Source organism: Symphodus melops (assembly GCF_947650265.1).
Source record: "Symphodus melops genome assembly, chromosome: 18".
NCBI classification, from domain to species: domain Eukaryota; kingdom Metazoa; phylum Chordata; class Actinopteri; order Labriformes; family Labridae; genus Symphodus; species Symphodus melops.
Genome location: NC_136708.1, coordinates 12,123,410 through 12,267,588, shown reverse-complemented (window position 1 = coordinate 12,267,588; position 144,179 = coordinate 12,123,410). Strand labels below are relative to the sequence as shown.

Sequence of the window (144,179 nt, the reverse complement as noted above, 5' to 3'; positions counted from 1 at the left end):
TTGTTGTAACACTAAATTTATCCATTTGCAAGATAAATAAAGGATTATCTTATCTTATCTAATTCGTTTACGTTGCTGAATTCAAGTCACCGTTTCCTATAGTTATATCTCTGACATGTTAACATCTTGTAGGTCCAAGGTTTTAATGACTTGAATACGTTCATAGCAGAGTAGTCTCTGTTTTGAAAAATAAAGACAGACACTATCTGTCTTTCACCGCAATGTTGGAGTCTCGTTCTTTCTCACCGTTTAGCAGAGAGGGCTTAAAATGGTTTATTAACTCGAAGGTTGCTTTTATCTGAGCACGAGTGCCAGACAGATAATTAAAATATGGGAAGCTCACAAAGAAAAGATTTGTTCTCTTTCTCCAGTTCTGCTGCTTGGCTTCCATTTTTACCATAGTTTTAGATTATTCTGAGGAGTCAGACACCCACACAGATATTCTCCTTTTTCTCTCGTACAATGGAGAGAAGTACTGTTTTTGCTCAAGGCTTGTTGTAAACTTTGAGTGTCTTTTCTTCTGCAGTCTTACAATTTAAAGACTTTGCTGATTAATCAGAGGCCCAGATGGGGAAATGCTCTCATTGTTTATAATATTTCCAAGTCCTTAGTGATGCAAATGCATACACAAGATTTGTTAGCTACTGCTTGACGTGCTGTAAAGGGCTAACGGCTAGCATAGCAAGTCAGTAGTGTGCCCTACACTTTCACATGTAAAGTTTGGTGGATGAACTAAATTATGAAATATACCTGTCAATAATAAGCTATCAATAAATAATCCTATGATCATAACTAAAGACAAAATTATTCAATTTTTTTTTTTTTTTTATTTTTTTTTTTACTAAAAACAGTTGAGGATATCTCTTGTAAATGAGGCTTACGACACATTTAAACGGTAAAACTTTGCTAAATTAGTTGAAAAGTAGTTGGCTTAGAAGGTGTAATAAAGCATGTGTTAATACGTTTTACTTGCTTTATTAACAGTCAAACCAGATGGGGTCAAATTTGAGCCAAGAGGACATCTAATGCGTAGCCAGTCCTCACATTCAGCAGGCTGCAGAGGACCTGCTGGCTTATTTCCAGTCTGTTAGTTGATTCAGGATGTGTTGTCAGCATTTTGCACTTTTGTCCTCTGTACCACAAAGTTGAACAAATTGTACAGTGCAGTGCATCCACCTTGAAGGATGCGAACCTTGTTTATTTCCTGCAGTGTTGGAATATGTACTTTGGGTCCGACTTGTTGGTGTTGCTGCTTTTGTTGAGATTAACCTGCTATTTTTGAATTTTCAAACTGGGATCATTTTCATGCAAAACAAATCTAATAAAAAAAATGTAGCAGAGTTTTTTTTTTTTTTTATATATATATTCTTAAATTGATTGTAGCAGATTATAAGGCTTCAGATGTTAAACTAAAGAACACCACACACACTGAAGGAAGCTTTATTAGCCGTCACACTTTATCTTAGGTAGTTTATTACATTTCAGTACGAAATCCTCTTTGAGGAGGATCGCAGGTTTGAATTTTGGAACATAATTTGCCTTTTTCTTTTTTCTTTTTTTCGTTCATTTCACAGATCACAGACTGTCCTGTTGTCATATAACTGAAAAAAAATTGAATTCCAACACAGATGCTCCTTTGTCTGTGGATAATCTGCAATGAGTCAGTGGGCTATAAAGAGAAATGTGAACCTCTTCAGTGCAGTGGTGCACAGGCGGTGTAATAGTACATGAAATGCTTTCAGTCAGCATAGGTGCAGTTGGAGATGTGATATTAATATTCAGACTTTTCATACTGCCATTTTTCTCTTATTGTTTGCCATGGCTCGCTTCATTACTTAATTTCCTCTTTTATTGTGGCGGCCTTTGAGTTTGACTCGGCGTGATAACGTAAATGATCATTAACTTCTGACTGAGGTGAAAGTCTTTTCAGTGAGAAATGAAAACGAGCATACTTTCCTTCCCATAACTTTCCAAATAGATGTCAGCCGTATTGATAAGTAGCCACCCTTGGCTATCGTACAACGTCCTCACAGAAAATGTTGTGAATATATCTCCTGTGTGAAGAGTGTGTGGTTGAATCTCAAAAGCTGCGCTGGTTATTACAACAGAAACAAGAGGGAGCATGTCATTGTGGAGCTGTTTCTGCCATGCTCAGATGCACATGACATATTTTTGTGCACTGAGGAAATCATTCATATTGTTATATTAAACTCGACGTCTCACCACTGCTTGCTCTGGATTCATGTTAATTCTCCGTTTGTCACAACTGTGATTTATTTTTCCTCTTTTTTTTTCTTTCTTTCTTTCATTGTAAACAGGAAAATATGAAATCAGCCCTTGGAGGCATTCGATGTCACATGCTAATGACTGCAATGTCAACTTGTTAGTCTTCAACTAACGAGCATTTACTGTAGCTTGATTGCAGGTGTGAGTATGAAAGATTATGTGTGAATTAAGGAAATGACCTGTTTATTCTCGAGGTCTGTGCTGCACAATGACTTTATTTTAAAAGAATCTGTTTTCTTCTATTTCCCTCTCGTATGTGAGGCTGAAACCAGACTGTTGGGATGTTTTTTTTTTCCTTTAACTTTGCCTCCAAAAAAATGTCTGTAATGATTTATGGATGAGCAAACTAATTGTCTTTATCACTCTGCTCTCTACTGTAGAGATACACCAGGAAGTGCTCGTTCTGATAGTTGTTATCTTGTAGCGAATGTTAAAAGCCACCACACACCAACAGTCATTTGTCTTTATAACAAACAAAATTCCTTTCTGGCAAAGCCATTCGATTATTTATTATCTGAGCAGCATCAGAGAAACCGCTGTTTAAAGGTTTGCTCTTCTGCTAAATATCTCCAGCAGATGCAGGATGTAAATCAAATGAGTCATGGCCTCCTCGCTATAAGTCACGCTATATGGAAAAGTCTGCTTCATCCACAGCCCCTGCATGACTTTGAAAAATTAAACCCTTTTGTTTAATTGGTCCAATATGGCATTCCTCCGTGTAAACGTGGACAAGCAGCAGGCGCATTGAGTCAGTTTTGCGTTTTATCTCGCTGAAGTCGTTTGTCATTTTTATCGAGCATCACCGTAAAAAAATCACAACTATGAGCAGTTGTATCTTTGATGAAGTCAAATAGCCAATGTGTTTCAACACAATTGAAAACAGTCGGTCCACAATGTCTACTGAAGACTTGATGTCTGTATTTGTGAAGCTATTTTTTGCCCTTTAACTCGTTTTATATAATTTCACAGTTTGTGGCAGCTGCATTAAAGGTGCCAACAAACACGGAGAATTCAGTACACGACTCTTCACTGCTGCAGAAGCAGAACCTGTTGTTTGTGTCCATCAGTTTTATGAAGAAATTAGGATCTTCGTCTTGCCTCTCTTTACATTTTTTTGCAGATGAAAAAATGATACATGCAGATGATATGCAAGTATTTTTTAATACTCTCTTCCTTGTTTGCCTTGATTCAAATATTCCGGAGCACCAAAGGGCAACAATGTTAGTGAATTATGTTAACGCTATCCCATCAAATCTTTGAGGTGCATGTCAACACACACATACACACACACGTGAAACAATGCTGAGGTTCTTACAAGCACAGAGAACTTTCAAACTCGTGTTTACCCTCTCTTTCTTGCCTCTCATATAATCGTAAATGTCATTGGTTTGTTTAGTTTCCTCCACGCTTTTTCTTTTCCTTTTCAGTGTTTCTTTTACCAGCAGAATCCCTGCTGAGTCACGCACTGTTTGAGAGACACAACTTTTCTCCTGATGCTCTTTCAGGAGTCTGTGTTTTTTTTTTTTTTTTTTTTTTTGCTGCATGGACCCAGTCAATGAAAGGTCAAGCCTCATGCGGAGTAATTAAAAATAGATGAGCCTGACTTTCCTGTAATGTCAGACTAATGAAACGGAGGTTGAGCTGACTTTAAAGGAGATATATATATATATATATATATATATATATATATATATATATATATAACCTATATGAATAAACAAATATATAAACACAGAACTATCATTCATTCTCTTCTCTGGTGAGTGTTCTAACTTAGTTTGCAAACAAAATGGTACTTATCATGCTGGAGAGATTTTTAACAACGAGCCTGTCAGTGAAAGAAAACCATATTCATAAGACTTAAAAAAAAACAACAACACAAGAATGAAAAAATGATTTTTCTGCAAAGGACAAAAGAAGGTTTGAAAGAAGATATTGGCGTGTTTCTGCATCACCACAGTTTTGATCGTGATCCAGATCTTTATTCTTCGGTTGCACATTTGTTGTTTTAAGTGAGTACTAATGGCTTCTCTGGATTTAGTCCACGACACATTTATCATGTCTGTTTGCTGCACATTTTAAGAAAAAATCCGTCTTGAATGCTGTCAACATTTCACAGCTCTTAGACCTTATTGCTTTAGCCTCGACTGTGTTTAGTCGCCCAGTTAAGCAGAGCAAGGCCGCTATGTTGTACATTTCAAGTTAAGAGTTCTCTGTCCCACTGGTTGACCTGTGCACATTAAATTAACCCTTTTTTATTGGTGTGGCGGGATTCTGGATACAGCTTAGATTTTTGTATTTTCTTTGGATATCTTAAAAATATTCTTCGGCGCCCCATGCTTTAGGATGTCATTGATTATGACTGAGACTGAATGGCCACACAAACATAGTCTTTGTGAATCTTCTAAACCCCTGTAGCCAGTAAATAAAAGCGTAAAACAAGAGAATAGCTCCAGAGGCTCACCCTTGCTTGATCTGAGGCCAGATCACTTCATGCTCAGCTGGTTCAACGGTTAAAAGGCCAGAAGGTGCTGAGAGGGGTTTAATCCCCAGAGTTTTCCAAGAGGAGAATAATTTTGCAGTGAATAAAAAAAAAATCCCTGTATTTAATGTTCATCCATTCTGTTTTTGATTCTGCTTGCATACTGTATGAGACGAGGGAGATGTGACTCATACAATGAGTCATTTTGTGTGTTTTGAAGCTGATGAGAAATCTATTCCAACCTACATTAACAGTAATATAACTTTACAAGTAACTTCATATTGAACTTCTTATTTCATAGCCCTATAGAGGTTTATTTTACTCCCTGTGCAAATATTTCATATCTCACCTAATTCATGTTTCTGACATTTAAATACCATTTCTATTTGCACAGAGTTGCTTTTTGTGGGTATCTATTTCACTCTCTATGGGAAAGCCATTAGATTCCCTCCGCTGTACAGGCAAATACTCCAATTCAAGCATTAATCTTCAGAATGTGATAAAGTTTGATTTTGGGACTGATAAGGTTTTCTGCCCGGCTGAAGGTTTGATTGAATGCAGAGAGATCCCTCACTGAGGTTCTGGAAAAGGAAGCCCTTACCCTCATAGGATGAGGCAGAGTCGGTGTTGCAGTTCTGAATAATACATTCTTAGTAGAGCTGCATGCTTTGCATTTTTGTTCTGTATGCTAAGCTGTTTGCGTAGCTTTTTTTTTTTTGTGAGGATCATAAAACATCCAAAGAAACTTGTTTCTTGCCTCTTCTTGATACTTTCTGCCTGCCTGCTAACAGCACTGGTTGGACGTCAGCGTTAACATTTTCTTTTTCTTTCCATTGAAGTCTTTTATCACACAACTTCTGGAATTCTTCTGGAGTTGTTTTTCAGAAGAATCATTTTGTGCATTGTGCTTTGAATGACCTTCTCTCCGCCTGTAAAGCTGCTCCTCTGACTCTGACTCGTTGCAGTCCTCATAAAAGTCATCCACTGGCGTGGTGGAGTAAAGCCTCGGTGGATGTCACAGTACACCATTAATAGCTCCCATTTGTTCATTACCTGTACTATTGCTATTGATCTCCCAGAGGCCCTTCTATGGTTCCGTCTGCCGCTGAAAGGTCTGGCAGGCCAGCGTGATACGTCACGCCATGCAGACATGCCTTATAGAAAATAATATCCTCCTACCCGCCGGGGTTGATTCTCAGAGGCTCTGTATGCAAACACAGATTATTGTGAGTGATGGGGAGGGGATTTAGGTTGAAATCATTCTCTTTGTATTGCAATTGTTTTTCAAATGAAAGGATAAAAGGCTCACCGGATGGAGACGTGTTGTGGAATATTTCAAAAGAGAGACAAATGTTTGCTGTTGAGGGGTGTTCGGCAGGATTTCAGATGTTACTCAGTTCCCAAAGGTTGATTGAATGTTAGAGCATGCTTACACACCAGTAACCATCATTCTACCTTCATTTCCCAAGTTAATCCTTTCACATGTGGAGTTAGCTGTTACTGTAACATCAGGATGGTTGCTGTCTCGTAGAAACCATAACAGAATTAGGATTTGTATCTCGTGCTACCAGTGGTATCATGTGCCTCTTTGCTGCTTTAATCCTAATATTAACTACGCTTGCAGAAATGCATAAGCAGTGATGCAATCATGGATTTCAGAGGGATAATTAAAGAATCAGAAATACAAGGTTTCAGTTGGGGGAATATGGGATTTGCTGTTTTCTCATTTACAGAAAAAAAAGCATTAAGAATGAAAGGAATGTATTGGTGAATAAGACATACTTTATTAAAGCCCAAGGGGAAATTCACTCTCTGTTTTTTTTCTCACTCTGTTATTGAACAAGCTACACAGACATAGGACAGAAATGCACAAACAGGATCCTATAGAGAGATGTCAGGATGAGGAAAGTTGGTATATTTTAAATTTGGATTAGTTGCATTAATAACTGCCCAGTTTTGAGTTGGTATTGCTCAGTTTAAAATTAAATGATAAATATTTTGTGCCTCAGCCAGGACTTTAAAAAAAACAAACTGAAAAGAGAAGAATAAATAAGGATTTCAAATGTATCCATCCGTTTACGATCTTGTCCTTCTACCTGTTTGTCTTCCAGGAGACTGTGGGGGAGAACGCAGGAGTTCACGGTCCAGCAGAGGACAGGAAGGAGAAAGTGCCCAGCCCTCATCTCAGCCAACTGGTGGTCCTCACTAACAGTGGGACTCTTTATGGACTGGCCCAGCGCGTGGTGGCCACTGAATCTCTGTAAGTACTCTCTGCACCACACTCCAGATGAAGACTTAACACGTCTCATAACAAAGGCATTATAAAGTCATCAGTGTAATTGCACGCTAGAAATTGGAGCAATCACCAGTATAGGTTTGAATTCTTCGGGTATGGGGTGAGAGATTATGATAACAGGACTTTCATTTAGTCGCTTGTGTTTCCTGGCAGTTACATTCATCAAAGCATTTAACATGATCAAGGTTAAGAGGCCACTCTCTCACTTCCTTACCTCATGTGCTCATTTCATGAAGCATGATACAGAACCTGGCCATCAAACATTTTTATGTCAATATTCATATTGATAAAGCAGGGTAAAATAATACACAATAGCAATACAACCAATACAAATGAGAAAGAAAAAGTCTCTTCCCTATAATTTACTATTTTTACTTTTGCAATGAGTCACAACTTACGCCTGTGCAGTCCTCTCTGTTTTCCGTGTTACATCACACTTCACACAAAGGCACACTCATAAAATAAGGTCAAAATATTCCTTTTTGGACAACTCTTGGACATGAAAACTCTGCAGAGTACATACACTTTAAAATGAAAATCTGTAAACCCAGAAGCCCAGATCGACTTACCTGCAGAATTCTCGAACACGTTTTCATGTGTTTGAGGTAGACAGCTTGGTCAGATGACTGATCGAAGCAAAAGAGCTTAAGTGCAGAAGGGAAGTTATTCTGTGGATGAAGTATAAAAAGGAAAAATCTTTCAAGTGAAGAGATTACTCCTTCTGGCATATCAAAAGCTTTCTGATTCAATGACAAAGTCCATAAAACCAAACATGAACTCAAAAACATACTAAAGAAATAGAAAACAAATATTCAATTGTATTTTCCAAGCCCACTCACTGGTGCAATTGACTCTTTAACATATTTCTACAGAACTGTTTACTCTCCAAAACAAAACAAAACACCTCCTGAGAAAGGAACATTTTTTTTTAAGGAATGTCTCCTAAAATAACTCAAACCTAATCAGCCCTCCTCGACAAGAACTGACGAGAGCTCCTTTTTGTGCCCAGCAATGAATCACCTGGGCCAGATGTCTACCCAGCTGAATTGAAGAAACAGCTTCAGTGCTTTCTTTTACCTCGTTCTTTTTTTTTTTCTTTTAAAGTAATATCAGAAATGCTTATGAAACCTCACTCCATATGGACACTGCAAATATTACACTGTACCCAAACCAGCTGGAGACGAGTTCCACTTCAGTACCTTGGATATGAACTTGTGCAACCATCGCCTTAGTCTTTGTGATGTTAAGCTGGCGATTGTTATGGTCACACCAGTCCACAAAATCCTTGATCATGCCCCTGTCCTCCTCTTCATGACCTCTCGTTAAACATCCCACAACTGCTGAGTCATTTTTAGAACTTCTGGAGAAAGCAGCTGTCCGAGCTGTTTAGGAAGTCAGGCGTATAGAGAGTGAACAGCAATGAAAACAACACAGTGCCTTGTTCTACAGAGCACTCCGTTTTGAAGACACACATACTGGGGTTGTGCAGGAAAGATAATCCATAACCCAAGAGACAGTTTCTGACCCCACCTGCAGCCTTCCTCCTCTTTTCACCCAGAAGCCTGGACTGTATTGTATTAAAGGCTCTCGAGAAGTCGATTGATTGATTGGATTTATTTTCCTGTCATGCACACCATGTGCCCAACCCTCATGGGGTCAAGACACCGGAAAATTCAGTCATTCTTCAATTCGGGGTTAAGTGTCTTGCCCAAGGACACATCGGACATCTTGCTCGCAGGAGCTGGGGATCAAACCCTCGACCTTCCGGTTTCAGAGACGATTACTCTACCCACTGAGCCAAATCCACCAACTTAGATTAAATAAGTGTGAGGATCTAACACAACCGTTCAGAGCAGGTCCGCCGCATCCCATCAGGTCCAGGGTCTTTTTCCTGCTTGACTGTATTCAGTTTTCTCTTGACCGGCCATGATTGGAGTGTTGTGGGTGAGGTAGGGGTGGGAGAGGTTTGAACCGCAGGCGTCATGCAGGAAGGTGTAGCATTGTCAAATCTGTTCAAGAACAGATTAAGGTCCTCCGCCAAGTCCTGATCTTCCTCGATGAGTGGTTTTCCCTTCTGCTCTATACCTGTTATCTTCTTCATAGCCGCCCGTTCCTGTTTCACTCCATCCTGCTGTTCAAGTTTCTGACTGTAGGTGGTTTTCCCCTCCATGATCTTCAGCTTGCACTCTTTCTGCAGTGCGTTCGCTTTTTCCCTGTCTCCTTTTGTGGTTTATCAGTCCTTTCAGGTTGGTGCCGAGCCATGGCTTATTGTTGGGAAAACATTGAATTTCCCTGCTGGGTATGTTACATGTTATGTCGACACAAAGGCGAATGTAGCCAGTGATGCAGCTTGATAGTACATCAATGTCATCCCCATATGAGTCACAGAATGCAGCCAGTTTGTTGTTTCCAGGCAGCTCTGTAGAGCTTCTGGTGCTTCAGGGGTCCAGGATTTTACAGTTTTAGTTGTGACAGGAGTTCTTTTACCAACTGGGGGTGTAAGAAGGGAATAGATGGACGAGATTATGATCTGATCCACCTAGGGGAGGTAGAGCAGTGGAATTATATGTATATTTTATGTAAGCATATAAACAGTCCGGAGTCTTTTCTCCTCTTGATGCATGGAAGAATAAAAGAGTGAATTCGTACCGAGGCAAATGTTGTAAGCAAGGCTTAATCAGACTCCAATCAGCAATCTCATCAATAATGCTAGTCAATGACCACTTTAATTACAAAGAGGTTCTTGGCAAAAAATACTCACAACTGTCGGCTCTTTTCATTTAACCCAACTTCTTCCATTAGACAATGTTACCACCACCATCAAATTACTCTTTATGCAGATGACATCCTTCTTTACATCACAAATCCCAGATCCTCACTTTTCTCCCAAAAAGCTCTGACTTTATCTGGGCAAAACTGGCTGAGGAGTTGTTTTTTGCTTCTATCTGAAAAGGCGTTATTAAAAGAGGCAGCCAATCTCAGCCTGAGCACCTCTGACATCCTCAGTATATGGCGTTTGAAACATCAAAAGAAAGGGAACGTTAAAAAAAAAGTGAGAGACATCTGAAATCCTTCAAGCGCTCCTCTTGCTGTTTTTACATGTTGCTTTCAGAAAGTATGATCATATTTACTGATAGGTGGGCTCATTTTTGCCCACACTGCACCATATAGTGAAGGTAAACATAAGCTGTTACAGCAATCCTTAATATGCTGTGTTTTCTTCTGCTGCATTAAAACAAAAAATGCACATTGAGCTCTTTTATGGTGCTCTGGCTGTGTTTAATGTAGTGCTTTCAGATGTGGTGATAGCCAGACGCTACTTAATAATATCAATAATGCATTTAACATAAAGACTCCTGATGGCTTTACATTTATTTCCTACTGATTTTCTCTTTGGAGTTCAGTAACAGCCTCACTATTGGATAAGTCAACCATGCAGAGATTTGAAATCACAGACCTTTCACCAAGCACATCATGTTCTGTTTTTAGCCATTTTCCCTCGAAAAGACTACAATCAAAGAAGTATATTTTGAATTTTAAGTATAAAATTTGTTTTGGGTTTTTTTTTTTTTTTTTTCGCCACGAGAAGACACTGATAAGAATCATTTAGGTTTTTGTTTTTAATAGTGTTGTCAACATTAAAAAATCAGAGCTTCTATAAGAATTGCATTTGCTAATGAACTCGGAAAAACAGCATTATAGTTTGCCGACATGAAAAAACTTTAATTCAGGGAATCAATAAACCATTGATATATGTATCAGCCTCAAACACCCCCGTCCAGGCTTTATAAAATGAAAAACTAACATTACAAAGCTCTTGACTGCGTATTTAATTATACTGTCTTGCCTTATTGCAAATTCTGAACGAGTATTTGTTGATCTTTTTTTAAAACAATCTTTATTCAAAAGTTTCGCCCTCTCACATCGTGAATCAGCTGACTAAGGAACAGGGAGCTGTTCAATGTGACAGGCGGCTCTGTGTGACGCAGACGCGACTGTTTGACGCTGAGGGTGAAATTGCTCAGTTGGTCGCTGAGAGAGTTCAAACTAAAATTGGTTTAAGTGGAACAGTTTTTGTCTGGTTGAGTTATTTGTCTTCTCGTAGATGCACTGTCCAATCTGTTGTGTTGATGTTTTTGACTTGGACCTTTAAAGAAATCCTAATTTAAGAGCCCAGACGTGTTTGTTAAAACTCAGGAGTCAACTCTGAACTTCACTCCAGCCTCAGGTTTTAGCGCACAGTTAAACACTCGAGATTCATCGATCAGCCCGAGTCCACAGGACTTTATTTTGTCAAAGCTTGACTCGCAGAAAAAAGGGGGTGTTAGTTCTGTCAGTATTGATTTTCTTGTGTTCTGTCTTTCTTTTCCCTGCTACTTTACTTGTCCCCTCATATTCAGGCTAACTGAAAGCCATTCATTGTTAATAAAAGAAGGGACAGGCTGATCTGTTGTGCTTGTAAGGAGATTTTTAAGTAGATGCCGTTTCACAAAGTGCAACTTCACAAGACTCTCGAGACTACAAGAACTATTTTAATGATGCAACACTGAAGTCTATTCTAACTTAATTGTTTAAAGGACACCGTAATGATCACAGCAAAAAAAAAAAGATGTCATGTCTGCAACAAGTAAAGTGTAGCTGCATGGTTAAAACCAGTGTTGTAGCCAAGACCGCACTAACCAAGACCAAGTCATACTCGAGTCCAGAGTGCTCCAAGACCAAGACCAAGGCAGGGGAGGCCGAGATAAGAACAAGACCATCGATATCAATGAAAATCTCTATCTTCACTCACTTTGACTGTAACACAGGGAAGGCTGCGATATTAACCGGGCGTATAAAATTTCAGTTAATTGAAGTGTTTCCTTCCTTTCAAAAGAGGCGGTGTTTGACCTGTCTTGGGACAAAGACCTATCTCGAGTACTTCCACACTAGTTGAAACCATTTTTTTCCCTCTTGTGTTGTTTAACTGCTGAGCTTCAACATTAGTGCCTTTATCAGTCAGTTACACAGAGTTCTTGTGATGTTTCTAAAACTTTAATCTTCAAAAACAAACAGAATACAGAAAACATTCAATCAATCAAAACTAATACCAGCTTCATTTAACACATCTGTCACTTGTTAATAACACAGGGACCAGACATAGTCATTTCTGTCATTGATGTTTGTCATCACTCTGCTGAATTTAATTTCTTCTTCTGTTTGTTTGTTTGTTTTTTTCCAGTGTGTTTTTGGCTGAACAATTTGAATCCCTACAGTCTCACCTGGACACAATGATGCCTTTAGCCAAGAAGCCCTTCCTGCAACAGTTTTATTCCCAGGTATGTTTTCACCCTTTCCCTTAACTGTGTCATTTCAATAATATTGTTGTTGCCTGTTAGCCACAGTTGAGTACAGTAAGGCCGTATGAACTTAGTGATCATCATTTAATCTGTTAAAGAATGAGCGTCATAAGAATCATTCTTAATTAAAAACGTGTACACTATATCTAATGTATCTAATGTTTTGTTTTTATTGAAAGTGTCCACCGGGACAAATAATGATGTATCTGTCACTAAGTATTCTACTCATTCTTGATCATCAAAGAAATAAGATGATTTATAACCCTCAGGCAGCTCTTCCCCATCCTTTCTGTTGTTGTTGCGCTTCCCTTGACATTTGAAACCGTCAGCTCCTCGGGCAGATCTGTTTACCCATCAACATAAAATGAATGTCATGTCCTAAAATTATACTCCGGAAGATATTATGCAATCCATGACGTTAGGTTACCTGCACAACCTGAGGAGACCTTGACTCCCTGGTCTCTGTCGCCGCTGCTCACTGCTCACATAATGTTCATGAACATATTGAATAAAACACACGTTACATGTTCTCTCCTTTTCCTCCCAGACGGTGTCGACAGCCAGTGAGCTCCGCAAACCCATTTACTGGATTGTTGCGGCGAAGGCCATCGACTACGAACAAATGTTGCTCATGATGGCGGGGGTTAAATGGGACATCAGGGAGATAATGTCGCAGCATAATGTGTACGTGGACGCCCTTTTACAGGTAATGTTGCATAAGAGATGTGTAGGGGACTGTTATCGTAGCAGGAGATGAACTATACTGTTAACAGAGCCACACAGGGATTCATTATTATTGCCATTACAATGAAGAGAACTGAATAATGAAATACTAATGGAAAACATAAGGTTTTTGACACACCTAGCAAACACAAAATGACATTTATATTAGCTTGGAGTTTTACATTTGGACAGCAAACCCAAATTAAATCCCACCTTAGTGGTATTTTAGTATTTTCGATCTGCTTTTGGTTGTCCTGACCTCCTGAAGGAAATATCTTCATCTTCAGCAGGTAGATGCTTTGTTTTTAATCCAGACTCTAACTCTAACTTTCTCTGCAAATTGCACCAATAAGATTGTGCAAAGTCAGTTTATCAACCAAAGCAGAGGTCTGGTGCTGTTAACATGGTGTTTAATGGGCGGTGAAAGGATGAAAAAAGTAGAGCCTGCTGCATTGAAAACCAAAACAATGTGCCAGAAGATTCTGAAACACTCCCTCAAGCTGAGGGGAAGATTTAATCTTTGGACAAAAAAAAAAAATCTGAATTGTTGATGTTTGTTGCTCATGTTCAAAGATTACATGGACACTTTCCCTGATAATAATAAGTAGACTCTCAGTCATTTGAATATGATCAGTGATTATAAATAACAATAATAGATACAAATAAAATACAGTTACTGTATATTAAAATAGAGAAAATCACTTCTTAAAACGTACTTCTTCTGAAAAAAGTTTAGAAGTTTATCTATCTCCTCTTTAAATATTTGAACTTTAAAACTTCCTGTATTCATTTGACTTTTTTAATCCCTGCTCCATTTAATGTTTAACTCTTCAGTTACTTTATTCATGAAACCGTCTCTCGTTTATCTCTCCTTTTTATCCTCAGTCTGTCTTCACAGCCCGTAATGTGATGTCGCCCCTCTCTCCCTCAATTTTTATTTAAATGTTGTTCTCTGCTGATTGATTTTAAACTCATTTTCCTTCATTTTATTTAACTGCCTCTTCATACCTGCCTGTGGTGTCTCTCTTATTCCTGTTATTTGCATTTATATTATTTGTCTGTTTGGCCCGTCTCTTGATCCCTTATCCGTTTTCTGTTGGGTTTATTATACATTCAAGAAAAGTTTGAACTCGTCCAAGTGTTAATTATTTTTCCCTTTACAAATACTAACAGTCCTCTGTAGCCCCGTCTATGTCATGTGATATCCTCGGCCCAAAATAAAGAATACTCAAAAGGCACAAATATATATTGTTTGCCTTTGAACCTGTGAAATTCGAGGTTATCCATGGAATATCTCTGTGGTTTACATAACACCTGCCTTTCATTCCACAAAAAGTCTAGAAGTCATGCGCTTCTTGTCATTCTGCTTAAGTTTAAGTTCATTCAGGAACTTTTGCAATCAATTATTTGGGATGGGGTGAATAATTTAGCTCATGGGTGAGCTGATGAGAGCCTAATTCAGATCTGTCCTCAAGTTTTCAGCTTTGTTTGAGACTCTCAAGCTCAGTTGGAGCAGATTTTTTTTTTTGGGGGGGGGGGGTTTGAAAGTTTTGTGTGACACTTATCCCATCATGCATTTTTCATTGGTTTGGAAGGACGTGCAGCTCCTGTATTCTCACCTCAGACTCAAAGAGGTCTAAAGGGCTCGCTGTGGTGTGAAAATCCTCAACACACCAACACGAGAGGAAGACAAATCTCTCTGCGTGCGTAACAGTTACTCAAAGACATTTTGCTGAAATCTCTCTTAAGAAGGCACATATTGGAGATCTCGATAAATATCTTCAGCTAGAGTCAGAGTAAACAGTTGTGTGCTCATATAAATTCAAAGTCCCCTTCTGAGTCCCTGAATGGCTCATAAATCTTTTTCTGAATCCAGAGACTCTGCAGTTCAGTCCATTCATTTAGCTCATGAGCTAGTTTTCTCTAATGGGAACAATCCTCCTCCCTGGCCTGGTATGAACGCTGAACCATGTCAAAATGTCTGACATGATGCATATTACAACTAGCATGTACTGTTCCCCCCATCAGGCTCTAATAGCCTCTGTCAACTTGTCAGACATGCACATGGCTTGTGTATTGTGTGCTGATAGAACAGAATGTGCTACATTTTGCCAAACTTGCACACAGGAGGATATTTTATTCATGAATTCAGGTTGATCAGTGGCATTCAACAATGGCATTGATTTGCATATAAAGTGCTGAGGAAATACAGCAGCCTTGGAATGACTTCATTGAAAGTGCTTTAGTCAGACAGTATTGTGGCACTGTTTATGAATGAATAACATTTTATTCTTGGAAGGAAAATAATGGAAGTGTGCCTTAAAGTCAGCTCTATTCTTTTTAACATGACACTCTGACTTCTGCCCATCACAGTCACATTAAATGTGTATGGACTTAAATGTGTTCCCTAACAGCATCATTTCATCTTCGTTGCATAATTGAATGCATAATAAAGTTTCCAGAGTGCACTGAGTACACTGAGCTAGATTGTGGGACACCTGAAACCTGAGTTCAATTCAAGTACATTTTGTGTCGTCGTCTTTCTCAGGAGTATTTCACCGCCATTTTTTGTGTTCAAACTTTAAAGAGAGAGCAAATAGGTGGCTCTTATTGTAGCAGCACTCATGACTGGTTGGAGGGTATGAAGATCACATTTTGTGTAGGGCTTCAGCTAAACTTGAACAATTCTGTTTATGACCATGGCCAGAGTAAAACTATGTGGTGGATGATGTTGTTATTTGGGCTGTGGGCACACAAGCCCAAATAACTTGAAGACACATTTGTGTCTTCAAGCAGATGCAGAAAAATAACACAGAAGGCTAAAAACATTAAAAGCAAAGGACAGTGCAGTAGCAATCTGTCTAGTTCGCAGATCCTCTCTGCTTCGGTGATGATCTAAGTTGCAAAGTTCTCTAGATCTTATTCAACTAGGTGAATTTATATATATATATATATATATATATATATATATATATATATATATATATATATATATATATATATATATATATATAGAGAGAGAGAGAGAGAGAGATATAGATATATATATATATATAGATATATATATATATACATACATACATACATATATATATGCTTGGTGGATTCATACTCCCTGACCCCGTCTGTTCCGTACCTCATGATGTTGTGTTTGTCAGTTCAGACTGTAAAATCATTAAAGCACTAAGATCGAGTAGAGGTATGATAATAACCAAGACAGACTGCGGGCTGCTTGCTCCATGGACGAAATAATTTGGTCTTGATTGATTGATAGGTGTGATTTATTTATGTCACCATTCGAGTGGGTTTAGTGTGAGTTAAAGTATTTATGAAAAGTTTTATCCAACCAGCTGATCGATTATTCTCTGTTGAAAGAAATATGTTTCCGTTTTGAACATTTTTGTTATTGTAATTGAGTAAAACCCAGAGTGGAATTTTAAATTGGACTTCATTCATGCCTCTTGACTGGATTATGGGTATTTGAGTTCTTGATGATTAAGTATATTTTGAGTGGGTTATATGTGGGTTTCCTGAGTTTCTTTGTGCTTTCAATTGGAGTAGTTTTCGTGGGTCTCTCATTTAATGTAATGGGTTTGCTTTTTAATGTGTACAATCCTTGTGTGACGTTGTGATTTGAAAATAACAATTGTAACAACAAAAAACACTGACTTATCTTAAATTCCAAGAGGGAAATAAATATGACAACAATGTAATAAAAAGGCATGTCAAAGTCAAGCTGTCTCAGTACAGTATGTTGTTGCTGTGGACTTTTCTAAAGGTTTTCCAGTTGGCTGCAGTTCTTTGTGATGCAGCTCTTTTTGACATGCTGTATTATGCACTAGCTACTAAAATATCATTACCTTTTAATAATTGTAAACATTAAACTTCACATTGACTTTGCAGTAGTCAAAAATCTACTTCTTGATTTATCTCTGCTGTGTTATTATGATTTTGTAGCTAACTCTTGGATGATATCCCCACCCTGTGTTTCTCGTCCACTCAGGAGTTTGAGCAGTTCAACAAACGTCTGGGAGACGTTTCCAGACATGTACGCATCCCGCTGCCTGTTTCCAATGTTCTGTGGGAGCACTGCATCCGCCTGGCCAACAGGACTCTAGTAGAAGGGTAAGACAGACTTAAAACCTCTTCAGTCTGAGGCTAAAGGATGATTCATTACTGTAAAGTGGAAGCTAAATATATGTTGAAGAGCACTTATTTATGCATAATATATCCCTATTAGTATCTTTACAAGCACCGTAGTTAACAAGTCTTGAAACCTTTTTGTAAGATCTAGAATCATACAAGTGCTTAAGACGGAATTCCTCAATTCGTGTCTCGTTATGGTTTGTCTTTTCCCATTTAAATACTCTGAAGTTTCAGTGTCTCTCAGGTTACGCTCTCTTTAAGCTTGTGTCATGCACACCTAACAAACTGCATTAATGAGTTATTGATGAAAAGTGATTCAAGGCTTCCCACTCTCATCTACCATCCATGTCAATTTTATAGACAGAGTAGATTCATTTTTCTGCTCTTTCATTTCTTTATTTTTCTGTCATTACTTTTAACATCTGCACAGCATAAACAAGGTGGGGGGGGGGTGCTTTCCAGAGCATGTTGTCAAGCTTCATGAAGAACAGAGGAAATTACCTGCAGTGTATGAGAAACCTGGAGACTCTGCTGCCAAGTTCCTTCAGAGTAATCCCCCGAAGAAAACCCACTCTTGAGCAGCTGCCATCTTTTTCGCTCCTCACTCACTCTGGCAAACCTCATGTTCACATTGCTCCAGCTTCACCAGAAGCCCATCAGGGGGATTGTATGACACGGACCACTCTTACAAAACGCTAAAACACTCTTGACACATCCCTTGTAATGCATTTCACCAATTTCTCCTTTGTGAGCGAGAGATATGAGCTGTGATAGTTGACAGAACAGCAGTGGGGGGGTTTTTTCCCCGCTCTCTCCGCACTTGTAATCCCTGCTGTATTTTTACTCAGCGTCCATGTGTACTGTAGAGAGAAAAAAGGCTGTTAGATTGAAGGTGTGATCTGATCTGAAAGCACAGATTGTCTCAGACCCTTGATGGATGGTGACAAGGCAAGACGCTAAAAGCTGACAATTTTGACAAGATTACACACATGTTACAGGGCTACACAAGTTGCTAATCTGTGCAGAATACAGTGAAGATCTCATTCGGGACATTGAGCTTTAAGAGTGTGAGGAAGGCTCGGCCTCACACGTTCACCTCCTACTAGCACTTTTCTTCTCGTTTTGTTAGAGAACATTTGAACGTTCAAATGGCCCATTACGACTGCAATGCTCTGCAAATGTAAGCCACTGTTCTGCTGCTGTAGATCAACCTCCACACACTCACAGACTCGCACATATCTCCCGGCCTCTGGCACCGCGAGAAGATGGAGTGATCAGATTTGTTTGTTTGTACTTTGACTCACGAAGCCTGTTATTTAATATCTTCATCCAACGCTCGTCTCCCCTTTGTGGCCCGCAGAAAACCAGACTAGACTCTGGAAGGCCTGACAAAACTAAGAGAGAGAGAGAGAGAGGAAAACACAGAGCAGAGCTGTGTGTGGTGTGTTAATGTACCGTAGATGTCACACACGCTGACCTGCCAGTGGACCACACAGTACCTGCTGCCAAACACAAGCCGAAGACTTACACACATTGGGAAAAAAAAACACGTTACGCTCATTTACTGACACAATAGAGCCATCTGTGGGGATCAACCTGACTTCATATTGAAGTTAGAACACATGCAGATACATAAGATGATTTTCCAATTATTCACCAAACAGTTAAAACATATTTGGTTGAACTCTAAATTAAACCAGTACGCAGGGAAGAAATAAACGGAAAATTCACAAACAAGCTATCATGGATGCGATTCACATCCGCTCAGTTTTCATACTTGTTTTTAAAAACTCAAATGGATTGGAGTGTTACCCAACGGTTGAATATCTAATTTACCGCACTTTTTTGGCTTCAGGAGATTTGAAATTATTTCCATTTTTACTTACATTTTCAGAAAATAATAACATGAAAAGCCGAAACCCATCTTCCAGATGCCTTCTGCATAACTGATTTACCATTTGGGAGCTGAAATGAGAATTTACAAGTTTTACAGCACAAGTTTTTCTCCTTAATATGCAGAGTGATGTTTGTCTGTAATTTAGGCCTGGATACATAGCTTAATGACTCTTCTGGCATCCTGCACACTCATCAGAATTAGAAATACTTGATTAATCCCAGGGGGACATTTGGTTGTTAAAGGCAGGGTTGGTAATTATTTCCAGATCCCCTTTTTAAGATTTTGGTTGAAATTGTCTGGAGGTCCTGACAGACATTAATAACTCAAGTGCTCTGAAAAAAAAATGAAGGAAATCCGTCATCTGTAGCAGTTGGAAACATGTAAAAACTTGCTTGTTCTCCATCCCGTACATGCACGAGCCCACACTCAAAACATGAGCTGCTTCTGGACCAGTGGGTGCAGACTGAGCACTGAGGGAATGCTACACATTTTGGAGTCGGTGTGAGACATTGTCCAAGAAGCAGCGCAACTTACACAGCATCCTCCTTTCTGAAACTGCCGTCAGAGGGTCTAGCTCCACCCACCCCACGACGTCACTGGCCCTTTGAGTCAGTTTATTGAGTCTGTTGGAGTCCGCTATGATCAGCTTGCTGCCCTAGCGCACAACAGCAAACAGACTCAAAACATCTTCAGCATTGCATTAAAGGACCTCAGCCTCCTCAGGAAGTGGAGTCAGCTCTGGCCTTTCTTGTTAGACGGCCTCCGAATTGTTCAACCATCTTGCACTGCATGGAATAATAACAACTATATTTACCTCAAATACAATGAACAGAGAAACCTTTGATTCTTATAATGGTCATTTTTCTCTGCTGCTTTCTCCCCTTCTGTAGCTATGCTAATGTGAAGAAATGCAGCAATGAGGGCCGGGCCCTGATGCAGCTGGACTTCCAACAGTTCCTCATGAAGCTCGAGAAACTGACCGACCTGCGACCCATCCCTGACAAAGAGTTTGTGGAGACTTACATCAAGGCCTACTACCTGACAGAGAACGATATGGAGCAGTTTATCAAGAATCACAGGGTAAGACGGTGAAGCAATATCAACATCTGCATTATGCTGAATGCCTCATGCTGACAGAGACAGTGTGATTCATGTCTGTTTGTGCTGATATACTCTGTGTGTATCTGTGCAGGAGTACTCGATGAAGCAGCTTGCCAACCTGGTGAACGTTTGCCTGGGCTCGCACATTAATAAGAAGGCTCGTCAGAAACTTCTGGCAGCCATCGATGACATTGACAGACCCAAGAGATAGACTGATGACAGGAGCAGACCATAAACACATCATCCAGCCACAGAGACTGACACTCAAGCAGAACTCCCCCCCCCCCCCCCCCCATCCAAGAATGTCTTCATATTCCATTTCACATTTGAGTATTTTTAACAAGTAAAGCTGCTATATACATTAGTGTAAAGCTAATATTGTTTGTTAGCCTATTTTCAACCTACAGCCATTGTTTGGTCAAAAACAAGCTAGGTTTTATTGAACGCACCTCATGACACACTGGTGGACATAAATACTAAAAGCTTTACTATCACGCATGCTGCAGTTACCCCACAAACACTGAATAAGGATCACAATGCACGCCCTCATCTTTACATTTTACAAACTGGCCGCTTTTGACGTTTGTCTGCAAATTATCTCGTCTGCATTCAAACTACAAAACTTTTTTTGAATGACTTCAGTGGCCAGATGGAGCTGATCATTTCACACATCAATTAACAGATATAACTGTGTGATATAAATGTGTTGACGTGGCTCTTTACAGTGTTCCATCAACTCCATCCCTTCGATTAAACAAAAAAAAGACCAGATTTTTAAGTCCTTTGATATGTTTGTTTGTTTTGGGTTTTTTTGGACTGAAAGGTCCCAATAACTGATCCAAGAAGAGTCTGTAGTTATTGTTATCCTCTATTTTCTGAACTAAGGCTTAGTTTCATGGTTGAATGTCCTCCCTAGTATAAACGCAGTAGATCTCAGTTATCATTCATTTGAATCACTCTTTATAAGTTATTCTTATTTTGTTTGTGTCTTGTTTTTCTTCAGGATGTTTTTGTGCCTGATTGAATGTTTATTTGTTCTGTCTGTCTTTCATATAAATCTAATATAACAATGATCCAGAAAATAATATAAATTGCCGTCGTTAGCGTTAAAATATTGTATATATGAGCACCAGCTGCATTTGATTGTTTGCCCAGTTTGTGCGGTCGGACACCAATGATGTAACTGAACTGCTTCTCTGCCGCTTTAAAGCTGCCCCCTCCTGTCGCCTCCATTACAGCAGACCTGCAAAGAGGGCCGATGGATTTTCTGCTAAAGAAAAAAATGGCATTTATGGCTTCATATTTTCTGTGCATCTACTCCATGAAGACTTGTAAATGTGAATGTTTTGAACAATGTCTGTATTTATTTCTCGTTTTTGTGTCTTGTTTAGCATTTTTATATCATGCTGGAAGTGTGCTGTCATTTCTCACCTCTCAGTATCTTGTAAGTTATCAGCTGAAGCTAAAAAAAGATATTTAAACTTTGTGAATTATGTTAAGGGTCAAGTGCACTATTGTAAAACTAATCAGTAATCATTGTTTAACTGTAGGTTGAACCAAAATGATTCTAACATAATAAACACACTATCAATAGACTCTTAGTGTCTCTTCCGTTATAACTCATAATCCTCAAATACTGTATAACTTTATCATAGCCAACATTTAAAATATCTGTGGGCAAGCATTTTTCATCCAGACAGTGTTCCCCTTCGTGATAATATGAGAGTACATTTCAGCAGCACCAGTGTCACCTTAATGATGTTGAACTCGGCTAGTAGCAGGACGCTGTTCCATTAATTAAAGTGGCTTCCTGTGTGGTTAAACCCTGCAGCCTTCCTTTTTAGGAAGGAGCCCACTAATCCTGCTAAAGAGCTATGGATGACTCATTCAACTTTGATGATTCATAGTTTTTTAATAGGCAGAAGTGTAACAGTTTTCTTGTCATTAAGCGCTCGTGGGACACAACTCTGGAGGGGATATAAGCTGTATGAAACATGGACGACATACCCATTGCTTTCTGAAGAGGCGCTATGAAGCCCAACAATGGCGGTTGACATTGGAAATGCTGACTCCGGCTACCTTCTTCTAAGCGAAAAGCAAGCAAAGAGGTGGAGTTGAGGTTAGTACTGAGCGATAAATCGGTATTTTGGTTTAATTCAATTCTATGGTTTTGGATGATTGTGCTTGTAACAAGCCACAGGCAGTGGACAGGCCTGTGTTCTTTGCTAAAACTTGTAAAAATACTTTGAATTGCATTATTTACAAGCACCTAATGTTTGATTATTACATACCTTATTGAGCATGCCATGCAAATAAAATATTTAAACATAAATACATGTTATATTTAAAAAATGGTCAACTAATTGTATTTGATACATTTCTTGTTCCGTGTTTTGTAGGTTGTTTGAGAAAAAATCGATAAAAATCAGGTGTGGTGTAAAAGAAGATCTGGAGTTTTATTTTTAGGCCATATCGCCCAGCTGTAGTTGAGGTGTGCAGAATTCATATCTCAGTTTCTGAAACACAACTGGAGCTTGTCAGCCAGCTATAATGGGGCGCTTCAGGAAGTCATGCATCAGAAACACAAAAATGACATATAGGTAAATTCTCTGTTGACCAAATGGCAATACAACTTCTGGGTTGTGCCTACAAAAATCTGTCATTTGGTTTGTTCTCTTTATCCCAAAAAATGGAAACAAGTCAGGTTTTACCTGAGGTGAAGCCTACTCTTTTGACAAACAGCAACAACAACAACTGTCTGTCAATCACATCAAACGCATCAATTCTTTTTATGCCCATTCAAGAGAGATTTATCAATTGTGAAAAATCAGAGACTATAGCTGTGTTAAAATACTAATTTAGTTGATTGCTGATTTCAACAATGATCTACTAATCCCTCCTAGTGCCTTTATTAGAGAGACAGGACAATGAATGTGAGCGGGGAACGACACACAGGAAAGGAGCCACAGGTCAGATTCGAACCCAGACTCGCTTTTTTGAGGACTCAGTGGCCTGTTTACTTTGGTAGCGCAAACTAACCACAGGGGCACCAGATAAATAGTAATAAAGGTTTGACGTTCATATGTTACATGGTTCATTATCTCAGCTTTAACGTAAAGGACAATGCACAGGCTGACTGTAAAGGCCAACTCTTAGTAGCATCCCCCAATTAATTGAAGCTACTGTTTGGAACATTTGTGTCTGTGTTGGCGCCCCCTGTGGGCCGACTGGTATGCTTGGTCTCTTTGCTTTGTCCTGTTGATGTGTAAGTAGGGTTTGTTGGTAAAGAAATAATATTCAAACGTATCACTGAAAAAAAGAAGAAAATTTCAGCACCATGCTGTTTATGTCTGATCCAGTTGCAGAAGTAACAGGCATTACATTTTTCTTCATTGAATTAGTCCATGTTCTTGCTGATGCTATCTTTTGCTTTCAAAGGTCAAATAGACACATTTGTAGAACTTCTCTCTATTTCATAACCAGCTATAAACTCCTCACAAGAGATTTGAAAAGAGTAACCCTACAATATTTAAGTGTTTTCATATATATATATATATATATATATATATATATATATATATTTGTTTGGATGTTTATTCAGTTGTACTAATTGATATTGTATGTGGCAATTGCCTTTAGGTTTACAAGTTGGCAGTGAACAACATATTATATATAATATATTTAGCTGGCTTTGATTTGTGTTACAAGGCAATGACTCAAAACAGAGCAAAAAGAAGAAAAAAAAAGACTGATGAAAGAGGCCTATTCCAGTTATTATTCTCTTTGAGTGTATGTATTCCTGTAGACAAGGTAGAAATGTTCTGGGGGTTTTTTCTGTTTAACTATTTGACCATTTAACGCTTGTGTGTCTTTCTTGCAAAGCTTTTCTCAGCCTCTCAACTTTAGACACTCTTGTTTGTGACCTAGTCACATCACTGTTCCCTATGCCCTTCTGCAACAGATTTGGTTGCTCAGCTGGATGTTGCCTCCTATGAGGCAGTGGCCCAGATACCCTCAAAGATAAAAGACTAGGCTTTCTTTGCTCTTGTGTGTCTGCCAAATTTAATTGAGCTGAGCTCATAGTAATCACTATCATCGTTTCACATGGCCTTTATGCCCTTATCGTCTGCTGATACGGATTGACATACTTTATTCATGTGTAATCAAACATATTAAACAAGTACTGGCAGTGGCTGTTAGTGATTATACTTTGCATGTTGAATTGCATGAATAAAAAAAAAACTATTTAATGTACAATGGTCATTATCTTTGAAGAGGGCCTTTTCTCAGACAGGAGAGTTTTGATGATGTTTTTTTTTTTGTAATTTTGAGTTTGGAAATTCTGACATTTATGTGAACTCCCTTTTGTAAAACTTAGTTTGCTCAGCTGCTGCCCGACCCTCGCCCACCTACAGTGAAAACATTAGTTTGGGTGGTTGCACCTTTTTATTAAATTGAAGATGGGGGTTATGCTTACAATTTACTCGGGTTTAAACTCAATTTATCCAGAGGGATTAAAGCTGTAGGAGCCGTGCCCTGACATGTCAGCTGCAACGAAAGTAACATGGGGGCAAGCATGTTAATTAGAATTATGAACTGGCTGGTTCTCAACCATGGCGTTAAGAATCCAGACATCTTCAACAAGATAGAACAAGTATTGCTTACTAAACTGAGTAGCAGTTTCCCTCTATCCCCCCGATTAAAGAAAATACATATTTTTTCTTGTATTATTTTAGCGATTGATTTCTGAAGAGGCGTAATAAAAATCCAACGATGGCCGCTGCCATATTGCAAATGCAGACTCTCACCAACTTTACTCTAATAAAAATGTTTGTCAGTAACAGCTACAACAAGCCCACCTGTCGGTGTGATCAGCCATGCTCCTTAGTATGCCAAATTATGCTTAACTCTTAAAGGGGCTATAAAGTAACTTTCAATGATGTAACTTCCAAAAATACGATCAATAAATATACGATTCAATTATGTGAGAAAGCAGTGAGTGACTAATATCCCAATCACATCAGCTAGCTATGTTAACTATGCAGCAACCTTTCAAGTATGTTCTAGTCTTTTAAAATCTAAGAAAGAGAGAAAACAAAGTTAAAGGGCTAATTTTCTCCCAGATCAGGTTAGCTAAATCTTACAGAAAGGCAAGGACAAGACGGAGGGTTCATCTCAGATGAGCAGAAAACACATTTCAGATGTTGGGTAAAATGGAACTTCAACCTACACACATGAAGACCTTTCAATCCCAATGTCACACTCTGCGAGAGCAGAAAATCGAAAACTGTAACCATTGAACTGTGCACAGATAGATGAACCCATGTGAGGATAATGACAGCCAAGTGTATTCACAGGGCTAAGGCACTTGTATTGATTTAGCCCTATTACAAAATAAACCTGCAACAGATAGTCTGCATCCATAAAGACAATTTGTGTATTAGGCTACTGATTAGAAAAAGAAGTTCAGACATTTCACTGGGCTTATTGTAAATTCTTTTTAGCAATAGGAAAAAGGACTGCATTAAAGAGATAATGTACCTTTCATTAAAAGTACATTCATACAAACCTTTCTGCAATTCAATAAAGGCTCAGTAAACATCATTATTGTCCTTAATTTGATATACCCTATGGTGGTACTTTCTCCTCTTATTGACTGGCATTAGAGATTGAAGCTGCTAATTGGATGTCAGACTGCTGCATAAACATTCACGACGGCCCTGGGAGAATCTTGTTCTGCCAGTCGCTGCTAATTTGTTGCTTGAGTAACTTTACTTGGGTGGAAACAAATGTGTGTGGTCGAAAAAAACACAAGCAGGGCTCTCAAAAAAGAGATGGAGAGAGAAAGAGCGTATAATCTCAAGTGCTTCTGCTGTTCCTTGGGGAAGCCAATCAAAAAGATCATAAAAAGACACGAGAACATTTCACATGATGCCAGACATTTACTTCTCATACAGAACACATTAGAGAGATTAATTCAACAACAACTGTTCATGTGAAGTATTTAATTCAAATTCACATCTCTCAGTCACATTAATTTCAACAGCAGCATTTTGTGGTGCTCTTGGAAATACCTTTGCACAAAACACAAAGTCAATACTCCCGTCTCTTCGGCATGCATATTGATTCTTTCTCCTGTGGACACACAGTTTAAAAGAGTGATGGTGTGTATCTACATCTCAATGCACAGAGATGGAGGTACAGCAGGAAAAACTTTCAGTGTATGACTTTGTTTCATAATCTGAGTCTAGAGGCAGTGTACTTGCTGTAATGGCAAGTGGCCTTTTCATTTAGAGGGCACTGAACAATAAAATCTCTTAACGGTCACTTCCTCAGTGTTTAGTCACTCTAAAAGACTTGCTGAGGTCTTGACAATAAAATTGTCTTCGCACATTACATTGAACTGCTTAATCTAATTTTTAAAGTGTGTCTCTTGTCATGAACAGTTATCTCATATCTCGCCATGCAAGAGCAGAAATTTAAATAATGACAAACTATTGTACATTCGGGCAACAGAAGCTCAGTCTGTAGGGACTTGGGTTGTGAACCAGAGGGTCGCCGGCTCCTGTTTTGGATCAAAAATACTGATGTAGTTCAGGAAGCTTGAAGAGCAAGACACTGAACTCCCAACCACTGTGGTGCGCTCCCTGTGAAAAATAACACTGGTCTAAAGGAGAATGAGCCTGGTGGGCTCAGTGGTGGCAGCTGAGGCAGAAGGAGGCAGGGGACTGAAAGGTTACAAGGGACATGCAGAACGAGGGGATGAAATAAACAAAATGGACATTTTTAATCATTCAAAATCATTTAAGATCGTCCTGTCAGAGAGAGCAGCCTATGTACTGTACATGTTAGCCTGCCCCAAAGTTTTTCTTTTAATTTGATGATCCTTTAAATATCTTTAGAACAACTTCTTAGAGGGGGAGAGAGAGAGCTCCTCAGATAAAAAAGAGTGAATGAGTAAACACACAGAGGTTGAGAGACAAGGAAAAAAACTCAGTGATCATCCGTCCAAATGTAATTCATTTTACCAGTGAAGTGTGTGAGCAACACTGCAGACTTCAGTCTCTGTTAACAGACGAATGCTGTCCTGACAGCTCCTTCAAGTGCTGAGTGTGCATATATGGCTGTGCTTCATGCTTGTCACCCTCACTTCTCTGTTTATTGTTAACTACAAAGTGACAATAGAGCTCTTTTGTCTGTTGCAATATAAAATGTTCTACAGTTGGTGTAAACTGTAAATACTCGCAAATATTAATAATCCTGAACATTGAAATGAATTTATGAAATATACATTTGGGCAGAACATAGTACAACATCACATGGAATGACTTTTCTCAATACTACCAACTGAATCTGACTTCAGCACCCCTGCCTCTTTCCCCGAGGTTCTGACTTTATTTGTTCATTGTGGTTGTTTGTGATCCTCATCTTCTTAAGAGCTCCGTTAGGCTGTGCATTTCAAGGTTCAGCACTAAAAAAATGCATACATACTACGAAGGGTTTTAATTTGGAAGCTGGACATTTCATTTTAACACTGATTTTATTAGACTTGCATAGGTGTTAAAATTGGATAGGAAATGTCATTGTCCTTATGGGCTGTGCATACAAGTCAAAGTATCAAAACAAATGCTGATGTTGAATTTTAGTCATATGATATTGAAGTTTAAAATGTCGGTATTGTTAAAACCCTATGTTCTAAAACATAGGAATGGACATTTTTAATTTAAAGCTGCATTATGCCACATGCATACATTAGAATTGTTGTTGTCATTGCATATCACCTACAATATTAAAGTCATTGAAATGTTTCTTTTAGTATACGTGTGTATGATCTCTTATCCTCATTCAGGCTGAATCAACAAAAACAATCAGGGTTGCTTTGCATATAACTAGCCAATCACAATGAGTCTGTGAGGAGAATGTTCGGGGTGCAGACTGATTGGGGTTACAGTGACAGTGAGTTGACACCCTATTGGAACATTCATGTTACCTGCTGCGGCTTTAAGTAGTTTTGTCTCAATGACATGGCAACTGTAATTTCAGTAAATTATGTAAAATTATGCAAAGTTTGACAATACCGTTTGACTAGACCTGCAAGTGAAAATTTGTTGTGACAAGTGTGAGCCTTAGATAAAAAATGTGCATCCATTTTATTTTTCAAATATATAGATATGAAATCATCAAAAAAACAGAAACATTAGTGTGCCAATACTACTTTTCAAAACACAGAATATTAAATAAATTTCTACACAGACATGTTTTCAAACTCATCTTAATAACAAATGGCCACAGTGGATGTGACTGTGCTTATTTATTGATCTGTGAACGAGGACTGCAGACATATAGTGGCAGAATGTGAAGCAAACTAACAGGCTGAATATTTAAACTGGTAAACAAACAAAATGATCACAATAGATTATTCGCAGGTAATTTCATGGCTCTTGGCTTGCCCTTTTATGTCTCTGCTTTCACAACACTGTAAACAGAGTGATGACTTTAGAGGAGTGAGACAGCTAAACAAATGAGAGACTCTCTGCGGTATCTCACCGATCTAATTGTGTTTGTTTAAACATGGCCTCAAAATCAGCAAAGATTCCTGATGAGCGATGTGAGGGGGCTTAAATATATCGTTGACTTTGAGTATCAGAAAAGAGCAGTGGGACCACAGTCCTCAGATCACCTCACATGCATGTATTGTGATGAGAATTAGATATACAATACAGGTCAATATTTGACATCTGCAGGGAGGACCTTATTTGTCATAATATTGATATGCTGTGTTTGATTTATAAACATGTTTGACCTAAAGGTCAAAACACAGAGACAAGCTTTTACGGATATTTGAATTGGATTACCATTGCACCTATATTGATCTAACAATGACTGTTAAATCAAGACAACGGTGCTCACGTGAATAGCTAACAACTGGTTATTGTCTGATCATGTTTGTTCTATAGCTCACTTGTAATTGATTCTAAATCTGCTATTTCTACTTTTGTCCTATATTAATATTGTACATTATGTAATTTTATTATTTCTCTCTTTATTTCATTATTTTGTATTACTATTCTCCTTTTTCATTTTCATTACTTTGATATTTCTCTCAAAAGCCTCCTTTGGACAAGCGCTGAGAATTAGCACATGTTAAACACTCCAACCATCCATGAGGATGTTAGTTGGTATTCAGCTCAAACTCAACCCGCTGACTTGATAAGAACAGTGGTGAGTTGTTTGTCAGTTTGTGTTCATTTGCCATGCTGCTAAAGTGGTCGAAAGTGGATGATTTATATTAAATCCAACAAAAATCATTGTCATTTCAATCCTTCAATTGATCAGTAACTGGGGGAAAAATTGTAAAGATAGTCGTTAAAGTTAGCATTCAAGTTTTTCTAGCTAGCAGTTATTTTAAAAGTGTGATAATAAAATGATGAATAATAGTGTAATGGTGAAAGATCACCAAACATCTTCAAACAGACTCGATTATCTATCCCACGACATGTAATGTGACGAAAGTGTTTCAATGCTGATTTTACCTCTGTATTGGCAACTAATGTGTTCTCAAATACAATTACACCGCTGATATTCTACCCTCTGAAATTTCTCATACCTTTGTGTTTTCAGGGGGTGATCAATGGGGATGTCTTTAAATAAAAACTGTTTATTTAATTTGTCAGAATTCCTGCTCTTTAATAACTTATATCCAAAAAAAATCTGGATATGGTTATACTGGCATAAAGTAACCTGGTAAATATATAAATTAAGCATAACATAATGCCACTAATGCTATGCAAGATCAGATTCTGTCCATGATTTGTTTACATTTAAATGGTTTATGTTGAACTAAAAATAAATAATAAAAAAAAGTCACCTTTTTACTGTTTCTTAAGCTGACAGGAAACCCTCTAAAATGCGACTTACTTTGCTTTCATTTTTACTGGATCGAAGAATAATGATAGCAATACATCATACAAGGGATAGTAGAGCTGCTCACGTCCCCCTGTGTTCTATAGAAAATGCGTTTCACCACCACCATTATCATACAGACACGTATTTTGTGCTTCAATTCGTCAAAAGCTCCTCGGCCTTGCTTTTATAGTAACACAATTTGTATACTGTACCATTTCAATCATTTGGTTATCATAAGACCCGGCATGCTGCTCTCGGCTCTCCCTGTTTCTCATTACTCTGGGGAAAGCTCTGCCCCACAGATCAACGAGTTTAAAGAAGTAGGAGTGAAGGCGACAGCAAATGAAGGTTTAACAGGGACTGAGCTAACCTTACAGCGTGACAGCTTTTCTTTTAATGGCAATTACACACCGTGCTAGCCTCGCTCCCATACTGATGTGTAATAGTGTGTGTTAAAGAGAATAACAGAAGGAAAGATAGAAACTGACATTATATACTGTGATGTATTCTATAGTACAGGTATGTAACACATGTACATGCGATAAGGTCCACAAGCCACAGCCAAGAACAGTAACAGGCTTGTGTCCAACCTCTTTCCCCTGCCAGTGCATTTTCATTTCACTTAATTGCAGCAAATGTTTTTGCATTCAACGTTAATTTGTATGCAGTGTTGAGCACTGTGGATAGGACCTATCAGTGGAGTTTGCAGGTTCTCCCTGCATGCGTCGGTTCTCTCAGGGTACTCCGGCTTCCTCCTACAGTCCAAAGACATACTCGTTGAGTTAATTGGTGACTCTGAATTGAGTGAATCTGAGTGTCCAGCTGGGATTGTCTCCAGCCCTCCATTACTCCGAACTTGAAAAGTGATATAGATAATGGATGGATGGATTTGTATAGCATAATTAATAGAAACATAAACTCAGTTTGCTCATATATGGCAATGGTTTCCATGTTGTTTTAATCCTTTTTTGAGAATATTGCAATATTGATAAATAACCTCATCAATTTCTAACTTCATTTGTCGTTTACAACTTTTTCTTCCATTACTGTCCATGCTTACTTTGTTACATTAAGTTTTTTTTTAAACTTTATTGAATACTATTTAAATATACAAGCCTTTTGTTTATTTAGTGGGTGGCTATACATTAAAAGTCCATGGCACCATGGTCACTGATGACCTTGCAATTTGCAAAAGAAACTAGAAAATTACAAGAATAGGAAAATGTTATTTAGAAAACACTCTGACATCCATCTGACTCTAATAGCTGACATCCATCCAATCCTTAAAGATTTGCGTTGGATAAAGTCAATCTTACACCCTGCTGTGGTGTCTCACACTTAAATCTGCATTGAGGCTTTTTGATCAAAATGACCATCAGCCCTTCAGATTGTCTTCTTCATGGGGTCTTCTTTACCATTTTTGATCTCTGTGTTGGTAAATCCTGGGATTTAGATCTTTGCTCCGGGAATGCAGCTTACAAGCATCACCGGCTAACTAAGCTTTGACAGGTTTCTATGGATGTCCCAGTGGACACCCTGAGGTTGATAGAATCTTCAGACAGACGGCTCACAGGCCTGCTTCAGTTAAATCATCCCATCCAATCCCACCTGGGCCTAAGCCAACACTATTTGCATATTCAAATGAAGCACAGGATTAACTTGAGGTTTGCGTCGTGAACTCACTGGCACAGATACATTATGCATCTGTCTCGTGCATGTGCCTGAATTTCTCACAATTATTAAAACACTTGTGACGGTGTAGGTCCTCTGTGCCTTTGAAGTTCACAGGGCAGAGCGGAGATGCACCTTTATTTACCGTCTGTTCTGCATTCTCACCTCACTCTTTATCTTTGTTTCTCTTTCTGTCTTCCTCTACTCATAAATTGTCTGAATTAACTATTTATTATACTATAAGGATTATTTGCGGGCAAATTGCTTGCATGCACACAATCACTATTTAGAGAAAACACAGGTGAGACTTTTCATAAATAAAAGACGAATCTTAACTTTGTTAAACTCTATCTCTGTCAGTTTGCTGTCTATAATGTCCATACTAATGCTGGGGATATTCTCGACTATCATGTCTCACTTTTATTTTTCATGCTTGATAGTGTGTATGACACTCACTGATGTTCATCTTCCACTCTGACAGATATTTTAGGACCTCTGGAGTGAGACAGATTGGGGCTCCATGGGCGTGATTTAAACCTGATAGGTGATAGGAGCAGTGTGACGGCTAGCTTGCCACAGGCATCTTTGAATGGCAGTAAACAATGTCTTATCTTTGGGTGGAAAGTGTCTGGCTGTACTCTCATAACCTGCTGTGCTGTATAACCCTGAAGGGAAACACTCTCCCTTACAAGCGTGTTTTACTGTCTGAGTACATGAAGTGCCTGCAAGTATCTAAGCTTGTGAGGCAGGTCAAGAATCGGTTGTTTGTTTAAGAACATAGAACATGTCACGGCTGTGTCTGATTAAAATGACTCAAAATAAGCCGCCAAGTCTGTCAAGTAGCTTTCTGTATTGTTGTTGTACTCAAATATTTTTCACATATTCTTCCCCACAAAAGTATCTCAACCAGGACTTAAAAAAAGAGCAATGTAAACACCTCTTTTAATTGGAATCACATGTATTGTATTTGAACAAAATGCTTACAGCATTTGTATCAACTGCCTGTCTGTTAAAGCTGTATCTATTAAACATCACAGGAACTGACACGGCAGGGAAAGTATAACAAAAACCAGTTTGCGCTCCTCCTGCTGTGTTGGGACCGCACATAAAATGTAATAAGTACCGTGGAAAATCAGAGTGCACAGTCTTTGGATGGAGAGAAAGCTTTGGCCGTTAACCCCACGTTTAACGAGACTCCATGGTCCCTTAACCTTAAGCGCTCTGGTTTTACGGCTGTGGCACTTTGAGCTCTGTGTTGGAGAATTACGACGCTGGTGCATGTCCGTATTTCTGCACAGTGGATGTTGAAATCTGCGGCTCTGAGGTGATGGATGCTCACGTCTTAGCCATGTGGGATCAGGCATTTTTTTAGGCTGACTAAGCAACAGTTTGGTAAATATTTTCCAGCTCTGTTATTCAGCATGTGTTCTTACACCCTGTTGTACAATATCCCTCATTCATCTATTTTGTAAAGTCTAAGAGGCCAGTAAACTTCTTTTCAATTCACTCACAGATGTGATAAAAGTTGATGATGTCTGCCAGATTGAATTTACATGTAGTTATTCTCAATCCTTGAAAAACTGCCTTATGGACGCCTCTGCTCCTGTAGCTTCAGAAAGGTTATACAAGTGGTTCCCCTGGCTTGTGTGAATGTACACTGAAAGTTAAAAAAACCCCAAAACTTAGTAATATCTTAAACCTGGTGCATTTTAAGACCATCTGAGGATGGAGATTATGATGGATTAATTGGAAAATGAATACATTGGGAATACATTGGTTAATATAGGAGGATTAATTTACTTAAATAGTATTTAATCAGAAAAACAAGTTAAAGGGATGTGCTTTCTTACAGTATAAGTCTAAACAATGGAATTGGTAGCTACTTTGACACTTGAATGTTTCACTCTGTAGCAGATATAAACCTTAAGAGACACAAAAAAAAAAAAAAAAAAGACATCAAAGCTTTTAAACAGTAAGTGAGTGAAAGCACAAAAAACACGGAAATGAGTGTTGTCTTGTGGCGAGCTTCTCTATGGTTGCTTTACTGTCAAGGGTTCTCATCATTGATCATTTGACTCACAAATCCCATTAGCACACAATTACGTGATTTAGAGTAGAGGGTTATCTTCTAAGACATATTAGGTGCCCTAAGCTTTGACTGACAGGCTCACCCCTGCCTTCAGAACAGACGTAAAGAAAAGCTTTCATCAGGATTTATTGGACTTGTGCACAGACATCCACATATATTTAATGTTTAAGGTTTTTTTTTTTTTAAATGCATGGTATCAGAAACTCACTTCGAGAGCTGCTCTGACAGGATCTCAGTAAAGCAGAAAAATATATCTAGAGTGAATCTTTCTTCTTCTTTTACGTTTCTCCGCTGCTCCATTACAAAATCTGATCTTCACACAAGTGGATCAGTGATCTGCTTCAGGCCACTGCTTTGGCTCTTATGTATGTTACTATTATCAAAGGGTTTAAATCAAAAGAGCCTAGATCATAATCACGCAGCTAGCATTATCTTCCAATAAAACATCAAACACAAAGCTCATGAGAGATTATAATTTATGAGCGTTAGATGGTAATCCTGAAGGAGGAGTTACTTTATTAGGTAATCTCTCCACCTCTCTCCGAAGGTTTCTTTCTGGGCGATGCTAATTTCTAGAAGAGGCAAACAGCATCAAGTTCAATTTAAAATCCAATAAGAAATCTTGATTATTCTGCGGCTTTATGGATAAATAGACTTGGCTTTTACAATGTAGAACAGGGCTGTAAGCATCAGGCTGAAAACAAGAAGCACAGATGACATGGTGTCTGAAATGAGTCGGTGGACACTTGTGGGGGCGAAGTTATAATCATAATTTGTAAAATCTGAGCTTTCTTTTTCATATTCTTAACCTGCCTTTCATGCCAAGCTCCACCCCGTTCAAAGAGGGTTGCAATTCTGTATGCCTGAATGAAACCACGACCGTTAAATCCAATCACGTCTCAGAAGTCCCATCACTTATGAGACCATGCTGCAGTGTAGTCCCTGAGCGAGAAGAGATTCTGATGGTTTGATTTATGTTCTGTGAGGCGGCGGCATTGAACGCAGCAGGGGTCCCTTCCTCTCATATAATCATCACAATATATACACACATATGCTGGCATATGCATGCACACATTTACACACAGTATGGAACTGAATCTGTCTGTCTGTCTGTCTGTCTGTCTGTCTGTCTGTCTGTCTGTCTGTCTGTCTGTCTGTCTGTCTGTCTGTCTGTCTGTCTGTCTGTCTGTCTGTCTGTCTGTCTGTCTGTCTTGTTTAATTTCATCATGTCAAATTCTTTTATTGGTCATGTGCGGTAAATTATAACGACAACTAAATAGATAGAAAATATAGAACCAACTGAAATCATCATTGTGCTTGAGTGTGCAGAAAAAACTGCAAGCACAGTATGAACTGTTATAAATTAGTTAAGAGAGTTATCAAGAGGTTTTTTTTTTAATCATGCAGGAGTTGAAAGTGAGTTCTCCCACACTACTGCTCGCTCATTGGTTGGTTAATCATGGGCCTCTGGGAATAGCAGTGTTCTTTGTGAAAAGAGTGCACTGTAGACATGCTCTGTATACAAACTATCACAGATTGTCATGTTTAACATGACAATCTGTAGCCAAGTTAGTCACAATCTGTGGTTTCTCTGTGCTCTCTGCAGGCTTTCTCATGAAGTCTGTCACAGTGAGCTGGGTTGTTGGTGTTGCACTATGGGGGTAAGTGCTGCGATAAACTGTATCCAAATGCAATTAAATTGAGCTGCCATCATACCTGTATGGACAAAGTGGGAGAGCAGAGTCTTTGTGTGTAGCCAAGCTGAGTAAAACATGTCCTTACTCCATTATCCATGAGCTTGTTGAAGTAAAAGCCCAGCTGTCAAAAGAGCTGAAAACAAGTGCTGGGTGAAAGAGGGTTCTGAGCACAGCCAGTACTCTTCAGATGGAGAATTTGACCATCAATGACTACTATTATTATACAACTATTATCCGCGAGACCATGTTTCTTGAGCTATTTTTGACCCACAGATGAAGATTTGATCTATTGTCTCTTTTTCACTGTAGAGAAAAAAAAAACACACCCATGGTCATGTGGAATTTCTAAGCATTCATGACACATGTTTTTTTTCACTTGCCCAGTGGTACTAAAATTGTCACTGTCAGGGAACACTTTGAAATGCCTGCACTAGCCTATCCCTGACATTTTCCCTGAAATTTTCCCCAGGCCAAATGACTGCAAGAAAGAGGCTTTTCAGAGCAATTTCTTCTTCCTTCTTTAACTTTCTTACATTACATCTTTGTTCTACTGAATCATTTGAATCAACACCCATAACAGGAAGATCTAGGACAATTAAGAAGATTGTAGTGCCACTTTATCTCCATTACTGCAGTTTCTCCTCTATCTCTGTCTTCGTTTGCATACAATTTCAGACTTTGCATTGAATGCTTGATGGATTTGTTGCAATGCTGCTGGCAGGGGACATTACTCAGGAGAAGAATGACAAAGTGCCTCCATACATGTCTGACTTCATCATTGTGCAGGAGGACAGCAAGTCTTCTCCTCTTGGCTTTGCCATTAGGATTCAGCAGAACTTGAATTTATATATATATACTGTAGATGTCTCTAGGAAAGCTGTAACAATTATATAAACTCTTTTTTATTACAGCTTTACAGTAATCTTCATTTGTCATGAAAGTGAGCAGCCATGTCAGTTGATTTAGTCTTGTTTCACATAATCGGCATAGGTTATGTTTGTGTGTTGCCTTGTTGTGTCAATCCTTTGTTGAACTTGTGTGTCTCTTAATGAATCCTTTCGGAGTGTTTTCAAGTTGTTTCACACTTTTTTGTTGGGTCAATATGTAAGTCGTTGCAAACCCCACAGGGCTGCTTTATGGTGGGGCATCACATTTCCGAACAAAAAATAGTGCCTGTACGGGTTGCCAAGCCCGAGGGATGTGAAAGACACAAAATGAAGTTAGACCTCTTTGTTTTCCCCGCACGCTCTTTATACAAAATCTCTCAACCTTGAAATATTGACAAGAGTGTTGGCCAGGAAACTGGTGCTGAATCATTGGAGATTGTTACAGAGAAACTCTTGAAAAAACAAATTGCTCTGATGTGGTCGGAAAAGATTATCTTTTCCTTTTAGAGTGCATAATCTTCAAACAAAAGGAAAATAAGTTTTTATTTTTATGTCAGGGCTGCGAATTGTCCATTTACATCTTAATTATTTCATCTTGTTCTGATTTCTGTTGCTTGGGAAATAAAAATAAATACGCTTTTTATGTGTCTCTTGTTTCTCAATAGCTTTTATACAAAAAAAAAGAACACTGATCAGTTTTGCTTTTACAAAATGCATGTTTGTTTGTGATTCCAGTCCGAGCCGAGGGGGGAGAGGGAGACAAAACATGGGGAGGTTACAAAAATAAGTGTTGGAGAATTTCACAGTGCAAAAATCTATTATATACAAGGTGCCAGCTTGTATTTACACCAGAGTAAAGTCACACAATTTACAGAAGCAAACTCATAGAATTAAAAATGTGTCTTACAGTGTGCACCACATCAAACCAATGTCCCAAAGATGAAAAGGAAGGTAATATTCAATTTCTTAAAAAAATAAATAACACTGTGTATGCTACTTGAAAGTGACACACGAGAGCACGTGTTGTATAAAACCTTCTCTGCCATCTTGGGATAATGATGTGATTCTCTCATATTGATTGTCAATCTACGTTACTTTCTTTCACCTTCCTTACCACAAACATTTATTTGAAAATAACTTGCAATCAAAACGTGTTTTTCGGACCAAAAAGCTGTGGAGACTTTTTGAAGAGGAACTATCCACTAGATAGTTCCCTGGGACCTACACACCCCAGGGACCTTTTTCTCTGTCTGCATTTACACTGCCATGGTACTCACTCTATAGGAAATAAAACAGTTCCTGTGGTGCAGAATCAGAGGGGGGCTTCCAACAGTTCCTAGAACTACGGTAAAGTTGAAAACGCCTATTGTCCGTGAATTTAAGATGCAACTCTAAAATATAACCAACTGCTTTGAAGTCATGAGACCTTCAACTGTGACTTAGAAAAACTAAACTGATATAATTATATTCCACCCAAACAGGCCTCTTTAAAAGTGATCACCTTAGTGTTGTTCAAATGTTCTCCCAGAAAAACGTAAAATGTGAATGTGGACTTTCTTGGGTCCCATGTTTCTATTATTTAGAATATTTTTTTCCTGGCTCATTATAAAGATGAACTTTTGAGCTCTATTCTGTGTTACTTGATGTGCAAATTCATTCTTCATGCTTCACTCTCTTACTATCAGTCCATAGAAAATTCTTTGCGCTTTCCTTCCTTAAAACCTTCTGACATCTTAAATGCCTCGGACAAAACTTGACAAAAGATATACCTGTTGACAGTGGCGAGAACATATAAAAACCCTCACATAGATGATGACAGGACATTGGACATTAATGACACATTAGCAGCAATGTACAAAAAGTTACAAAAACTACAAATGTCATTTTAGGGAACCAGATAATGTTTGAGAACAATTCTGAATACAATAATAGATGTTTTATTATTTAGGTACTTTTTTTTGCTAAAGCCATTCAAATGAAAAAAAAAAAACTAAGCAGCAAACCTACCTACTAAGTCGTCTGTAATCCATCCGATCAAATCCAGACTATCATATCTTCTTGTTCTTTCCATGAAGCTCCATTGTAGCCCCATTAATATTATTTAATGCAATACTGTTTCATAGCTTGACATGTTCCTACAATAAGACAAAATATGCCATAAACAAAATAACTCGATTACTGCACCTGGAGGAAGAAAGCCAACACACAATGTCGCCATTTTGTGTGTTAGAGGCACTCCTCACTCAACCTTCTTGACAGTCTTGTGTGCTTTTCGAGGCCATAAAGAAAAATGATTATAATTGCAGTCTGTTACATAGCTTGCTCAAAATTCATCAAAGGAGCTGTAAAGACTTTTACAAAGATTTTTTTAGTTTGCTGGACTCTCTCCTCATTAATCAGGGAGTGGCTTCTGTTTATAAAGGTCAACAGACAAATCACAGCAGCCTGAGCCAGAGGCTTTATTGGCTATACTATCAAGGATAATACATTTTCTTCCTTTGCTGAATTTAAATGGTCAACACCTTTTGGGCCACAAAGTTTTAGCCAAGTGCAACAAAAGGATGGTTTTCAAATGTTTGTCTATGTACTTGATTCAAATTAATTATGGCCTTTTGTCTTTATTCATACTTAAATCCACTGGTCTCTTCTAAACTCTTATATTTGACTTTACTTTTCGGAAATGACAGTGTTATTCCTGTTTGTCTGCAAGTATGTTGTAGATTTTTGTCCAAGATAGATGTGAGTGACATTTTTTCATTTTTGTTAATTCTTACAAAATGCTACATTCCATTAATAAATATGTATGAGGGCAGAATATAAATCTTTAAAAATACAGAACACAGATTAAAGGCATCATAACAAAATAGAGGACTGTGAATAAAATCAGCGCAGCTTGCACAATTCAGAGAGAGCTGCTAGTTCTCGAGGATCATTGGCGTGTCAGATGGCATACACAGTGAAACACCCCTGTGGCCTATCATGAACTTAAAATGTGTTTTTGTTCATAAATCTTTTTGTGCATGTAGCTTCTTTTTGCTTCTAAGCCCTGTGATGTTCTGCATCGGCACAAATACAGCAACTATAAACCAGTCAGGAGTGCAGCATCACAGGACACACACACACACAGCACGTACTGAGGACTTGGCCAGAATAAAATATGAATAGAAAACAAAAATAAAAACCTTTAGAAACATTTTAAAACAAAAAAAATGGTGAACAAACATTATATACACAATTCCAGAGCTTTAAGCACAGAGGGCCTCCTCTATCATGGCACATACGATCAGGTTTGTGAAATCTGTTTGTGTGTGTGTGTTTTACACCCCTACACAGCTTTGACCAACATACACCCTTTGGTATAGTTGAGCTTAGGAAGGATTGGTTCTTCTTCTTCACCCTTAAAATCAACATCATGACACCATTCAAATCTTTATTCACCATCCCTGTCACATTCAACATTCTCATTTCCGAACAGGAAACATCACCAACCTCGCTGTCCACACAGTCTCACTTATTTCTCCAGTCTCCACACCTCTGTCATCACAGTTTAGCAGCTTTAGGAAATGACTCAAGTTCAAAGCAGCTCTGGTCTCATGCCACAACTTCTTGACATCAAAGTTTTCTGAAAAAAGCAGCTCCAACAGCCATGGATAGTTACATGAAGAGTCAGTCTCAGCCAGTTCATCTCCATCCAGTGACCTCCTTATTCCCAAACCTGCATCATCATCCCAGCAACGACCACACCATATGTCAGTCTCTGAGATTTTTCCAGATGAGTTAACTCTAAGTCTCCGACGCTCTGTTGCTCTTCTTCTTCTTCTTCTTCTGTTTCTATGCTCTTTATCCCCAATGGGACTCAGCAGCTCAGGCGTACGTCTCTCCCGATTTCAGTGCCACCAGTTCAGAGTCATCCACGTGGCGTCCATTCAAGTGTTCACTGTTACAGTCATGGTGGTACATGAAGGCGGGTACCTCAGTGATGGAGGTGGCTGTGTAGGACGTGGAGCGCATTGAGCAGTGGTCCTTTCGTCTCTGACCCCACTGGGTTTTGTACTGCATCCACTGTCTCTTTAGCGCGGACTGCACCTAGACAACACAAAAACAAAAACGTTGTGAACAGCGTACAGCATACCTGACGCCACATGTTGAGGTCTCTGCTAAATTGCTGTGACCGGTTAGCTTCAGATGTTATCAAATTTAACAGGGGGATTCTCTACTATTGGCAGCTTATTACCCTGGACTGTGTGTCCTATACGTTATTAATTAATACAGATTTTACACTCTACTATTCTAGAAACATGCTAAAGATGTGACACACAGGCATATATAGGAGTATTAATGAAGAGAGTTTAATATCAAAGTGCGGGGGCACTCCAGTGGAGGCGCCCCTAAACTGGTGGGGAAGGGTGCCTTGCTCAAGGGCACCTTAGCGTTCTTCTCCAGCTACCAGAGCAATTTCGTGGCAGCCCTCTGGTTCTCAACCCAAGTCTCTACGGACTGAGCTACTGCCGCCCCAACATTTTTAGCTTTCTTTGTGTGCGGTTTTTAGATTTCTAAGTGACACTTTTTCACTGAGAAAACACTTCTTCAGACTTTGTCCAATTTGCTTTGAACACAAAATCATTCAACCAGACTTTTGAATTTACATGTAAATCATAAGCTGCAATTGGAGCAGTGTTAGTGAGGCGGAGCCCATGTGAACTCCATCTTGTGACAACATCATCTATTGCAACAGAGATCTTCACTGATGGGAGTGTAATTGCTGCAGCATATGGGGCTGCCTCATATTTCTATCACCAAAACAGATGCCACTTAGGAAATGCAAACATCACAGTCACGTTTCTTGATATGAGGCCAAGTTGTGAATGTGGCCAGATCATCACTTTATAAAGGGAGGAAGACTTTTGTCTATATTGATCTACAGTATATTAAGAATGATGTCCAATATCTGTGAATTTACAATTGCTCATATGGTAACCCTGGATCTTCATTTAATGGTTTCAACACAAATGTGCTTATTTTATCAGCAGTTTGAGGATTATGTGTATTCAGTTACATGTCATTATCATGTATTCAGTAAATGTCTGAGAAATAGGACAAACTGCAAGTGCAAACTCCTCTATATTACTTCTTCATTCTCCTGAAGATATAAACCCTTTATGAAGTTAAGATTTCAGAGCAACAACAACAGCAAACTTTTCACCCTCCAGAAGCCTGAATGCCTGAAAGACGTCACTTTTCCAAATATTACAGTCGCTGACTTCACCTACATTGATACGAATTAACAAAAGAAAAGCTAGTCTTCTTTATAACTTCCTGATTACATAATCAACCGCATCGCAGGATATAGTATCCATAGCTATATCATTGATACCATTAGATTTTTTCCTTCCTGTTTAGATTCAGGAATAACTTTACTATTTGTGTATAAAACACACTTTTATGAGATTTGTCATCTAGAAAGTTGGCTGGGTCTTTTCTACTGTTATGGCAATATTAAAGTATAAAATGCATGTGCCATCAAAACTGTAAATGCAGCCCCCACCATCACACCCTGAACGCGATTCCATTTCTGTGATTTGTTCTTTTCCAGCTGTGCTTCAATGACTGTTTAGAAATACTGTATGCTCTCCAAGAAATACTTAAAACTGAAACACACATACATATCTCCTGTCTTATCCAGTTGTTCCTTTGTTATCCAGTTTGGTTGGGTTTTTGTTGGATACTCATTTGCTGTTGAACTGATCACTGGAACCTGAGTGTGAAGAGGGTGCTGATTACAGAATCAGAGTCTACAGTCCTCTGGCATTGCAATGTTATTAATTTTATCCTGTAACACCTAAGTACCACTTTAATTACTGAGAACAGTAACACACAATAGACCAATAATCTAAAATATGAACCTAATTGTTATAATGAGACAAAAGAGCAGCCAGGGCTTAAAGCCTCCATGTAATATGTCACATGTACAGCATGCAAGCTGTTTGTTAACTGACCTTTCTTGACAAAGGCACCATTGAACAAACAAAGCAGGTCTGTGCAGTTTGAAAACAGCAGCGAAACCAGCCCCAGAAACCCGTGTCCTGATTAGAGGAGCTGAATTCATTATGAGGATCAAACGAACAAACCCTCACATTCTTGGATAGTCTGTTGACCCTGAATCCTCCTAACAGTGGCCTCATCTACTCATTGTTGATACTACAAATAATGTCTACATAGCTCTGGGGGGTGCTCTCTGTCCTGCTAATGAATGACCTAATAGGTGACCTATATTTTACGGCTGAACGTATAATATGCTTCATGTAATAAAATACATGTTTAATATAAACAACTCCAGAGTTGAATGCTGGTTCGTCAGTGGCAGACGCTTCATGCTGAGAATTTGAAGCTGTTGCTCTCTTAGTTTTACATCTCTGCCTCTACGAATACAAAACACAAAAATACAACAACACACTTTCATCAAACATTTTAACATAAGACAAATCATCTCTTGGTGTTTTTAACACAACATATGTTGTGTATTTTTTTCTTTGGAACCAGAGGGTCAACACTTCAGTTCCCTGTTTGGACCAAGTATACATAAATTGTCCGGTTGCTGGAGAGGTGCCAGTTAATTTCCATTACCATTGGCAAGGTGCACTTGGGCAAGGCATTGAACCCCAACAGGTCAGTGAGCCTCCCCTTCACTATGACATTATATCCATAGGTCCTGTTTGTGCGTGTGTATTTTGAGCCTATATGTGTGAGTCACATGCCTCAATATTATTCTTAACTCGAACTTCAGCCTGAAGGCATGCGTCACACAAGAGCCTCCACAGCACCATTAACACTAGATCTTGGCTTTAAGAATGATAAACGCACACTCTTTCTGAGAAGTGTTTGAGCCACGTTAAGGATGCACACAGTGAGGAAGCTGCAGACAGACATAGAAAGGCTGACAGGAGCAAAACTTGAAAGAAGAGTCCATTTCCAGCTGGGCTTGGAAACCTTACAGTCATTTATAAACAGCGTCTTACTCCTCACCTGACATGACCCTTCAGCTGCAGAGCTCTACTGTTCTCCAAAGAGACAATCTGAGCATATCTTTATAAAGTGATACAATTGGACTAATGACAGATGCAGCTTTTTGACATTCTATCAAGTTAAGATGTCAGAAGTCAGAGTCTGCCTTGGAAAAACAAAATTTAAAAATGTAATGCCTGATCGAGTCAATGGTTAATATCATAAGCAATGGGCAGTTTTATTGCTCTGTGACTGAGCAGCTCCCAGAGTAACATCTGCAGGTTGACCTTTATGGAAATGCAATCACCCTGTCAAATATGCACAATTACTGTGTCACACACAGCACAAAGAATTCTAAATGGAATATTTTCATTTTGAGAAGTATTTACTATTTTCCTTAGAGAAAGATAAAATCAGTTAGTCTAGTCTTATGGCTGTCTGTTATAGCAGTAATATACAATGTTTTTTTCATAGTATAACAACTTTCCACAGGCAGAATAGCCCTATGCTTAGACTTATGATAAGCTAAGTTAAGTCTTCCCTTGATCTGTTTTTATATGTAGGTTTTGCACATGAGAGTTGCAAAAATCGTCTTATCTAACACACAAAAACAAGAAAGTCAGTGCAAAATCCTCAAAAATTCTGAAACCACATGACCAGGGCTTACCTCTCCATTGAAGAAGCAAAATATTGTTGCCACCAGCAATCCCTTAAAACGCAAAAGAATACAAATTAGCATCTGAGTTTAAAATTAAACTCGTGAACTTTCCCCTTCACAGGATATAAAAACCACGAGATATAAACACCCCCCACCCCCAGTTCTGTTAAAATCAGAAAAGAAGGAGAAATTACAAAGAGTGCAGAGTATGTGTGAAAGGGGTTACAGTAGGTTGCTTTTTAAGGAAGGAAAATTAACAACAGCTTGTTGTTGATTAAGTGCCTAACTGGTAGTGAAAGTTAATAGAGTGCTTAACTGGTTCTTTAAGGAGGAATGATCAGCATATCACATCAATCAATCCCAACAATAATGAGGCAGAAAATTAGACCTTTCAAGCATGCACAACATCTACATCTGGAGCCTGGTATGACCAAAAAGGACTGTTAGCTCCATCCAAGATCAAGTTTGCATACATAATGAGAGTTGGGTAATATAATAATATCACTTTCAACAATATTTTTCAGATAACACTGTTTATAAATGTTGTACCCTTCAGAAACTTTCAACCCAGAGGTGTGGTGAAGTAACAGTACTGAGTTTTTTAATTCACTGCTACATTACTCTTGAACTGAGCTCCTATGGTACATTTAATGGAAATTCTGATTAAAGCAGCACCTTACTGTCAGCTTGGTGCCTACCTGGTAGTGCATGAGCATGTGCATGAAGTATTCATAGACCTCCCCAGCTAGCCGGTTCTCTGGCCTCCAGGGGAAAATGACAAACTGTATTCCTAGCAGGGGCACCAGGATCAGTGTGGCTCTCACCGCCTTCATGTACATGTTCGACTCTGCTCGATGAGTGTCTCTCAGCTTGGTTACCAACACTCTTATAATATTTAGCAAGAAGAAAAGATTCACCTGGAGGAAGAAAAACATGAAGAAAAAGACAATTAAACCCATTGTTCATCTCTTAAATGCTCCAAGAACTAACAGTCCTAACAAAATACCAAACATGTAATTGTGTTTTTTAAAACAATGTCCAGGTATGCCTTGCATAATATACTAAAACAGGGAGACTTACAAGAAGCGCTGCTACTATGGGACCATGGACTGCGTAGAGCAGATGGGTTTCCACACTCATCCAACAGCTACAGAAGGAAAAACAGATCAGTCAGTAGTGTCTGCTGCCCAAAATAAACACGCACATCCAAAAGCACACACATGTGGGTATCTGCACACTCTCCCTCTCAATCACACACAGGCAAGCACATATGTAAACACCTCCTGTTCATTTGCAGAAGTTTCTGGAACATTACTCACTTGTCATCAAAGTACTTTTTCCTTGCCACGGCGTGGATGGATGCAGGCACAAGCGGAAAGCCTTGGACAGGGAAAAAGATGGTGGCCATATGAGGTCTTGAGTGAATTTGGGAGAATTCATTTGTCATTCATGCAACAGTAAAATTTGTGGTTAGCTTGGTCGGTAGTTATATAAACGACAGCTTCAAAAATATATTCTTGGAAAGGCAGAAATATAGTGGATCAACTCTGATATTCTAATTTCTAATAGCATTTCTTTTGTGATTGTATAGGCCAAACCCTGAAAATAAAACCTTATGGTTGGTTTAATGGTTAATTTAACATTGATTTTTATAAATCACACACACACTGAGAGGTCTGGAAATAATCACAGGAACCCATGTTCAGTTGTATTCAGACACCATTGAGGCTCTGCAGAACATCAACCACAGTAGATTGTGGCAGGCCGTCCTCCAGAAACAAACAGCAGTACAAACCTGAAGGTTATCCTCCAGTTTTTAATGATAGCTTATCCATTTACTTTCGTTACCTACTTGACTGACACTGTGCCAATTATTTATGTCCTTTACAGGGTGAAAAACAAGACACTTTGAGAACTAAGTGACAGGAGGGCCAATAAAGCTGTCAGCAAGACCAAGGTGACAAACTGTACGAGGATCTGGTGATTACCTCTACATTTCTTGACTTTTTTTTCTTTTGCCTTTTTCTGATTTAAACAATGAGAAACATAAACACAGCAAATAGGGTTTCAAACAAATGTAGATGGACTTACCCCAGCCAAGGAGGTAATACCAGTGCAGATGCTGCTCCTCTGCAAACACAGCCACTACAATGAGCGTGTGCAGGTAGATCCCTTCACATAGCATCCAGAAGTAATTGCAGCCCAGCATGTACATGTGGAAGAAGTGTAACACCTTACACCAAACCTGCAGAGAAAGTCACACTGAGTGTCTAATATGTCTATTACAACGTTTTCCCTGCTTTCTTGTACAAAAATGAAATCTATTGGTAGCGTTCATTTGAAATCCTACTGACATCATCTCTGCGGGTTATACAACAGTTTGAGTGGGTGTTTCTACATGAGTGACGTGAAATCATCAGTAAGTATTACCTTTATTACGAGAGAGGACGCTATTCATTTAAACCTCCTGAAGGTGGACTGAGATGAAAGTGATGTTTTTCTTTGTAGTTGGAGTTTTCTTTGATTACGTTTGTCTTGCTTTGCAGAAATGAGAATGAGAAGCTCTGCAAGTGCAATCAATGCCTTGGCCTACATTGGTTTAGTCATTACTCACATTTTTTTTGAAAGAATGTTTTGTTTTTACTGGTAATTTTCCTGTCAATCTTGTCTCAACACACTCTACTAATGGAGTTATTACTGAGAAATGTATACGTGCAGTAAGTTGTAATTGTCCTAATTAATAATCTTTTTTAACACACACACATATCCCTCCTCCCAAATTAAACCCCTTTTCCACCTTTTCAAACGGTCCCCTGTGGTCTAAATAAAACACCTCTCAAAATATTACTTAAATCAAGCACCAGAGGAGGGTCACGACTAGGAGACAAAACAGAGGAGGGGGGGGGCAGTTATTTTGACCACAATCCAACTAATGATGTCACAAGTTGAGAGCATTTCTCTTGTGTTCATGTTGTAAGACTTAAGTAGACCAAAAACAAAGGAGTGGATGGATTGTATTTAACATTGTGTGGGTTGATAGACACCTAGGTTACCAATATGTGTTTTTTTTTGTTTTTTTTAAAAAACCTGTACAAGTGGATATTTCATAACATGTCCCCTTTTAAAAGACATTTTCTTCAAAAAAAAAAAACTTGTTAGGAACATGTCAGAGATATTTTCATGGCCATCACAATATGTAGTGTTTGAAAATGTATTCTTATTTGAGAGTCATTTCTGGATTATTAATTAGCTCCATGAAAAGCAATAAACTCTGAAAGTGGCAAAACAAAGTAAAACATTAATCTGACAATACATCTACCTCACTCTTAAATAGCACAGAACATGAGGGTCAGTTTAAGTTGAGAGAATACAGAGCTGAGAAATATGGGATTTCTTAGTCTCAGTAGTATACCTACACTTTTTCTTGAACAATTACTCTCCAAGATTTTGTCTTTCCGGGTCTCTATTACATGGTAAAAGCTCGAAAACATACGAAACATATGTGGCCCACTGAAGGATTTTGATTTTGTTAATCGCATCATCAGGTTACAGATCTTTTGGTATCTATCCGAAACATTTCAATTTCAACCTGAAAATCATAATGTAGTTCACACACACAATTCACATTTATATTTGCTTGAACAGGTGGATACTAGGGTGGTGAGAATGACCATGTGTGCAGTAGTGATGCAGGTCAGAGCTGGCAATGAGGGAGCAGACAAAGAGACCGGAACATCTTTCTTCTGTCAGGTGACTGTGGATAATGTCGGATTTCAAGTGTGAAATCAGTGCATCTCGAGTTGTCTGCCCTAACAATTTCCCAGCCGTTACCTCAATTTTTTTGCAATGACAAACTACCATGATCTGAATTGTTTTTTTTATTGCCAAACATATTTATACATACAAGGAATTTGACTTGGTGTTTGGCTGCAAAACAATGAGCAAAGGACTAAATCCAAAATAGTAAGAACAATATAAAACACCAGTGCTCCTGCAGAGTACTTAAAGAGATTAAGATAAATATAAAAAAAACAATAAAAATGATCTTCTCTATGATCAACTTTTCCTTAAACTGTACTTTATTTATTTATTTATTTTTATTTATTCAATCCTGTTCTGAACGCATTTCAATTTCAAGGGAACAAACAGTTCATCTTCTGATACAATCCATTCCCTAAATGCAAATGAATCAGCATGGTAAAATATAAAAAGTACTATAGATACGATTGTTCTAATATTAATAATAATAATACAATTCATCTGATGTCACCTTTCAAGCCACCTAAGGTCACCTTACATGGGAGAAAAGCATCAGACTCTGATAAACGCATAAAATAACAGAATATTAAAACCAAACCTTGACAACTAAACTCTTGTTGGTCAGATACATTTATATACTTGTCATTGTATCTGTCACTCTAAAGTACCCTCCCAGTCCTGTTTAAAAAGTGCATGTGTGAGGCTTTAGTATTATTCAGATATGCTGGCATTACTATGAAACACTCCTCTCAGGAGTCTCCTCAGCTAAAACACAGAACAGTTATTTACTGCTAAACTGTAATCCATGTGTCATGCCTCTGCCTCACTTTTCTACGTTTCTTCTTCACAGAGGAATCTCCTCCTTTACAGACATGGACTCGTATCAATGCATGGAGTCAGGTCATTCACTGATCAGTCATTTAAAAGTTATGTTTGTCTTTGAATAAAGTTCCCAACAAACTTCTGGTTAACAAATCAAGTTGCCGTAGATCATGTAAATGTTTCTCATGTTTTCAGCTTCCTCCCTGGTTTGACATACGTTTTGGGGATTCACTCCCCCACAATGCTGGCAAGCCAAATCCGACTGTGTGTCACTACACAAGAGAGAATAAAATGAGCTTGTTTTCTCTGTGAGCAAATCTCCACCGCAATCCGCCATTTCCAAATCACCAGTGCAGAAAAGAGGCTCATAAGTCTCAATTTGGCAGCGGTAAATTTCAATCAGGTTTCCCAGGAGGCAAGCGTAGCTCCTAACCAATGGTGCTTGTGATTTCTTGTTCTGCTTCCTCTTGTAAAGCCGGTGCTATGGTAAACATTTGATTTTTTAACTTGTTGAAGCGAGTTAACTCAACCTCACAGCCGAAAAAAAATCAAGGAGAGCCTAAAAAATGCACCAAAACAAAATATTAACATTCATGTCATTCCTGGAATGTGAATTAAGACATCTGAAAGGATGAGCCACGCAGATCTGTAAATGCATGAAGACGAGCAGCAGCAGGACACAGAATCAGTCCCATCACGGAGACGCCACCACTGTCTGCTGGACAGATACTCCAGCTGGAAACAGGTTGAGGATGTCATAAGGGTTTCATTTACGTTTTTCAAAAGCAGGTAATAATAAAAAACTGTTTTTTTTGGGGGGGGGGGGGGTTGGCTTTTGGCCTTATTTTGGCAGGACAGTACCAGGGAGAGAGAGCAAGTGAGGAATGACATGCGGGAAAGGAGCCACAGTATGGAACCCACCGCCCACCCAGAAGACCACAGCCTCCGCACATGGGACGTGAACCACAGTGTTTAAAAAAACAACGGTTTAAAAAAGCCTGAATGCAAATTAGTTTAATTCAATTCTACAAAAAAGTAAAGATCTCTCATTTTGTAGAGACCCATACTAAACAATAAAACATGTAATAGGTAGGAGGCACTCAGTTGAACTTGTATTTCCAAAAAGAGTGATTCTTGAAAAGGAGCACATGAATTTATGCTCAGTTCTAACAGTTAGGCATTCCTGTGAGACAGATATATCATCCCTACCCGAGCAGTGCTCCTCATTTCAAAGAATCTACATAATGCATTCAGCGTGGCTCCAAAACTCTGTCAGAATTACGTGGAACAGAGAGAAAACCTGTGTGGATGACAAGATATGACATGAAATACTAATTAAAAAAGTCTGTTTATTTTACAAACTTTAAGTGTTGTATAAAAAATACTGATTTGTTTTCCCCTCCAAACTTGCCTGAGCTTGCACGGCAAATAAATGTCAAAAGTCCACCGAAATGTTTCAACCTTACATTTTTGCAGGGCTTAGCATAAATCAGGAATACATTTGTATCTCATCTGAAGAAAATAACATGATTCCTCCTCCTTACAATGAATTCTGCTATAATGTATTTTTTATTCATGTTATCATCTGGCTCTAGAGATGTCCATCGCACTGCCCATCCATTACTTTTATAAAATTATTTATCTTAAATAAATGTCTCGACAATTATTTAAGATATTTTTGTCATAATTGCCACCTGTCTGAGATTACCAAGAAGGAGCTGCATCAACTCCCAAAGAGAGAAGTCAGGGCTCTCCCATGAGCCAAACCTGAGATGAAATACAACTCTGTGAGCGCCTCTCTGCCGGGCCTTGACCTCATTGGGCTTGCCTAAGCACATTGCAGAGACTTTATGCTGGACATTATATCCACCACACTTAGATAAAGCCTTAGGAATTTAGGGGGAAAGAAATAGCTTGAATCAGCTGCAGCTCTCTGTGTACCTCTTAGGGAAGGCATTGTGGGTTAGTCAGCAGGCAAAGGGTGGACCATGGGCATACTTACACCCAGCATACAGACCGGTCCTTTAAACATGGAAAATAAGCTTACAAGTTTCTGTTGTACTTAGTGTTTTGTTCAAATAAGCACATGCTATCATGCTAATTTATTAACTATGAATTTGTAAGCATGGTACATTACCATATGGCTATTCTCAGCTTTGTGCTTAGTCGTCCACACCATGGATGTAAAGCATTGTCAACAGTGTTAATTAGTTAACCACAGAGGCTTTACTTACGGGGTTTTTACCCACCACTTCAGGATTATTGACCACTGCTACGAGGTAGATGATGGTGAGCGCTGAATTGAGCACATAGGAGCAGAAGAGGTTCTTGTGCAGCGTGATCCTTTGGCAGCTCAGACTCCTGTGCGAAGACAGATCACATTATTGATTCTTGATTCTTGAATTCCACCTGGGACTGCAAGCATGGAATTAATTCTTAAGGACTCACCAAAATATCACATTGAAAATGGGAAACAATTGCCTCTTCTGATGAAATAACCAGGACTAAAAGAAACTTGCAGTCTTAATAGTGTACTGAGGTTGTCAGATGCTGCTATAGTCCAATAATTGGATAACTTTCATCTGAGGCAAATTTTTGCAGTTTGTGAAATAATCCCTTGGATCAATGCGCTGGATTTGCTGCTAAATGCTCTCTTCTGTACATGCTGGACTCACTGTTAAATAATGCATAATGGATCCCGAGGGTGCTTCCTCATTAACTTGGCTGGCCACTCAGAATTAATAGCATAATGAAATGCTTGACAGAAAGAATGAAAATAACTATAATAAACTAAATAATTACAAGTCAGTCAAATCCAGTGCTTTATTGTTAATGATGGATAAAATAACGTACAATATTTATCCCAGGGCACCATTTAAATGTACTCGTGCTCAAACAGTTTTCAGTGCTGTATAACATTACACCTATTTTACTACTGCTCATGGCCCATTTTCAGAGAGACGCATTTTCTCAAGATAGTGCAAAGGAATTATAAAGGATTGTACATATTTTTGATTGTAGTCTTATTTTGGGTACATTGTTATTTTGGACTCGTTTAAGCTTTAAGGATATGCAGCAGCTTCTGACTGAATCTTTATGGGAACTTGGATCAGAATGTCTGCAAACATTATCAGGTCGGACATGTTTTTCCACCGCAAGCAAGGGTATTTTTGTCTGGGAGTTCTGACAGTTTTGTCGAGAGCTGTAAATAACAGGGTAGTGCAGCTGTACACCATCACATACCACAGAAAGCTTCACATCTGGATCTTATAATTCAACATTAAGCCTCCAATATTTTAAGGGTTCAGCTATTAGTCACCGATAAGAGAACAAAAGAGAAAAAATATAATTTAAAGTCAGTAAAATATCCAAAGCGTAATTTCTTATCACTTTGACCAGCTGAGTTTTTGTGTAGCTCACCGAGTAGTCTGACTCTCAGTGGGTTTTGACGATTTAGCGCCTGCACTAAAAAGCCGCTAGATTTACGAGTGTGAATAAAACTTTAGAGCAAACTGAGGGTAACTTACAAGAGATGCGCTTGATAACAGCTGCAATTGGGAGGTCAACACTCTTTAATATGTCAAATTTTACAACTAGCGCTTTCACAATCAACAGGCCTAACATGATTCCAAATAATTGTAATGGAACATTAAATGAAATCTTTCCAATGGACTTGGTTTTCGGGTTTCTTAAGTATCTGGCTAAGTAAAGTGGTATCATTATAATTTATGACAATTAAGATCCTTTCTGCATAAAAATCAACGAAAACCTCATACAATGTGAACACTATTGCTAACCTTTTCATCTCAGGCTTCACCATTTCGACATTTTACATACATGAACACCATATATCTCCTTCACCCGTGTCCACTTTTTTTAAATCTAATTAAATTTCCTTTGCAGTATCTCAATTACCATGGCACTTTTGTCCTCTGGGATTAAGTGATATATATTTGGATGAACAGCTTTAATGAGCAGTGCGCTTAGGTGCACACGTTTTTATTAAGAGCAAAGCATCAACGCTTCCATTGGACGTCACAGCTCTCCGGTTCTGAATCCTAAACATCCATGAAATAAATGCACAATGAAGGCAAGTTGGCATGAAATTAGTCAAGTAAAATTGTGAATGAATTACATTCATCCCAGCTACTGAACTACTTAAAGGCTGACAGATTGCACTGCTGTGGGACAGAGGCAATAAAGTGGGAATAGTGTTGATTATGTATGCCCTCACACAGCTTCTCCAGGACAAGTAACATGAGTTTAAAGTTTTAAACTACTTTTTTTTTTACTGTACTATAAATTGTGACAGAAATATGAATACTCGTTTACATGGATATAATCTTCTGTCTGGCTCCAAGGCGAGAGTTTAAAACTGTCATTGTGCTCTGCCAGTGCGGTCAGAGGCACAAAGAAGATTCTGCTGACTGTGAATAAGGCTGAGACCAAAGCACTCTCCATGCTGAGTAATGAAATGGCTGGAGGACACTGTAGAGAAAGATCACCACCATATGTGCCCCTGTCAGAATCAATGATGACACTGACGACATGATTGAACCTTCAAGGGCAAAGCCAGTGCCGATTAATCATCCCAGCTATATCAGTGCCTATGTTAAGCATTCACAAGCATTATAACATGCATAATTAACTAAGGCATAATTAAACAGTTTAACTATCTTATAATGTTAAAACTGCATATTAAGGGCAACAGCATCATATTGAATTCTTTACCTGAAGTAGAATAAGATGGCCAGCGAGATGAGCAGGGAGGCGATAGATAGAGTGTGACCCACAATTGCCATGTAAAACAGGATGTAAGCTGACTGTAAAAAACAACAACAGAAAAACAGGATTAAGTGATAGAAGAAATCAGATGTCGATTTATTTTTTTTAAATCAAAGTTAAAGAGAAAGTGTCATGTTTTCTATCATCAGAGCAACAAATAATTTAGTGTTACTATCAAGGCCCAAAATAAAATAATAATAATTTACACTTTATTAATCCCACGAGGGGAAATTCAGTTTTTACACTCTGTCTAACACACACATAGGCCGAGATACACACTCATGCACAAACAGGGTTCTAGTGACATGCATTAATGGAGAGGTCTCAGAGTGAGGGGGCTGCCCACAGCGAGCGCTCCAGAGCAGTTTTGGGGTTCGGTGCCTTGCTCAGGGGCACCTCGGCAGTGCTCAGGAAATGGACTGGCACCTCTCCAGTTACCAGACCAGTTTCCGGACTTGGTCCGTGCCGGGACCTGAACCGGCGACCCTCCGGTTCCCAACCCAAGTCCCTACAGACTGAGCTACTGCCGCCCCAATACATTTGCGACAAAGCAAATGTTCCCTTCTAAACACAAAATAATATATTTTGGACAAACCTCAACAGGGACTTTCTTGATTGACACACAGTTTTGCAACCATTGCCGCATTATCACGATACATGTATGTATTTTAAGCCTACTTTTGAAATATGGGTGACAGATGAAACTAGCTAAATAAATGCTCATCAACTCAATCTTTATACTGGGCTTTTTAAAAATATACTTGATATCATGTAATATTGTAATATTACCATGGGTTCCATCCATAATTAAATCAAATTAGTTAATTACATTTTTTCATCACTGTTCTTTTTTTTGCATAGCTGTAAAATGATCCATGATTAGTTGGCAATTGTTGGTAATTGTTTTAAAAAAAAAAGCTGTTGTCAGCCATAATCATGTGATTTTACTTTAAAATAGTAGAGACATAACTGATGAATAGATTAATACAGGAATGAAATTAAAACTTATGAAATACAGAAGAATGTAGAGTTATTAAAAACAGCATGTAATACTTAACAAGTTGAAATTAACAAGGAGGACCAACATAGTTCAAATGAATTGTAAAAAGATTTACACAAGCATGATGGAACTGTGAATTAATGAAAAGATATTTATAATAAGCAGCTGATGTGTGCGTCCTTGCTTGTAAAATGAGGAATTTTGAGCTGAAGCGCACATCTACTTAGACCTATCAGGAAACAATGGTATATTTATTTAGCTTTATTTTCCTTTGAGATGATACTGCTGAGACAGTTTGTTCTCTGAGGTTTCCTGAGGATGGGAGCCCAGATTAGCAAAGACAAAGTTTTTGCCAGAGCAGCTGCTTCAGCTCTACAGAACACTGACTGGAAGTAAGATGAAGTTTCTTATAGGTTTTTGGTTTTTTTTGCAGATTTTTAATTCACAAAGAGCCATTATTTGTAATTGGCCAGACTGGGAGGCAAGAGTATTGTAACTTTATGACCTTGGACATACACTGTATGAAACATTCTTTGACAAACGTGTATGAAGTAAGATAGGGGGTGAGTGAGAAATGTCCGCAAAAGGAAAGACAGAAAAATAAGCTAGAAGAATGCAAAAATGTTGTGGAAGACAGTTTAGGTTTGGAAGGAATATTTTTGTATGTTTAATATCTATCACAAAGCACACCATGTAGCTTCACATGTGTTTCAACTACTATTATTCAAACTTAAAGACAGTGTGCAAAAAAACAAAAACAAAAAACAATGGAAAATAGGAATTTTAAATATCCATGTTGTTAAACTGTTTTTCTGCTATTGGTGAAGCAAATTGACAGGATAAAACACCTGAGAAAGACAAAGAATACAAAGAAAAATAAAAAAGAAAGAAAGGAAAGATAAATGATGAGTAGAATTTGAGGTTCATCATGTCCTATATATTGGATTCTATAATACATCGTCTCAAAGACCAAATTAAAGGCAGGGTTGGTAATTTTCTTCAGATACACTTTTTAAGATTTTGTTTGAAGTTGTCTTTTGGTTCTGACAGAAATTAATAACTCATGTCCTCTGAAAAGGGAACAAAGGAAATCATCTGTAGTAGTTGTAAGCATGTAAAAACTACGACCAATGTCTGCCGCGAGGTACCAATTTGATAATCCAATTAGGCCTCCCTATCTCCCTGCTTGTTCTCTACCCCTTCCGTGAACTAGCCCACACTCAAAGTGCTTTACCATTTGTGCTATAGAAATAAAGATTGACCGATGACGTGCACTCATACTGTGCACTTGTCTCGTGTTGATACAGAATCAGATGACTAAACTAATCCAAGCAAAATCAGAAATGATTATACTGCCTTATAAAACCATGGCAAACATGCAATTTATCAATGCTAGAAGGCTATAGTTGGTTAAAATAATCACCTTTAATTTTGCCTTAGTGTTTTCGTTGCAGAGTGTGTAGTTGGACCAGGTCCTGTTGGTATCCGGATGGCGAAACCACTGACCGTCCTCCCCACAGTACTTAGTGGCTTTTTCTGAAAGTTACAACAAATCATGTAGTGTACTACTATCTCTCCAAAAATGTCTTCATATGCACACTGTTTGTGTTTGTGTTTTATCTTTGTTGTAGATCGTCTTCAAGTCATGCATGCATGTCTCCTGAGTGTGGGAAATTACCTAGACTCTCAGGAGACATCTCTGAACAGAGGTGTCAGAGAGCCACAGGAGGGCCTCCTCCTTCGCAGACAGTACCATACGAATGTAAATGTTACAGAGTCACTGTCTCCAGACAGACAGAATACACTAAACTTTAAGATCACCATTTGTTAAGTGTAAGGTCACCTCCCCATATCTCTCTGTATTGTATAAAAGGACTTGTAATGTAAAGGTTCGGAAGAAGATGCTCTGGCCTCTCCTCCGTGCTGCACGTATTAAAAGAGATCTGATTCAAGCGCCACCGTGAATTTTCTTCTTGAGAATTAGCAACTCTCCACCTTGTAAAAGGAGAATTTTCCACGACATTATGGCGACGAGAGGATGGGATAGACGTTCCGCTGATTGTTCCCTGAGACTGAACTGAAGGAGCTGTCGGCCGGGGAAATTCCGCTCCGACAAAAGGAGATTTTGGATCCCACCTGACGTCAGATACAGGGTGCAGACAGCGGACGCTCTATCTAAGTGAGTACGGCGTTTGAATCATTTGCTCAATTTGTAAAAGCCTAGGTAGCTGAAACGTAATTTAAGTCCTTTGGGGTGGTTTCAGTTATGCTTTTCGGGTCCATATAGTGTTTTATGGACGCCATGCCCATGTAATACCGGTCTTGGAGGTTTATGTTTTGGTAATTCCCATACCCTGCGCGGTGATGGAGGTTGATGTGTAGTACGTTTTGTTGTTGTGTTGTGCGTTTTATATGTTTAGAGTGTCTTAAACGAGAAAAGTTAAGAAAAAGAAAAAACGAAAAATGAAACTAAAATATCTAACGAACAGCACGAGGCTGTCTGCACTTAAAGAATAAAACATGCGAAACAACGATTATTATAGATATACAAGGCCCCACTAAAATAAAATGGGCGTATGAGTGATAATCAAAAATAAAAACTTTGTTTGCGACATTCAGTGTCTGGCATGCAGATTGTATGCTATTAAGGTGCGTTGCTCGGAACTTATGTGTCATACAAACCACCTGGCTGAATAAGTTGCGAAAAGTTTTAGTGTGTTTGATAAGATCCAACCATACACTGTATGGGAAGATCAGTGTGATTGTGAAGTTGTGTGAGTGATAAGCCCATTGAACGTTTAAGCAAACCTGTCCCAGTGAGTCACTGAAAAACATGGGGAATAAAACCGGGAAGTTAAAAATGCTAGATGACCCTCTTTCAGGTCCTGCTGAAATAATGGCAGAAAAATGGGGGAAAAGTGTTGTTAAGGATGTTCCACTTTGGCACCATATAACTGAGGGGGTGTTTCCAATTAAAGGTACATTAAGCACAGAATGTTTTATGATGGCGTTGAGTATGTTAGACTAAAAGGTAAAAATGAAAGTAGGGAAGAAAAGATAGACTGATTATTTTGTTTTTTCAAAATTAGTAGAGATTGAAAGGAAAGAGAAATGAGGTTTTAAGCAAGAAATGAAGGACAAGTAGAAATGTAGGGTTAGATTTTAAGATGTGACTTCCTCCTCTGTCTCCACACCTACAACTCTGCAGCAACACCTCCTCCACAGGAGGTCAAGCACACCAGACGAACTCTTAGAAAGAAGGGGGGCCGACCAACATAACCGGATTTAAAAGCCTTCTTTCCGTCTCCTTAAGCAAGTAACTCTGTTTCTCCAAGAAAGAATTCTTACACAGGCCATGTCAACCGAACATGAAGGAGGTTGCAGAGGAAACGCCTGAAAAAGACTGGAGATTGATGGGCCACAGAGTCCTGGACAGAGATTGCCACCAAAAAGCAAAAGGAGAAGAAGACGGGGTCCATATCGAACTGAAAGTGCAGCAGCACTGACTCCAAGAACACAAGAGGGAAGGAGATGGGAATCCTGAGTTTAATACAAGATCCAGAAGAATCCTGGTCACATTCACCACCTGAAGGTGTCTGTTGTAGGATTCCTCTTGACAAAGCCAGAGGAGGCAGTGGAGGAAGGTCAGAGTAGTGAGCAGCACATACAGAGAAACACACACACACACACACACACCTACACACAGAGAAACACTGATTCGATTGAAAAAGAATAAACATTGCAACTAACACTGTAATGATAATTAAAACTTTAAACAATCTTGAATTTAAGAAATATAATAGCATATTATATTGGTTTCCAGTCAAAATTTAATTTTAGACGAGATAAAAGATATCCATTTAGTCCTGAGACTGTTTTTGAAATCATTGTTTTATAAATTAAAGTGCTATTGTTGAACTTTCTAAATCTCACCATACCTCCCCCATCGTGCCTGAAGAAAAAAAAAACAAATTGGGGTTGGAATTCATTAAAATACTGAAGGGATGTAAATGAAGGTGGTCAGCATCCGGCAGATGTCTGTAACACCTATGTTAATCAGCTTGGGTTTTTGGTTGTTCTAACAAATGCAAATTCTAGCATTTCTTTTCATCTTGACTCACAGTTCTGGGTTGCTTTCACTATCAATGGAGCATTTTATTCTTGGATGTAGATACCATAGGGTGTTCTTCTCCAATTTTTCACTCTGGATTGAAATAGAGCTGAGAAATTAGTTTTTATCAACCATTGTGTATTAATACACTTGTTCAGTATGTTGACAATGTCTGTGTATATGTTTCCCTATGCAGAGGCATTGTCAAGCTGAGACAGTGTTTGTTGTTTGTCCATTTTTGTTTTCTGGCAGAAAACGGTCCGAAATTTTGCAGGACAAGTTTTGCAAACTATTTTTAGTTTTTTAAAAATGCATTATTTTACTCCGGAGTTTCATAAATTTGGTCCTGATTTACCTCCACAATCTTGGATGATTAATAAAACTGAAAAACAAACAAACACTTGCCTAATTGGTTGGAACAGGCTATTGTTTGTCCATGGATTTTATAAAATAGTGGAGATCTCCCTACCCCCACACATGGGGGTAGATATTTGGCCATGACTGACTTTTTTGACTTGAACTCTTGACACAGATAAAGCTTCAACTGACTTGAAACAAGCTTTATTGAGTTCCCTCTGTCTATGACTACCAGACACTACCAACCTTTTTAAATCTTTTTGTGCACTCATGTGATTTAAAATGAAGAACAGTCTTAACCTTACTCTTTACAGCTCAAGATGGAGAACCACACCCCTGTCTGTGTCAAAACCAAGAGATGCACTCTTTGACACTCTTTTCATTAACTTTGATTTTGTTTTCTTTATAGATGTTTCTGCTATGAGATCCAACAGATGGATCCCCTTGTGTCTCATCTATGTACTAACACTGCTAACCTGTCTGCTCAGGCAGCTGTCATTTCATCAGCATGTAAATGTCAGCTCATACAGGTGCTAATGACCCAGAGTCACTGGGATTTGAAGCTCCTGGGACTGCTGCTCTTTCACCTGTCTCCCCCACTCTACAAATGTTTTTTCTGTCCAAAATGATGTTTTTACCCCTCAAAGATATCTCTGTGCCTCAAAAGTTTGACACATGGTCTTGACCATGTGTCAAAGGGGTGGATAACCATGTTTTCTAAGTTGTCTTCCCTAAGGTGAAAGCGGCCCTTCTGGGGACTACATTGGTGAAACTCCACAACATCCAGCCTGGAGATGGAAAGGACCTGAGAAGGAAGCATGGACGTTTTAACCACGATGGACAAGAACCAGATCTGGAGCTGCTGACAACAACAACTGCTGTCCAGATAACTGAAAGGGACACCTGGAGATGATGACAACATCCACTGACGATCGGATAGCTGAGAGGGATACCAAGATCCATACATCACTGCAACCCTTTTTCGAGCCATGGCACCGACGGAAGAACGACGATCTAACCTACGGAGTGCTGAGAGAGGACGCCGTGGGACGATTACCTATCATCAACTGATTCACTATACTGATACTTAGACACCCCATATCTTACAGAAGGGTAAACATGGACTGTGTGCAACAACAGATGAAGACACAAGATTCAACACAGGATCGGAACATCCAACAAGGGCATGATCAAAAAACTTGCCACAGAGAACTGTTTCAACAACATAAGTGATTATTTTGTTTTGTTTTTGTTTTATTTTTACTTTTTATTTGTTTTCATTCATTTCCACTGTAACGAACAGTCTGTTATAATGACCTTGTATGGTAATTTCTGGTACAAATGTTGTGTTGACACTTTGTGTCAAAAAGGGAGGAATGTGGGAAATTACCTAGACTCTCAGGAGACATCTCTGAACAGAGGTGTCAGAGAGCCACAGGAGGGCCTCCTCCTTCGCAGACAGTACCATACGAATGTAAATGTTACAGAGTCACTGTCTCCAGACAGACAGAATACACTAAACTTTAAGATCACCATTTGTTAAGTGTAAGGTCACCTCCCCATATCTCTCTGTATTGTATAAAAGGACTTGTAATGTAAAGGTTCGGAAGAAGATGCTCTGGCCTCTCCTCCGTGCTGCACGTATTAAAAGAGATCTGATTCAAGCGCCACCGTGAATTTTCTTCTTGAGAATTAGCAACTCTCCACCTTGTAAAAGGAGAATTTTCCACGACATGAGTGTCCCTGCTCACCTGTCGTGTCAAAGTCTGGAAAGTAGTTGGGGCAGTTTTGAGAGGTGTAGGTTCCTGCTTGAGTATCGTCCCAGCACAGCCAGCCGTCCCAGTTGCGACTGCAGTGCAGTCCTGTAACATCAACGTGAGACAGTCAAACATCCAAATAGGAAAAGAATAACAAAAGGAAGCTCAATGAGTCTGTTTTCTCTACCTGATTTGTTATAGGGTTGATCTCGATTCATTTTCTCAAAGCATTTGTACTGACTGTCGAGGATCTTTTTCCTCTCTATATCTTGTTCCACTGGGTTAACCATGGGACTGACGGTGGCCTCATTAGAAAGCTCCACCTCTGCGTCTCCTGAGAGCTGGGCAGCTGCCTTCTTTTAGGGAAGACAATATCACACTCAATAACAAACACTTCAATATAAACTTAGATATGACTACATATATTGGTCCCCTTTTGCTTTGGTTTGAGAACCCACATAATGAAATAAAACACAATATGGAGGACAGACATGTTTTAAAGGTCAAATATTATGCAAAATGTAGCTCAAGCAAAAGTTCAGACAGGAAGACTAAATTGTGCACGCTTGTTTATTCTCATACCGTGTCAAATTGCTCCTCCACGTATGCTCACTAATGGTCTTGTAATCATCTGTTGTTCACATGACCATGTCACATCTATCCATGGTTTTCAAACATTAACGTGTCCCTTGTTACAATTTTAAGAAAAGCCCATCCTGTTCATCTTATTCCTGCTCCACCTTTGAGAAGATGTGTGCTCAAACAGGATGTTAGAACATTTTCCCCTCATGACATTACAAAGGGTAATACCCCTCCCCCTCCTTCAGCTAGGTGTTTGTTTTGCACTCTTGAGTCTGCCCTCTCACTGTAAAAAATTGGGCATGGTGCGAGAAAGCATCCAAAGCTGTTCAAGAGGGTCTTGGTCAGACAGAGCTAATCTGCATTTAAAGCTACAGACACAGTCAGCCTGAGCAGGGCAAAAATATAAGGGTTTATAAACATGCTAAAATTCATGATCGGGTTGGATTTTTGCAAGAAACTTCACAGACATGTTTTTGGGTGCTTTAACACTTAGAGCTCCCAAAAACATGTTTATAAAGGACGATAATATTTGACCTTTTAATATATAGGATAACCAAGCAAGCCTGTGGGCCTATTTACTGAGAACCAGTGTGTATGATGATTAAAAGTTATCATAGAAGCATTACCCTCCACTTCTCTTTAATGTTGACTGCACACAATGTGTAATTGGTCCAAGTTTTTCCACTCTCTGGATGGCGAAACCACTGCCCGTCTTCTCCACAGAACTTAGTTACCTTTTCTAAAAGAACAATATTTATATGACAATCAAGTGAGTAATATATTCCAGGAACACTTGAGTGATACTGCTCACCTGTCGGGTCAAAGTTCGAAAAATAGTCAGGACAATTTTGGGAGGCATAGTTTCCTGCTTGAGTATCATCCCAGCACAGCCAGCCGTCCCAGTTACGACCGCAGTACAGACCTTCAACAACAACACAAGAACATGATTAGAAAAGTTTCCAGGCCCCCTTGTTTGTATGATAATAAATTCTGTAGAAGATAAATGACCTCCAGTAAACATCAATACCTGATTTGTTATAAGGTGGATCGTGATTTATTTTCAGGAGGCATTTGTATTCATTCTCAACAATTTTCTGTGGAAACACCAAACACCAAGATTAACCAATCAAAATACATAAATATTGATATTGGTCCAAAATGTTGCTGAGCCCTCGACACGATCAACACTGAACAATTATCTCTTGAAGCTTGAGCTCGTGGTTATACGGGATAATGTTTCCAGGAGTATAACTAGAATAGCTCACAGGGAAAAGGGTAGGAACATGGGGAATGCTCTGAAAATGATGTGATAAATTCCGTAACAAGTGTTTTAACGTCGCTTTAATCGTTGGAGCCTATTTAAATGTTTCTGATCTGTGTCAACTCAAATATATCAGTACTCATGGATCCGTAGCATTTTATTACTTTCAGAGTTCTCACAATTTTAAAAACAGAATCCAAACTGAGCCTAAACACGATAGAAAACCAGTTGGCATGACGCTCCTTCACCTCCACCACAGACATAGACGTTCTCATTTTCTTATGTCCCCTGTGTGTTACGTCCACATGAATTACTAAACTCTATCCATAACAAAAAATGCCTGCCAAAAATATGTCCAAATAAATCCATTAACATGCAAGGTGAACAAGCTGTGTTGGTAAACAGAAAACCTGCAAAAAAAAAAGGTAGTTAAACAATTTACCAGAAAGGATTTATTAAGACATCAACAATACTTTACTTTACCCTCTGCCTCTTCTCATGGGAAGTTGCACAGAGTGAATAGTTTGTCCAAGTTCTTTTGCTCTCTGGATGGTGAAACCAATGACCGTCCTCTTCACAGTACTTAGTAGCCATTTCTGCAAAGAAGAACTTAGAATGAGTCCAATTTGTTTTAATGTTAGCAATAAAGATTAAAAAGTCGCACTCCTCACCTGTAGGGTCAAAGTCAGTAAAATAATCTGGGCAGTTTTGGGAGGCAAGAGTTCCAATTGGAGTGTCGTCCCAGCACAACCAGCCGTCCCAGTTACGACTGCAGTAAAGACCTACAACACGAAGAAATGTAAAGAAACATTTATTTTGAACAGTTTATTCACTGACGTGAAGCTTGATACAGTACCTTTGATTTAAAACAAAACATGCATTGATAGGCAGAGACTTTCTATATTCAGTAGACAGTACCTGATTTGTTGTAAGGTGGATCGTGCTTCATTTTCTCGAAGCATTTCTTTTTATTTTCAAGGACAATTTCTTCTCTAACATTGCCATGTTCTGTCTCAAAGTCAGTGGCCACTGTAGAGGGCTCTCCTGGAGCATCCCCTAAAAAATGGTTGACCTCTGTCTGGGTAAAAAGGAAGTTTAACGTACAAATTAGATGCAGAGCTACTGAAAGAACCTCCATTATTTGCAGGGATACCGACCAAGACTAAATACCTCTGATCTCTTCTTTGAAGCTTGTTGACAAGTGGATCCAGTCTCAGGCTTTACCCAATTTCCCAATTGGTCACATAATTTAGTCACTTTTTCTGAAGGGGGAAAAATAATTATCACAAAGGCAACTTGACAAAAGCACAATCCATTAATTATATCATATACTCTAACTTATGGGGACTTAATTGCTTTTGCCCGATGTTCACCGTCCACGTTTTTCTCTCATAGTTGGAATTATTGGAAGTTGGAAGTACATAACTGTGACCCCAAATCTTTGCATTACAAAACAACTGTGATTAATTTTACTTGGCATACATCATCAAATATTACGTCAAAGAAACATTTCTGAGATGTGGGGCTTTAGAAACATTTGTACTGCAGAGCTAAGAAAGAGCTCATATAGACTGACAACAACATCCATGCAGGCTGTATTCTCCGACAGCTCTTCAAATATACAACGACCTTTTCCAACTGTATATCTCCCCCAAAACCTTGTATCAGTAGCATCAACTTTAATAAGGAGCCATGAGGGGACACTTAGCGTCATAAGCATTTGAGGAAGATCTTTCTCCTCTTAAAAAGATACTCTCTCTCTCCCCCCAATCCATTTTTCTGACTCAGACTTCTCTGTCATTTTTTGTAATCCCTCTTTTTTTGCTTGTTATTTTCCATATATATATATACTCTTCAGTCTTCTCTCTGCCCTCTCCTTCAACTCAATAATTTCCCTCCTGTAGCATCTCCTAAATCAGACATGACTTGACTCTGGATTTTTTCAGCTACACGTTATTTAGCCCTGCATACTTCACATTAACATAACTGCTCCCAAGGCAGTGGATACTGCCAACGAAACATAAATCTATTTCAATGATACATTTTAGTCAAAAGCAATATTAATAAATGTCTGTTTTCATTTAGCCTCATTATAAACATACAAGGCTGATGAACAAGGGCCTATCCAGTTTAGAAATGTTTTCTGCTGATTAACTTTTGTGTTTTCTGTTTTGACAGTCTGATCCAAGGTACTCCACGGTAAATAGTATTAATATACTGTATGCTTTTATACGTTCCAATAAAACCTGACATGGAACCCTGAAGGGGGTCCATGTTCTAAAAAAGTTTGAGAACCTCTTAATTAGGGAATGGCACCTGCAGTGTAAAAAGTGCTTTGAATGGTCAGAAGACTAGAAAAGGGTTATAAAAGATCCAGGCCAGTTATCATTTACTATGATGTTGCAGGAGTATTTTTTCTCAAGAGCAATCTTGGATACTTATTAAGCAATTAGCCTATACATTCAAGTCTATGCTGCTGAGGCTGCGACCAATTTTGTAGTCACTTGAAAACAATATAATTGGATGAATTAAAATTAAATTACTTCAAATTCAACCTGGTGATGGCTGTGATTATAATAATAGGGGTTGTTCCTCTTGTTTTATTTACAACTTTTTACATTCCAATTGACAGAATTCTAGGGAAATTTAAGCTCCAAGTGCGTGGGGGTCATTAAAATTGAAATCCTTAGAAAGCCAGGCACAAATTAGGAGCATCATATTACAAGCAGAGAGGGAAAAAAAAGTCCTATGAGTTAAATAACTAGCAGAAGGGTTAATTTACTATTAGTTTTAAGATGGGGAAAGCTACACAAGAAAATCATGGCAGGTTAGACCTATTCGAAACGATGTAATACAAATCTTCCTTTAATTTTAAACTCACTACTGCAAGTCACATTGTGACTTTTACTTCACACTTGTCATGACCATGTATGGTCAACAGTTGAATACTGTGATTTGATTTTGGACCACAGTATCCGAGGAAGTTATGGTCCTGAGGGAGCAGACAATTCCAAAGAATCTAACATTAGTAGATTTAGGGTTTGAGAACTAATCTGGCAGACACATGAATATTAAATCATATTTTAATCAACATTGGAAGAATAACTTCATTGGATTACACAGAACATTACGAGTCAGCTGGTAGCCTCAGCTGAAGAATGAGGCTCTGATAATGAAGCTTGTCTGAAACAGCTGATGCCATTCAGCTATGCACAACCTCAGTGTCTTTCCCATCCAACTCCATGTGCACCCCATATTATACCAGATTTAGAAGTGAGCAGTTTCATTACATTTTTAAATCACATGACAATATATAATTTCAAAGTAACTGCTAAATTATTATTGCACAAGGAGTTTGATATAAGGTCAAGGTCAACACATCTTTATTCCTTTTGTATTAATAGATGTTGTAGAAGAACATTCAATCTCTATTCAGATGAAACTGTTTTTGGGGGCTCAGATTCACTTTGGTTAGTCTGGTGCTATATACCAGTGGTTCACTATTCATTGGTTATGTACAGGACAAACAGTCTATGAAGAGCAAAATAGGAGGAGCATGTTGGCTCTATTGCAATACAGGTAACTTATGAGATGTCATTTGATTTTGATTAAGCTTGATTTATTCTCTCGTAGGATGTATTGCATACATTTTCCATTAACAGTCCGCTCTAAAACATGATCTCTCATCACCAAACTCCCTTTTAGCTCATCAAGTAGTTAGTATAAATGTAAACAATGAGACATATGTAAAATTAAGTTGTGTCCAGAGGTCATTGATGCCAACCGCTAGCTTCACTGGAAGCCCTGTAAATCAGTTGTTTCCAAAGACAGTATTATCGTCAGACGATAGCTAATGGGTTCCAAGATGAATTATAAACTAACGCTTCTCAGACTGTCTCATAGATGTCTAATAAAAAAGGAACAAATTAATTATAAATCCTGTCTAGTCTGACAGCAAACCCTGTTGGCTAGTGAACTTCTGTGCAATGCAATCAGCCCTGTGACCTTTCAACCTCGAAGCTCACAGAAGATCTGATTGTGTTCTGAATTGTCTGTTGACCTGGAATTAAAAAAGTTATGCATAAAACCCTCTCAGTTTCCCACCACTCCTGATTCAGTGAGTTCCTACCAGTCGGGTTCATGTCAGGATGATCTGGACAGTTCTTTGTAACAGATGTCCCAGCCTGTGTCTCATCCCAGCACAACAAGCCGTCCCATAGACGTCCACAGAACCTACCTTTAGACGAGAAAGAGAAAAGTGTATTGACTATTGTGTGTACCAACACACACTTTCTACGTCTTCAGATGTATGAAGTACAAATATACAGTATGTAAGGGTTATGTATAATCCCTATCGCCTTGAAAGCCATAGTCACCCCCCCCCAGCGTCTACCCCTTTCATGTCATTTAAACCACCACTGGCAACACTACACAATTACCCTGAACAGCCGTGTTCTGACCTCAATCCCCTGTCTTACAATGTCATTACAGCTGTGATGTTCTCCAGAGCTGATCCATTTGGCCTGAAGAAGCCTTAAATGACGTGGTCTCTCACCAGTTCTATTTTCCTGGTGGTCTTTGTTGGAAAGCACAAGACATTTGTATTGATCCTGGCTCACTGCCCGTTCCTGACCCTCCGTCATGCTCTGTCCAGTCCTGAGTGAAGGGTGGTCTGTAGTTGACTCAGCTCCTTCCACCTCCTTTTGTTGTAGAGAAAAATTGAAATCAGAGGTGAGAGGACATGAAAGAATTCAACATAATTTCTCCTGACATTTTGGAGCCTGTCATCGTGTGTGTGTGTGTGTGTGTGTGTGTGTGTGTGTGTGTGTGTGTGTGTGTGTGTGTGTGTGTGTTGTGTGTGTGTGTGTGTGTGTAAGAGGTAACTACTCTTATCTGGAATCCCTTGACTGTTTGAAATGAGAGAAAGTCAAAATGTTTAGGTTACCTTGGATCTTATTTTTTGTTTGTTTTTTTGTTTTTTTTGGACAAAGTCCAGATCTACACAAAGTATTTCAAAATGTAAATGTCTTTTGAAAATGGAACCTTTTTTTTGAGGCCCTTTTAAAGCTGATCTGACGATGATTTTACACAGCATTGCAATTCCGCTCACTCACAATTCATGCAACTCATTAAGATGTGTTTGGCTGCTCATAAGAAGCTAATCTCTGCTCTGTTGTTTGTATTTGGAGATGGCATTAAAAAAAATGAAAAGGCCACCCATGTAAGTTCTGATTGTGCTACTCGCTGAAGGATAAAGAGCCCATTTTGCTTTGACTTATCATACATTTTTTTTCGGTAGAGAATTGAACTTTTCAGAGTGCCCGCCAGGCTCATGCACTTGCATTTCCTAAATCATTTGATGAATATCAATACCTTCTTCTGCAAAAGCCTTTTATAATTCAGATGCAAACCTCCTTCCCGTCTTTTATTTTAGGGGGGGAAAGAAACTCCTTAGAACAAAATACCATTCTTACCTGCCTGATAAAAGCTTCTTCAAAATGTACTGAATGCAAGACAAAGGGTGACTCTTGGAGAATGCTGATGTCCCATGTAGCAGTTTAGCAGCCGTACATATGATGTCACTCCAAACATTGAAGTAAATGACGTCATACATACGACCACCAGGCCACCACCAGTATCAACAGATGAGCATGAATGAGAGTAAAAAAGAACAGCTCTTCTCATGTAAAGCTCTTTCATTGTACGATTTATCAGTCCTCATAATACAGCACTTTAAGACCATTTAAAACTTAAGGACAGAAATATAAAGCAACAACAGCACAAATACATTTGGCAGTCATTCTTTCCAGGACCTCTTGGTTTGGCTTGATGCTGAAAGGCAAAGAGAACTGAAACAGAAAGCGTCCATTTCACTACTATGCTGAAAAACAGCCAAACTTTTTTTTTCTATTTAGTAATGGACAATGACTCATAAAAGACCTCTTCTTTCTGCAGTAAATAAAAGCCCTAAAAAATTTCTCAAAGTGAACATGCCCACAGGGACCTAAGCCAACATCCCTTTAGCCTGTAAAAAAAAAAAAAAGATAAATCACCTCTCCAAGCCTTTAAATATGAAGTCACGGTGTTGAAAATATGAGTTATTATAGAACTCCCATTAAGCCAAGTGGTACAGATTGATTTGTGTAATTATAACGCCCACTTCAGGGAAATCAGAAGGTTCTATGATAGGTTCTATAGTGCACAAAATGTGTCACTCCACTATACTTTTTCTAAAGTATTACATTCATGTTAACGCCTTTCACTGATGATGGAAGCTTCTCTATTAATTTAATGTAGAAAATGGCATGATGTATAACTGTATAGTATGACCTGCCCTTCAAAGATTCATTAAAATTTGGTTGATTTTTGAAAATTTTGGTTGGTTCCATAGATTAAGATGATTTAGATGATGAATATTATCATCATTTTATGGCCAGAAGGACACAGACCACCAATTCTCAATGCCCACTCCGACACCTCAAACATCAACAAAATGTTGACGTCAAATAGCTGGAATACGTAGAACTGTACATGACAGCATCATAATTAATGACTTTGCAAATGTGAGATGCATTATGACAGAATTTTAGTGGAGAGAAATCCCATGATTACCCGCCAGCCTTGACATCATCTTTTGTTTTTTGTTTTTTGTTTTTAGTACTGATTGAGAGCCCCCTGGCAGTGAAATCTACATATTGTATTTTTAAAGCTGTAATTTATTGTTTTATTTTACAAATTGTTTGTAGTGCACTTACCTCCAGATTTATATTTATATTGACTTATTTAGACACATCGAAGATTAGCATTAACATTGTGCACAAGTTTTTTGTTGGGGAGGAATGACCGTGGCTGGTGGTCAAAACTGGACGATTCTGTTTGGCAATGTGCCCATAAAATAATTGTTTGTGTATTGTGTGTTGTCACCATGGCCAGGAAAAAAAAGTCTCAGAAATAGTGACCCTTGTATTCTTCATACACAATGCATATTTAGTATAGTGGTTTCATCAATCTTCTTCGGAATATATCTTATGTTCTTCAACTTATTTCTTTCTTAACCACTCTAGAGTGATGACATGACACTGTTTTACATGTTGAGTTTGCACATCCAAGCATGCACGGTAAAACTACTGTGTTGCTCCACCATCACTTGTTTATTTTTACTGTGACAATGTAACACAACAAATTTCACTTCCTGTTTTCCAACCACATGACTACAGAAGTCTTACAGAATTATAACAAACCTTCAAAATAAAATAGGAATAATCATACTAAACATTCCTGCATCAACATCATCTGCTATACTCTAGCACATTACAATCCAAACAATAATAATCAAAACTTATTACTGAATAAATGGCGCTTACATTTAGTCATACCACAAACACAAAAAATGTATAACAGATGTTAACCTTCAGTGTTGCTGTAATAAGTTTTAATACAAGTGAAATGGAAGACATGTCAATAGTGAATCATCTGCATAGAAGCGTAAGGATCAGAATAGAGGAGAAATGCCACAAACACAAACACAAACACATGCAGTGATGGATTATATAGCTTCGCTTTGAGGTCAACCAAGTTTGTAATGAACATGCTGAGCTAATTCTAAACTATAATTATTAATTATAAAGGTTGAAGAAAATTTAATTATGAGGCTTTTTGCTGAGAAAAGAAAACCACTGGACCAAAGCATACTATGAGCCACTTTAATGAAAATTGAATCCTCTGTGTTTAAACATGCATGTACAGAATACATAATGGGCATAAAGAGAACCAGGGAATATCAACCTTACTGTTTATCTGTGAATTAAAAAAAAAACCTTCAAGCTTACCACCAGGAGATACCAAAGGATCCACAGCGAGCCCACTACCTTCATATCTTCCTCTAACAGACCGGTCTCTAGAGGGGGAAAAGAGGAGTTATAACTATGAGTAAACATGCTGCAGCATGAAAGTGACTGACTGAACAAACATATGGCTTTTTCAAATCACGATTAAAGCGTCTCAGGGGAAAACAATAGCAATCATTAATCTGAAATGCAAAACACTGCAGCAGAAGCATTGCAGCTTGTGACATATCACACGTTTTCTCGGTGTGTGAGTGCGTCTGAGAGATAGTGAGCAAAAGTAACGATCAAAACCTGAAACAAAAGGATAAAGAGCTAGCAAAAACCCTCAAAATAAGACAGATTCCCATAGACAAATAGTAGCACAATGCTAGTTTATGGTCATTAATCATTGTGTGCAGCAGCAGCAGCCCTGATAGTTGAGTAACTGAGTGCATGTGAGATAAAAATTCACTTCAGGTCTCTTTGCTTTGGCTCACAGAGTCTCTGCTGGAAGCCCATCACTGAATAGCTCAAACTCCCTACTGCTTGTTCCACACCCGCCAGCGGCCCATGGGTCTGGCTTTCCAGCAGATAGACATGCATGAGTAAGAGTAAGACACCATGAAAGGTTAGCTGGATTGATGGTATTTGAGTTGGCTTTTTAGACGCATGCTCATGGTAGTTTACTTAGTTGTAGGATGAAAAATTAACCCGGAACTCCATCTGCAACCAATTTCAGGCCAAGAGTAATATCTTTGACCAGGGATCTCCTAAATTTTGTATTTTTTGTTTTTTCAATAACATCTGAAGTTGCACCGGTATATAAGACACTGTCTGACTTTGCAGATTGAGAGAGAAAAAGCCAAAATGCACAAAGAAAAAAAAAGGATTTATCACCGAACTTTAACCCAGAAGACAGAAAGAAAGAAAAACTGTGTCTTGAAACCCAATTGTATATCTTCCAGACGTTTGTTATTTCTCACTAATGGTCAATGCCTCACAACATTGTTTCATTGATCATCACTATTAACCTCAACTCTGTGTTAAAATGAAAGCTAAAACCCAATGACTAACACTGTTTTTATTTTGTCAATTTTAAGTGATCAAAAATGATCTCTCTCTTGTGTAAGCTAAACAGAAAGCTATCCAACAGATTGTTCGCTCAGTTGTGCATAAAATTGGTGAAGACAGGAAACAGCTACGGCCTTCCATCAGTAACAACTCTGGAACAAATACAGTAAATTTGATTCATTTAATCCTTATGTAAAAAAACCCAAAATGTATGGTTTAAAAATAATTATGTGGTGGAATAGAAAAGTCACAGTTACTTCCCAGAGTTTTGAGCTCTGAGATGTTTGTGAATATAAGGTAGGTAATAAATTGCTGTCAGTAACTTATAGCTTGCAGACAGGAGCAGTGTTTATCAGTTCAATGAACTTGAGAAGAGGTTGGATAATTACATTTTCTAGCAAAGAAGAGAACTTTGGATGTACTTGTCTGTTTAGTGAAACGCTAACAGCAAGAGTAGGCTATACCTCAGCAGTAAGACTGGAACGAGACGGTAAAAAGACAAAATCGTACCTTCTTTAATTCAGGCTATTCAGGCAGATTCAGGCAATTTACAAAACACTTACACTAGGTCATTTGTTATGGAAAAATGAAAAATAAAATAGAGTCATTAAGACCCACATCATCATTCAAGAATGACTTTCAACAGAGTGTGTGATAGTCTACAGTATAACTGTGTGTGAATGTGTTTTTGTTGAAAGTATTTTGAAGTTGGGTTTATTGGAGACACATATAATGATCTCAATACTTCAACATTACTACACAGACTTAATCAACAATGATTTTTCCAGCAGCCTATTTCATATTTTAATACCTCAGCTGTACTTTGAGGTTCTCAAACTCAAATGTCAGTGATATTTCACTTGCAATGAGAGGAGGTGTGGATTCTTTCAGTAACTGTGTCTTTGGACCTTACACATTGGCTCATACCCCGAGCGGCCCATTAGGTCTGATCTGACACAAACAGTAAAGCTCGAATCATGTGCAGCTCATAAAAGAGATGAGGCCTGTTATGAAAACAGACAAAGGAAAACACTGACTGGACGAATGAGTGCATGGTACACAACATACATACAGCACTCAATTCTCTGTATAAATACTGTCAAGCACCAACTGTACAATAAGTTACAGGTCAGGCATTGTACTTGCCACATCACTACATAGATTCCAATTACACTTTAAAAGTAAAGTCCCATGTATAGCAAAGGTCTAGTTTTACTCTAAATGTCTCTGGACTGACACTGTTGGTTTGAAAAGTGAGTTTTATACTTTATACAAAGATGCACAATGAATGACTGGCTGCCATTCAAACTTATCTTTCTTTTTACTTACATTTACTTAAGTTGTTATATTCCACTCATTATCATACTTCCTCAGTGCTTTTCCCTTGGATCATCCAATTTTATTTCCTGCTAAAAATCAATCAATCACTTAAAAATATGTAAGAATGAACAGAGATAAAATCAGGTACCGTGGTCCTGTTTTAAAAGAACTATTCAAAATGTAACAATACTATTGAGGAAAAAAACTGTGCTGAGTGAAAGAACCATCAACTGTGCAAAAACAAACTTCAGGATAAGTTCAAGTTTACACTGAATATGAAGTGGGATAAAAGTGATGGGAGGACTCAGCCATATAGCCTCTATTCATCATCCAAGTATGCATCCAGCGGATTGAACACTAAACAGGTCAAATTAAAATACAATGGATAGCAGCATGGTGGGAAACATTGACAAATATTTGGCGTATGAATGTTTGATGTTGATTTAAAACGATTTATCTTTTATTATGTTTGCATGGCTGCACAATGTTTGTCTGACACTGTGAATTGTGCTGTTGCTCATCTTGTTCAGGACACTCTTGTGTAAGATACTTTAAATACAGAAGGCTTTCCTTGTTATTGTTGGTTGTTCTTTGTTTCCTTGTTGAGTAAAGGTTAAAAACATTATAAACAAAATAGTCACTGAGCAGCATTCAACAGGACATAGCAGGTGGACCCTTGTGTCACTCTCTACCTGCCATCTTTTCTTCCTCTCTTTCTCATTTCCCCCTCGTCCCCTTCCTCACCTTTTTCATCCTCCTTGCATCAGTCTGACAGCAGCAGACAGAGCCTCACATCTCTCTTCTTCCCTCTTGCACTGAGTGGACACGGGCTCAGTGACAACATAGATTTGTGCAGACATCACATCAGTGATGGAGGACACAGTCCCCCCCCCCCCGCTCCCGACTTTTCACCACTACAGAGCCCATCACTCAGTCTAAAGCCACATGAACGTGATTTGGCATTGAATATTTGGGCAGGGACAAATGAGCTGGATTACAATGCAGGCTCAAGTGGATTAGTTTGATGAATGGACAGCTTGTGGACATTACCCATAAGGCTGTTATATTTGTCCTCTCCAAAGAACAAAGTATTGCAGTCAGGCACGAGCGAATTGATTGACAAGCGTCATTTAACACTCTGTTTAGAGCTACTGAGGTTTAACTATTGATTCACAAAACATTTTCCAAACACCATTTAGGCATTTGTGATGCACAACGCGTCATGGCCTCCTGACTGTGCAGCCGAAAAGAGTTAAGCTATAAAGATCAATTGAAAGCTTAAGCTTGCTCTAGATATCTGGACATACTTCTGTTAATGCACACAATACATTAATAAGCACGTCAAATACTAACCATACACAATGAGAAATAAAATTAAAATGCACTGAAGGCTTTTTTTTACAAAAGGTGCAGAAATGAATTTCATCTGAATCAAGGGTTCCATCTACTCAAATGTATTGAATTTATTCCTTTTCCTGTTTTTTCAAGATCAATCATGTTTTTTATGATCGCCATCATCGTTAAGTTAAGTAATATGTAGATGTGATTTGAATACTATCCTTTATTATCATTATTTTACAGCATAGTACACACACACACACACACACACACACACACACACACACCAAAAATTATTCTTGTCAAAAGATAAGTACATTTTTAGAAACTGTACTGTCATGTCCCAATAACAGGACTTTACACATTTTTATTACATGATCTCACAAGTTTTCCAGCTCTTAAATAATAGTGACCTTAGGGAATAACAGGTTATAAATCTAAATATGTGCTGAGGGGAGGAGCAGCTTAACAATTGGTAAAAAAAAAATGTCTTAGACTCATGAGGAAGCACACATTCACAAACTCATGTGCACCCGACCCAACACGTTGCTCTTGAAGCAAATACATTTCAGTGTCTGACTCCCGTTCGAGGTGAAACAGGTAAGTGGTGAAAGGACTGAGAGCTCTGCTGCCTGACACACACACACACAAACCCCCCTACACACACACACACACACACACACACACACACACACACACACACACACACACACACACACACACACACATATATTATGTTACTTTAATCTATTTCCGTTCTCTCCTTGTCTCTACTCCCCTCTTTTCTCTGCTCCTTGCTCGCCATCTTTTCTCTTACAATCTCCCCCTTTTAAAGCTCTGCCCTCCATTTTCTAGGCTTTTACTCAGACACTGAGGGAAGATCATATAGAGTAGCCTTTAAACATTAAACAGGCCCCTGTTATGGTGACACATCATATTTTCAACTAATCCGTCTGTGTTCAACAGAATACACTCACACAGCACAGCAACAATCCTATTTCGTGTTCCACTGTATTTGAGACAAAGAATTATACAGAGACTATACAAAAAACCCCACAAAACGCACTAGTTTTAAAGTTTCATGATGTTTCTGATTAAACCAATGGATATTATTTTTACTTTAAAGATACAGTTAAAATAGATTCAAAAGAAAATCTCATGAAGTGTCCTTCAGGTTGTACTTGCTCTATTAGTCTTGTGTTGGCAGACAAAAAAAAATATGTTGCGGTTACCACTGATAAGAGGACTCATATTGACACTCTAATCACACTTTAACTTAAATGTTAAATCCAAAAGGAGATTAATACTTGTGTGGAGTTACTTTTGAAATGGGCTTTATCGCTGGTATAGACATATCAGTGCAATATTTTTAAATATGCTAAATGCATGGAGTTGCGGTAAATAATCCTTTTATGTTTGCTGTGAAAAGTTTAACAAATCCAAAGTTGTTTTTAACTTTGATGTTCATTTGGGCAATTTAGGACTTGATTTTTTCAATTGATTGGATGATGAATTGCCCCTGTGTTTTCAGTCAAATAGCCTTGATGTCAACAAACAATGACATTCATGGTCCATTGGTCATGGTCGTTTTTAGTTAATACTGATGTAAATTATCCAATATTCATACAGCTTTTGTTGAAACTGCAACAAAACTGCAAAAAGAACAACAAAAGACTTAATTTTAATTGATCACTTCTTAATGCAAACTGAGAGGCTAAAAAATCCTCACACTCATTGTTTTCTGAGAGATAGTCTTCAGCAGACACTAAACTGAAGATGCCTGATTTACTGCCTGTCTAGATGGTTGACCAATGGGAGACAAAACTCATTATGACAGGAAAACTCATCTCCACGAGTAAACAAATTATGATGAACCTGAACACATAAAGCTTTTCTAGTCTGGATTGATTGGACAGTCATCTCCAGCATAATGTGATTCATCTTCGGTTACCTGATTTAATTGCAGAAACAGTCTTCCTCATTACAAGTTCTGCATCCTTATGCTGTTTCATTTTCCAAACTTGAGGGAAATGATTACCCTCAAGCACAAAACAGATTTTGAGTGGAGGTTGTTCTGAAGGGGTCACCAGCTTTATTGAAAGCCCTTTTGTTGTCTGGCTTGAAACAGACATTTACTGCCTTCCAGCTTTTGAGCTAGAGCACCTTCCTCAAATATTATTCACATGTGAAGTAGCAGAATATGGTTGGAGGCACTGAAGCATGAGAGCTTTGTGTTCTCCACATGTTCGGACCAAGCTTCCTTCAACAAGAGAATTCTCATATGCTCTGTTGATTTATCCCTGTTCTGTCACAGCATGAGATCCCATGAACCATATTCACACTGTGGCCATTTTCCTGTGATGTCATGCTCAGGTTAGCTGATAAGGTTATCATGTGTCAGTGCTTTGTTCCAGGCTGTAAGTCATGTTGAAAATAGAGAATCTGACTTGTTATCATTTCCATGTTCCCTGATTCGCAACTACAAAGATCACATTTCATAACAAATTAGCTACCATCAAAACACAGCTAATGTGTTATGCATGAAACCCCTTCCTACTGTCAGGGTTTGTGAATGTAGCTTTCTCAACAAACCCCACTGGTTTGCATGTTCTTTACCATTTGTGAACCGTTCTGACCCTTATTTTGAATTTTTGCACAAATGTGTTTTTCTTTTAGCTATTTTTAAACAGACTTTACTATATGCTGCCAAAACTCAGACTGGGCATGACAACACCTGAAAATGGCAACCATGTAAATATGATTTACATACTTTCTCTCCCCCAGGGAACCATTGGAGGGACAGATAGCAAAGACAGGGGGTACACGAACTAAGAAAACATGGACATAATAAAACGTTCTCTTCACATCATATAGACCCTGTCAACTAAATCCAGTACCAGGCTGTGTTGCTTCACTTTCATTTTCCTTTTTCCTGGCAAGAACTTCTCTCAAGTACTAAAAACATACATCAAATGTTAATTGTTGCCATTTAGTGTTTGCCAGGCAGACTGATGGGAGCCATCTTAGTGTTTCCTTTTCTCCACTTATGAATACATGGAACAGGTTTTTGCCACTCTTCAGCTCCCAGCTAATAATTCAAATGTGGTAAACAGCCTCATGAGCCTCTGCATCAAGGGATAAATGCCTTAGTCCTCAGCGAGGTAACATCACAACGTGAACAGTGTTTTTCCATTTCTGTAGCATCTACAAAGGAGCCTTTAATTGGGTGCATTTCAGCAGTTTTAGCAATTGAGATGTCTACTGGATGTGGCTGCTGTTATCCAAGTATGTGCAATTTTGTTCCAGGGCTGTTTATCTTCTGCTAGAACCCAAATTAATTACACTTAGACCCTCAGAAAAAACATTGACAAACAAACGTTTTTTCAAAAGATAAAACCATACCACAACATTCATTTTGTGTCACCTACAGCAGTCATGCAACCTACAACAATCTGGTGTCTCAGTTGCCATCACCTGAAACTTGACTCGTTGTACTAATGAATTTAGAAACAACCATAACACGAGGTATACCTCATTGCAATTAGTAAGACAAGTTTAGGTAAACGTTGGATTTTAACTCGGCTTCTCTGAGTTCCTCCAACTTTCCAACTAGTAAATAAGACTTCAGGGGGCATTCCAGTTGGTACTTCCGACTGGGAACTCGGAATTTCCCACTTCCCAGTTAACTGGAACTTAGCTTATGAGTAATTTTTTTTGCAACAGAGTTCACCTATGTTTTTTTTATTCTCTCTCTCTGTCTCTCTCTCTCTCCCTGATGTATTACTCTATCCAATGTCCTAACTATAGATGGTGGCACCTTAAACCTTAAAAAAATTGGGCCAAACTACCAAAACAATTGGGTCAAAGACACTAAAGTGACACTTGGGAAATAGCATGCATGCTTTAAAGTGAATTATGATGAGTATTATGATAATGTCAGGGGGATGACCGATTGCCAAAAGTCAACTCCTCCCTGTATTCAATTACATGCTCCATATGCATCCAGGAACTTCACTCATTATGGTCAGCTTTGTGCAAAGTTTTTCCACCCCTCCTTTTCCCCACTGCTCTTTCTCTGGCTCTCTGTCTCTCAGAGTTCTCAAAGCTTCAGTCATGGTGGTCTTTACATTTATCTGCTGATGGACCACCAGGCCTCCAGGGCCAAAAAGTCAAGCTTATTCCCCTCAAAGACCTCTATCTCTCTCTGATTAAATTACAGTTGGACTAACCAACTACTCAGCACACTGATCTTTCTGACAGGCTTCTGCAATTCTGAACCATCATCGTCTTTATTATTCTCTGTAACCTTGTACAAAAGTCATAAGCAATTATCTTTACCTCAGACAAAACACATAATATTACCATAAGGAATATCATCAATACAGATTCTACATTTTTAATGCAGAATCTGTAAGTACAAATTACAAATGAGCCAAATGTCCTCATATATTTAAAGATAGCCAATGTAAGAAACCATCAGCTTTCATCTTGTGACAAATATGCCTCAGGGAATAATGGTCTTCGCCGCAACTCACATGTAGCCAGTGGTTAGTGTAAATGACTTTCCGCCAATATCTTTTTTGGCTGGAAAGAAAGGGTCATCTCTGTCAGCTCTGTCCTCACAATAGAGAGAAAACACATTTAAAAAGGCTTGTTTGTTGAATGAAGGTTAGATCAGTAAGTTCTGATGCCGTCCAGGAAAACTAAACACTGATTGTCTTCTGTGATACAGACTTGTCTACGTCTTTTCTGTCGTACACCAAAGGCTGCTGTGATTGGTTTACTGTATATGTCTTGCACTACAAGGCACAAGGGCCCTTCTCCTATCAACGTCTGGTAAATATATGTATTTAGAGTTGCAGAAAAACATTTTCAATATTTCAAGAGAAAAACTTGTATTTTTCCTTGTCAATAAACAGCTGTAGAAGTTTCACTACTACTCCAACTTTTATTTCCGAGGACAGTGGTTAGTGTAGGGGGTTGACATGCCAGAAAGGAGCTGCTGGAAAGACTAAAACCTAGCCACCGCAATTAGTTTTTATTGTATCATGGCACATTATATAAAGCAGGTGTAGTTCTTTAAACCTTGAGAAGAATCAGATATATCTGTGAAATGACATCTGCTGCAACCAGCTAGGTTAAGAAAGTGAGATCGTGAGACCTTGTACTGTACATCGTTAAGGGGATCACATGTAGGGTCCACCACATTGAGTGGTAGTGAAACCAAATAAAAAAAGTAAGATATATATCAGCCTTTTTATGTAGATAGAATTACAACATATACATGTTTCAGATTTCAAACATAGAGTCTGACATCATTCTCGTAAATCATTTGGCACCACTCTATTTTCAGCTGCAGCAAAAAACAATGCATAACTACCTCTTTGATTTTTCCAGACGCAAATCTGCCAATGAACAGAACAACATCATTTAAATGTAACAGTCAGATGTAAAACAGTGTCTGCCATCAAACCAGCCTGGTTAACAAAAGAACAACACTGGTGTGATTGCTGCTTTCTAGGCTGCATCTGATTTGCATACAGGTGATTAATTCATGCTAATGTCATTTCTTCCCCAGGGTCTCAGCTGAGATGATGTTTGGATAAAGACTTGTTTCATGCCAATATTATCACTTTGTATCAGGAGCATTCTGTGGAGGTACATTGAGAAACTGTCAAAAACACTGCAACAAAGCTTTAATCATTCAAATGCTTGTTTTTGTGTTAAAAAATAATCTTGAAGAACAGCTGTTTCTTTCAGTACAATAAAAACAAGGTTTGGTTTCACTAGTTAAAACCCAATTAAGTGCATATTTATTTAGCATTAATAAACACTTCACACATGATTTCAGATGCTCTATTACAAACGGTTGTACCTGCAGTGTGTCATTAACTATGACAGGATCGCCAAAAAGTACAGAGAGCACTCAGCTGTGTTGTCAGCTTTATTGAAAATGCCCGCCCTGTTATATAACCCCCTGAATAACATTTTCTCCCCCTGATATCAGTAAACAAAGGAATATGTTTATGAGTACACCTTTTGTTCTTTCATATGAGAAGCTTCCGTCCTGACACTGACATCTTCCTTCTAAGTTATTTGTTTACTTCCTCAACCGATTACGTGCCACTTTATGCTTTCAGCCTCTCAGAGGCAATGTGGAGAGTTTCAGGTGCATCCAGACGTCAACAACTGAATGTTGGGTATTTTCAGAGGATAAAAGTCCTTTAATCTGGCAACCTTTCCTTTTCCCCTGACTCCTCATTTCCTCTTGACACTCTACTGAGAGAACATCTCATCTGCCAATGGCCCATTGACGTTGTTTGTCTAATTTTTCCAAAATAGGAGAGCAGTGGACAGATGGTGAATACAACATGACCTCTGCCAGGTTTGGGTGTCACTGAGTCAGGAAAATGAATTTTAACTTGATTTTATCACAAAAGAACATCTCTATTATAGAAAGACATTCACTTCTATATTTTTAACAAGACCAAATACTTTCTTGAGTTAGATAAATAGCCAAATACCAATGTCTGTTAATTACCTAATTATATATAACATTATAGTTATCAAAGTTTTCAAGGTGCATTTGATCACATTTGGCAATTCTCACTCTTCTCATCAATTTTGAGTCTTGTCCTCCTTTATAATACACACACAGTGGTGTTGATCGTCTAATCCAGTGGTGTCCAAAGTTTTTTTCTTGTGGGCCAAAATTGTCGCGTTAGAATCGCTCACGGGCCACAGGGTTTTTTTTTTGGTTTTTTTTTAAATATTGGAAGGAACTTTTTGTATTTTGACCTCTTCAAAAAATGTAAATACACAATAACTAATTGCAGTGGGAAACTGTTGTGTTATAATTTTTTGGGAAGAATAGTCAGGCTTTTATAGGTCTCCCTCGCTAACATGAAAAAGAAAAAAAGAACGAATTATGCCATCTGATGAGGCCTGGGGCCAAAATCTTCTGATTCTTCGATTTGAAGTCAAGGGCCACAAAAAATCCACTCAAGGGCCACAAATGGCCCCCGGGCCGCACTTTGGACACCCCTGGTCTAATCCAACCCTTACTCTTAAGAAAGTGAACAGCCACATATGAAAATAAATGTCTTTAAATTGTACATGAAACGATATCAACAGAACAGAGATAAGCAAGATCTATGATGAGCAGATGTGTTGACAAAGTCATCTCCTTCAGGTCTTGCTTCATTTTGGATTTGTCTATTGGATACTATTTATAAGCACTCCTTTTCAGATGAGCAGGGTCCATGCATCTGTTAAGGTTTGTCACTTTCATTCTAACAGATGCGTGAGTCATACATGTAGAGACCTGCCCTTTGGATTACCGCGGCAGTTGGAGCTCCAAAACAAAATAGATTTTCCAGTGATCAAATTTTAAGACATTTTATGAAATAATATCATGATGTAAATGTGTCAAAAGGAAAAAATGCAAGCTTGCTCAGATCTGTTTGCAAGATGTCAACAATCAGCTTGGTTGTTTGTAGAACTTAAGTAGGCATATTCTTGTACTGTCCGGTAACCATTTTATATTTGTGATGGCTGCAGTAAATTGACATCTTGCAAATGACTTTATTTGCAACAGTTCCTTTTTGATCTGGGCACCCCTTAAGCTTTTCTTAAAGAATATCAAAATCCCCATACGGCATGCATAACTAAATGATAAAAAGGGCTGAAATGCAGCCATTAGTTCAAAGGACTGTATAAAAGAAAAGTGGACAATATATCTTCTCAAAGCAGCTTGTAGAAGCATTAGCTGGGAAGAGTAGCCACAAATCAAAAATAAAAGATAAGCCCTTGAGGATGAAGGATCGCAATCAGACAGAAAATGGATCTCAGAGGGTGAGATCAGAGGCCCCGAGGGCAGAGGCCAAACATGATCCTCCAACTCAATCTTAAAATCAAACAGGATAGTTATAAAGTACCAGAAAGAAAAGGCTTATTCTGAATGGAAAATGATCTGCACCATTTGGAACATATAATAGCTCTGGGATGTACACCGGGTGAATGGATCAAACATGCTTTACAATAAATCAGGCTATAGGTGGGTGGAAATAAAGAATAGGTTGACAGGAATAGCTCTGTTAAAGCCGGCAAAGCAAAAGCAAATCAGCGACATGCTGCACGGTCATTTCAGTCGAGGCTCAGAGGGTACAGCAGCTCCAAAAAGACTGCAAAACATGATGGCAAAGCACATCTACATGCACACAGATGCTAAAAAATGTAAATGTAATCAAAAGTCAATTTCTGAGAATCCCAGAAAGCATTTTAAAAAACCCATGCAAAGTTACCCTTCCCAGAAAAAGATCTCTATAGCTGCCATTGAAACGCTGTGCCTCGAGTGAAAAAATACACAATTTCAAGGACACACATCACACTGACAGAAGAAAACTGCACAGAAAAATTGTGAAACAGAAGTCAATCAAACCAAAACATTCAAAGAAAAGAAAAGCCTTTTTGTTAGTTGATCAGCTACAGCAAAAAGTCAAGTATGCAAACGACCTCACATGTGTAATAAGCAACAGAAACAGAGCAGAGCAGAGGAGGAGGATGTAGTGTTGCCACGCATTTCTTCTTTAGGATGAGTCTTTAGGATCGTGAATGAGAGGGATTACAGTCTCGTTTGTCTGCTAAATTTACTGGCTACATTTGTCTGTGATTAAATGCTGAAGTGCGACATCCTTCTTTGTCAGTGTGTGTGTGTTTTTGTATGTGTGAAGACGAGATAGAGTATGATGCATGAAAAAATGTGAAAAGTTTCGTTCAAGACAATATCAAGTGGGAACAATTCAGGGATACTAAAATACAAATGTTGTTGTGCTTTACAGGTTTATTTAAATACTGACTGAAATACATTTCTTACGGGTTTTTTTTTATTCATCAGTTGGTAGCTGAAAGTTTGCTGATATAACCGAGTGTATTTCTGAGATGATTTTTCATGATTGAATGGTAACCCTAACAGATATCTTTTGTTTTTACTGTTTTTTTTACTGTATTTACGGTTGGTACAAAATGTAAGTTCTTATTTTTTATTTAGAGAATACAATGTGCCAAACTCTTATATGCTGATGACAAGCAGTTTTATTTTCCTCTGTGTTCCCCCATAACTCACAAACTGAAGCTTATCAACTTCAGTTGATTTGGTTAAACCAAACAAATTCAGGTTGGCAAAACATTGTGGAACGCTCTCCCTGAGCACCTGAAGGCCTCACAGATTACAGCTGCTTTAAAAAAAAAAGACTAAAGACTCATCTTTTTAGAAAAGCCTTCTTGTAACCTTGTTTTTTTGTTTTATGTGTTTTTAACTACTCTTTTATGCTTTTAAACTCTGTAGCACTTTGAGATTTTACAAATGTAAAGTGCTTTACAAATAACATGTATTATTATTATTATTATTATTATTATTATTACTTATTGAAGGTAAGACAGTATTCTTGTTTTTTCTTGTCAGCTCATGTCCAGACTTGTCAGAGCTCCAGTGAGCTCTATGACTGCTCTCATCCTTTAAATGTGGAGTTTCACATTCTCTGCTCTGGCTGTGTGCAGAAACACTGTTGTACCTGCAGCTACTGCATTACTTAACAAAGCTAACGGGACATGACATACTTAAACATTCTCAGGATAAAAAAAAAATGTGTTGCAATTGGCAACCTAAATAAGGACAAAGAGAAATCTGTCTTGAATGGAGAGGGACCACCAGACACATCTTCAGAGGAAAATATAGCATACACATTTGAGTTCCCAGGCTACATGCTCTTACACTATATTTCCATTGGACTGGCTAATTTCTACCAGCTGCACTTTAGTGTTCAACCCTTTTAAATCTTAATTTAAATGTGTTGACCTAATTAACAGATTATGTCTAAGACATGTAGAAAAAGCAAGAACCTTGTGATATTTTACTCCAAATAACACTTTGAAAAAAAAACGTGAGTTTAGGTTTAATTAATTTATCAATATAATTTATTAGGTTCTACATTGAATAAATGAGTAAGACAAATTTCCATGTGATTCATACTGACACGGTGAAAATAACACCTTCATGTAAATGTTGTCATGAAATATCAAATCTTCTTCTTTGGCACAAAGAGGGAGAAAATAGACAAAGTTTCATCATGACAGGAAAACATTTCATTCATATTTTGTTCTGGAAGGTGAAAGGAAAAAAGAACAAAGTCTTTATAGAAAAAGTTCAATAAGATCAACCTTGATAGAAAGCAGTAGATATGAGCCGACTAAAGAACTTTTGGCTAGAATGAACAAAGCCCACACTGATAAGGTTCCCAAATCATTAACAGACATGGCTGCACTGATTTATATTGTCCCTGACTAACGGATCTAATTGCATCAGTGAGGATTGAAAAGATGCAGCTCTCGTACACAACACTTTCCCTCGCTCTTCTGTTTCAGTAGCTTTAGCTTTATGTTAGCTTTTCTTACTTTTAACAAAGGTGATAATGTAGTTTCTTCTTTGACATTGATTATAGAAGTGTCACTTTTGTGCATTTTCTGACTCTTATCTCATTTATGCCTAATTTTCCATCAAATATTTCCATTTGCATTCCTAATTCAAATGTTGCTGCTGCTTAATGTAATGTAAATTAGGGGAATAATTTCTTCACATCCTGATTGGTCATACCTCAGCTCCTATCCTACTGTTTAAACCACATTAAGATGCTTTTAGTAAAGCATGGATTATTAAATTCAGTTTGGAGTAGAGGTGATAACACATTCTTAATGTGCAATGAGTGAGCTACTTGACATTCCCACACTCATCTGCCCCATCCTTAAAGCTCATACTATGAGACTTTGTTAGCTGCTTATGAAACAGGCTGAAATGAATATTGATGCCTCTATATGAGCTATTGAATGAGCTACAAGACCAGCAACTAGATTATGGTGCAGTCATTTGTGCCTGTAAACACAAAGTAATTAGCAACACACTAAAACAACCTTTGTTGACATATTGAGAGAGATTCACTTTGGATGTTAAAAAACAGCAGGAGGAGGTTTTTTTTTTTTTTTTTTGTCTTAAAACACGACTTACATACGTGCAGGACAAGCTCGGCAAAGGACATAAGCTGTACACCCATACTCTCCAAAGTAACACAAAAGTGAAGTTTCTAACTGTAGCTTTGACAAGCATTGTGAGTAAATGAAAGGGTCAGTGGTTTTAAAAGATATGATAAACTCTCCTGTGAAAAAGGACTGCAGTTGGTATTGTGACATTGCAGCAATTAGAAATTCAACAATCTGGTGCTCTTTGACAAGGCGATCTATGACAATGTCAGAGGACACAATGATCCAAAGACATATTTTACAGTGTATTGGCTTTTCAGAAATTCGCAATTACTACATTTATTCAAACCCAAATGAACTGCCGATGAAATGCAACAGAGAAAAAACGCAGTTACTCACACACAAAGCTTCTTGGGACATAAGAACTCAGGACTGAAAGAAAAATACTTATTGTTAAGCTATATTCAGGAATATATTGCTTCCATTGTTTCCCACACATGTACTTTGCTTGCCCAAATATATTTTATGGCAAGCAAAATATATTTCCGACCAGTTTTTATTTACTCATTCATTTATTCATAAAAGTGCTGTGTTCCCGCCAGAGCAAACAGGAGAGAGAGAGAAAGAGCATGCGTGCCTGCACTCTCTTAAACACCTGCACTTTCCCCGCTCGCTCCCTCTGTCTTACTCTCCTCGTGGCTTGGCAGAAAACTGAAGGCTGGCCTTCTTGACATTTACAGAACCATCAACCCTGATCGGATGTACAAAAACACTGCAACACATCCCTTCTAAAGTGCAGTCAATAATTATAGATACTCTATCTGGGTTTAATGAACATTTTTTCATGACCACTTTTAACATTAAAAACAAGACTATAAACAGATCCCTCTTTTTTACAATGTGGTGACTGGAGTAAAAACAATTTTGTCTAATGGTTGGATGTTTTGTTAGGTACACACAAAGACTTAAAGATGCTTGGGATTAGAGCATTATTTCTCTCAAACAAACACTATCGTGCAACCGTAACTAGAATATCTGTGCTGGATCATTTTACTCAATGGCGCTAAATGTCTCCAAATGAAAACATCCCTCTTTACTTCATACTCAGTTTAATGTTCTGTCTTTGAATTTTCTTTACAAGCTCATTAAAATAAAATAAAAAGCCTCTTCTTGTGTGTTCATTTGTTTATTGAGTTCAGTGTGGTTAATTAGTCCCTAACGGCAGTGACTAAAGATATTCAGGTAGGGTAGGTCGGCAACATAGTGGAAATGTGTGCTGTATTCACACTCATACACATATCCACACATACAGACACATATATTCACAGAGGTGACGAGAGTCTCCCATTTCCTCTCTGTCTGATACCATTACCATTATCTGTGCCGTGCTCATGGTAGCAATTTAGAGTCCAGAAAGAGTCTGGGCAGCACTGCAAATTGGCCCACTATTAACTAATCAGAGGATGGATGTACACTGATGCATCTGATGCTCTGCACCGTTACTATCACACTCCACCTCATAATAATCCATTAGTACCGTCGAAATGAAGTTCAGTTCATGAAGACATGAGTACAAACTAAGTGCTTTTTACTGTTATTGTACTACTTAATCATGAAGTGAAATTCTGATGGCTCTTTTTTTTTAAGACAGCTCTTTTTTTCCTTTTCCTTAAAGTAGAGATCTTTTAACTCAGTGTCAGGCTTACTCAGTGATTGAACAGCTAAACTTTAACAAAGTATTTTCAACTGCTGTTAATTAATAAACATTTCAATATAAATGTAATTAAAAGTAGGAACCGAACTGTATGAGAAATTTTAGAGGAGAATATCAATATCGATATTGGGGGGAAAAAAAATTAGATACTGAAAAATCGGCCAATATCTTTGTTAAATCTGTAGAGATAGATATAAATATGTGTAATGAAGCTATAATGAGGCTATTAAGTGACTTACGATCAGGTCTTTCTCATTCACCCTTTCTTTTTGCATGTGCACTCATGGTTCCGCTGTCATTCTCAAGCTGTCAGTTTTGGGCTATCATTGGGTAATCAGCTGTCTCATCAGCGGTAATCATCTAACCAATAGCACAGTGCTCCTCCCTCACTTTCAGTCTGTCATTGTTCTGCTTCCATTTTAAACATGGTTCTTTCTCTGCCCTTAATTCTTTATGCTGATGTTTCGTGCACCCATCCACCTCCCCATCACCGCTATCTTCATCAGCAGAATATTCAGCCATCAAATTTTCACCCATCTGTTCTCATCAAATCATCAGCTTCATCACCATCAGGGTCTGGACTCCATAAGGGGGTTTAATCTTTAATCTGACACTCAGAATTATATTCCCCAAAGATATCAAGCACCCTATAGAGTCCAAGCGCCAAAGATTTTCTGTTAAATCACATGTTCTTATTATTCATTGTAATTAATAATTATCCTAAATGCACTTGTCTCTCCTGATTGAATGAATTATGTTGATCCCTCAAATGCGGTTATCCAACACTTGTGGCAAAGATGTACAAGATGGTCCCTGAACTGGAAAGTAACTGCACATGTACATGCATCAGCACTTGATACTCTGAGAAGTAATAATGCTTGACATAATCCATATAGAACACTCTGCAGGTGAAAGAGAATAGCTAGTATATCACAGTGATACTCAAATTACACAAAATTTGACTTGTGAATAAACCTAATAATATTGTGGCATGTCAGAGATAAAAATGAGCTAATATCTGGTGGATATGCTAATAATGGCCAGTATTATCATCTGGTTGAAATATAAAGAAAACCACTGAGTAAGAGTCAGAAAACATGAATATTGTTTTAACTGATTCACAGCATTTTTTAATTCACATGTCAGAATTATCAAGAGTCATTACTTTGATTTAGAATTATTATACTATTATATTACTATTTATTTTTGTGCTTGAGAAATCCTTGACAATTCCTGATATTTCAAAAGTGTTCATTGTAATTAAAACAGGATAATGAAGTTTACTTTTCTTAACAGGTCTAATTTGTGCTATCTCACCCCCACATGTCGCAGTTACTACATCCAACTTTACCAGAATTGCCCAAAGGCATGTTTTTAAAATGAAAACAAGTTTGAACACATAATTAACAAGATTTAAGGAATAACACAAGAAAGATCATACTAAGATAAGAGCTGATTTTATAATTACGTTGCTCAAATTCACGCATTTAGTTTTAATTAAACACAACAGGCTTTTAACACAGGGTAAAAAAAGCTTGTGCATAAATCCTTATGAAGCTAAACATTCACTACAACCAATCATACCAGATTGTGATATTTTATACATTCATATTTTCAAAAATTAGTAAGACTTTACTTTTATGAGAATGACAGGTCAGATTTCAAAACCTTACCTTTCTAAAACGGTTACTTGCCTGTGTCCCTTTAAAATGGACATTCTCACATATGCATATGAAATGTGCATGGACTTGAAACATTTGCTTCAAGAGCTTTATTTAAGGTGAGCTGGGAATAAAGAATAAAGGAGACAGATGACCTGCACGGTCATCTGAGTGACTGACTGTATGCCACTCGCCAGTTCTGAACCCATCTGAAGATCATAATTCACATCTAAAAGATAACCTTGCTTTTTCAATTCTAGAGATAAAATAAAAAAATAAAACACACATTCTTTCACAGTATGCTTTCAATTATCGCTGTGAGAGAAGACCCTTTTCTCAGGAGGCCTCTGCCTCAAAGCCTTTGCTCTCATTTCCACTTTAAATACGGTTTTCAAAAGACTGCAAATATTTTTTCAGTCACTGAGACCATTAGGGGGGAGATAAAATATAGTAATTGACATAACCTCTAATATCAAAACAAAAGCCACAACATACGTTATCAAACTTGACTGCAAACTTTTTTACTGAAGATTAAAACTCTATAAATATTTCTAAAGATGAAATATAATCAAATATGCAGAAGTAGAAAAACAGAATAGCGCCCCTGATTGTGGGCCTTATTCTGTGATCACAACAAGCTTTTTGCAAAGATGGACAAAGATCCCATTAGTATGTGCCTTTTGTCCAATTCCGCTAACACCCACGTGCATCAGTGTGCAGTTGCAAAGGAAGCACGCTGCAGCTGAGGGCTATGGGAAACCAATTAAGGAAGTATTTTGGCTGGACTTGTCTGAAAGGCATGAACCACAAGTCCCTTCTAGGCACAGTGTTCCTAGCACGCTCCATTGGGTCAGGGAGTGGGATGTGTCTGGGTGCTACAAGCTGTAAACAGACAGGGAGGGAAACGAGGCAGAGTGAGAAAGATGGGTGCTGTTATCACAAATACTCAGAGCAGCCAGCAGGATAATTACAATAGCAGCTAGAGTCTTCTCTCACTCCTTTACTGTTGCCCCCAAAGGGTAAACATTTAAAGAAATTAAAAGACGGGAGAAAGAGTGAGGAAGAAAAAATGTGAAAACACCAAACATTCAATCATCATGAGGAGCGATATGGGAGACAAATGATGACTTGACACAAGGGAGAAATGGCAGAGAGTGAGCAGAAAGCTTCCCAAGAAAACTATGCATTACCTCACTTTCTCTTTGCTCAACAAGCCCCTGAAGCCCTCTCAGACCCTCAGAAAAGAACAGTCTGAATTCTTCCTGCTGCTCTGACTGTCGTATTAACAGAAATATTTCAATATATTGCTCTACATTCAACATCAGATCAGTTACTTTTAGGAATAATTTAGTTGTAGATCAAACAGAAGAAAAGGGCATACGTGTGTAATAATATCTAAGATCATAGAACTCATTACTCAGGCGTAAAAGAAGGCAATGTTTGAAGTATAACCAGCATTATGCAAGGAGTACATTTATGCAAGGACCAATCTTTGATGGCAAAGATTCTGGAAATAAATATTCACATCCCTCTGCTATTTTAACACCATCAAGGTCCCATTAAACTTGAAGTGCACCACCTTATTTTCAGAGAAAATTGTTTAACCCAGAGACCAACCAACAACAAAAAATCACTGTTCAAAGCTTTCAAAGTTAGCGAAAGATCTTTCCCTGGCTTCCACCAATCAATCTATGAGACCTTAATTGGTGCAGATTACAACTGGTATTATAATCAACCCTGTGATTAATAGAGGAAGTTGAAATAAAAGCCAAAATCAGGATGTAAAAGAGCCAACAGGCAAAGTAAATCAATGGACAGTCTGGTAGTCGAGAGATATTGCAATAAGTCAGAATTAACAGTGTCTCACAGCACACACAGAGCTGCCCTTGGAGGGACAACATAACCTTCATTAATTACTGCAAACCACACTGTGCTTCGCTTTCAGACCCCCTGAGAGAGACACACTTCAATGGGGAACAGCAGGGGTCCCTCAGAGGGGGTCCTTTTTCTTTGGGCCTCGAAAAAGGATTTCTAGATCATATCCTCTTTACAAATAATGGCATGTTATTTCATTCATCAAAACGTTTTATTGAGGTGCAATTCTGTCTTACTTAGCAATCGTCTTTCTATTGGCTGAAAAGCCAAATTATCCTGACACGTTACTACACAAACCATCCCTGCGAATAAGACATTTCAATATTTTTTTTGCAATATGTAGAATGTTTCAAGAAACTGTTTTATGTATTGAGTAATAATGTCCAAAAAAATATATATATATATATATATATCTTTTTTTAATATGCTATTTTCTTGGCAGTGCACAATGATTTAACAACAATGAATCTGCTCCTGGCCAAAAAATAGCTTCAGATGGACTAATAAGTGAATATTGTTATCTTCTGACAGGTCCAGGCAAGCTTCGTCCCTGACCTTTGCTCTTAGCTCAGCTTAATATGTAGCTCCTGTTATACAACAGAAATGTGAAAGGGGCATCAAGCTTCTGATCTAACCTCCACAAACACGCACATCTGTGTTTCCCACCACTATTACACAATCTCTTCATTGGCCTTTCATTGTTTTACTGTTGTTATGTTACTGCAAGTCTTCACATTCACATTAATCAAAAGATCACTATCAGACCTACTGTTGACTGATGCAGGCATGAAGGCTGACAGATGCATACGTGCCATGGGAGAGTGCAACATCTTGAGAAAAGGAGGACAGTTTCCAGCATGTTACACTAAATCAGTGTTTCTGGCAAATGAAGGACAAGCTAACTGGACACCTGACAGGTCAGAGTCTATAACTACACACATAATGAGAGTTTATTCTATAGAAGATTACACTATGCGAGGGATCGAATCCTCTATTTTGTAACTTTCAAATGTAGGACTTTCAACCAGACCAACGTCAACATTGTAAAGGATCTTTTGAGGACAAGTGATAAGTCTGACTCCTCCGTGTCAGAGGCCATGCACAAAGCTCACTCTGTGACCATGTTTCTCCCCAAGCAACAGAAAGCTATCAGGGGATGTCACTTTGGCACAGACCTCCTCCCCCCCGCCGCCTCACACACTCACACACTCACACACACACACACACACACACACACACAAGCAAGCATACACACACCCTCCCCAGGAAGTATTTTCCAACCAAACACGGAAGGGAGGAAGTGAAAAGATTTAGACCTGAAGGTGAGACGATGGAAGTGAGACCGAGCATGCAATTAACTGTGAAGGACAGAGTGAGAGGACAGAGAGGAAGACACGAGAAGACACGAGACAGAGAAAATGAAAAGGAGTACGAAGAAGCAGGTTGCCATGTCGGCCCAACCCCTGATAAACTCAATGAGTAGAAAAAGAAACGACAGATGGAGAATGAGGCAAGGAAAAGACTGAGAAGAAGGGGTTTGGAAAGAAAAAACATAAGCACATAAGCAAAAGCGTAGAGTAGATGTTGCCAAGTAAGAAACGGAGAATAAAACAAAGATGAGCTTATTTTACTGAATAGCAAACAATAGCAAGTATAAACGAAAAAAATAGACAATAAGAAACAGAAGCGTACAGACATTTGCATGCTAATTGGATCCTTCACATGGATGTTTGTTCCTTTTAGTGTAAAAGTATCCCAAATTCATAAAGGCTCTATCAACGTGTGGCTCCTGCTTTACCCATTAATGTATGCCTATATGCTTTCTGTTGGATTTGTCAAGAGAAATTGAGTTAGTTGCTTCCACAACATTAAGAAGAGTAATCGTTAGTTTGTCAGAGGCGGCCTAAAATGAGGATTTTGGATGCTTAAAATGTTTCACAGCTGTCTTTTTAAGCCAGAAGGAAATGTAGAAACTACTCTGGAGAACAGAAGTGAAATCAAAATCACAATTTAACAGCTTTAAGCAGGAAATTTACTTTTTTATTCTTATACATAATAAGTTAACTTACAATATGACACAGCTGTTTATGATGTCATAATACCTGCAAAACATTTTCTTTTACCGTTCCAAAAAAATCCTCGTTATTTTTCACAACACATGACAATCATTTTCTGACCTTAAGGTACACCTCAATGATAAACATCATAGGCGAGAGATAATAAACAGCTGCTATGGCACAGCACGTTCCTCGGCTCTGCTAATAAACTGATGTGCTGTCAGAAGGAGAACATTCGATCGATCGAGGAAACACTGGATCATGGTTGAGTCGCAATGTTGAAAATGTAATTCAAGTATTCAAGGTATAGGAAGATATCACTGGTCAGATAAGACACAACGGCATTTTTATAAAAAAACATTACGATGGTTAGAAAATGATACACACACATGCACTCGAGCACATACACATCTGTTGTAAAGAACTCTCCCTGGTAACCAAGCCATGAGCCATTCACTCTATTCTAGCACCACCTATCGATACTTCTGCTCACTGTTTAAAGCGCTGTGCATGCAGTATTTTTTAAAGTTAGTGTATTACTCTGTGATATATAACCAGCCACAGTGTAATCACTTTAGATTCATGTGTCTCTTCGGTCTCTCGTGAGTGCTGTCGTAAATCACTTCAGATGTTCTCTGCTCTTATTTCTCTAAAGCTCCTCATCTTACCACCTGCATTTAGTAAACTGTTTTACAGTACAGAGAAAACTGCAACAGATGACTGTGAAATTGAATTTTAAATCAGAGTCCAGAAAGTTTGCCACTAAGGCTCATTTGACTCGTGCACAGAACTGAGAGCCAATATGTTAGAGAGACGGAGAATGGCTACAGTTGTGCTGCACATATTGCAGCACTTAACTTTAATAGCATCCTAAACCAAGTCCAGCTTGCCTAATAGTCTAAGAGACGTCGACTTCTGTGTCCCTTGCTGCTTTTTTAAAATGTCTTCATCAGTTTACACAGACCCAGCTGTACACTGCCTTATGTCGTTGGGAAAGGAATTTAAGACGAAATTCCTGACCTTTGGATCTCACTGGAAATAAGAATTTATTATGCAACAGAAAAGGTTAAACAATAACCCTGATGTATGGCTTGCTAGCTTCCCTAAAAGCTTGCAAGAAATCCATTGACAGCAAAATAGTCCGCATTGTCAAAGTAGCAGCTCAGGGTCAGTGATGAGGTCTTTTCCACATCTGCAAATATGCACCTTAATTATGCTAAATCACATGATTTATCTGATTTGCTCTGAGCAGGGAGTAGTACTGTAGGATAAATATCAATGTAAGTCCTCTGCAGTAAAATGAGCATTGTCCCGTTGGTGATTACAGTACCTTGGTGGATAGATGATAGGCTGACATTGTGGGTCATTCCATGTACCTCTGAATAAAACATGGGGCATTAGCTTGATTAATATTGAAGAATAACAACAGGCAGTGGATATTCTACTGACCTTCCCTGAGTGATGGACTCAATTATAAGATGTTTGTATGTGAGAGAAAGGGACAGATACCTAAGCTGTGTGTTGAAATATGTATGGCAGTGTATTTGGGCAGTGTGTCAATGTTTGTGGCATAGTCTCAAACAACACTAAACACCACTGAAGTGCAAACATACCACATGCATCCTCCTCATCCTCATCACTTTGGCGCCTTATATGTAACCTTAAGTGGACACATTTTTTTGCGAATTCTGCATCTTTTCCATCGTAATCTTTTCATGCAGACCTTTCTTTTGCCACCCTCTTTCTTGCTTTTTTTTTCTTTCATTCCTGTCCTTTCACACAGTGAGCATATTTGCCGCTTGCTTGCTCTCCCATTTCTGTCCAGACTGAGGGGCAGCCAGACAAACAGACAGACAGACACACAGACAGCATGTGGGATGATGAATGACAAACTTATCTCCCAGACTCAGAGAGCAGACAGACAGGCTCAGCTCACTGCAGGGTGCTGTTCATATCTCAGTCTGTCTGTCTAAACTTATCTTCTGTCTTTCTCATTCTGTGCTGTTTCTGTTTTTCCTTCTTCGACAGCCTGTATGCGTGTCTATACCTTTCCTTACCTTCATCAGTAATGTACATGTAAATTTGAATGTGCAGAGGCTCTTAGTCCTCTGCCATATCAGCTAACTGAAGTCCCTTTACTCCCATTGCCCCAATAAAACCCTGGATGACACAAGCCATTACTTTAAACAGGCTTATGTAAAGTCAAAGGAATCCCCAAGAGAAGGATCCCAATATAGCCACAGACATCTTCAAGGCATTGCACTTCACATTCTGCTCGCTTTCTGCCACAACTGGTGAGTGAACTGATGCAGGCACGCAGCATTTACCAATATTTCGTATTATTTTGTTTCACGGCCTGTGGGTCTGGAAAAGTGGGTGCATGAAGGAATGCTTATTTTCCATGAATTTGTTTATATAGTGAATGTGAGCGTAAATGCAGGAGGGTGGTTTTAAAAAGTGGTGTCAGAAATTCTCAGGCGAAAGAGGGGAGAGATGAAGCCTTTTCGGGGTGGATTTGGCTAGTAGAAATATATTACATATGAAGGAGACAGCTTTTTCTGGGGAAAAAAAATGAAGCTTTATTCTAACCCTTCAAACAGGCGCTGTGCTCTTTTTGTTTGGCAGTGTGATTAATCGTGGAAGTGCAGAAAGGTTGCATGCATTGACCTTTAATCTATTCATGTGTCTAGTTTTGTGAAGCGTGAGCTGCAGATTGTTCTTCCTATGTGTGTTGTAAAATGATGTTTTTTTCAATATTTTTCATATATTGATGCCTCTCCATTTAATTTCTATTCAATCATCTTTTTTGGATGCAGTACCCTCTGCAGGGTGTGTTTGTATGTCTTGTGTTGAAGTCTAATTCCTGAGTGTGTTTAGTTTGTGTGACGTAAAAAAAAGGATTCATCTGAAACCCACAAATTTGCATCTCTTCGGCTGGAAAGAAGAGCCTCAATGTGCGCTGTTTGAACGTGACTATTTAAAGTACCTTTGTAAATTTGCATTCATTCACTGGGAGGATCTAATCTTCAAAATTCATTTATGTCATTCCTGAGCATTAACTATTAAATCCCCCGTGGATCATTGCATTTTTAGAATTACTCCAGGAAAAGCTTGCAAAAGCACAAAATAAGATTTTCTGCATGGGTATAATGCATGCTATCATTTCAATTTAAATCTAATGAGAACTCCTTTCAGCCTTGGCTGGAGTTTTTCAGTCTTATAAATAGAGCATCACAGACAGCACAACATGAGTATGACTCATACTCTGCATTTTGGGTTCTTTTTCCCTTTCTCAGGAAAGCTGGTGTTTACATTCAATCAACATGCAATAATAATCCCTTTAACAGCATTATAAACGGGGAAATGAAAATCCATTTCATATTGCGTCAACAGTCACGGTCATACATTGCAAAGAAAATGGGATTCTCCCTCATCAGCCTGAAAACGTGACTTTAAAAGCTGCAAATTGAGATTTAAAGTGACTGACAAGTGAGCAAACCATCCTCGCAGCTGACAAATAATAACATTTTACAGCATAACACTTGAAGAAGTTCAAAAGGATCATTTCAGTCGGTACCATACCTTACTTCAGTAGATTTTTTGCGAGACAAACAGATGTGGAGGAGGTTCAGAGGAGCTTGGACGTCCTTCCTCGGAGACTGATTCCCAGCTTCTGCGCTCCTATAACGCCGCGTCAATAAAACTTTTTTTTTATTTATTTTTTTTTAACCTTGCATCCACGGAGATAAACCCGAAATAAAAATCAATCAAACGTTTCTACTGCTGTAGCTTTGTCCAGGTAAATACCTTTTACGAGATGATTTTATGACCGACGGTGCGCGCGGAGAGGAGCGCCGGGCAGGACGCCGGTCTGCAGCCGTTATGAATGGTGACAGTTGACTGCCCGGTAATCCAAGTGCGTCTAACAGCCTCCCTTTTACGCGGACGAGCGTGTGGTGACCGAGCTCCTCCTCGCCTTATCTTCAGTGTGTCTGTGTGCTGCAGACACACAGTGAGGAGAGAGGGAGGCTCTCCTGCGCGTGTGAGCGCGAGGGTTTGGACACCATCATAATGACAAATTCTATAATGTGGATTTAAAAGACATATCTGTTTGGCTATGGGTGGCCACAGTGTGGGTTTCATGACTTTAATGACAAGGTTCATGTTCTCTTTACTTCGAGGCTTATCACGTTCAAATGTGGTCACAATATAACTTGTTTTTCTATTTTGAATCGTTTTTAACAAACAGTCGACTAGCCACACATTTCAAGGAAAGAGGAACTCTGCAAAACCACATTGGCACATGATATAGCTTTTTCGGATAAAGACGCCATTGACAAATGTTGAAGGACATATAGGCTTTGAGTGCTAACCTATTATTTAAAAAAAAAAAACAACCTAAAAAGTTCAAATACATTTTAAAATCCCCAAATCCTTAAAATTAGCCTACACCTAGGCTACAGATTTGTTGCGCTATTGAAAAGGAAACACAATATTATCAGTAAATAGCCTGAATAAATATTTAGGCCTAATATTGTAATAAATTAATTTTAATTTTTTCATTTTGTTAAAAAATATTAAAGGTTTACTGTCTGTGGAGCTCTTTGTTCTATTAAATAGCATGCGCGTGAGCAAGCTAGCATACAGCCGACATGCTACGCAGTTCAACTATCACTGTGAGTTACGCTGTTGCATGGTCAACAGGTGGCGTAACACTTAAAGATCTGCTGCAATGCATCTGGTCTTCCTCAGTTGGGCCTTCCAGCAACATTTCCAGTCATCCCGTTCTTCCACAACAGAGAGGAAGAAGCTATCAGGTTACAGGATGGAGGCCTAAACAATGCTGGTTGTAAAAAACCCTTACTTTTTACATATCAGCCTTGCAAATGGATATAAAAGCACTCAACACATTTGTTTGGCCTCAATTATCTCCACCTCTTTCAAGCATGCCAGGGCCAAGAAGGTGGACTGCGCTCAAGCATGGTAGGGAGTGATCCCACGGGTCAAACTAACTGGACTTTATAAGGGGTGAAGCTTCATTTTACTCTAATACAAAAACTTACACAATCTAGCACTTTCAAAAGTGATTGCCTTTCATTGTGTGTCCCAACACAAACTTAGATCTTCCACTGCCTGTCTCTTGGAAAGCTAAAGCTAGCAACCTACAGTTGCACAAAAATGGTAGAAAATGGTTATTTGATTCAGCTACAATTAAGCACTGTGCTCTCATGCGGACTCATCCTGTATGATTGTTTGCAATGTGCACATTCATGTGTTTTGTTGAAGGGCTTCTAATATTTCTCGAATTGGATACTTAAAGAGGTTACAATTTCTGTTTCTCCAAAATTGTCCACCCCAGCTTTATCGCACATTTCTTACAGGTGCACACACAAACACGTTATTAATAAGATAATACTGCGGACAATAAATACTTACCTGAACCCAACCTTAAAACACCAACCATAACATCTTGTTCTCCAGAGCCCGAGGCATGATCCCTGTTTGGCAACACATCCTTCTGTCACTTGTCTTTAGTTGTATCCCTGAAAGTATTCCAACACAAATCCTCATATTCACACTGACAAATCAGTGTTGGCCATGTAGCTGCATATTTATAACATATTATAATGGTAGCCATAGAGGTATTACAAATCCCTTCTGGAAGAGCCCCTGTTTCAACTGATCGCATTTGAAGCTGTGCTGTAGATGATGTTGTTGTTAAAGGACAATTCTATGAAAAAGTGAGGCCATTTTCACAGAATCCTCCTCATTATGATTAGTCGGGGTGATGATGGAAGGTGGTGAATCAATGAGCAAACTGGAGCTGGAGGGATACCATTTTTCTTCGCCCATTTTGTGGGTCATACTGTGATAGGTTTCTAGAGGATAATGATGGCCATGTGACTCCTTCTTGCAGCTTGGTTTAGAACATCACTGTATAACATTCCCCCACAAAAGAATTCATTATATTTCTTAGAGATACAGAAAACCAGAGCGACGATAACTGTTGCTGAAGCAATTGTTGGATTTCAAGGTTTTATAGTTTCAGCTAATTACGCTGAATAAGAGGAATCAGAAGCATGTAAGAAGCCGTTTCTAACCAGGGAATGATTATTTTTATTTATTTTCAACAATAAACACTAGTATTTGCTGCAAGAAAGAACAACTGCTCATTGCTACAACTTGTATGATTCTATTAAAAGTGAAATTATATACAAATTAAAAACCACTTCTAAAAATGTAATACTATTGTAAAAACTGACTTTATTTTACCACGTTGTTTCACTGGTTCTGATCTGAAACATTTGAAAAGACTGACAGTGATCACACAGTTATGTGCATTGATATTATCACTGCTAGTGGAGTTGAAGCTTCTTTTGATCAGCTTTTTGGTTTAATTCTTCTATTTCTTTCAGGAAAAATCTCAAATCTGCCCTGATCCAAACAGGAGCCAGAAGCTAGAGGATTATCCACTACAGTGCAAGATATTTCCCTTGGGAGCTGATGGAGAGCACAGCAGAGATACAAACGTTTTTAAGATTTTGGTTGAAATTGTCTTTAGGCCCTGACAGACATTAATTACTTATGTGCTCTGAAAAGAGAACAAAGAAAATCCGTCATCTGTTGGAAGCATGTAAAAACTTCGACCAATGTGTGCCACGAGGTACCAATTTGATGAACCAATAATGCATGCATGAGCCCACACTCAAAGCATGAGCTGAAATCCGCTTCTCGACCAATGGCGTACGTGAGGGGCATGGCCTTTGAGGGGGCACAGAGGGGAGGGGATGCGTGAATACGGAGCACAGCGAGGATGTTACTTTCAAAATCATGCTATTTTTCGAACATTACAAACCCTGCCTTCAATTACTGAAATTATTGTAATTTGTTTACAACCGATTAAGCAGAAAAAAGAATTGTGCAAATTCTGCTTAATATTGAAGAATCTGTGGCTGCAGGCCTGGATTTCGATATCAGCAGTGTTTTCCGATTGTAGTTGTTTTCAGTTTTTAACCTAATTTGATAGAAAGCTCATCTGTTAGTACATGTTTTACTTTTTTTTTTTCTTTTTACATTTTTATGTCACAGTAGGAGCAAATTTAAATATGACTTTTAATGGCTAAATTACATTTAACTGTTTTAGTTGCTAAAAAATTTGTCAGACGTCCTAATAAATATTTTTCCAAACTTCTATACCTCAAATAACTAGATACGGATGTATAGTTTCAGTACATCTATATTTAACTTAGTTCAGTAAATGTTTTCATGGCGCTTTGCTCAGCTTCCACCAACATATCCAGTTTAGTTTGGAGCAGGTCTCAAGAAAGATAATCTGTTTCTCACCTCTAGTTTGCATACACTATGCTTACTCAGTGAATTCTCATTTCTCTTGTGCATCCCTCTCAAGGGCAGCATGTGGCAGGTCAGCTCTCCTAAATGAAATATGTATTAAAAAAACATATATTATTGAGCTGCAAATTTAATTCTCACAATGTGTTTTTAAGATGCTGAGTCTGCAGAGCACTGCTGAACAGAAGCTGGATATCAAGTGTTCGACCTCTGGGAGCTTGTAATTGAAGTGTACAGGAGGGGAATATGAGGAAGAGTCTGCAGCCTGGACTGAATATATTTATTTATTTATAAATGTTGTTTTTTTGTTTGTTTGTTTTTTTCAATTTGGAAGATAAATGTCATCATCTGGCGTAGGAGAAAAATAAGCATCTGTATTTGTTTGTTCTGTTCAAATCACTTTTAATCTTCCCGAACTTGACGAAAAGGGTTTGTGGCACATTTGCGGAAGGGTGAAAGCAGAAGATTTATTTACAGCAATGCGTCATGTGCAGAGGAAAGGATGATATTCTCAAACAACAAAAGCACAGTTGTGAAAGTAAAGATCTGTGAGCTGTGGGAGGGAACCTGTCAATAATATGTGAAATTGATTCCTTAGTCTTGCAGAATGGAAAAGGACCCCTGTTATCATAGAAAGTTCTCACCTGAAAAATCCATTGCTGCCCTGTTACCGGAGCAAAGGCAGGGTAAGTACAGCCACAGTTAGAATTGGGAAGGTAATGACTGTAAACCTCTACTACCTGCATATGCTCAGACAACACACATCTCCAAATTAATCTCTTCTTGTTGGCATTTCCAGAAATCCATGTAAAACTTCAGAAGTATAGAGATGTCTGACTTGTTTAAATACACAACAGTTACATGTATTCGGCAGCCTGGATTCTCATCAGCAGACACATCAATCTCAGGATAAGGAGCAAAGAAAGGGGTGGGGTGGGTGGGGGGGTGATGGGTTCTACTTACCCCAACATGGGATGATGGATGTTGGGGAAACTGATGCCATGTCAGGACAGGCAGGGAATCCTCCAACAAAAATGGGTTGAAAGTAAAACAGACTTTTAAGGCTGTTTGATACTTCTATGGCTAATAACAGTTCTCGTCAGTAGTTAGATAAATCTAAAGGGACCAGAGGTCTATGGATTTTAATCAGAATGTATTAAAATCTTTGCTTTTTTTCTTGTGAATTTTGCCTTTGTATCAGTAAAATAAAGTATTTGAAGCAGAGTAATGTACTTCTTTAGTAGAACAGGTTAAATTGTGAATTATATAATGTGCACCAGTAATGGATACAAGTAAGTAAAGATTTAACACCACATGGTGCACTAACATTTATAAACCTAAATGATGGCTTCTTGTTATATAAAGGGAGTATAAACTACAACAAAGTACTACATATCTATAATGTTGTTCTATTGTTGATATCACAAAAAGACATAATGTAGAACTTCCTTTCCTTCTGTCTTGCAGTCTCTAACACATTAGACTGATTTGTCTTAAGCAAAACATGTCAAGTGTATATCCGCTATATATTTGTCTTTTGAATATTCAACTCATACCTATCCATCTATCAGAGTAATGTGTTGTGAATTGTTTGAAAAGAGAGAATAGATTTGAAGAAGATGTAGCAGTATCCAAATTCATGTTTTTTAGTAAACTCTGACTGAAGCAGCCACAAGTGTAAGAACACTCTGAAGCAGCAGGTACAGTGCTCATTTCAACAAAAAACACTCACAGGTGCCGATTGTAGTCGAATAAATGCTGCTGATTCAACACTGCATTGCGTGGGTTGCTCCAATTTTCTCAACTATATAACTACAAGTAGCTGCAGAATCTGTTGCATCTGCAGTTTGTTTCTGAAAAGCAGTGAGAAACAGGTCAACGCCAATTCAGTAGCAAGTTTTATACTATAACAATTATATATATATATTTACTATAACTGTATAAATAGTGTGTGTGTGTGTGTGTGTTGTATAGTTATATTGAACCCACCCAGAGAAAATACCATCATAAATACAGGTTAATATTTTATTATGACAAATTAGCTATATGTTATTCTGCCACCAGGGGGCGTCTAAGATTCTCCTCTTCACCAACCACTATATCAACAATATGTTGAGCCATCTTTAAAGCAGATTATGCCATGCAGATGCAGATATTAAGTGATTTATTATGTTTAGTATAACGTGAACTGTTTAAATTCAACACTTACTCCAGCACGTTTTTTAAGAGGGATTTAATAAACTCCCTCTCAGTACTGAGACAGATGCTTACTGGCTTAAACAAAATTGCTAAAGGACCACCATTAACTTTGAGAAAATGTCTCGTAAAATCACCTTACCTACAATCTGACAAATGGACTTTCCACATGTAATGAATCTCTTTTTAAATGAGAAGCATGTTTCAATGTAAATGTTCATTAATCAACACGAAAAACAAGGGAGAAAAATGACGTTGCCTAATGAGCTGCAGCTAATGAAATAAACAGAGCTGGATCAATTCATCTCGAGCCCTCTAAACTAAACACCAAATCTTCTGCAGCCTCTATAATACTGCCACCTCTAAATGGTCCTATTTAGAGCTTTGTTCAAATTCAAAGTTAACCAGTGTGTCTGTTTGCGCCATATGAAACATTTATCATGTATTTTGGTGGTTTAAATAGCCTGTAAAGGTAGCTTCCTTGCTGAATATTTTGTCTACTATCTACACTCATTAGATATGCTATCATTTGTATTTTTATTGATAAAAAACGACTGACAAGGAAGGGAGTCTGCCTTAAAGAGTGAAAAGCTGAACCAAGCGTCGCTTGAATACCCTCCCAAACTACTTGTATCAAACATTTCAAGTGTATGTTGCTTTCGAGAAGTTGTGTGCTCATTGTTAGGATGACATTGTCTTTCAGATGTCTATCTCGTAGATGATTTAGCTCTTGTTCCTAATAGTGAAGGGGCTGAGACAGATGCATTACCTTTCATTATTATTTATAGCCAGGCCAGATTGGGCGTGCAGTTTCCTTTGATGCTTTCCATAAATATTTATTTTCTGAAATATCACACAGTGCTTCAACTCTTCTATTATTAGAGTTGGAGACAGCACAGATTTAGGCCAGTCACATTCTAGAGACCCAACACATCTAAAAAATCTTAAAAAATGTAAGTGTAGTATTGACCAAAAAATAAACAAAAATCCTATTCGATGATTGGCTTTAGAGGAAAACGTGAGTCCTGGCTGCATTCCAGTTTGTAGTAATAATATCCAGAATTTTATTATGATTGCTGCAACCATTGTTGGAGCTCAAGTCTCTTTTTTTGCAGTTTCCTCTCCTTTTTGAAAGGTAGTATCGTCCTAATGAACCTGCCACAGTATGTAGCATTTGCTTCTCCATGATTACTTCCTTCCTGATTCAAAGCCTCGCTGAGCCAACCCAGATAAGCCTGAGTGCCTTGCAAAGTCTCACCAGATAAGGCGGGAGGACAGCAGCATTAGTAAAGAATGGAATACACCCAGAGATAAAGTGAAAGTGCTTCAGAGAAAGTGAAGAAACTGGCCAAGCCTGTTTTATTTTGCCTGCTGGATTGTTGTGCTCTGGTTAAAACACTCTTAAAGGTTATGCATACACCGCAGTGATTTAGGAACCCATTTAAACCATTTCAAATACCACAAACACAAATACCTCAGTAGACACAACACAAGTGTAATATTGGTGTTTTATTCTTCATATTTTATAAAAACGTTTTCATAATACAGCAGAGCAAGTAAAAAAAGTTCATTTCGATTAAATATTTATAATAATGTAACAAAACACACGTTATATAAAAAACAAACTCACAGGAACATTAGTGCAGTAGTAAAAACTTTGTCAAAAAACATAAAGGTAACTCACATTTTGAATTGCTCATAGAGCATGACATACGTATACAGTGTAACTTTATATGTGCCAGTAATGCTCTTTCTATGACAATAACCAAGACAAAAACTGCTTTGGCAAAAAAAAAAGAGTCAATTAATCAATTATGTTAGCTTCCAAGAAGGCTTTGTCTGAATGAAATCCCTGAGACCACGTGTCAGACGACTACGCCTGCAAAAAAGAGATGAGATTATTTCTTCTTCTCCTCCTCCTGCGACGACCTTTGAGTTGAATTGAGTGTTTTTTGGCTGCTGTAAAAACAAAGTAAAAATTGATCAGTAATTAGGTACGGTATGTTCCATTTTGTCCTGACCAAGAAATCAGCCAACTGTATTTTAAATATGCTGCTTTAACTGCTAATTTAAATACTATCATTAAATCAAGTCAACTGCTGATAAATCATGGTCCACAGCTACAAACATCTCGATAAATAATCAACAAACATAATGCTCCAGTCACGCACCTTTAACACACACGTCCATGCAGTTCTGCCTGGAGACAAAGTTGTTGCTGCTCCCTCCGCAGCCCGAGTAGATGAACTCCTCACACATTTTGGTGGCTGTGTTGTAGTAATAACGAGGAATGGAGGCTGAACATTTCCCTTTGTCCAGTTGGTCCAGACAGAGCACGGGAATGGCTAAAAAAAAACAAAAAAAAAAGAGACACAAAGCAAGATTAGGCGGCCATTCAAAAGAGGAGAGAGACATCAGAGGAGATTCTGATTGCTTTTTTCAAAAGGGAATCACTTTTTTCTCCTCTCTCAGATGTTTAATTATTTCCTTATGATGTAACTTTAACCATTGTGCATCTCTACAAAGGCATGATGAAGCTTTCTTTTCACACATATAATCTTTTTTTTTTTTTTTTCCAACAGAGCTACTTAGTTGTGCTTGAGTAGGCTACTCTGTTACTTCTTACTTGACAAACAGACATTTGGAGTAAATTAGCCACACAGAGATGCTGATCAGCAACACTTCGGTAGCCGCACATCAGAATCAAATCATTTTATACTAACTTTTTCGTGGACTGCAGTACTCCATGCAGGATGTGAGATCTTGGAATCGGTTAGAATTTCCCATGCAGCCTCCATATGAGAAGGGCTCACACTGCATGGTGGTCATGTTGAAGAAGTACATGTGGAAGAGGGCACGGCATGGTCCCTCTTCTTTAGGAAACCTGCAGATTTGGGGAATCTCTGTGAAGAAGAATGACACTATTTTAGTTGGGGGGGTAGGGAACAGCATCCAACTCAGAGCACAGAACTTTAACAAGCCTAGTATAAAAAATGTAGGCCTAAAGTGATGATGTTCAAATGCAAAAAGTGAAACCACACCCAATGCACTTTCAATAACTTTGAGAAGTATGCAAGGTCACCATCCTCTTATGTGTTCGCTCATCACAGTGAGAAACCTACTTGGGATTCTGAAACAGGTTTTTTGGCACTCCTGAAAGCTGTTGAAGTTATTGGCATTCCCCTGGCAGCCTCCATAGTAGAAAATCTCGCACTTCTGGGTGATACTGTTGTAGTAATAGCGCTCAATGTTTCCCCTGCAAGGTCCCTCGTCCACTTGAAGGAGGCACACGCCTAAACGCAGAAAAAGATATGCTTAGTGGAGGACGAAAGCAGCATAGACAAAACATGGAGAATAAGCAGGAAACAACAAGAAAAATAAAGATTTCTCACGATAGAGATTACATGATAGACAACAAGTAACGACTTTAAAGTGTGAATAGTTCGGTTAAATCAAGAGACGTCATTACAGCGCGTTACCTTTAGGTGCCAGGGCCAAGGCGCTGTACAACGAGGAAAACAGTGCGATCAGCGTTACTGTGCAAAACTCCATAATTCAACCTTTTCAAACCTTCAAAGCCCTTTTCAGCTCTGAAGACCATCCCGGACAGATTCAGTTTTTATAGCAGGGTGAAGTGTTTCCCAGGAGAAGGCAAGGGGCGGGGATGTAGCCTAATGACTCATTTCAATACTACAGTCTAACTACACGAGAATGGGGATGAACAAGTCCGTGACATCAGAGTGTCGCTGTAAATTTGTAATACTTGCGCAAACGGTCGTTGCAGTAATGTAGGATACATGACTAAGGGTCACTTTCAAGCCAACAAAAACAGGAGAGAAATTTGACTTCCGATTTATTGCGACTAATTTTACCGGTAATAACTATGATGATGATGAACAGCGATATCCAAAACCCAAATGCATCACTGAAACTTTTCCGTGTCGTTGCAAACTCTCGTAAAGCATTCATCTAACTTGGCAGATACATCAGGTTCACATCACACACCCCTCTGACTGCATCTGAGACCCCCCCCCCCCCCCCCCCCCCCCCCCCCCCCCCGCGTACACACTAACACGAACTACACTAACACGCACACACAGGCATTTTCAATGTAATCATCCGTCTCTTTTTTCAACCTTGAGCCTTCAACCACCAACAACATACACAAATGTGGCATATTGCTTTCATTATGGACAAAAACAGAAATAAAGGTATGCCTACCTTTTGCAGATACAGCCAATCCCTATGACTAGGGTGTTATTTAAAAAGTGTAGTCATGTTAATAACACTGATGCGTCTCCATCTCGACAGGTGGAGGCTAAATACAGATTAGCCCTCTTATCAAAGTGACCATAAATGAATAGCACCTCTTAATCTGTTTCTTGGGAGAAGAAAAAGCAAAGTCAAAGAAGCAAAAATAAGAATTAATATGTGTAATGTGTAATACACTTTACATACAGCTTTGTGTTTTACATGTAATGTGAAATAAGTGAAACACACACCTTTGGTTTACTTCTCTATTTTTAAATTGTGGTGTGATCATCCATGGGGGGGGGGGGGGGGGGGGGGGGGGGGGGATTGTTTTAATCAGATTAGCAGATTAGGATTGTATATGCAGATTACTTTATAACCCTGATTGAGAGGACCGGTAGAAGGATTCTACAACAGAACTTCAGGGGGAAAGGTTGGGTCTCCGGAGGCATTCGTGAGTGTATTTTTACTCTTTAAATAAAAAAATAATAGTTTAATGTTTAATATCTTTCATTCTTAACATTAAAAGCTAAATGTTACTTTTCTTTGACAGAGTATGCCGGTCATAAACGTAGAAGACTTGACAGACAAGGACAAGGCTCAGATGGAAGTAACTCAACTGAAAATTGAAGTGAAACTTGAGAGGTGGTTGGTAAGTTTAATAACAATACAAAACAGTGGTGAATTTTTTTAAGCAACTTTATCATTTTAAAACTAACAAGGAACACTTTATTTTTCTCAACTGTTATTCATAAGAAGTTATTCTCCCCCCCGTCTCAGAGTATTTATGCTGATATTTTATAAAAATGTAATTACACCATTCCTATCTGATTTAAATGGCTGGACAAGTCCTGAAACTCATTCTCCTGATCCCCTTTAGACATCTAAGTGTTGCGAGGAAATTAAGGACTACATCCAGGCTGGGGAGGAGGAGGACATCCTTGTTAAAGGAATGCCAGAGGACAAGAACCCCTTCAAGGAGAAAGGTGGCTGTGTCGTCTGCTAGACTGGACCTCTGGAGCTTTTCATAACACATTTTAGCACCCAAGAACACGATCCCTCCACTTGTAAAAAAAAACAGATTTGCAGACTAAAGAAGCCTAGAAGGACACAACAAAGTCATAGTTACAAACAAAAAAAGAACATGTATATGATTCCCAATCTTCTTGCCAGATTTGTAGCCTTATAATTGTATTCTTTGGAAAGAAGCAATAAATAAGAGTTGTACTCAGCAAGGGTTATATAATGTTTCTCTCTCATGTGGTGAGTCGAAGATGAACAAATGAGCCCATGTGCTGTTTCATACACAGAAGCAACGGCCATTAAATCTGCTTGTTTGTAACTCAGCCTGTCTCCTTCAAATCACTGTGGGAAGTTTTCATGACTGGGTAGAGAAAAAAAGAAATTTTTCAGTTTGCAGTCGTTTGACAAACTTTTCTCATGCAACATTTTTGTGCTGTCATTAAATTATGATGACAAACCATTGTGAAGTTAAATGTAAGGAAGCACTGTGTGTTCTAAGATTTGGCTCTTTTCAGTACAACGGTAAGTCAAGACATTTCTACAGAGTGAGATAGAAATGTAAATGCAAACACAAACAATAAAATAAGGTAATTTAAGACAGATGCTTTTAAATCACAGTTATTACGCAATTTTAATAAAGAAGAAAATTGTTGGGAAAAAAAGCCACTTTTAAGCACAAACATATCCCAAATTTCAAAACAATGTAGCAAAAATGTGAACAACAAATATGCTCAAGAGGTTCAAGAGGTTCTTTAATTAACACTTATCAGGGGAAGTTTTGAAGGACATTGACCCCTTTGAGAACAGAAACACTGATTAAACTGCTGTCATATTGAAAGTGTGGGCTTATTTATCTTTACTGTGGTATTTCTCCAAAATCCTGAACCCGGCCATAAAACAAACGTTGCCTGTTAAAGTAAAATTTCCCACAAGTTTTTTTTTTTTTAATCTCGGGAACATCCCCTACCTTTAACCCAGCGCAGCAGTCAAAGTCTGCGCATGCGCTCTCAGGCGGCTGTCAACAGAGATGGCGCTGCGCGAAGGAGCCCTGCGTTTAAACCTGCTAGTCAGCAGCCGTAATTTGTTCAAGTTTAACACATATATTGGTGTCCGATCTTTGTCTGAAAATGTGTCATCTAAACCCGAGTCGTCCAGTAGCCCAGAGACCGCAGCTGACCATTTAATCTACACACAAGAGCACTTTGCATTAAAGGAGTCCCTCAAAAAGGTATGCTAGCACAACATTAGCAGGCATGATTTTAAACCTTTAAAACAGGGTCGCTTCTTTCTTTGATAAGTAAATGGCAGTTTCCCATTTTAATACCCATGTGTACTTGGAGATAACAGCAGTTATTCAATAATAATGTAACCATTATAAGCATTATTCTGGCAGTGTAATGGAAGTGGGTGAGAGGTCACTGAGCTAGCTTGTTATGAAGTTGCTCTGTCTGAGTCTGTAGTCACCTCTCTGTATTAAAACTTTATTAATAAGGAGCGAACCACCTACCTTCAAGATGGACATTATTTTAACATAGATTAGGCAGACGCCTGTTTGGTATCTGCTTCTCTTGGTTTACTAACAAAGGATGTTATGGCAGGAGTGTCAGGATGCATGATTTAAAAAATGTAAACACACTCTCCTGGGTGTTTACATGACTCCATCCTTTCAATAGTTTAACACTACGGTTAAAACATTGCTCAATCTTTTAAAATTATTTTTGCAGCTGTATAAAACAAAAATCATTGTTTGACTGACAGGTCTGGATGCATGGTGGCATTTAGTAAGACCACTGGAACATTATCAATATTTATGAGAACTGCAGGGATTGTGTGTTAAGTAGATCAAAGCTTTTAGAGGTTGAGATGGGTAGTCGAGCTAAGAAAGATCAAATTATTACCCAAATATTTGGCAAAGTCCTTTTTTAGAGAAGTAAAGAATCTTTAATAGCAAAATTGAGCAAACATTTTGCAGAGCCGTTTGATTCTAAAACCCGATCACACTACCTCACATCCATTACAAGGCAATGGCTCTTTTTCTAGCAAACGTACGCGCTGTACTGGCGGATTGGAATGTAATCCAAATGTTAGCAAATAATGTTTTACGCTTAAATACTTTTTATAATTTAATTAAATTAGTATTTTACTTTGTATCAGCCAATACTCATGTTTAGATATCAGAAAGTATGTTGAAGGGAAAAGTGGTTTTGTAACCACACATACTATTGGCCTCATTTATTAAACTAGTCAGAAGTGAATCATATGTGGTATGGAAGAGGATTAGTCACATTATCTTTAGTCTGATTTTCAGGAACCTGCTCAACAAAATCCTGAAATATGTTGGTGTGCAGATGATCTGTTGCTTGGTCTTCATACTTTTAAACTAGTTAGCTTTCTCAATCAATCCCAAAAGCATAGAAGAAAAGGCAGATTATCAAACATAAATTAACTTAAAATAACCCAATGCCCATCGATGAACAATGTCACTCAAACAGCTCTTCAATATTCTCTTTTTACCCTACTGCTCCCGTCCAATCTAAATCTGCTTCTCCTCATTTTTCTCCAGTCAAGGCTATCTGATAAGCAGAGCTTAATATTTGAACAGCCACATATCAGTGGCTGCAAATTATAGACATAAAAAAATCTGAGGGAGCATTAGTAATCAGCTTGACTCACTTTGAATGTCTGTCAGTAGACAGTGGTTGGAGACAGACACTGAAAATAACAACCAGGGCCTAATTTAAGGCAGAGATGTTGCGGTAAGAGGCGGGGAGGGAGAGAGCTAGTCGTGTGACTAAACCTGGAAAAGGATGCCAGAAGGTTGAAAATAAACCAGCACTGGGAATAATGGGAAGGAGGTAAATGGGAAAAGGAAATGCAGAACAATATGTTGGCAATGCAGGAAAGGGAATTCGAGGCAGTTTGGTTTATTAAAAGAATTGACTGTAGGGTAGTTTGTACACAAAAGGGGGTTATAGGAAATCCTTTGGTGGGCGTCAAGGTCAGGTGTGCATCGTGCCAATGTTTCCACTACAAACTTTCTGTTACTGGCGGAGGGTTAGGACTATGTTAGACTGTTGTCAATGTGTGTGTGTGGTATTTGTGCGCGGGTACAATTGAGACAACTACTTCCTCTGCAAATACATTAGTCACACATTCTCCCACATATACAAACCTCTGAACCATACATGGATTGTGTGTGTGTGTGTGTGTGTGTGTGTGTGTGTGTGTGTGTGTGTGTGTGTGTGTGTGTGTGTGTGTGTGTGTGTGTGTGTGTGTGTGTGTGTGTGTGTGTGTGTAATGAAGGTCATCTGATGTCTTAAATCAAGAAGAGGAACCGTCTCCTCGTGTTCAGCCTCCCATAGTTTCACACTGGGTGTTCTGTCACCTTACAGCCCACGTGTGGCCTTTTTAAGTAACACTGTTGTTCACACTGACTGTAAGTTCTAGTAAGAGATTAGTTTTTAGTATTATGGGAAGTGTTTGTTCTAAAATGTGAATGCCGACATGGAAAACAGTTACGTCTATTTTGCCGTCAGTTGATTTTCAGGATGAGTCTTCTCCTGGTGGTGCCAACTACTTTCATGCAGATTTGACACTATGTCTAAAGTATACTGTAGGTGAGGCAGTACGGAGTAGGGGTGGGGAGAAAAAAATTGATGGATTCCAAAAATCGATTTTCAATCAGTCGCTCCCTGCTCAGTTTTAAGGCTAGATCTTTAACTCCGTAAAACGCCCAATAGAGAGCAACAAGAAATTCAACCTGTACCACAGATGACTGGGGCAGATCCTGAAGTATGAACTAATTCATCGATTTGAATTGAGAATCGAGTTTGAATGGAATCGCGACCCCAATAATCGAAATCAAGTCGTGAGACACCAAGATTTCCAGCCCTAGTACGGAGGCATGTCATCTGCTTGATATCTTTTGTGCCTGCTGAAGTCCTCCCCTCCGAAATAATTTGGTCTGAAATGTGCAAAACAAATGTAATTTTTGGTGAGACCTCGCCGTACGGCATTGTGCTAACATATCTATTAAAACTGCTTACTAGCTAGCATGCTGTTTTCTCGAGTCGGTTGCAGATGTTGATTGTAAAGCAAGTTTGTAGTCTTGAAAATAAACCTTTACGCGGTATTAAGTCTTTGTGGTCTGAGTAGTGTTAATCTGCTAAAATGCTTTCAGTCTCCATCGGTTTGATATGTAATATTCAGGTTTGACAGTTTTAATTTGAAATCCAGTCATCGTCTTTATCAGTTTGTTTAATGGACAAAATGAGTCTCTTCCCAGTGGCTTCATGTAGCGTCTATCAGGTGTCTATTCATGTGTAAAGATTCCTCGCGTACGACACTAGTTTGTCCATATATTTACAAATCTAAGGACGTGAATGGAAACCAGATATTGTGGTTGGGAACACATGTAATCCAATAAAATCCATTCACTCTCACTTGTTCTTTAATGTAGTACCTGTTTTAAATGCCATGTGTCAAAGTTACATATTGGTAATAGAGAAGCTAAGTATCCGCAGTGAGTTGTGTAAAGCTCAGACACTCCAGTCTGGACATTTTGTAAGACCTGATAAATGCGATGTTCTTGACCATGTTGTACTACTTGACAGTTTGGTGATGTGAAAGGTTTCTGGTATGCAACACAGAAAGTCTACAACAGCCTTTGTGATGACATGTAGAATCCCTCCCCTGTTGACCTTTCTGCTTCTGCTTTCAATAATATCGTCCCTCCCCTTCCCTCCACAGGATCTGAACTTTAAACAGAAACCAGTTTATTCCAGGTGAAAGGGGACTGGTACTGGGTCTTTTTTGTTCGGGAGTTGGCTCTAAATGAAGCTGATCTTGAGTCAGGTCCAAATTTCCCCTCTTTATTTCTGAAGAAAGTAGTGCCTGTTTTTTTTTTGTATCAAGCATTGAACCCCTAAAACACGATGTCTATGTCATCTGCTTTGTTTTCAAATATCTCTCAGCCCGTGTGTTTTTATTGGCCGGTTGAGCGGTCGGCTGGTTTGGGTTTGTTTGTTTTGGAAGGACAAAATGAGTGTGCATCACTTTTCGCAATCCTGTGAATTCTTCTTCGGCTCTTTTGTTGTTTTTTTTTAGTGTGAATGGTAAAACACCGGCCCTCTCCAACTCAATGCTGCTTGTTTTTTCACTCTTCAATCAAACCCACATGAAACCCACACAAGCATAATCCAGTCGGGTTTATTCTTCACAATGCACATTTTTTCACATGATTCATTTAATGTGTTTCATTCCTGGAGGCTTTAATGTTTCTTATTACCAATAAATATCTCTTTTATTTGAATCTTTTTATTTTAATTGCTTTTACCCACCATTTAGAGCCTATTGTGCTGAATAGAGAAACACATTATGAGGCAGGCTGTCATTGGTCCATTGTCATGGTCTATTATAAAGGTTATGCTGTACAAAGCAGTCCAGCTCTAGCTGTTTATTATATTTTGTGAAGGACAGTCTAATGTAAAAAGCTTTTATGAAGGAAAGGCCCATCACATAACTGTGTATTTTATATGGTGGAAAAGGCATGAACATCACCAAACATGAAATTGTTGTTGGTTTCCTGCAGTCAAACACTTCTGTTAACAATGCCTGCATCTGAGGTGGAATCTTCAAAAAGTAAAATACCACATTGTACCGTAACCCACACTTTGGATCGACATCCAATTCTCTGTTGAAGCAGCTTGAGTTCCCACAAAAGATAACACGTTTCAATCGATTGTTCATTCATAAGTGCTTCTCCAGCTGTGGACCACTTCCAGGTGCTCAGAATGAGTCACCATACCAAAGTTCACTCATTCCAAAGTCGATTTCAAAGCCAGGCTACAATCCGACTCTACAGCCTACAGACATGACGGTCCTGACTCACCAAACCAGGCACTAGTGATATACACTGAGAAGGCAAAAAAAAAAAAAACAGTCAGAGTTTGGTTTCGCGAAACAACAAAAGGTGATTGTTTTGTTGAAGCATATTGTGAACAACACAAACCAATGTGTTCCACCGTTCTAAATCCATCAATGTTTAGTTCTGATTCAAATGAACACAAAGATGGTACAGGGAAATATTTGTAAAAGGTCTTAAAATAAGATTCTTTTCCAACCAGTTCTTGTCCATTTTTGATATAATTGAGGATATTCCATGACGACAGCTGCTGTTTTTTCGACTCCACTCTTCAAGCATATAATGTAGGCGTCCGTCATTTTTCAACAGTCTTGTATCTGCGGCTTTGTGGCTTTCTAGATGGATCGACTGCTAACCCAGAAGAAATGCCTTTAATAGGGGTTAACTACCAAGCTTTGTTTTTGCATGCTGTTCGAAATAATACTTTTTTTTTTTTTTTTTACTTCCCTGGCAAGAATGAAACATTGGAGGAACCACAGAAGTCGTTTTGATATTGGCATTTGGATGGTTGGATGCGAAGATGTGGATTATCAGCACTATGTTTGTGACCAAGAGCTTCCATTTGAAATATCAGTATCATCCCTCAAAAAACCTAAATCCCCGTCCCGTAGTGTAATTTGCACTTTAAGTTGGGTTGGACAACTGCCGTGTATAATCATGTGGTACCAGCAGCACCACAGAATTCTGTTATCATCTTGTATTTGTGCTCCAGATTGACACAGATTGGGATTGAAGCCCAGGCTGGAGGAATTAAGCGTTTTGGATCGTCTGTCCTTCGTCTGTGGCTCCAGAATTTGGCACAGACGCTCACTTGGTCTGAAGACAGCACTGATGGCATAAATAAGTCAGTAGTCAAATGTTAGGTTTACTGAGACATAAAGTAGGTTTTTGGCCATCCCACAAGAGTTCAATCCCTAATCGGATCGAAATATTGATCGACTGAAATATTGATATCTTGAAAAGGAACGGTCGAAGACCAACTTCCCATACAATTAGTGATGCCACGCCATGCACTTCATTGACATCACAATAAATACTTGCGGTTAAGACGTTGCCGAAGCCTCAAATGCAATAAATGCAAGAAACTTTTTTTTCCCCACATGCTGTGCTTTTCCTTCCGCATGCAAACATTTGAACACAATAGCCGTGGTTACACGAAGCCAGAATTTCCTACAGTTTGTCCACTAAAATCGAGAACCAGTTAGCCATGAGCTATACCCTTCAAGTTGGTGTCAATGTGAAGGCTGAGGAAGTGAAAACCCACCTGTGACTGCGATGCATCTCACATCTGTGTCCTGGCAGGTTGAATAGAGTTAAATGGAGGGGAAATGAATGGACAGAGAGGGAAGGATCCTATAACTGTGGAGGCAGTGATCCTATGTTTTTCCAAGAGCATGCAGCTTGTCATATTGTATGTCCTGAGCCAAGCCTTGGTTATCAGTTGGGGACTGATAACGCACAAATAATTGGAAGAAGGTGCCATTTGTGCTGTCAGAGTATGTCTCTGTCATCATTGTAGATTGACTGTGTGTAATATTCTTCCCAGCCTGCTTTCTATTCATTGACATGTAATACCTTATCTTGCTGTCTGTTACAGATAGATTGCATAGACTTAAGTAGGGATGTGCACTGCACAGCAGGGAACCCATGTTGCTATAACAATAACTGTTTGTTTTTTTTAAACTCATTATAATGCATGAATCTGTTGTGACTCATGAAGCAAGAGACGGAACAGCAGGGGTGCTATTCTTGTTCAGGCCAAATGATCAATAGTGCATGTTTGCAGAGAATCATGGAAGCACATGCAACAGTTATGTTTAAAGCTGATGTGTAATAAAGAGGATGTCCATCCCACTGTTGTTAGTCAAATCCTGAACGTTTAGTATTTCTCCCCTGTTGTGTGTGCACTGCAGATCATCGACCAGGAGATCAACCCTCATGTGGATCAGTGGGAAGCAGAAGGGAAGTTTCCTGCCCACAAAGTCTTCAAGATCTTAGGAAGTGCCGGTTTTCTTGGAGTCAACAAACCAGTCGGTAAGAGAAAACAAGTATAAAAAAAAAACAACAACACTGAATTTTATATAATTTAGGGTGGGGCAGTACCATGGTCATTTCATATTTAACAACCAGTAAATGGACTGGAGCGTGTACAGTATTATGCTACACCTCAAAGCGTTTTTACACCGCAGGTCTCAACTACCCTTGAATTCCCCCCCCGGGGATAAAAGAACATTTTATGACTCAAATGAAATTACACACTAATGGCAGAGGCTGCTATGTAAAGAGTCCGTCAGTGTTATCTTATTCCATTCACACACACTCACCCGCATTGACGAAGCAGCATGAGCAACCCAGGGTTACAGATCTTGCCCAAGGGTATGTCCACATGTGGCAGTGAAGCAGGGGGGGGGCGGGGATCAAGCGACCTTCGACCTGCCGGTTGAGAGACAATCAACTCTACCACTGAGCCACATCCGCCACATCGACAAGATCCTGGCGTGTGGAGTTGGTAAAGAAAGCGAACACATTTCGGGACCTGAACATCCTAAACACTGTTTGGAAATGATCTGGAGTATGGAGCATAAAGGTACAAGAAACACTTAAAACCCCAAAGATGTTTTACTGAAACGATGTGTCCATTACACATAAATGGCTCAGGGAGTGTTTTGAATGATTTTCTGTCAAACGCTTCATTCATTTGTATTCCTTGGAAATAAAGTTGGTAATCCATATACCCTCCTGTTCCTCAGCCTTCGTGCTGTTTCTGTTACTATTGCAAAAATCTCATGATAGATGTGTGACATATCTGGGAATGAAAAGGCTTTGGCAAAACATAGATACAGCTTTAAGGGATTTCGTTTTAAAATCCGAGAGCACACATGAATAACAATTCCACGGAATAATTATTGACGTGGTGGTTGCAATTTGCCTAAATCGAGGAAAACTGGTTTCAAATATGCACTGTTTGGGAGCAGGAGTCTTTCACTGTGAGTTTGGTTTGACCATTAATGCTTCAAAGAGCATTTGGCATGTGGTCTTCACAGCCGAGTTCACTTTCCATTCATTATTCTTTTCTTTTTTTGTCTGACAGCCAAACATTTCAGTGTGTCTGGAGTAGAAATGTTCCCACTGTGATGACGGGTGCTGGTGTCGAATCAACATGCCGCAACAGCTGTCTGCTACAGTGCATCCTATTTCCAGATGTGTACCCAGCTGTGTCGCTGCTGGGTTAGGAGGAGGAGGAGGAGGAGGAGGAGGGAGGTTGCAGTACTGTATAGTAAAAGATCATCACATAGTTTGGGTCTTTTCGTGTAATTCAGCGGGATGTGTGAGGAGGATTGTGGGTTGGGTTTGACAATGAGCCTGCTGTGATCTGAAGATTTTCAGAAGAGTCATTTCTCTGGAAGACAAAGCTACTTCTCTTTTTTTTTTTAATATATATATATATATATATATATATATATATATATAAAGATAATTAACAAGATTTATGCAAACAAAATAATTGGATTAACAATAATGATCGTGTCGGACATACAGCTGAGTGCAGAGGATTCAACATTAGGCCGATAGGGCAAAGAAGAGGGAGGGCAAGGGGATTAAAATGTGCTGAGTACACAAGACCCGAGCATTAGTTGACAGGATTAGAGAGGAGGAGCAGGAGGACTCCCCCTCTAGAAGTAAGAAAACATTGAAGCGTTCTGCGTTCAAAAAGGCCGTTGACTGCTCGTTCCATGAATTTGTTCATTTCAGTAACTTTGTGATTTTAAATCTGTTCACCATCTACTGTAAAAGTAACTCCTCTCGGCGCGACTAGCTGTGTATCTTGGTAGAATATCTCGCAGCCGCAGAGTTAGATGTGGATTGGAGCCAACAGTCTGTTGTAAGAGAGGGTTTGCAAAGAATGAAATGTATGTGTCTGACATTTACGAGCCGAGCGGATGTCTTCTTTCTCGTCTTAGAGAGATGAAGCCAAATAGTTTAGATTGTGTAGGCTGTACCTTCTAGCGGCTTCGAAGCACATTTGTTAAGAGAGAAACTCGGTCAGTTAGCGATTGCCGATGATTGTGTTCTTTTGCAGTGTCGTCTGACCTCGGCTGAAATAAATCGTATAATAATCCACAGTCTGCATCGCGATGATATGATTAGACTTCGACTGCAGAAACGACCCTAACGGAACACTGGTCTAATAGTTGCATCGGGAAGAAAAAACAAAGTTGCATTGATAATATATGGGTTTTTTTTAGAAGAGTGTGCAGTTTGAATAAACAACATCATCCCTTTGCTGCAGCGCTGACTAATGAAGCAGGCTCGCCGAGCATTCTGGGTTAATTGATTTACAGGCTTGGATTACAGAGATGGGAATAGGGATTTAGGGGTCTGCACACTGAAGAAATGATTCATCAGGTGGATTCTGAGCGGTGCTTGGCCTTTATCAGAAACCAACTCAAGCATGTGAACATTTCTCATCAACTCTTACTTCTTGCTTTTAAACATAAGCATCAATGTAGGCATGGAAATAAGAACTTTATGATTTTGAAACACTTCACTAATCCCTGAGGGAAAAGCTGCTTCACGCTCTGATAGTGAGAGACGTGCTTCTCTCACACAGACCTGAATAACACACCTACCTATTTATGGACATGCATGAGAGGAGATAGGTCAGAGCTACAGACGGGGGTTGCACAAGGGTAGTTGGGGGTACGGTGCCTTGCTCAGGAACACCTCGGCAGTACTTGGAAAGTGCCCTGGCACCTCTCCAGCCACCAGAACACACCGGTATTTTGGTCTGTACCTGTGACCCTTAAACTCTCAACCCAAGGGACTGAGCTACTGCCGCCCGAAATCTGAGAACAAAGTATGTCACTAACAGGATTCAGTCCTATTTGTTATTCATGTTCCTATGCTGTGCTTCTCCAATAGCAGCGATGATTTATGATTCAAGGAAACTAAGGACTTACTGGTATTTTAACAGATTTATTCCAGGGTATTAACCTTAAATGGCGGGATGCCCTTAAGCTGGCACCATAGTGAACGCTTCTCCTGTTGACATCTCTTGGAGCCATCCTGCATATCCCTCTATTTAGTCCTCTGAGAGCAAGAATTCTCAACACTTAGTTTTTTTACCACTCTTTTTTTTCCGTGTCCGAGGAAACGCTTTATTAACTCTCAAAACATGAGAACAGGAAGTTTTGCTAAGGCAGACATTTTCAGGGAGAAGACAGGGACAACCCTTGGCTCCCTGCCCTGTTTCCATCGGCGTTCAGAGCGAGGTGCGTGGACTGCACACAACGGCAACGAGACGACCTGTCTCTCCCATCCTGCCTGGGCGCCAGCACAGCTCTCCCTTTTTTTACTGAACTTTTTTTTCTTTTTTTTTTAAATAAGTTCCACGAGGAGAAACTTGGGTGTCAAGGCTGTTTTCTTTTTTAGTAGCACTGTGATCAATTCAAAAACATTTAACACTGGCTTTTGAAGCTGTATAGTGCGTCATGCTACCATGGTGATGCATGCCTGACAAGGTTGAATAATAGCGCAGTTACGTGTGTCTGTTTGTCATGATTGTTAGAGTATCGTCATGGAAATGAGCGATAACCCTGGTTCTCGTGTTTTCATAGTTTCAGAAAAAGGTCACTCATGTTTTCGTGCACATGAACCACAGAAAGGATTTAGAAGAGGAAGTAGTGTTACTTTCTTGGATGTGCCGAGTGCTGTTTTCTGCACCTTTAAATTCTCCTCTGTTTCGAATGGAGCGCCACCTAATGAGAACCAACACCCAGGAACATCTGGTGTTTCAAGAGGAACCATATGGGCATCGGACGGACATTTGTGACAGAATTGTGTTTGTTTTTTTTCTCCAGCTTGCTTGTTCAACCAGACGGCCTGCTGTTTTGCTTAAAGTGGGATAAACCTCAGCGCTTCCCCTTCGTCCACAGTATCCCCGGCAGGGTTTCCAGCGTTCAGAGACTTATCGCTGCACAGCTGCACCTGTTTCCTCTCATTTGGCTCCCCTGCTCTCTTGTTTGCATGCCCCACTATATCTCCAGAGTTCTTTGTCCCAGTTTATTGGTCTCGCTCTCTTTCACTGACAGACACCTGACTGTGCCCTCAATCATTCAATAACTAGCTGAACAGGCGATATGAATCCACTTAGCTTGCATTTGCAGGCCTCCTTGTGATAAATCGATGAATGATTAGTCATTATCAGTCACTTCTGGGATCCATCACCCAGCCATAAGTTATTTGAGTCAGTGTTTTTTTTTTTGATCAGCCGGCATTATCATCAATTCATGTTTCTTAACTGAACGTATGACCTGTCGCGTTAGCTACATGAGCATGAGAGGATTTTCTGTCATTTTCAGAAAGTGTAGAAACATGATGCTGAACTTTAAGAGCTTCTCTAAGAGCTGTTTGTGTGTTTACCACAAACAACTTGAGAGAAATTTCATATGAAAGCGAGTGCATTAGAGATCTTATTTTACAAGCAGCGCACAGGAAATTGGCCTTTAGCGTTACGTTTATTAGCATGAAAGGAAGGCTATTCATTTCTGAGCAGATGGTGCAGCTGATGATGAAAGGCAAAAGATGTAATGAAACGTAATGAGGATAACTGTCACAAAGTGGTATTTAAAACATAGTTTGTATAACACTCCTCCACTCCATTAAGGACCCGGGGTCTTTGCCAACGTGTCCACTTCAAGAATTCAGGAAAATGACATCAATTTTTTCGTCAATGTTTTTTTTTTTTTTTTTTTTTTTTTTTTCAAATATGAAAAATCAAGATTGTTATTCTGCACGGACAGGATGGGATGACACTGAGATGACAGTGACACTTATCTGCAGTGTGCTGCTGCTGCTGCTTCTCGCTCTACAGTACTTTCTGCACATAATGACAGATAGCACAATTAATGATAACATCCTGTAATTAATTAGAGTGCATGCTCCATTAACGACGGATCAGTTTGGATTATTATGCACATAAACGAGTGTGTGTGTGTGTGTGTGTGTGTGCGCGTGTGGGTGTGTGTGCGTGCAGGAACATGTAAGGAAAGGATTGTATTACAGAGATAACAGGAAATGGGGAAAGGCGAGTGTGAGGATGGTTTAAACGTGACTTACTTAGTGATGGAGTTTATATATCCAAAGTGGCATTATTCAACCTTTTCTTCCTCCTCTTTCAACTCAAAAGTCAAATATTATGAAAACTATTACCCATACACCAAATCCACGCGGTGTACAGTCGGCCTCAACTGTTATCAGTACTTAAAGGAGCGTGTGTTTTTTGTCCCATGCAGAGTATGGAGGCCTGGGTCTGGACTTCAGCTACAGTGTCGCTGTGTCCGAGGAGCTGGGAAACATCCGCTGTGGAGGCGTCCCCATGGCAATCGGTGTCCAGACTGACATGGCTACTCCAGCACTGGCCAGGTAACGTAACAGAAAGCATAACAGCATTATCGGATTTGTTGCGAGAATCTGCTGGGAGTTGAAAAGTTTTCACTTCTTTGTAATAGTTGATGACACACAAGTGCATTTCCCCTTCTCTTATCAGAAAGACAACAACGAGTGGATGGCTCAGGCAACACTGTCTGCTTTGTGTGATTTTTTTATTTTTTTTATTTTTTTTCCTTTTCACATCACCAGTAAAGCCACTTGTGTCAGAGCTGGACACCATGTGATCCTATAGTGATGGATTTCATTATGAGCTGGTAAGAGGTTGCTTCTGGAGCCTCTCCTGACTACTACTGTGGCTCTGCGAAGCCTCAGATTAGTGTGCTGTCATGGAAGAATGAGCTCTTAAAACAAACCATGTCCAAACAGTTTGAAAAACCGAAACAGCAGTATTTCTGGCATCATCTTAGTCCAGCTCTCATGTGGCACCTTAAGTGTATTTTCATCCCCATTTGAGCGACCAATGCAATAAATCTATATCTATAAATGGAAGATAGAGCCAATGTAGATATCGGCCGATATCGATGAATCTGATTTTTCTCTCCCCAATAGTGACATCAGTATGGTCCCCAAAAAATCCAGCATCAGTCGGGCCCTACCTCTAATTGTTGCGCTATTTTTTGGCTAAATTATAAGTATGTGTTAATAGTTTAAACTGACCCGGCTAAACAACCTGTCACATATTGTTCATTCTCCTTAAAACTGAAGTCTTTAAATGACATTTTAAGGCCAAATCTTTGCTGGATCTTCTTTTATATTGCTGTTGTGCTACAAATATTCTTTTATCTAAGCGACACTCTTCGAGGGTATGGGTTTCAAATATCTGTGGTAATATTTGTCTCACCCATGCAGGGCCTTGGCTGGTTGTGTGATATTTGTTTGCTTGGAAACATCTGGTGATGACAAGAGACAAATTCAGTGGAATAGACAGTTGGAGTCTCCAGAGCTTAATTAGAGGATCTACTCGAGCCTGCAACGAGTTCTTAGTGCCGAGACAACAGCAAAGGGGTGGGGGGCTGGTCCACTTGAAATGCTTTTGCCTCGATATCTCAGTATTATTTTTAAGCACACAGCCATAGAACATACAGTTGGAGAGTTTTTATCAAAAAGCAGAATTTGAATTGAGAAAGCATTGGAATCAGCTGAGGACACATTTGTGTATGCATGTGTCTCTGTGTGCAGGTTTGGATCGACTGAATTAAAGAAGGAATACCTCCTCCCCTCCATCATGGGAGACAAAGTGGCCTGTCTGGGTGTTAGTGAAGTCGGAGCCGGCTCGGATGTCTCAAGTGTGTCTCTCCTTCATCATCTTCTGGTCATTTATTATCAGACCATTTCCTTTTTTTTTTCCATTCACAAACACTGTGACAATGATTGAGCAGCATTGGGCATTTGACATTTAATATGACGTAAAAATTCATGCATGTCTCTTGATTGAAAACTGTGAAATGTTCTGTGAAACTTTTTTAACCGTCAGTCCTTACACCCCCCCCCCTCTGCAAAATGTTCCCCCCTGTCTCTATCCACATGTTCATTCAGGTATCATGACCAAGGCTGTGAGGAAAGGGGATGAATATGTGATTAACGGGGGGAAGATGTGGACTACGAACGGCACCCAGGCTGACTGGATGTGTCTTCTCGCCAACACCAGTGACGGGCCTCCACACAGGAACAAATCTCTCATCTGTGTGCCCATGAACCTGCCTGGTACGAGTCAGATATTGTAGCATGAATACTAGCACAGCAAAGCATTCGGCATTTTAATTGGACAAACATATTTGGCTGAAAAATGTGTTTTTCTTTCACCTGGGACAAAAAAATTGACCTTATGTTGAAGGTTCTGTGTTTTCAAATTTCAACTTCCTACATTATCTCCATGAACATCCGACCCTGCAACCGTCATGTTTGTACATCTGTTGACCCTTTTGCTTTGATGACGTTAATTTTCGCCTTTTCGTAGGGATACAAATCGCCCGCAAGATTGACAAGTTGGGCATGTGGTCATCGGACACAGCTGAAGTGTTCTTCGATGACGTCCGTGTTCCCACCAAGAACATCATCGGCCAGGAAGGCATGGGCTTCACCTATCAGATGCTTCAGTTCCAGGAAGAGAGGCTCTGGGCTGTGGCCAATAGTGAGTGAGCTTTTCCAACAGCTCCGTCTCCCACGTCTGACGATGAAGTCCTCCCTGTTCTTTGAAAGAGCTTGATAGTGTTATGGTTGTATTTTTATTAATTAGGGAGTTAGCAGGTCGCATAGGTCAAGCCATTAATCTTCTGTAAACTAGTTGTTTACTTTTCATTTTGAGTCACAAGTCAGAGAGCTTCAGACTAACCATGTAGTAAAAGTGAAACTATACTGAACAATGATGCATTAGTCTGCCTGACCCCGTAAACTCTTAGGAATCACACCGTGACTCTCAGACTCAAACATCCAGCACTTAAAAACGTGTATAAAGCTCTTACTGCCATGAAAGAGAATCAACAGGTGACCATTAACATCATCGCAAACCACAGAACTATTACTGCAGATCCAGCAGAGGTAAAATGGGCTCACTTCCTGTCTCTGTCTCTGAACACCTACAGTCCTAAGCACGATGGACATCATCATTCAGGAAACGATCCGGTACACGCGACAGCGGAAGATCTTCAAGCAGCCCGTCCTCTACCACCAGGCGGTTCACTTCAGGCTGGCGGAGCTGCAGACGGAGGTCGAGTTGCTCCGCTCCCTCCTCCACCGTGCAACAGGTGAGCTCACTTTAGAGATTCAGGGGCTGTAATATTGGGACCATCACAGCCTCTCACATCAGTGGGAAAAATGAATGTTTTCATTTTGTACATACTGTATGTGCAACATCAACATATTCCATATTTTCCTCCAGATAATGAACAATACCCCTGAAACCCAGAATGACCATTTGTTTCTTCAGTGTACACTGACTTAATATAAAGGAAATCACGCCCATGAATTCATGCAGCTGTCCTTGTAAATGTTTCCTCTGATAAGACGAAGGCCTGTGTAACTAAGGACACATTTGACTCAACTCTGCACGAATGATGTGAATGCCAAACCAGCCTTGAGTGGGTTATTTATTCATGTCAGTTACAGCAGGTTGAGAAGAGTTATGTGGGAGCTTTAAGCTAACAGTGAACAACACTGAGGCTGCCTTTCTACAGATGGAGTATTTTAATTGATCGCTTTGGCATTCAAAATGCCTCCTTCTAGTTTTGTAAAGCTGCACAAGAAACTAGTTGGTGGATGTCTGAAACTGATAATCATAAATGTAATTCATGCTAACATAGTCTTCTGTTTTCATGTAATTTTATCTTTACGTTTTGATTCATTTTAACCCGTATTTCCTTCTCAAATCGTGGGTAAAAAGCCTATTTTCTATTTTTATGTGCTGATACTCTGAAAAAGGCAGACAGAAGACTTTACAAACATGTCCCCAACTGCTTGACCAAAGCTGTTGTTTGTCTGTGCGTTTACATGACGTTAAATCCCTCAGTCATGGCCACCTGACAAACTGGCACACACCCAGTTCATCCCCAAGAAAACCCTCTATGCCGCAGTGTTTTCATACAAATATGTGGAAGCATCTGTCGGGCAGCCATCCAAGGCTTTGTGATTTTCTCGTTGTTTACAACACTTGAAGCTTTAAATGAACTCATCTAGCTGGTACTAGTTCAAGCCAGATCTGCTTGCCCAGAAACAGATCAAAGCTTTTTGCATGTGTTTGGCCCAGGTAGACACACACAAACACACAGGAAACTTTTTCACACACTGAAACAGGAAAATCATGCAGCCCACACATGTTCCTCTGGAGGATACCTACAATGAAGGCATTGATCAGTTTCACTGGGAAAAGGTCCGATTAGGAAAAAGTACAGAACCAGATCCAGCTTTCGGGAAATCTGACACAGAATCCCATTTGTTTATCAACTTTGTTTTTCTTCACATTCTCTTATCCCATTTTTTTAATCTATAGTAGACACTGTAGACATTTTTCAGTCTAACATTTTTTTTCCTGCAGCGTTGTACATTAAAGGCAATGACGTGACCATGCTGGCATCCATGGCCAAACTAAAGGGAGGCCGCCTGGCCAGGGAGCTGAGTGACAGCTGTCTGCAGTATTGGGGAGGAATGGGCTTCACCAGTGACGTGCTGGTCAGCAGATTCTACAGGTAAACTGGTCAAGAACCAACACTCTTTGGTTTTCTTTTTTTTCTTTTTTTATAAAGAACCACATTAATTTCTAACTCGTACTCTAGGACCAGGTTTGTCAATGTTTTTCCCTCTGCACTCTAAATAAAATCAACATAACCATGACACAGCGGCATCACTCACTACACCAGGCTGGTAGCCAACGTTTGTTTTATGTTTGCAATTATATGCACTTTTGTGAGGGTTTGTGTTTCTATGGGAAAGGCAACCACATAAGTTGGCAGAAGCAACATGGTTGGTTAAAAGGGCCTAAACGTGATTCCTTAATAATTAAAGAGTCAAATTGATTGATTGCGTCCACTAAAGCCCAGCATGTAGTATAGCATTATTTCTCAAAAGCATGTAATTAGACTTAGTCTCCTGTTGTGTTGGCCATACCACTTTCATATGTTATGTAGTTTAAAATCAAACCAGAATGAGTTACACTCTGAATCTCTGAACCCTTATTTTGACTCTGTGCTGACATCTACTGAAGGGGCAAAAAAAATGCAGCTAGATTTACACGAGTTTCAGAAGTCCGAGGATGCTCTCATTGAGCACAAACAGTTGATGAAAACTTGTTCTCCTTTCCACAGGGATTCCAGGTTGATGTCCATCGGAGCAGGGGCGGATGAGGTCATGCTGGGAATTATCTCTAAGTACATGGACACTCTACCCAAGAAGTGATGTCATAACAATCCTGATGAACACAATCCACCTGAAGTGCTGATATTTGTAAGGGTTAAATGTCTACAGCAGATATGATTGTTTTTCATTTTAGCCTTTGATTGTTGACAGTAGAACACTCTGATCTGCTCAAAGCACAGAATAATGTCTGATTGTTTTGTTTCTATCTGACATGTAAATAGCCTGCATACATGTTGTGTAGTGTAAATTGTAATGACTGAATTGAATCAATGTTTATCCAATGAAATCATAACCTATTTTTTAGTAGACAGAAAAAAAGAAGTGCTTTAAAATGAGTTATAATAAACATCAAGCAAAAAAAAAAAAAAAAAAAAAAAAAATCGGACTTCTTGTGTCTATTTCATCTTTTAACCTAATAAAATATAAAGATGTTCTCTACAAGAAACAGACTCTTAACAATGTCAATTTAGAGCATAGGTTAGTTTATGTACATTAAAAAACGTTTTATTTTTTTACAACAAAACACTGACATCAATGAAGAACACTGCTCATCCTGTCATTTTTGTATGGGTGACAAGTCATGTTATTAACCCCTAAAGCAAGTACATTACATCGTGCCCACATGACTGAGGTTAAGGACACAGTTCTATCTTCTCCCGCTGCTGCTTGTTGATGTTAGTGTCTCATCTTCTCACTAGATTTAAAAATCGGGCTGAGATCAAGAACATACATATTCTGGCTGTGTCCTTCAGATGTGCATAAACCAGATTCTACTTTGCAGAGTGAATTATCACCTCAGACCTTTATGTACTTTTTAGGTCTTAAAAAAAAATAAATAGTGATTCCTTTTACTAATTTATTTGGGTGTTGTTTTAGGAATCTTTGAGAGACCAGGGCATCTGCAAAGCTGAGACACTGCCAAGCCTTCCATCATTAGGGTGGTTGCCTGAAAGGCAAACCACACTACTACTACTATTATTATTATTGTGTTGGCCTCGTTTGAAATGCATCTGTGGCGCAGACTTGACAGGACCATGTGGAGTCGTACAGGTTCCTCGTATCACCTCAGCTTGATGAACCAGTACAGGACAAAGAAGACAAAAAAGCAGAAGAGCAGCATGTAGCACAACAGTTTGGTCTGACTGCCTCTGGACAGCTGCTTCACTCTGCCGATAGTGGCACCAATCAGTCCGCTTGTCGAGTCCATGTCCGAGTCCTTGTGTGAGAAAGAGGTTCACAGTGTAAAGTCCAGCCACGAACACAAACGTACTGTGTCACTAATATCTTAGGAATGCTCTTCCAGTGCACAGTGGGGGAGTCTGGACAAAGCCTTATTTAAATACAGAGTTGAAGTTATATTTATTACTTCATCAGCACCAGAAATAGTTTGCTCTCAACCAGCTGCAACATTTACACACTTACAAGTTACCAAACTAGAAAATATGGTGAATACTACACTCGTAATGATGCGTTACATTACGTTTTCTTTAAAGCCCATGAGAGGAGCTGTCTGTATATTGTATTTACTTTATTAAAGACCAGAATTTACCCATTGGGATTACTAAAGTTTTTATTAAAACTTTCTTGAACTTCTGAAGCGTGGGGCTGCATCATAGGGAGAGCACCAGAGCTGCTGAGGCACCAGGATCAAGACAATACTGAGGACACCTCTCCAGCAACTAGGCCGACTCGAATATTTAAAATTACACTACAGATATAGTACATTACTTTTTTTTTTTTTTTTTTACTTTCTTCTGTTATTTAGAGACATTGGTTTGAATTTGTGTTTGTTTCATGAAAAAGTTAAAAAGTCAGAGCATCAACCGTATCATGTTACAGTCTATGATATCAACTTAATAAGACTTTAGAGGCAGGAGGTCATGTGTGCTGTTTAGTCATTTTAAGTCTTATCTTGTGAAAGTCTCTCTGCTTCAGTTCTTTACATTTTTATATGAATACTTTGATTTGAATTAAAAGACACACACACACACACACACACACACACACAGTGTGTCAGTGTGTACTGAGCAGTTACAGAAAGTGAAACTCACCATGTCGATCAGCATTTTATTCTGGTATTTCAATTCTGTCCCAATGTCGATAGACAGCTGTGAGATCAAATTTAAAAACATGATGTCAGTATTTAGGTTCACCTTCATTTAGGACATTTCATTAACATGACTGAAAAGTAGATACCAACAATATCAAGACGAACAAGGGTGTCATGAAAGCAGACATGAAAGCAGCTTTAGAGTGAAGCATTTTCCAAATAAGTCTTCCACAGTAGAAAGAGAATAGTTTAAAAAGGTGCTTACACTTTTTAAAGCTGTGACTTTAGACCTCAGTGCCTCCTGTAAGTGTTCATTTTCCTCTTCGTGCACACTGTATCCACTCGCTACATAATTTCCAGAGCCTCCTTCACCTTTAAGAGAAGTACATGATGATGAAAACAAGGTTAGGTCGTTATAATATCCGTAATTATGTGAAAGCCCGAAACTAACCTAACATATGGGCCTGTAGTAAACAACAAAAAGAGAAGTGACAGAATAAGCTAACGCTAGCTAGCTAACAAGACGCAGGTCTGTCACTTACCCAAACCGGCGCGCCTCATCTTCAACGACTGGACGTAAAAACAGCCAGCTGGCGGAAATAACGTGAAAGTATGACGGTCAACGCGAAATTCGAAAGATATTACAGTTATCTGTTGACGTTTAACTGGGGCAAGTTTGGGAACGTCAGCAAACGCCACGACATCATACGGTAGCCGATGAGGACAAACCTTTTCTGACGTCATCCACAGATAACTACAGGCAAAGACCAGTGTGTGCTGTTTCAATAGACCTAATATTGTCCTTGTGCAAAATGAGTTATAATCAACATAAACAAAAAAAAATCGGACTTCTTGTGTCTATTTCATCTTTTAACCTAGTAAAATATAAAGATGTTCTCTACAAGAAACAGACTCTTAACAATGTCAATTTAGAGCATAGATTAGTTTATTTACATTAAAAAACATTTTTTTTTTTTTTTTTACAACAAAACACTGACATCAATGAAGAACACTGCTCATCCTGTCATTTTTGTATGGGTGACAAGTCATGTTATTAACCCCTAAAGCAAGTACATTACATCGTGCCCACATGACTGAGGTTAAGGACACAGTTCTATCTTCTCCCGCTGCTGCTTGTTGATGTTAGTGTCTCATCTTCTCACTAGATTTAAAAATCGGGCTGAGATCAAGAACATACATATTCTGGCTGTGTCCTTCAGATGTGCATAAACCAGATTCTACTTTGCAGAGTGAATTATCACCTCAGACCTTTATGTACTTTTTAGGTCTTAAAAATAAATAAATAGTGATTCCTTTTACTAATTTATTTGGGTGTTGTTTTAGGAATCTTTGAGAGACCAGGGCATCTGCAAAGCTGAGACACTGCCAAGCCTTCCATCATTAGGGTGGTTGCCTGAAAGGCAAACCACACTACTACTACTATTATTATTATTGTGTTGGCCTCGTTTGAAATGCATCTGTGGCGCAGACTTGACAGGACCATGTGGAGTCGTACAGGTTCCTCATATCACCTCAGCTTGATGAACGAGTACAGGACAAAGAAGACAAAAAAGCTGAAGAGCAGCATGTAGCACACCAGTTTGGTCTGACTGCCTCTGGACAGCTGCTTCACTCTGCCGATAGTGGCACCAATCAGTCCGCTTGTCGAGTCCATGTCCGAGTCCTTGTGTGAGAAAGAGATTCACAGTGTAAAGTCCAGCCACGAACACAAACGTACTGCGTCACTAATATCTTAGGAATGCTCTTCCAGTGCACAGTGGGGGAGTCTGGACAAAGCCTTATTTAAATACAGAGTTGAAGTTATATTTATTACTTCATCAGCACAAGAAAAAGTTTGCTCTCAACCAGCTGCAACATTTACACACTTACAAGTTACCAAACTAGAAAATATGGTGAATACTACACTCATAATGATGCGTTACATTACGTTTTCTTTAAAGCCCATGAGAGGAGCTGTCTGTATATTGTATTTACTTTATTAAAGACCAGAATTTACCCATTGGGATTACTAAAGTTTTTATTAAAACTTTCTTGAACTTCTGAAGCGTGGGGCTGCGTCATAGGGAGAGCACCAGAGCTGCTGAGGCACCAGGTTCAAGACAATACTGAGGACACCTCTCCAGCAACTAGGCCGACTCGAATATTTAAAATTACACTACAGATATAGTACATTACTTTTTTTTTTTTTTTTTTTAACTTTCTTCTGTTATTTAGAGACATTGGTTTGAATTTGTGTTTGTTTCATGAAAAAGTTAAAAAGTCAGAGCATCAACCGTATCATGTTACAGTCTATGATATCAACTTAATAAGACTTTAGAGGCAGGAGGTCATGTGTGCTGTTTAGTCATTTTAAGTCTTATCTTGTCTTAGTCTTATCATACACATACACAGTGTGTCAGTGTGCACTGAGCTGTTACAGAAAGTGAAACTCACCATGTCGATCAGCATTTTATTGTGGTATGTCAATTCTGTCCCAATGTCGATAGCCAGCTGTGAGATCAAATTTAAAAACATGATGTCAGTATTTAGGTTCACCTTCATTTAGGACATCTCATTAACATGACTGAAAAGTAGATACCAACAATATCAAGACGAACAAGGGTGTCATGAAAGCAGACATGAAAGCAGCTTTAGAGTGAAGCATTTTCCAAATAAGTCTTTCACAGTAGAAAGAGAAGAGTTTAAAAAGGTGCTTACACTTTTTAAAGCTGTGACTTTAGACCTCAGTGCCTCCTGTAAGTGTTCATTTTCCTCTTCGTGCACACTGTATCCACTCGCTACATAATTTCCAGAGCCTCCTTCACCTTTAAGAGAAGTACGTGATGATGAAAACAAGGTTAGGTCGTTATAATATCCGTAATTATGCGAAAGCCCGAAACTAACCTAACATATGGGCCTGTAGTGGACCTGTGTACAAGACGCAGGTCTGTCACTTACCCAAACCGGCGCGCCTCATCTTCAACGACTGGACGTAAAAACAGCCAGCTGGCGGAAATAACGTGAAAGAATGACAGCCAATGCGAAATTCGAAAGATATTACAGTTATCTGTTAACGTTTAACTGGGGCAAGTTTGGGAACGTCAGCAAACGCACAACATCATACCGTAGCCGATGAGGACAAACCTTTTCTGACGTCATCCACAGATAACTACAGGCAAAGACCAGTGTGTGCTGTTTCAAATAACCTAATTAAAGAGGGAATATCATTTTAGTTTTTAAACCATATTAAATAATAGAAGTAATGTTTTGCTGTATCACGTTTGTGTTGTGTGTCTTTGGAAGGTTTGCCAGAATCTATTTTAAAATGCATGAATGACAACCACACACTTTTTTAGATAAACAGCTCATGTTTTACTGCTCTTTTGCATTCTGGACAATTTTCACATGAACTTAGCTACTCAAGATAAATGAATTGTATTTATTTGTATTCTTACATTCTTATTTCATTTCCAATTCACTCCAACTATTCTTTTTTTTTCCATTTAAAGGTTTATTTACTGTGTGCATATTGTTCAAATGTATATGGATTGACTTTTTTGTATTTTTGTCCCTCTGTGTTTTTCTCCCTGATGATAGAAAACTCCTTATTTCGCTATCATTTCTTTGTGCTTTTCTTTATAAATGTCCTTGTGCATTTCTTCCTTGTCTAAGAAGGAGGTGTCTTTGTGAAATGCAGACAACACCATGAACCTCTGATTTATTTTTTGTTTTTACAATACACCAGGGGTTCTCAGACTTTTTACATGGACCCCTTTTAAGTGACACATTTTTCTGAGGACCCCTCAATATTGTTCCATTGATCAGCATTATTTTAATACAATGTAGGCATGTACTATGTAGCTATAGATGCAACTATATAATTAGGCTATATTTATACTTTCAAAGTGATTTTATAATTTTTGAGAAAATGTTAGCTCTGCGATTTTTTTTGTTGTTGTGATGAATTGACAGACATGTCAAGGTCATATCCGAGTTGATCTATTGACACAAAACGAAAGTGGGCAGGAGTATTCTACAAAATAGCTGATATTATTGATGCAAGAGGTCCAAGTTTTTTGACATGCTTCTTCGATGTTCAGTTTTTACACTTTTTTGGAAATTATTCTGCATCTATGGTTTGCGGACTCCTGGGGGTCCTGGGAACCCACTTTGAGAATCATTGCAGTAGACTATATAAAACATGATTTATTTTAAAGTATTCATATCTGAGGTTAACCTGAATCTTTGCTACGTAATGAAAATAAACATGTGTCTAATCATACATTCCTTTTGCTGTCATGTTTTATTTTATTTGTAAAATGTTGTTACTACGTCATTTCCAGATGGGATATCATTTTACAGGTAAGGTAAGGCAAGTTTATTTATTTAGCACATTTCAACAACAAGGCAATTCAAAGTTCTTTACACAAGACATCAAAAGCATCATGACAGAAGAAAGAAAAGATACATTAAAAAACCCAGTATTGTTTATTCAGAACAATGTATCGGTTCTTAAAATCGTGTTAGGTCTGTTTAACGAACGATTACCACAAGTAATCAGCTCAGTGTGAACACACATCTTGTTGCTTTAAAAGTCCCTGTGACTGTTAAAGTCTTATGTCTCGCCGGACACAGATTCACCTCCTGGTCTTTCTCATAATTAAATGAATTCTGGTGCAATACCACAGGTTAGTAAGAGTGTAAACATTGTCCTTCTAATTAGGCCTAACTGTTGAGCATCTGATGCAAAAGAAGATTATGCATTTTCTTTTCTTCACGTCTCAAAAACACAGCTCTGTAAGGAAATACTTCAGATATTAGCACAGTGGCAGAATTTTCCATCGCATCTGGTCGCCATCTTTGAAAGTAAATTTAATTATTACAAACATCTATGGATTAATCTCACTTTTTTGGGACAAACATGTTATTATGAGGAGAACATGTCTCTGATGTTTCTTTGAGACTAAGATAGTTTGTTTCCTTTGTGCATCTTGAAGTGTGACCACAATAACATTTTGACAGATATCCGCTGTGGTTTTAATAACGGAGCTTACAGAAACTATCAGTCTCTTATAGAATAGAAAAGAGTTTCTTATTATTTCCAAAATCCTGGAGCAGTTTAGCTGTGATTAGCATTCCTTATCCCCTCATACATCATCTCTCACCTTGCCTTGTGTCAATATTACAGGTGACAGCTGATATGATAAAAGAGATTAAAATGTCTTTCTTGATGTTAATTTATTCTGATCCAATGTCTTATAAATAAATAGAACTTAAGGCTCCAGCCCACCATAATGCATTTCAATGCCCCACCGCTCATCTTTTTATGTATCACCCAAAGGCTCTGCTGTATGCATGACCTTGACATAAGTGTCAGAAAAAGAGAGGCTATTGATTGAACAATGTCCTCGTCTCCGCCTTTGTGGATCTTAGAGGATTGGCTTTATCGGATGGGTCTTTCAAGTGGAGAAAGCGTATGGACGTTTAGAGACCGCTCTTAATCCTCGTTGCGTCTCTTTGGTTCAAGAACAGCCCTGATGCAATGATTAGCACACACACACACACACACACACACACATAAAAAACACAGCTCTGTAAGGAAATACTTAAGATGTTTTATATATATACACACACACATATACACAATTATTTCAATGTAAATGTATTCAGTACACCATCTGTTATTTTCTCAAGTCAGGGCAATCACAAACGTAGATGATGCAAAGTTTGGCAAAAGATCTTCAGCGACACTGAATATCAGAGTTGAAAAAAGGGATAAACTTGAAGAAATTTACTTATTTTCTTTAATGAAGAGATTTAAAAGATTAATGCCAACCTCATATTGTAGTTGTAAAACCCCTGCCAGACAGTTTGTTTACGGTGACATAAGACTGCAAAAAAAAAAAGGGAAAAACTGGCTTCATTGGAGAAAATAAACACACCAGCCACTTAATTATTCACTCAACACCTCTCTTATCTGTTTGAGAAGTGACAGAAAAGCACTGTAGCAAATGGTAAATGTGGTATGTTCTGTAAAAGGATCTGTAACATCATTATGTGTTTCTGAAAAAAATAAATAAACACAGATATTAATAATTTGCATGGATATTCATTCAGAAATTGGAGACTATTGGAACCGATTATTTTTGGACCAAGGCTTAAAAAAAGGGAGAAATGTGTTATACCAAGATGCAAGTGTATCCTAGGTACCTGGTAGAGCAGCCATGTAGTAGAGGAAAAACAGTTACTGGTGATTTTCCTCCCTATGAAGGATCTGAATGTTTTTTAAAGATAGTAGAGGATGCCAACATTTGGTATAAGATCATTAGCCGAAAATAAGCCCTGCTCACCTATCTGCACTGCACCTCTGACTGAATACTGCTGCAGCTTAACTAAATCTGGCTCACACTGATTAGCATGATTTCTCCAGAGAACGGAGCGGTGAATGAGTCAGATGATGGAGGAGAAGTGAGGGAGAAAACATGCCAGAGGATAGATCAAAAGTTGGCTATTGTGCTTCCTACTATTAGTCTCAAGAGAAAGAATTTTTATTCCCACGCTTTACATCACTTTGAATTGCAATGAAAGGAACTCTGCTGTAGCTGCCCCTGAGCCATGCTTGAAATGTTCTGCCTTTTACATTTTATTATAATTTGGTCCATGAATAGATGGCTGTGTGGTTTAGAATAGACCAAATCCTTTCATTCATCAGGAGGCTACTAATAAGATGAAAGTGTGGTGGTCGTGAAAAGGGATTAATCAAGACAGAAATACAACATTTAAAGAAAATTAAAGAAAAACTACTGTTGAATATAGCCTATACTGACTAAATTAAGAAGGAATTATTAAATACATATTTCTTTTTTATTTAGGAACACATTTGTAGAATCACAACGCTAAAAGGTTTGCAGAACTTCCTGGTACAAAACCTTGTATGCTGACATGGGCTGATATGAGCAGCATATCCAGCATCAAATCAGTATAGACAAACATTAAACATCATTGGCCAGCATGATATCCACGCTGTCGACAATACTGACCTTAATTTGCTGTCAAGCTCTTTTGTCTTGTGAGGCTAGCTACAAAACGTGAACCGCAAAGAAAATAAAGGAACATGATTTTTTTTAAAAAAAAGCTTCTTTATCATAAGTAAAAATTAATAATAAGCTCTGTCACAATAAACTAGTCAAAGAGGTTATTTTTCAGAATAAGGAATAGAGTTTAAAAAACTTGGCAAAGTAGCTATTTATAAATGATTGATAAAGTCTTCAAGAAATGTTTTAACAACTCAGAAAAGAGGAAAAGCAGACATGTTTTCGTGCATAAGGACACATACAACACATGGCTGTAATAAGACAGGCGCTTACCTAATCCCTTAGTCAGTATGTTGAAAACAGAAGGATTTACTTGCCTTCCTAAGATCTGTAAGGCTTGAGACCTCTGGGAAATTATGGAGGAATCTGTGTAATAAGCACATAATGTAAAATGTTGTGCAGATTTGTTAATGCCAAACTTCTTAACTTTCTAAATAAACAAGCTGAAAAAGATGAAATATCCCAAAACAGAGAGATGGATCACGTCATAAAACAGAGCTCTCTTTTGACTCCTTATTTAGAGATAGGCAGCTCATATTCATCTTCATAACTGTGCACATACAGTCTGTGTTTTTTCAAGTGTCCCACTTGACCATTTCAAACAATTTATTGAGATTTTAAAAAAGGTACACATGTATTATGTATCGCCATCTTGTATACACACTTCAGTAAATGTTTTTGTCTTATTACGTTCAAGTGGCAAACTATTTAAGCAAATTACAATCTTACACATAGACACAAAGGGAAAAAGAGCAGGAGGAAAGAGACTCATTGATTTAAAGGCTCACGCTTCAGCTCTGTGGCTATAGTTGAATCCCTCCAGCCCAGGGGATCCCTTGTCTCTCTTAATGAACAACACTATTACTCAAGCTAAAATAAGTTGTCACCCTGTTGGAGTCATGTTATTATTCACTCATTTGTGTGTCAGTTTGTTCGTGGCTGAATATGTGTGTCAGCAGCCACATGACCCCCTTTAACTCCCATCCCATTGCAGGATTATACTCCATGTATACCCCATCATTATGTCCCATTTTGGACATCTCGTCTCTATTTTCTTGTTTAAATTAAGCTTTAATTCATGGGTTGAAGCTGAAACTCAGTTTCAGCTTCAACCCATTGAGATGAAGCACCAGTTACATTTGAATTATAGTATTGATTCACATTAGCGTTTTTCACTCCAATTGGAGTTCGGCTTGAGTGGCTTTCATTTGGATGATGATGTAAACAACACTGTACGATTTTTCTAAGAGATGACTTTTAATCAATGACTGTCATTTCAGGGACCTCTGGCTGCAAATTATGTTGTTGTCTTTTTAATCAGACCCTTTACTTATTGTTGCCTCACTCCTTGGCTTTACCTTTTATCCTGCACACAAAGACACACACACACACACACACACACACACATACACACACACACACACACACATACGTGCACACACACTCTCTATGCCTTCTAAAAAGACAATAAATGTGTTATCATCAGAAAAGTGAGGATGTGTGAGTTGAATACTTAAAACTTTTAGGATGTTCCAATTGCTATGATTCAATTATTCATTATTGACAATGCAGCTAAAAATGTGACATAACAAGTTTGATGTTCGAACATTAATGTATTTTCAGATATTGGAAAAAGGTTTGTGGGACCCTCCACAAAAGCACTCCCTCAATGTGACAATATAGGCTCCTATTAAGTCAAAGTAGGCCTACACTTAATCTTTGTGTGGCTATCAGGCTAATTCCTGAAAGCTAGCATGTGGCTAAAGGCTTATAGAGCTTTTCAAAGAGTTGTTTAATAGAAAAGAATATTTCATAACTTAACTCCATCAACCCATCAACATTATCAAAGAAATTGCGCTTCCAACCCTTAGCTTGATGTCATAGGAAAATTGCCAACGTCACATTAGTCCCAACATTGCCAACGTGTAAATAGAGAAAGAAATCACCAGTATGTATCAGCCATCCAACTCCATTATTAGTCTTTCTTTCTTTTCAAAATTGTCTTTGTCTCCAGCTGCATTGTTGTGTTAGCAGGCTAATAGTAGCACTCTTTAGTTTGCTTGTGGCTTCACATTGGATGTAAATTTATACGGAATGACCATGATCTAAAAACACTGATGTGAATTCAAATAAGCAGTGAGTTAAGTATGTTATTTTTCTTTTCTATAGTCCCTCCTTCACTTAAACTTTTTATACGCAAGGGGATGAGCCGACTGGCTGTCCTGTCCATGTAATAATTATGTAAACATGGCTCAGACACCACACTGCACATTCGTCCTTTAAGTCTGACTTGTTTTGGAAAGTGTGCACAGTCTCTGACTATACTTCCTTGACCAAGGTTGCTTTTTTCAATACATTTTAAGGCCCATTATCAACATAGACTCATTAAGATTCAATAAAACCAACAACAGGCTTTTTATTTCCTGGCATGATGTAACAGAGAGCAAGTGAGTGCACCTTGTAGAAATTACCTTGCATTATGGCACTCGTGATGAAAGTCAGGTTCTCGTTGCATCATCCAGTCAAGAGCTGATTGTTTTAGTAAAGAGGTAAAGGGTCACTTGAGGTAGCAGGAAGTAAATTCTTCCCACAAACTATCTGCAATACTTTGTAAAGGGTATATTAGGATTGCGTTATAAGCGTATTTAAAAAAGGACTGATACATACACAAAACTAACTTTTTCTACTAATATGGCAAAATCATTTTTTTTCATTTTTTAGTCTTGATTATATTTGACCTGGGCTTTTTTCTATTAAACTTATAACAAATACAAACGGTCTTAAGTTTGGTTAAAAGTTCCAAGACACCATTTGGCGCACTTGATTTCATGATACTGGAGCCTTTGGAGTTAAGCACATTGTGTGCTTATCATTTGTGCTATATAAATAAACTTGATTTGACTTTTACATTACTCAATATTCAAGGGTCTTTAGCATTAGGGCCAGACAAACGTATAAGTATATGTACAACCAATCAGAGCAACAATACATTTGATGTGATATTAGGATGCTGGCTAGTTCGAACATAGAAGTTCATGACTTCATAAAAACATGTTGTAGGGCATGACATGATTTAAAAACTACAAAGAGGAAGCTACAGTATAAAGATAGAAGCTTCTATAGTACATGCTCCTTGTGGTTTGGATCTTTTTGCATCTTTTCCAGGACCCACTAACCAGCTATTTAGATCCAGAACCTACTTACAGATGTGTGTGTCGTTTTTGATTTTTCAATAATTTAGAAGCCATACCGTTTATATGATCTCGCACACAGTTTGTTTAATTAAAAGTTCTGCATCAGCATGTCTTTACAGGGCTTAAACCAGAACTAGTTGAGTACATTGTTTCTGCTAGAACAGTATGTGAGCTTGACTTCCCACGCAGCTAAAATTTGTGCTACAGTAATAAAAGCAGTTTTTCCCTCTGCAGGATCATGCATTGTTTTTCATTGCCCACACACAAGCGCATTGCCCTGCGAGCTTCATAACTCCGTTGGACTTGTTTACAAAAAAATACAAATCCAATAAAGGACATTATAGCTTTTTGAAGCCATTTGAGAAAAAACGATCAGTTAGAAGGAAGTTCTTATAAAGGTTTATGAATGTGAGAGTTCTCTAATAAAATTAAATTGAAGTTGGTCATGATAATACATCGGCATGTATTATGGTATGAGTTTTCTCTAACTAGCTTTCCCCAAAAGTCTATAAGAAGCTTTTTTAATGCAGCCAGAATCAGATGGAGTTTGTTGTCTTTGATCATATTGAGAAAACATTTCAGTCATATTGTGTACATTTCTGCAGCTATGTTTAGCTTTTTCATTTCAGTGCAGCTAAGACAAGAGCATTAATGTGCAAGCTGGCGTCATTTTTATCTGCGGCGGCGAGTGATACAACGCAGAATCATTCCCTACTCCTACAGACTTGACAGCTCTCTAATGGTCATAAATGAGACTTTTCTCTCTCTCTCTGCAAAGAAGCACCAAAAAAAAAAAAAAAGGCCCATGCTGATTTGAATGCCATTGGAAAGGCTTACAAATACACCAAAAACGAATCACAATTTTTTACACTGCTGTCCCTCCCGTCATGGAGGCTTTGGTCTGCTGCACTTCTCCTCCCCACAATATGTCAGCACACTGTAAGCCTTTGTCCTGCTGTAATTGAGTATCACCAGGGCCTGATTCCAGCACCCTCTTATTCCCCCGCAGCTCTGCATGACAAGCTGTGACAAGTAATTCACAGTTTGCTGAGTAGTGCAATGAATGCTTTACGCTAATCTCCCCTCAGGGATGTGCTGTAATGTCAAGCCTCCTGTTTGGCTTCACTCGTAGAATATTTATTGTGTCCGAAAATGTCCCAGCCTAAGTACATTTTGCGTATTAATGTCCAAGCAGGATTGCTCAGGTTGTATTTGTAAAATGAATTCTAGCTAAAGTACTTCAGAGGCAGACATAGGCAACCATGAAGGAACCATATGGTGATCATAATGAGGCTTCTTTAGATATTTAGCACTGGGAAACACACAGCAAGTGTCTATCAAGACAATATTCAAATGCATGATCATTATTAACACAATTTTTCTCATCAACTGTAAGGAAGATTACTGCACAACCAAACTGTAATGCATCAAAATACAGTAAGGGGTAACAACAAAATCTTGCAGAAAAAGAAAGGATAAATTGTTAAAGGATAAAAGACTCTTTAATTGCTACGGCTAACAGTTTTAAAGCTTTTCTTCTATTAAACGAAGCCCTCATTTTCACACACTGGAGCCTGAGACTGTAATTCATAGCAGGGTGCAGTTGTTGTTTTCAGTTAGTGTCTTTGGGTTCACAACATCACCCTTGGAAGACATCTGCTATTATGTGTGGGAGGAGCGGATATATCCTTTGCTGACTTCTTTCTTCCCTGACCCACTTTCTGCCTCGTGAAAAACCATTTCAGAACATGAACTGTAATCTGATTATAGAAGCCAGCGCAGGTATTAGTGCAGCTGCATTTTTTTAGAAAAAAGAGAAACCATGTAGCCTATCTCTTAAATGTCCACACCTTAAAAAATGGAAATTTAAAGCTGGAGGCAATTTAGCACAGGCAGATTTAACCTTTTAACCACTGATGGAAGTGTATTATAATCACAGAATTATTATACACTGCAATGTAGATCACAAAGAAGTCTTTTTTTATTTTTAATATAAAGCGTTGTGTTCATAGTTATTATTGATAACTTAGCTATTTTTGCAAATTTATTTTTACACCACGAACAGTCAGGCTGCAAGCCGCAACATTTATGCCCCTGTTACGTTTCGCCTTCAATTTGAATGTCCCAGAGGCTGAATGGGAGGACAAAGTGGCCCCCTCTCTGTACTGTCCTCGGGGGTAGTAACAGAGGTGTTACAGAGGTTTCAGCAAAGCCTGTGTGTCAATGTCAATGTCAATGTCAATGTCAATGTCAACTTTATTTGTATAGCACATTTTTATAACAGCAAGTAGCCAGCCAAAGTGCTTTACAGTGAAAGACAGTAATCCCCTCCACCACAAACAACAGAAACAATAAGCACAAGTGTGTGGGTGCATGTCTGACTGAATGTGTATGTAAAGATTCCCAATGCCAAAATGCAATGTTTATTCACAGACTGGGACGTCAACAGTACGCTGTCACAGCAACACTGTCCCTGATAGGTTGTATGGCATGGGTAAGGGGGACAGAGTTAACTTCCTGGTTGTACGGCCAATGGCTTGGGAAGCAACGTCTTGATAAGCTGAGGCAGGCAGGTGTGAAGGAAAACAAATGTTTGGGACTGTGAAAAGCTTTGTGGGAGTTATTGTTGTGTGTTGACTGTATAGTATTGAACTGTCATCTGATGGAGAATAATGTGTTATGTTGGAACCGAGGAGATTGAGCTGGTTCAGAAGGTGATGCATTATGAACAGTGATTATGCCGAGAGAAGACTGCATCAAGTAAGGTCTGTCTCCCTTACCTTAGTTGGCAGTCACAAACAATTATGCCATGGGCAGCAGACGCCTGACAGCCCTAGACAAGGTCACAATCCCACGGTTGTGTTTGCCGAAACAACCCCATCTTATAATCAATATGAAAGTGCAGAGACGTAATGACTTTCATACAGTGTATGTCTGTAACAAGACTGAAAGAAGAACATTAGTGACACCTAATTTAAAGCTGAAAATGACTATATCCCTGGTATATCTGTAAGAGAGTGATCCTTGACTGACCGTGCTCTAAAGAACATTCACCTTTAATGGACAGGCATATAATTAGATATACACTCAACAAAAATATAAACGCAACACTTTTGTTTTTGCTCCCATTTGTCATGAGATGGACTCAAAGATCTAAAATTCATTCCAGATACACAATATTACCATTTCTCTCAAACATTGTTCATAAATCTGTCTAAATGTGTGATAGTGAGCACTTTTGCTTTGCTGAGACAATCCATCCCACCTCACAGGTGTGCCACATCAAGATGCTCATCAGACACCATGATTAGTGCATAGGTGTACCTTAGACTGTCCACAATAAAAGGCCACTCTGAAATGTGCAGTTTTGTCTCACAGCAAAATGCCACAGATGGCGCAAGCATTGAGGGAGCGTGCAATTGGCATGCTGACAGCAGGAATGTCAACCAGATCTGTTGCTCGGGCATTGAATGTTCATTTCTCCACCATAAGCCGTCTCCAAAGGCGTTTCAGAGAATATGGCAGTACATCCAACCGGCCTCACAACCGCAGACCACGTGTAACCACACCAGCCCAGGACCTCCACATCCAGCAGGTTCACCTCCAAGATCGTCTGAGACCAGCTACTCAGACAGCTGCTGAAACAATTGGTTTGCATAACCAAAGAATTTCTGCACAAACTGTCAGAAACCGTCTCAGGGAAGCTCAACTGCATGCTCGTCGTCCTCATCGGGGTCTTAACCTGACTCCAGATCGTCGCCGTAACAGACTTGAGTGGGCAAATGCTCACATTCGATGGCGTCTGGCACGTTGGAGAGGTGTTCTCTTCACGGATGAATCTCGGTTTACATTGTTCAGGGCAGATGGCAGACAGCGTGTGTGGCGTCGTGTGGGTGAGCGCTTTGCTGATGTCAATGTTGTGGATCGAGTGGCCCATGGTGGTGGTGGGGTTATGGTATGGGCAGGCATCTGTTATGGACGAAGAACACAGGTGCATTTTATTGATGGCATTTTGAATGCACAGAGATACCGTGATGAGATCCTGAGGCCCATTGTTGTGCCATACATCCATGAACATCACCTCATGTTTCAGCAAGATAATGCACGGCCCCATGTTGCAAGGATCTGTACACAATTCTTGGAAGCTGAAAATGTCCCAGTTCTTGCATGGCCAGCATACTCACCGGACATGTCACCCATTGAGCATGTTTGGGATGTGCTTGACCGGCGTATACGACAGCGCGTACCAGTTCCCACTAATATCCAGCAACTTCGCACAGCCATTGAAGAGGAGTGGACCAACATTCCACAGGCCACAATTGACAATCTGATAAACTCTATGCGAAGAAGATGTGTTGCACTGCATGAGGCAAATGGTGGTCACACCAGATACTGACTGGTTCTGAGTCCCCAGACCCTCAATAAAGCAAAAACTGCACATTTCAGGGTGGCCTTTTATTGTGGACAGTCTAAGGTACACCTATGCACTAATCATGGTGTCTGATGAGCATCTTGATGTGGCACACCTGTGAGGTGGGATGGATTGTCTCAGCAAAGCAAAAGTGCTCACTATCACACATTTAGACAGATTTATGAACAATGTTTGAGAGAAATGGTAATATTGTGTATCTGGAATGAATTTTAGATCTTTGAGTCCATCTCATGACAAATGGGAGCAAAAACAAAAGTGTTGCGTTTATATTTTTGTTGAGTATATGTATATTAAGGTTGATTGGCATTATGAGTGATGGGTACAACCTGTTTGTTCCTGCTGTGTCAGTGCAGGGAAGATCATACATCAACATACTGATGTCAGGAACAGGTTAGGCACGACCTTCTCTGATGCGTCTTTGCTGATAGATATTTGTGCTAAGAAGTACACAGAGACACACGTATGAGAGGACTATATTTAGAGAGACACATCCTACTTTGTGTAAGGTGAGCTCTTCACCTTACACTGCTGATTCCTCAGACAACATCATGCAAATTACATTTTCGAACAACCTTTGCCTGGCTAAAAGAATAAGTCATCAGAGCACTACAACAAAACAAAACAAATTGAAACTAAGAGGAAAAAATTTACTGCTTGTGTCATTGTGATTCAAGACAGCACATGTCAAACCAGATAAATCAGAATATTTTAACGTTTTTCCCTAAATCAAATGGAACAATATAAAATGGAAGCTTTTATCTGACATACATTTCCTCCTCTGTGTGATTAAAAAAGCAATTGAACAACAAGTCAGCTGTGACTCCTGAGTGTTTTTAAATCACACTGGTAAAACATAAAGGTCAGGGTTACTTTGTATACTGAACTCTGCATAGGTGGGTTATGGCTTGGTCTTCAACACAATCAGCAATCCAGAGTTAACACCAGCAAGGCTTAGATCAAATGTCAAGTCACACTAACAAGCCCCAGGTAGCACATTATGGTCATGCACATTTTAAAGGGATACTTCAACCATTTACATGAAGCTTTGTATCACTAGAAACATGGTAGTAGTGTTGAATGGTCGTGAATCCAGCCCTCATTTTGCCCTGAGACGAGAAAAATGTGTTTTTCTTTGCTTGAAAGTTTTCTTCATGTGATGCAAAAAGCGTCATATTGCATCACATGAAGAAAACTTCCAGGCAAAGAAAAACATATTTTTCTCGTCTCAGGGCAAAATGAGGGTTGGACTCATAACCATTCCCTTTAAGTTCATGTCATTATTCTGTAGGTGAAGTCAAAGAAAGTCTAAGTGAAGTTAAAAGTTAAACACCCAAACGTCCCATGTAATAGCACTAGCAATGCCCAGCTATTGTCTGAAGACTTAAGTCTAACATGTCCATAGTCAAGTCCAATGAGTGTAATCCACTTCAATGCCAGCAAGTCCTAAGTCATGTCCCAAGACAAAATCATCAAGTCCTGAGTTAACTACAAGGCAAGACCTAATTGGCAGTAAGGTAACAAATTAGATCAACAAGTAAAAGGTTGAGTTCAATGTAAAGGCTAAGTTAACTGTCATCACCAGAAATTCCCAATGAAACTGTGTGTGAAAACCAACTTGTCCTTAAGTAGACAAGTCCCAATTAACAACCAACAGCTCATAGCAATACCATCAAGTACCAGCTCAAGTGGCAAGATGAACAAATCTGAAGTCAAGTGCAAGTCATATCCACAAGTCTAAAGTTAACTGCTGGTCTAGATACACAACACTAACAACTAAGTGCTGAATAATTAACTGAGGAATAACAACAATTGCCAACTCATGTTTGTCAAGTCAATGCCACAGTGTTAAATAACCAACC

At 38.8% G+C, this 144,179-nt stretch overlaps 7 protein-coding genes across 12 annotated transcripts in view; 3 read left to right on the top strand and 4 right to left on the bottom strand.

The window, feature by feature from the left end:
• Positions 1 to 21,865, top strand: part of vps50 (VPS50 subunit of EARP/GARPII complex) — a 104,065-nt gene extending 82,200 nt beyond the window's left edge. For both annotated transcript variants that reach the window (XM_079368384.1, XM_079368386.1), the window contains 6 exons: positions 6,880 to 7,028; positions 12,286 to 12,382; positions 12,951 to 13,109; positions 17,130 to 17,251; positions 20,060 to 20,249; positions 20,362 to 21,865. In XM_079368384.1, coding sequence (XP_079224510.1) covers positions 6,880 to 7,028; positions 12,286 to 12,382; positions 12,951 to 13,109; positions 17,130 to 17,251; positions 20,060 to 20,249; positions 20,362 to 20,481 — 837 coding nt within the window. In that variant the 3' untranslated portion in view covers positions 20,482 to 21,865. The remainder of the gene's footprint in view (positions 1 to 6,879; positions 7,029 to 12,285; positions 12,383 to 12,950; positions 13,110 to 17,129; positions 17,252 to 20,059; positions 20,250 to 20,361) is intronic.
• A 15,211-nt stretch (positions 21,866 to 37,076) lies between these two features.
• Positions 37,077 to 96,487, bottom strand: calcr (calcitonin receptor). Of its 3 annotated transcripts, XM_079367912.1 has the most exons (23): positions 96,315 to 96,487; positions 96,090 to 96,188; positions 70,432 to 70,511; positions 67,170 to 67,314; positions 66,744 to 66,851; positions 63,785 to 63,876; positions 63,533 to 63,692; positions 63,286 to 63,396; positions 63,098 to 63,210; positions 62,381 to 62,447; positions 62,165 to 62,275; positions 61,980 to 62,092; positions 60,959 to 61,127; positions 60,766 to 60,876; positions 55,970 to 56,082; positions 53,493 to 53,584; positions 50,996 to 51,122; positions 46,272 to 46,425; positions 45,500 to 45,560; positions 45,261 to 45,327; positions 44,879 to 45,097; positions 44,190 to 44,231; positions 37,077 to 40,606 (listed from the first exon to the last, which is right to left on the bottom strand). In XM_079367912.1, the coding sequence occupies exons 3-23, from the start codon at positions 70,486 to 70,488 to the stop codon at positions 40,385 to 40,387; spliced, it is 2,454 nt and encodes an 817-aa protein (XP_079224038.1). In that variant the 5' UTR covers positions 70,489 to 70,511; positions 96,090 to 96,188; positions 96,315 to 96,487; the 3' UTR covers positions 37,077 to 40,384. The 3 variants fall into 3 exon arrangements, with proteins under 3 accessions (XP_079224038.1, XP_079224039.1, XP_079224040.1); XM_079367913.1 differs by having other exon boundaries at positions 60,959 to 61,124; positions 96,090 to 96,487; XM_079367914.1 differs by having other exon boundaries at positions 70,444 to 70,511; positions 96,090 to 96,487.
• A 7,060-nt stretch (positions 96,488 to 103,547) lies between these two features.
• Positions 103,548 to 105,751, bottom strand: tfpi2 (tissue factor pathway inhibitor 2). 3 transcript variants are annotated; one of them, XM_079368660.1, is made up of 5 exons: positions 105,533 to 105,751; positions 105,176 to 105,346; positions 104,777 to 104,956; positions 104,221 to 104,398; positions 103,548 to 104,009 (listed from the first exon to the last, which is right to left on the bottom strand). In XM_079368660.1, the coding sequence occupies exons 1-5, from the start codon at positions 105,603 to 105,605 to the stop codon at positions 103,952 to 103,954; spliced, it is 660 nt and encodes a 219-aa protein (XP_079224786.1). In that variant the 5' UTR covers positions 105,606 to 105,751; the 3' UTR covers positions 103,548 to 103,951. The 3 variants fall into 3 exon arrangements, with proteins under 3 accessions (XP_079224786.1, XP_079224784.1, XP_079224785.1); XM_079368658.1 differs by having other exon boundaries at positions 103,548 to 104,012; positions 104,225 to 104,398; XM_079368659.1 differs by having other exon boundaries at positions 103,548 to 103,994; positions 104,225 to 104,398; positions 105,533 to 105,749.
• Positions 105,752 to 106,710: 959 nt separating this feature from the next.
• On the top strand, positions 106,711 to 107,650 carry gngt1 (guanine nucleotide binding protein (G protein), gamma transducing activity polypeptide 1). The gene is made up of 3 exons (XM_079368648.1): positions 106,711 to 106,758; positions 106,858 to 106,956; positions 107,185 to 107,650. Exons 2-3 carry the CDS (start codon positions 106,861 to 106,863, stop codon positions 107,308 to 107,310), a joined length of 222 nt encoding a protein of 73 aa, XP_079224774.1. The 5' UTR covers positions 106,711 to 106,758; positions 106,858 to 106,860; the 3' UTR covers positions 107,311 to 107,650.
• A 675-nt stretch (positions 107,651 to 108,325) lies between these two features.
• LOC306839154 (putative acyl-CoA dehydrogenase 6) lies at positions 108,326 to 125,995 on the top strand. The gene is made up of 9 exons (XM_079367681.1): positions 108,326 to 108,555; positions 115,164 to 115,284; positions 120,546 to 120,675; positions 121,882 to 121,988; positions 122,239 to 122,406; positions 122,660 to 122,833; positions 123,285 to 123,446; positions 124,733 to 124,883; positions 125,499 to 125,995. The coding sequence occupies exons 1-9, from the start codon at positions 108,355 to 108,357 to the stop codon at positions 125,587 to 125,589; spliced, it is 1,305 nt and encodes a 434-aa protein (XP_079223807.1). The 5' UTR covers positions 108,326 to 108,354; the 3' UTR covers positions 125,590 to 125,995.
• A 20-nt stretch (positions 125,996 to 126,015) lies between these two features.
• LOC306839155 (BET1 homolog) lies at positions 126,016 to 128,347 on the bottom strand. The gene is made up of 4 exons (XM_079367682.1): positions 128,143 to 128,347; positions 127,866 to 127,972; positions 127,602 to 127,658; positions 126,016 to 126,766 (listed from the first exon to the last, which is right to left on the bottom strand). The coding sequence occupies exons 1-4, from the start codon at positions 128,342 to 128,344 to the stop codon at positions 126,611 to 126,613; spliced, it is 522 nt and encodes a 173-aa protein (XP_079223808.1). The 5' UTR covers positions 128,345 to 128,347; the 3' UTR covers positions 126,016 to 126,610.
• A 181-nt stretch (positions 128,348 to 128,528) lies between these two features.
• On the bottom strand, positions 128,529 to 130,706 carry LOC306839156 (BET1 homolog). The gene is made up of 4 exons (XM_079367683.1): positions 130,559 to 130,706; positions 130,319 to 130,425; positions 130,055 to 130,111; positions 128,529 to 129,284 (listed from the first exon to the last, which is right to left on the bottom strand). Exons 1-4 carry the CDS (start codon positions 130,575 to 130,577, stop codon positions 129,129 to 129,131), a joined length of 339 nt encoding a protein of 112 aa, XP_079223809.1. The 5' UTR covers positions 130,578 to 130,706; the 3' UTR covers positions 128,529 to 129,128.
• Positions 130,707 to 144,179: the final 13,473 nt, after the last annotated feature.

Bases quoted from the DNA above. Each gene is read 5' to 3' on its own strand.
- calcr (XM_079367912.1), bottom strand. From the start codon at position 70,488: ATGAAGGTAGTGGGCTCGCTGTGGATCCTTTGGTATCTCCTGGTGGTA. The intron at 67,315-70,431 runs GTTTTTTTTTTA...CTACAACAAAAG, and splicing joins TCCTGGTGGTAAGCTTGAAG to GAGGTGGAAGGAGCTGAGTC. The intron at 63,397-63,532 runs GTACTGTCTACT...TTCGTGTTGTAG, and splicing joins TCCACCTTACAACAAATCAG to GTCTTTACTGCAGTCGTAAC.
- tfpi2 (XM_079368658.1), bottom strand. From the start codon at position 105,605: ATGGAGTTTTGCACAGTAACGCTGATCGCACTGTTTTCCTCGTTGTAC. The intron at 104,957-105,175 runs GTAGGTTTCTCA...TCTTCTTCACAG, and splicing joins AACCTGTTTCAGAATCCCAA to AGATTCCCCAAATCTGCAGG. The intron at 104,013-104,224 runs GTGCGTGACTGG...TTGTTTTTACAG, and splicing joins CATGGACGTGTGTGTTAAAG to CAGCCAAAAAACACTCAATT.
- gngt1 (XM_079368648.1), top strand. From the start codon at position 106,861: ATGCCGGTCATAAACGTAGAAGACTTGACAGACAAGGACAAGGCTCAG. The intron at 106,957-107,184 runs GTAAGTTTAATA...GATCCCCTTTAG, and splicing joins TGAAACTTGAGAGGTGGTTG to ACATCTAAGTGTTGCGAGGA.
- LOC306839154 (XM_079367681.1), top strand. From the start codon at position 108,355: ATGGCGCTGCGCGAAGGAGCCCTGCGTTTAAACCTGCTAGTCAGCAGC. The intron at 108,556-115,163 runs GTATGCTAGCAC...TGTGCACTGCAG, and splicing joins TAAAGGAGTCCCTCAAAAAG to ATCATCGACCAGGAGATCAA. The intron at 121,989-122,238 runs GTGTGTCTCTCC...ATGTTCATTCAG, and splicing joins AGCCGGCTCGGATGTCTCAA to GTATCATGACCAAGGCTGTG.
- LOC306839155 (XM_079367682.1), bottom strand. From the start codon at position 128,344: ATGACGTCAGAAAAGGTTTGTCCTCATCGGCTACCGTATGATGTCGTG. The intron at 127,973-128,142 runs GTAAGTGACAGA...CTTCTCTTAAAG, and splicing joins GATGAGGCGCGCCGGTTTGG to GTGAAGGAGGCTCTGGAAAT. The intron at 127,659-127,865 runs GTAAGCACCTTT...TTGATCTCACAG, and splicing joins AAGTCACAGCTTTAAAAAGT to CTGTCTATCGACATTGGGAC.
- LOC306839156 (XM_079367683.1), bottom strand. The intron at 130,112-130,318 runs GTAAGCACCTTT...TTGATCTCACAG, and splicing joins AAGTCACAGCTTTAAAAAGT to CTGGCTATCGACATTGGGAC. The intron at 129,285-130,054 runs GTGAGTTTCACT...TTCTCACACAAG, and splicing joins ATAAAATGCTGATCGACATG to GACTCGGACATGGACTCGAC.